The sequence below is a fragment of the Calypte anna genome, chromosome 4A (assembly GCF_003957555.1).
Source record: "Calypte anna isolate BGI_N300 chromosome 4A, bCalAnn1_v1.p, whole genome shotgun sequence".
Lineage (NCBI taxonomy): Eukaryota > Metazoa > Chordata > Aves > Apodiformes > Trochilidae > Calypte > Calypte anna.
The window spans coordinates 1073395-1214919 of NC_044248.1; the positions used below are offsets into that span (position 1 = coordinate 1073395).

The 141525-nt window shown below is 44.1% G+C and overlaps 2 protein-coding genes across 6 annotated transcripts; both read left to right on the forward strand.

Annotated features, from left to right (window-relative positions):
* Positions 1-10109: 10109 nt before the first annotated feature.
* On the forward strand, positions 10110-74813 carry ANKRD17 (ankyrin repeat domain 17). 5 transcript variants are annotated; one of them, XM_030450253.1, is made up of 35 exons: positions 14449-14454; positions 17196-17202; positions 30770-30923; positions 31488-31644; positions 33954-34101; positions 34406-34553; positions 35534-35767; positions 36731-36825; positions 40611-40848; positions 41298-41489; positions 41900-42009; positions 42789-42876; positions 43509-43636; positions 44083-44226; positions 44802-44904; positions 46424-47179; positions 54577-54725; positions 56402-56513; positions 56673-56818; positions 57918-58060; positions 58794-59007; positions 59525-59700; positions 60476-60638; positions 61404-61499; positions 62039-62155; positions 62717-62888; positions 63701-64148; positions 64567-64722; positions 64953-65102; positions 65614-67262; positions 68586-68783; positions 69500-69748; positions 71541-71716; positions 72338-72502; positions 74154-74813. In XM_030450253.1, the coding sequence occupies exons 3-35, from the start codon at positions 30812-30814 to the stop codon at positions 74211-74213; spliced, it is 7392 nt and encodes a 2463-aa protein (XP_030306113.1). In that variant the 5' UTR covers positions 14449-14454; positions 17196-17202; positions 30770-30811; the 3' UTR covers positions 74214-74813. The 5 variants fall into 5 exon arrangements, with proteins under 5 accessions (XP_030306111.1, XP_030306112.1, XP_030306114.1 ...); XM_030450251.1 differs by lacking the exons at positions 14449-14454; positions 17196-17202 and adding an exon at positions 10110-10190; XM_030450252.1 differs by lacking the exons at positions 14449-14454; positions 17196-17202 and adding an exon at positions 10110-10190 and having other exon boundaries at positions 54580-54725.
* Positions 74814-76722: 1909 nt separating this feature from the next.
* On the forward strand, positions 76723-81592 carry LOC103531769 (cytochrome c oxidase assembly protein COX18, mitochondrial). The gene is made up of 6 exons (XM_008497454.2): positions 76723-77042; positions 78251-78351; positions 78999-79162; positions 79331-79443; positions 80417-80524; positions 81276-81592. The coding sequence occupies exons 1-6, from the start codon at positions 76740-76742 to the stop codon at positions 81447-81449; spliced, it is 963 nt and encodes a 320-aa protein (XP_008495676.2). The 5' UTR covers positions 76723-76739; the 3' UTR covers positions 81450-81592.
* Positions 81593-141525: the final 59933 nt, after the last annotated feature.

Below are 141525 nucleotides of genomic sequence, written 5' to 3' on the forward strand. Positions count from 1 at the left end.
TGATGACAAGCATATGCCCCCCTACCTGAGGGAGTTAGAATTCAGGTGGAGGTTGGGAGATGGGGAGTGTGCTGAGAAGTGGCTGAGGGGCAGGCAAAGGTTGTCATGTCTTCATGTGCATGGCACATCCCAGGTGAGCAGAGCTGGGAAGTGATGTCTGCTGAGACTTTATGCATATTTCAGAAAAAGAAAATGTTTTTGTCTGCTCCATGTAACTGAAGTGAGTAGTGACAGATACCTGAGTTTAAAAAGAAGCCCCCTGCCTAACATGACCACTGCAGAAGGTGGAGCTGGGTGTTGGTGGCACCACGTGAATTTGTTTACTTCCTCAGATACTTCTCTGGGAAATGTCCATGTAAACAGAACTCCTGCAAGCAGGCTGGAGCCAATTTAAAGCTGGTAATTTAGTTCTTTAAAGAGAATCATTTCTCTGGAACAGATTTAGCTGAGAGAATTTCCTCATCTGTCAACTCTGAAGGCAAATGGGATTATGTGTGTTTGTTTTTTTCCTCTATCTGTGTTTTAGAAACAAAACTGTTTGTGCCTATTTAGGATATAGCTGGTTTGGAAATTGGATTTAGGAATTGGAAAATCAGTGCTGTAGATCTGAGATAAGTAAGAAGGCTTTGCTTCTGAGGTTAAAGAAACAAGACCTTTTCACTTCAAGTTAAAAAAAAATTACACGAACTTCATATGGGTTTTTTAGCCCATTTGAGGTATTCTGTGGCTGCCTCAGGCATCCTGAAATGATGTGCTTCTGTTTTCTTGATGTATTTTGTTATTTCTTGTACTGTATTTTAAGTGACCATGTTGAAGAAACATCTTGAAGATGAACTGCATCTGTAGAGCTTCTGTACCTGTGTGGGACTTGCGTATGTCATGGCAGTCACTTTTGATGTGTTGAGAAACAATACTAATAATACTAATTGTGGGGGTGAAGAAGGACTAGCAAATAGTTTGTAGAAGGTCATTTAACTAACATGTACTTTGGGAGGGAAAAAAAAGTGGTCTTTAACATGTGGTTTGTCTTGTGTTGGTGAGTGAGTTCTGGTGACCTCTGTGCAATCACTGTGAAGTGTCAACAGAAATGTTTTTGTAAAAATACGTGCTTGACCAACGAAGGGGGCAGCATTTCCACTGTGTTTTCACTGAGCAGTCAGTACTTTGTATTAATTGGTACTCAGAGAGGTTATCTCATTATTCCAGATGTTTTCCAGTCACTTTTCATCCCCAACATGCAGTCCTAAACTCATCTGAAGAGCTGAAGCCATGTGGGGGTATTACTAAACTGTTCTCTTCACTAAACTGTCTTCTCTTCACACTGAGTAACAGTTGTATAACAGGCTAAAAATCAGCCATGAAACCAAGCATGGCTTTAATATATCTTTGTTTGTGCTCACAGGAGTTTCTTTTAGGCTGAATGTTGCAATTACTGTGATTTTGTGTGTGTTACCCAAAGCAGTTTTTGACAAAGTCAATTCACTGGTGTTTGATTTGCAGTGTTTTTCCTCTGCTGCATTTTAGCTGAATCCTCAAGTCTTAGTATAATGGTGTATTCTAGGAAATGAGCTGAAATAAACCTTGGTTTTGTTTTTTCTCCCTTCCTCACCCCAGTATCTTAGGTCTCTGTGGTGTTAATCATCAAGGGTGGATAACATGTCCAGATATGCAGCTCTTGAGATGCTAGACAGCAGAGATAGAATCTTGGAGTGCTAAGAAACATAGTGAAATGTTGCCACTTAGAGAGCAGTTTGGGCTTTTTGCCTCGATTCTCCTCAATCCATCCTGAAACAGTCAAAAAGCTAAATGTTTGGATTATTATTTTTTTTTTAGGTTAAAATTAGAGGCATCTTTCCCCTGGCAGTATGACTTTTCTACTGCTAAGGAGGGTACCTCATGTTTGAGCTCAACCCCCTTGCCCCACTGGAGAAGGAATGATTGTTTCCAAGGCTGTGCATCTGTCCTCCTGTGCAGGAACTGTTTTGAGAATTACAGCCTCAGCAGAAGGGGAACATCTGAAACCTCTCAAGGGCAGGGAGTGATTCAGAGATAAGAGGAGGAAGGTTGTTTTTATCCTCCCAGTTTTTCCCACACAGAAGAACAGAACAAAACACTTTCCCTTAATGAGGAGCTGGAGGTCCCTGGTACAGCAGTGTCTGGCAGGTATCTGGTGACTCACGTTTCCTTCTCCTGAGCTTTACCATTTCAAAACTTCAGGTATTTCTTCTCTTGTGTTCAGCCTTGTCCTGAAGTGCTTTGCCAAGCATTTGCTTTTTTTATGCTGTTCTGCAGGTGTGGATTTTTCCCTTCCACAGGATGGCAAACAGTGCTTTCATGAAGTTGAAAATCTCGAGTCCTGACGTGACTTAGGTTTTTTTTTTTTTCCTCAAGTGCTGGGGTTTGCTCAGCCTCTGTGTCAGCGTGGGTACTGATCTCACTGAAATCAGGGAAGTCTGGCTTATAGTTGCAGTGAGAACACAGCTGCCAAAAAAAAAAAGGCATTCCTGCTCCTCCCAGCCACTTGGGAAATGATCTCGTTGGAAAAAAACCAAAGCCTCAGCAGCAGAAGAAACGTATTTAGAGTTGGTCAGTTCCTTGATCCAGTGTGTCAGGCAGTGCACAGTGCACAAGAGCTTGTGCTGACACAGCAAGGAGCCAGAACACGGGCAGGGAGCCCCAGGGCCTTTTGGTGCTACTGTGCCTTTAAATGCCTGTCAAGGAAACGCTTTGTCTGTCAGGGCTCAGATTGTTGAGAATGCTGCAGATCTGTGAGGGTTTTGTATTGAGGGGCAAAGCAGCCCTCTTGACACTTCCTTGGGATCTTATTTGAGAGTGGCTGGCACTGCAGAATCGTGCAGAAATCTTTTATTCTTTCTTTTTTTATTTTTTTCCATGCAGCTTGAAAACTTGAAAGCTTCTTTGAGATAAGATCAGCACTGACTTTTTGTCTCTAGTATTTGCTAGGGTTCTTGAAAGCAGTGTAATGAGGATAGGGAGGAAGAGAGGAACGAAGCAGTGTTTTTCTAAAATGTTGATGCACTTTTGGGTGTCACCATCACTGCTGTTGCATCCTTTAGGTGCAGTGCAGCAAAGGAGTCACTTTGTACACTGAGTGGCATAAGATATTCCCAAAGTGCAACTGGGCTCAATGTGGCACCAAGCTATTTTAAAGAAAAAGAGCACTTTGAATGTAGCAGCCTGCTAGCTGGATGAACATATGCCTCCTGTCCAGCTCAGTCACTAGCAGAAGCAAAAGTTGGCATAACACACGCTGGTATTTTTGTGAAGCATCAGCTTGATAAAGGATCTCCTCATGATAAATATAGCAGCAAACTTCATGTGCTAAACTTTGAAAAAGGGCTTTTCTGAAGCCTGTCTGCTTATGTTTCTACACAACTTCTGCTTACAATCACTCCAAATGTCAGAGTGAAATTGATACAGAGGATCATTCCTCCTGTGCCTTGGAACTGCTGCCTGCTGTCCTGTCCCAGCATGGCTTGGGTGATGTCCGCAGCCAAAGCCTGGCTTAGGTTGCAGATCTCTTGGATATGAAAGTCTCTGTGCCTTCCATAACCTTACCAACATCACTGGTTTTGAAGAAGTGTGTGAAGCAGTGCTTCAGGTGTGTGAAGTAAGCACTTGCTTGTGTGAATTGGACTTGACATCAGGTTAGTAGTAATCCTCTCAGTGAGCTTCATTTAAAAAATGGATTTTTACATTTAAAAAGCCCAAAACAGCAGAAACAGCCCTCTCAAAAAAGCCCCAAAATGTTTTTAAGAAAGGAAGATTCTTCAGTTGTGGCTTTCATTGTAATCCAGAGATGGGTACTGTGGAGTATGCAATCTGTCCAAACCATTGGAATACTTGTTAATAGAAATAACTTGAGTACCTGGTGTAGTAACAAAGGCATTGTGCACACAGTCTGGGACATACTTAGATTTTTTAAAAACTTTTTTGTGAGCCTCTAATGCATTTATAATTTTTGTCATAGGAAAATAATTCCTTGAGGCTCTGTGTGTATGATTTAATTGAAATGCCAGAGGATGGGGAGAGGTTCTGCTTCAGAAGGCAATGCAGGTGTTTGGTTGTAAGGGAACCTCAGCCTCAATTGCCAGGGTGGTGACTATTGTCTGGCTATGCTGTTGGAGACTGTTGAAGATATTTTGGACTCTTGAAAGCCTTTAGGCTTAGTCTTGGGCTTAACTTGGGCTATTATTGTTGAATTGAGAAGGGCAAATGTTGGTGAGCTAATTGTTGTATCTTCTGGAAATGTGAGAGAAACTGAAGCTGGCATCACTGAGTTAGTTCTGGGGCAGAGGGGTGAAATGTGTTTTGAAAAACATTAAAAAGAGTTGATTTCATTACTCTGTGTTACCATGAACTACCTAAAGTGGAGACCTTATAGTTTTCCTATAGAAAGCTACCCTTTGACAACAAATTCTGCCAGTGATATTACCCTTCAGAGGCAAAATGCTTTAAAAATATATATGCAAGGCATTGGGCAGTTCCTCCACAGCAAAACTGTAGAGGCTCCTTTGGAAAGAGAGAAAAGCCACTTGACAGATGAGAAGGCAGAACCTCAGTAACCTGTCTTGTGACAGTTGCTTTTTAATGATGTTCCAGTTTAGTTCATCTTCTGGGCAGTGCTGTGGATGAGTAAAGGCATTTTCTTTCCTCCTTTTTTCCATGCTTATGCTTGTACAGGATTGAAACCCCAAATAATAGGGCTGATGCAAGGACCTGCAGAGGAAGAAGGCTCTTTGCTGATTAGAAGGGTTTCTCTTGCTCCCTGCCAGAATGCTGCTTGCTTATTAGACTAGACTGTCAAACTCCTAGGTGTCAGTTTCATTTAAGCATAGATGAAGACTTCTTTCAGAAATACTTTTATTTGTGCCTTCTGTTTAGAGACTGATGGTGGAAGAGTAAGAGGCTGCTAATAGTATTTAAGACTCTTATCTTATGACTCTTGACTTGAGTGTTGCAATCTGACTTTAGGCAGAGGTAGCTTTTAACATCCCTTGTCTTAGGGATTCCAGTTCCTGGAACAAGTGCTGTGAGCTGCTTCTCTTTGGGGCTTGTGTGTGCTGTTGGTGAGTCCTTACACTTTCTGTAGTGTCCTGGTGTTACTTGTTGAGTTCTGTCCCTTGTAGGAGTGATGGCCTTTTTTTCCTAACCCTTGTATGAAATGGTAAGGTAGCATGGGTGCTGGAATTACTGGGAGGAGCTGCTATAAATGATATAACTGTGCAGAGGGCTGTCAGCATCTGGAGTGCCCATGTCCCCTGATCCCACAGGACCCATGCAGCTGCCCTGTCAGCTTGGCCAGCACAGCACGTGTGTTCAAGGGGAGCAGATCAGAGGAGGGTGTGAGGGGATCAGCAGCTTTATTTCACCAGACAGGTCATAAACATCTGAGTCTGTTGGCAACAGTCTGTCTTTAAATGTATTTAGTTTTATGCAGGCTTTTAAATTGATATAAAAAGCTCAGCATGCGTTTACCTTGACACTTTCAAAGGCAGTTAAGTGCAGGTACCTTTCAAGTATACTGGTTCTCTAGGAGCTGTGGAAAACCTAGGTCTCAAGAATACCATGTTAAGCTCCTTAAAGAATTTAATCCTCCCCAGCTTTATACTGAAATAAGTAAAACTAAATGAACAGAAAATACTGAGAGTTGCAAGAGGGTCTGGAATGCCCTGTAGTTCCCCTAGGCCAAATGAAAAATGTGCTGGACAGAAGTGAAAGCTCCATCTTGGGACAAGGCTTAGTTTTTGAGTGTGAACAGTCAAATTGTTACATAGTTGTTACAGAAATAAATGAATAAATAAAAATTAATTTCTTTATGGAAGCTTCCTTATCTGTGGAAGGTTTACAGAGCTGGAACAAGGGTGTTGTGATGGTGAGGATGGGCAGTAAGGATCATCTTGTGACTGTAAAACTCAGTGAATGCTCCACTGCAGTTTTTGACAGAGAAGTTTCAAAAGCTCAGAATAGAAAGAAACAAGAATAAAAGCATGTCTTAAAAATGGTAGATTTCATCAGGTTAAAGCCCATTATCCCTGTGCCCTCACTCCCAATAATAAAGCTTAAAGGACAGAAAGTAAATTCCTTTTATTAGAATTTTGCTAAAGCACCTACCTGAAGGATGCTGGAAATGTAATCATGCTGACAGCTGTGGAGATTTAATTTTTTTTATTTTTTTGAGAAAAAAGATAGGAGAAGTAGCAAAGAAGATGCTGTTTGTTTCTGGGTACAATGAAAAGTGTACACACAGGTTGGGGATGTAGTTCCTAAGGAGGGCTGGTGAATACTGCTGCAGTTTCAGAAGGCAGTGATGAGCCTATCTGGAGTAGTGTGTACCCTTAGGGCTGTCTGTTTGGGGAAACATTCAGTTCTGACTTAGTCGTAGAGGGTTTTGAAAAATGCTATTTTTACTCTTAAGAGCAGATTGGAAGAACTTGGCTCAGTCCAGCAAAATTAATGTGGGTAGGAGTATCATCACTCTCTAAAAAAGGAAGGAATGGACCCAACAGAAAGCTGAAAGCTAGTATTAGCAGAAAGAGGAGATGTACGTTAGGTGGTGGATAATTGTAGTGTGTCATTTGGAGTTGTTTACCCCTTAGTGTGTCTCCCAATTAAGTTAGGGGTTTTTACCTTCCCCCCCTTGTGCTATCTTTAAGATAATTTTGGTGACTGCTTGTTTTTAATACAGAACAGTTTCAGTAGCTCCTCTGTTTTCAAAGGCCATTGGCTTCCTTGATTTCTTTGGGTTTTGCATGCATATTTTTGCAATATACCTCTGCAGCCCCTAAGATGAAAGGGTCTAACATACAAGAAGTCCTTCCATCAGTGAGTGCTGACTCCTGATTGTTTTCTGTTTATTATTCCATAGGTGATTTCTTAAACTTTTTGTTCTCCCCTTAAGCAGTAATGGGTGCTATGATAAACTCAGGGCACACTCTGTAATGAGTTGAGTTCCTACTGCTGCTAAATTGGATGTGCTTCTCACCCATGTAGTTTTTCAGATACAAGTCTGAAGCAGCCTTGGAGGAAGCTATCTGAATATTACTTGTATCTTACCATGTTCTTTTGCTCCATGGTGGAATGGGAAACATGCTCATTTTGAAGTTTTAATGATGGAATTTCCTCTTCGTGGATTAATTGAGTTTTCTGATTCCATGGGTATTTCTAATCCATATGAAATTATAGTCTTCTCCTTGCAATCATCATAATAACATACATGTCATTTATGATACAAGCCTGAGTCTGCGAGGTAGTTTGTGTGATGGGATTTTTGCATCTTGGCACTCCACGCTTAGCAGAAAATCAGAATGTCACAAAACTTAGTCTGGAAACTCACCCTGCTTTTTGGTCTTAACTGTGTCAGGAACTTTCTATCCGAGGTCATCTTGCCTACTGCCTGCTGGAAAGAGAGATGCTTGGGAAAGCTGTGCAGGAGGGGACAGCTTAGAGAAGGGATGTTTTCAACTCTTTTCCCCCCATCTACAAATGATTTGGTTTTTTTCAGCAATGAGTGCACCTCCTGGTTCTGCTGAGTAAGGTGTTAGCACAGGCATGGGACACACTTTAAACAGCTCAACCTTGACGCTGGGCTCTGTGACTCTGAAAACACACAAAAAAGTGTGTTTATATGCTTTGGGACAGTTGGTGACCAGTACTGCTTGATCAGCTGTAAATAGATAACAATGTGCTTTTTGTGATATAAGAGTGGGAATTGTCTGATCAATTGTTCAAATGCTTACATTTCTGGGTGCCAGAATCTGTCTCGGATCAATTGTTATCATGCTTCTGCTTCAGGGTGAGGTCATCTGAGTGGTGCCAGTTCAGAATTCATGGTGGCCTGTGTGGTACTGGAGGATTGAACCAAGAATCTTGTTAAAAACTGTCCACTCTTGAGCATTTATAGCTTCTCTGTGTACTTCATCCTGCATGAGCAACTGTGTTCTTGTGGATGTTTTTATTCTCCCTTTGGTCAAACTGTATTTTTCTCTTAGTTTAGGTACCAATGCTGTATGGGTTATATAGCAGAGAGTAAACCAACCTATATTTGTACTCATCCCTGGCTTTGGCTTTCACAGAACTATCTTAGGATTCCCTTTGGTCTAACACTTCAGCGTAGCTTGAAATAGGACTCTCTTACCCCTGGTTTTAAGCAGTGCTGTGCTAAGTTTGTCTCCTCAAGCTGCACTTCAAATGTTGGCTCTCCCACCTTCCGTGTGGGGAACAGAAGGGATTTTCTGTCTTTCAACTTACAGAATGTAAAGGAGAATACAAGAGGATGTGATGGATGTGCACGACTTGGGTGCCTGCTTTGTTTTAGAGTGCCACTTGTGCAGAAAGCTGCTTTCTAGTAGTGGGTAGGAATAGGTGAGAGCACTGCCTGGGTCATGCCCTTCAGAGTAAGGCAAGATGAGGATGATAACCTTTCCGATAGAAGCTGAGATGTTGCAAAAAGATAACTTTTTTTTTTTCCTCCTAAAAACAAATAGTCCAAGTAATTCATAAAGCTGGACTTGAAAGCAAGGAAGAAATGGATTTGTGTTCCCTTTTACAAAACATCAGATATATTTAATTTCCTGTGTTTAAAACTCAAGATCACAGAGTAGAAGTAGGAAAGTGATCCATCGTGGTTATCTAAACAGGGATGGTTTGGGTTTTTCCCCTTATATACCTCGTTTTCTTTCAGGATAGAAACCTCCAGTTAAAGCAGCCTTCACGTTTTACTGAAGATCTCATAGTGGTGTCAAGTGTTGGGAACGAGGTTTTTGGAATTTGGTATTCCAGAATGTAAATCATTTTGAAATACAAAGCAAAGTAGTGGATTTGTCAAACAAATTTTTCTGCCTAAGCCTGCAGTGCAGGGCTGCAGATGAAGGTGGGTCAGGAGAGGTGAGGGAACAGCGGGGGCATGAGGAGGGGGTTGGAGTTGAGGAAAGCAATCAAGTGTTGAGTGTGTCTTTGCTTTCAGCAGAATCTCGAGCTGGCTGGGTTGTTGGCTGCCCTAATGGCTGACACGTAGAACCTGACTCCTCGTGGTGTTCCTGGTGGTGTAACACCTCTTGAGAAGCTCTGAATCATTCTTTCAGTTGTGGTTTTGTAAATGCAAGGTGTGTTGCTGCAGACAGAACTCTGCTGGCTTCCAACTGGGATGGGAAATGGTTCAGCTCTTGAGGTGAGCTTCTTTCTCCTGAAAATCTTGCACTTGTTTTGTAAAAATGGAGAAGATGGTGCTGTTTGGTTTGCTTTCTGCGGAACAGACCGTTCTGTTCCTGGGTTATGCTCTCTGTCCATCTGAAGGTGTTTTCAGTGGTGTCACATGCAGAGTGTGTTAATCCCAGCACTGAGCTGTGTGCTTTATGCAGTAAAGGAAAGCCAGGCCATAGCCCAGGAAACCCTGGGGGACATGCTATAGATCGGCTGAATCCAGAGGGGCTTTTTACGTGTTTGAGGAGCGTGGTTTGGTGTCGGGAGTGGTTAGGACAGGAGAGCAGTGAATGGGCTCTGGGGGAAACCCCTCAAGTGGATTCCTGAACTTTACTGGCTCGGAATGGCATTGACCTTAACTGTCCCCAGCTGGGGTGACCCCAAAGGGTTTTCCTGACCCTCTCAGCATGGAGAGACAGGCCCGGGTGTCAGGAGGAGCTGAAGGAGACCCCCGAGGAGGCAGCTTTGGGGTCACTGGGCGAGTTAGCGGAGGCCTTGGCAAGCCCTGAAGGGAGGTGCTGAGGGGCTGAGGGGAGGCATGGCTGTGGAGGGCGGCGAAACGCACGGTGGAAGGCAGAAATAAAAGGAGGCGGTTTCGTGAGGAGTTGATTGCTTTGTATTTATTTTTTATATGTGTTATACCGAGGTGTTTCTCGGGGAGAGGACCGGGAGCCCCCGGCGGGAGGCGGCGGCTGTCCCCCCCCGCGCTGGGGTGGTAGGTGCCCGCCCTGCGCGGGGTGGAACGCTCCATTTCCTCTTCCCGTGCTGACAGCGGGGGGGAGCGGGCGGGCGAGGGAGCGTGGTGCTGCCGGCAGGCACCCGTCCGCTGTCCGTCCGTCCGTCCCGGCGGCGGCAGGGAGGGAGGGAGGGAGCAGGGGGCGGAGGGGGGGAGCATGGCCGGGCGGTGAGGCGGGGCGGAGGCGGCGGCTGCCGCCATGGAGGCGTACGTGTTGGAGGACATCCTGGAGGTAGGGGCGGGAGAGGGCCGCAGAACAAAGGGGTGCGCGGGGTCGGCGGAGGGGGGGAGGAGGAGGCGGCGGCGGACGAGCCCCGGGCGAGCGCCCGGCCGTGGGGGCTGGGGCTCGGGGGACCGGGGAGCCGGGGGAACCGGGCTGCCCGCCCGCCCCGCTGCCTCCCCCCGCTCCCGCCCGCCCGCCCTCCGCTCGGTGTGGGCTGCGGAGGCCGCTCGGGGCCTGGGGCGGAGCGCGGGGCCGCTCCTCACCCCCCGCCTGCTCCCCTGGGGTCTGGGGCAGCGGCTGCCTGCCTGCTGGGGCAGCTCTGCAGCCCCGTGTGTGTGTGTGTCTGCAGCTGGGAGGGCAGGATGGAGCTCTCAGCCCTCCTGCAGGGACACTGCTTGTCACAACTCGGCTTTCTGGCTGCTTTTTTAGGGCCAGTGTTCCTGTTCCTTGCCCTGAGTGTGTGCTAGGCCTGTATGATTTCTGTTACTGTCTCTTAAGTATTATCTGCCTTTACTTCCTCTGCAGAATTAGATCCTGCAGTATGAAATAAATGACACTTTCCCTTCTTGGGAGTGAAACTGGAAAATGCAATTTCAGCCAAATGAAGAGGGGCCTGCCTAGCAATTGCGGAGTGAAACTTCTGTTCAAAGTGACACAGATCTTCATTCCAGATTATACTGGCTGTAATAGTTCAAGGAAATATCTTTTTGTTGCTGTTGCCCCTGTGGTTTTTCTGGTTTTGCAAGCAAAAACATGATTTCATTGCCAAATGACTTCAAAATGCTTGCATTTATTTACTGTAACAAGAAGCTGCTACCTTACTAGCAGCTGTCAAAATTTCAACAAAACCCTGCTTTCCATGATGCCTGTCCTGTAGTTTGGTTTCCTTAATGGCTGCACTTACGTTACCCTTTACGTTGCTCTAAAGTTTTAAATCAACAGAAGTGCTTGCTGTTGCTGAGAACTTCCTTGTGAACTTTGGAACTGCTCAGCATAATTGCATGCAGAATGTTAACACAACTGCTCAGCTGCTGTGTAGGAAACTGGTACAGATCTGTACAGGGCATTTCTGAGCAGTGTCAGGCTGTGTGGCTGGGTTTCTGTGGTGAGGTAGGAAGACCAAGAGGAACTGGGCTTTCTGCCATCAGACAGATATTTCAGTATTTCACTTGCCTTACGAATACTGAAAGCTCTTTTTTTTTTCTTTTCTTTATTCTTTATTTTAACTATAATTATCATACGCAAGTCCACAGCATGACAAATTAAGAAAATAACTTATTTATTAATAGTCTTGTTTGGAAAGGCAGTTAGCAGCAATTTTGTCAGTGTGAGCAGTTTTTGGGTCTGCATGTGGTGAGCTAAACAATTACGTCTTGCTTCTCTAAGTAGGATGTGGCTTTCTTGACAGTCTTGTCACACATTTTTTCCTGGTCATGAGACCAACTGTATCCGGGTAAAACAGCTTCAGAAATAAAGTATGGCCTTCCTGACTTGAGATGTTTGTACAATAGGACTGAATCAATAGCTCACGAGTCTCTGAAACATGCTGGGAGCAGTGGGGGCTTTGTTGTTTCTTGGTGCATCAGTGGAAGCAATGCAATTGTCTTGAGTTCCAGTACCCCTCCAGAAGAAAGACTTCTGTCTCTCAGAATTTGTTTCTCTTGTAACTTGGAAGAGTGTGCTTACAGTGTATTTTCCTTTCCCATTTTAGGGCTCTTTTTTTTTCTCATGTGGAGCACTTTCTGATGCAGTGTACAGGCTGAGGGAACTGCTCTTGCTTAGGCAGCAGAATCCAGGTCTGATTTTATTGGACACACTTGGTTCTGTTTAGTATTTAGTTTAATTTGGAGGGATCAGTCCTTGCCGACCCCTCCATAGAATCTTCAAGAATGTTTTTACCTCCAAGTTCTAATCTAAAACAGGAAAAAAAGGCCTTTTCTGTAGAGTACTAGTTGAGTTGGTGTAGAGACTGGGGTTCAAACTGTGTTACAGGTCCTTGCTGCCAGAAGTGAGAGGGTGCTTCTGGGATAAAAATCACCCCTGAGTTAAGAAGGTAGATCATAATCAAGTAATTCATAGTTCACATGTTTTAGCTTGCCCTAGTGTGAAGACTGCTTCCTCAGGGAGAGGAAGAAACAAGATGAAGTGAAAGCATAGTTTCTGCCTGTTTCATTACCCAAGTTGCAGGGCTCTGTTAGAAATAGTTTTCCCCAACACTTTTCCTATCAGAGGGTAAAACTAAACTTTTCAGCAACTGTAAGGCAACTGTATGCAGAAATGGTCATTATCCCAGAGTGTTTCAGGTGCTTATGCCAGCTTCAGGGAAGGTGGTGGCTCTGGCACTGCCAGCTGAAGGTGAGCATTGCCTTGGCATTGCAAGTGCTGTGTAGGAATGCAGCTCAATAACATTTAAGTACCAGAGGGTTACTTTGCAGTTAGCTTCTGCTCATTTGGCTCTTCTGATAAGTGTATCTTGGCCATACTTTTGTTGATGTGTGACCTAACTGACAAGGTGCTTTTTTTGCTTTTTTTTTTTTTTTTTCTTTTCATAATTTTCCAGTTGTTTGCTTGTACGTGCTGATTAAGGGATGATTATGCTACAGTGTAATTTTACTACCACTTTACTGTGGTATTCAGAGAGAGGCATAAACCCATAGCTGTGTTTTGGGTGCTTGAGTTAGTCAATAGAAACATTTTCTTGGTTGGGAGACAGGCATGTTTTCTCCAGACAGGTGAGGACATGGTCTGTATTGTTGTGATTGTTGTGTGCTGAACTCTGACAGCACAGAAAACCACTTATGGAGCTTCTGACAGTATATGGGGGTAACTTTATATTCCCTGTGTTGATTTGAGACTTTTCAAGAGAAGCAGCTGTGTGTTTTGACCTTCATGTTCTCTGAAAGCTTGTTTGTGCATGTTCTCTTCCAAGAGAACTGTACTGGAGTAGAATACAAACCTACATGTGGCTGTTCTTTAGGTCCTTGGTAAGTGCATTTGAAAATAACTCTATGACTTTATAGCTTGATGTGTCTTTCACCTTCCTTCAGCTGGGGCTGAAAATCATTGTGAAGGAATCTTCACTGAGAGTCTTTCCTAACTGGATGGACATTTTAAAATTTTTTACTAGATTCTTGGGGACATTTTAATAACCCCTAAGCTCCTACCTCAGTTGGTGCATATGGAGCTGCCAGTGGTGTGAAAGGAGGATCTGTTACACTTCTGACAGCCTATGGGGTACAGTGCAGGCAGGCAAGCTGAGCTTACATGGTAACCAAGAGCTTTATACAGAGTGGAGGCTTATCCTGCTTGTCTTTGATGAAGCCCTTGATGAAATAACAGAAGAGCAACCATGACCTAAAGAGTCATGTCTGTAATGCATGCTCAGAGATCAAGGGGGCTTCTGCAACTCTTTTTTTCAACAGGCCAGATCTTCTAATATTTATACAACTTGCAGTCTCCTGAAGATGAAAATCAGGGTTACAGTACAGTACTTCTGCTTTGGGCATTAGTAGCTTTCCCACGTTCACCTCTTACACAGGCTGATTCTTTCCCTGTTTTCTTTCTCATACTTCATTTTGGTATCCTTATCTGTTCTACTTTCTACATGTTGAGTTTGCCCCTATAAAATCAGCATTGGCTACTTGTGTGCTCCACCCTTTCCTAGTGATTAATTGCAGTTGTTCAATACACTGAACAACTCCTTCATGTGTTCCTTTCAGGTAAGCTGGAGCACTGCTGTCTGATTCCATTTGTTAAGGCATTATTACCTACTCTGGGTTGTATCTCATGGCAGCTGTGGGGGATGGATCATGGAAGCTTATGTTTTGTTGCTCATTTACATCTGGTCAGTGTCTGTGCACTTGGGTCAGTCAGTGACTGGCTGATCTTAGCATAGTTTGCCCAAACTGTAAGAAAAGCAGATGGGTTTGGTTGAGTTTGCAAGGTGTAAGACTAAATTGTGTGGATGTGAACTCATGTTCTAGGAGCACCCTGGGTGAGTGAGAGCTGAACCTGCCTGGTCTGAAGTGCTGCTCAGGGAAGAAAACTGGCTTGAAGGAAAGGAAGTTGAACGTGCTAACAGAAAAGGCTAAAATTCACCAGCCATCTTCTGCTCAGGAGGTGGCACTTGAGCCCCGAGCCATGTGCAGTGGAGAGGAGGAGGAAGAGTCTTAGTGAGGTTGAAGGGACACCAGAGTGCTGGAACTTGTGAAGGACATTTTAGAGGAAAAACACTTTTTTGTCCCTCGCTTGAGTCAGCTGGAGAAGAGGAGCTGTGTGAGCTGAAGTCTTTCTGAGCTTGCTGGCTGAGGTATTTGTGCACCTTACTGATGTGCTCTGCAAGGACTGATGCAGCTGAGGAGCCTTTGTGCTGCCGCCTTGGCTGGCGGGGTGGCTGTGACAGAATGGTGTCACTGAGTGAGCAGCAGTGATGGCAGCCACCTAGGCCCTGCTAGTTCTGTCTTAGCAGCTTCTCTGAGCTGAGTGGGAACTAGAGTGAAGCTGCCTGGCTGGTTCCCAAGAGCTCTTTATGGTTGTCTAGTGCTCTCAGGCACAACGTTGGAAGGTGATTCCTCTTCCCTTGAAACTGCTCTCCCCTGAATACTGCTGCTTCTGCTCTTCTGCTGGTGGTGTGAGGGGAAGAGCTTAGAACAAGTGTGTATGGTGAGTCTTTTAGAAAAGCAAATCTTATTTTAATGTCTGTTACTTTCCTCCTCCCAGTTAATTTGCTAAGACTGTTTTTCAGGGCAAGGAGCTAATTTTCAGCTGCTGGATATGGGTTCCTGTGTGTGACAAGTAAAAGCTGGTAGATGTGATTTTTTTTGTGTGTCTAAAGCTGTTTCTCCTTGCCTTGCAGAAAGAGATTACAAGCTTGATGATATAATTGGAATCCATTCCTGTTACTTATGTTTTATTGCTTTATCTTTTTCAATAATGGTTTGTTCTTGGTACGGTAATGCGAAAATGCAATTACTGTGTGAGAAACCTGGAAGGCAGTAAGTGACCTGGTACTTGGGTATCTGCTGGTGTTATTCAGAGATGGTGTCTGCCCATCAGTGGCTTGCTAATTGGGATAACTTGACTGGGGCCTCGGTGGGATCAGATGATCTACAAAGGTTTCTTCCAACCCAGAATCTTCTGTCTTGTAAGCAGTTTGTTCTAATCAGGTACTTAATCAAAACCAAGAGAATTGAGAGAGGTGTTTCAGGTGAATTTATGTAGGTTTTCTCCCCCCCTACTTCCTGTCTTTAAACTTCAGTAAAAGTGAGTAAAAAGGTTATTTTCATGGGTAAGGTACTTGTCCCTATTTTCCTGCATGTGCATGAAGTCTCTTCAGATCTTTGCCTTGCTGGAATTTGCTGGCTGATAGGAAGTCACACGTTTTGAAGCTGTAACCCATACTCAACCTGTGACACTGCCTCAGTGTCAAAACCATGCCAGAAGGAAACCTGGATAGCTGGCCAGGGTTCTCTGTCACTGAAATCTGGATAACTGGCCAGGGTTCTCTGTCACTGAAATCTGGATAACTGGCCAGGGTTCTCTGTCAGTCACTTTGTGGCCACCTCCTCCCGTTCATCATAGTTCCTTCAGTTGTGCTGCACTTAAACCACTGCTTTTCCTTCTAGGAGGTGATGAATTTGAACATCTTAGGTGTTGTTTTAGGAAGAAACGTGTTGTTTCTGTCTCTCACTTGTCTCTCTGTGGACAAGTGTGTTGTCAGAGGAAAAAGCACTTTGTCCTAGAAGCTGTATCTGTGCCCTGGATATAGTTGAGTGTAGTTTGTGCTCAGGGAAGGGAGAGGAAATGTTTCATGGTGTGCAGGTTGTCCTACTGAGAAACTAATGCTGGAGCTATATTCATGTAAACATAGAATAAATATGCTAAGATATCTTAATGGAAGAGATGTAATGAGAAGCATTAAGGGGAGAGAAAAAATCAAAATTTTGGTAGTGATCTGAAGGAACTTTTACATGAGATGTTTATATCTAGCATGTGAAGCAAATAATGGAAAGGAGGGACTCCACTGAAATTGTTCTTTTCTGCCTGTAAGCCTTATCTTTCTTTCTTAATAGAATCTCTTTTTGATAAGAGAAAAAAAAAAAAAAGGTATATTTGGGTTTAGGCAAATGCTTGTGCATGCTTCAGCTACCTTCACAAGTCTGTTAATTTACCATATGTAAAAACTGTTCCTATCTCTTCAATATGCAGAAGCTTTCAGCTGAGTGTGCCAAATAGAGCAAAAAAATTGTAATTCATTTATTAGGTATGCCTAACAGTGGTTTCTATTGAAGGAAGAGTTTGGTGACAAAGAGGCTTGTCAGAATTTCAACCAAATGATTGGAATTTATTAGAAATAATTCCCTCTGCACTCAGTTCCCTGGGCAGTAACAATAGGAATTCTAATCAGATACTGAACTGGACTGTCTCCTACTGTAACTTCATCCTCTCACTTCTCATGGAGGAGACAGTTGGTAAACCAGGCCATACCAGATCCTTTATTGAAGAAAAAAAAGACTTCAATTGTAAATGCTAAAAAAAGGAAAGGAAATCAGCATGACATTTCAGTTGGTTCCATTTTGCCTTTTTGTTGGGCTCAGTGTTTGTCTGTGAGCATGGTTGGTTGGACAGTAGCATAGCTCTTCTTCCATTTGCCTTCATATTACACATAAATACCAGTGACAAGATCAGAATGACTCAAAGGCATTTCAGAGCCCTTGATGGAACTAGTCATATCTTCCCAAACTATTTTTGGTTAACTTCGTGAATGTCTCCACATACTACTTTGAAGTGGTTATGCTGCATAAGGAAAGATGCAGAGTCCAGCAGGATAATTACATGGAGAAAAGCAGATGTCTTCTAAGGACCTTGAATTTCTACTTCCCCCCCTCTTCACCCTCCAATCTTGATGGGTTAAATTGGACACAGGCTGCAGAATTTCTGGAGGCAGGATAGTACTAAGTTATTAATTGTCACCTGTGCAGGACAAAACAACAAAAAAGGGAATTCTGTAGTTAGCTCTGGGGTTGAATGGCACGGAGCATTGGATTTGCTTGGAATGAGCCCTTTTCACTGATGCTGACTGAGCACTGTCCTTAAGGAGCCACTCTGCATCCTGCTGTCCTGCAGACATCCTGCACACCATTCCCTGGTGAATGTTAAGCAGTGGTGGGGGGGCTGGCAGGGTAGGAGGGAACAGGAGCTAAACCTGCATGTGCTGAACAGGGCAGGAATTCTGCTTAACCCTTGTGGGGGCTGGGAACAACATGGAGTGTCTGCTGTGTCTCCTTTTGTGTGTGGAGAAATGTTTGAAAACTCAGTCCTACTAGTAACTATAACTTCCCCTACTGTATCATTTCCTTGTCTCTGGTGTGCGTGAGTGTCCACATCTCTTGTCTGTTGGGCACTCAGGGTGGCTTGACTAGGGGAGCTACCACCTGGGGTCAGGAAAGGTGACTTGTGGGACATGCACAATATTTCTTTGGTTATTTAGTCCCTGGAATAGCATCTTGTGTTCAGACCATGAGGAGTCATCTTACACTTGTTGGGTGCCCTGTAGGATTGACTGATGCTGTAATCCCCTTGATGATGGGAAGGAAAAGCTGTGACTAATCTAAGCTACATATTGCACTGTTCCTGCATTTTGTTTTGCATCTCTGCACATGAGTTGATCCTGTATTGCTGTGAACAAGCCTGTGCTCACATCAGTGTTTCATTCATGCCAGAGGGAATTCTGAGCTGGGCTGGAGCAGAATGGCTGTCTGTGCATTCATCCTGTCCCTCCTCCACATGTCCTTGTTCCCTTCTGCTGCCTCATCCTGCCTTGCACAGCACTTGCTATTGTGAAGAGCAGTCGACCAAAACTACTTGCAAGAAGGGAATGATTTCCTGCCAAATTTGTGTAAGAAAACATGTGGGCAGCTTAATACTATTTCTGTTTCAAACCCAACTGGTGTTATGCATGCAATCCAGGCCACTTGCTTGCTGTATTTTATGCTCAGTAGCCACGGTGAATGAGAGAATAAATCTGTGTGTCCTTTTGGTGACTGTGGACCTGGTGGTGGAAACACATACGTCAGAGTGTGTGCAGGAGTGACTGGAATCTGAGATGACTGGGTTTTTAGGAATGGTGAGGATGAAATATGTATCTTAGGTGACAAGGAGTGGGAGTGGTGCAAGCATCATTCCTTCATTGAGGGCAGTGAAAATACAGTTTAACCTACAATTGTTATCTTTGTTTCAGTTTATTTTTTTTTCCAGGCTCTTATTCCCAGGTGTTGTCTCACAGGAGCAAAACGGTTTTGGGGGGATGATGGGTTATGCATAGTGGGCAAACCAGGCAGACTGGCGTGGGAGGCAGACAGCTTTTCTCCGTTGCTGTGCTAGGAGAGATGGATGTCTGCCATGGACATGTCTTTTCCTCTGAAGTAGATCTTCATTTTCCTGAGTGCAAGCAAAGAGACATTCTGCTGCCATGGAGGGGACAGACAGGGAGGGGCCAGGACTGTGTTGTATGACAGTATTTTTTGTAGTGCACAACATTCCTTCAAGCCCTGATGGCATTTTGGAACTCTTCCCTTTGGTTTGTACCCTTTCAACACTGGCAGAGAGCTGGTGGGTGCAGTGGGGAAGGTGCCTCACCTGAGGCTGAGCTGTGCTGCTGCCACAAAAGGTGGTTTTGGTTGCTCCAGAGTTGGTGTATCATGTTGTAGTTGGCAGATGTTGAGGTGGCTGTTGTTCCTGAACCTTTGTGTAACTTCCACCTTGGCTTCTCTTAGAGAAAGAGAATGGGATGCTTTGGGAGGAAGCTTGAGTGATTTATCCTCAGTGTGTTCCACTCAGCAATGTGGTTTTTGGAATGCACCTTCATACCTGTGCAAGGGAGTTGGTAAAAACTGTGCAGTGGTTATGTACAGTGATATCAGTACGACTTCCAGGAGGTTTTCTCATGCCTTCTCACAGCTGATGTAATGGAAACAGTTTGGGAGCTATGTTCAGGGAAGCCCTGAGCACTTTAACCAACCTGTTAAAGTAAATAACTGGAGTTCTTGCAACACCAGACTGCTAAAGCAGGGTTGTGAAATGCACATCTGAAAAGAAGCCAACTGCTACTGTAAACCATGAGCCATGTTGTGCCTCTTCTCTCCAGGTGCTCTTGCTGTCCTGCTGCTGGTTCTCCTCCATGGAGAGATGGTGGTTTCAGCCAGCACAAGGGTGGGCTGTCTGCTCCTGGGAGGCTTTTTGTGCTATGAATGAAGCACTGAGCTGCCCTCTGTTCTGGGGCTGAGTTTGGGTTGAAGACCGGAGTTGGGAAGCACACAGAAATAAGGCTTTGACAGACCTTAGGGAACAGGAGCAAACTCCTGGTGGGAATTGCAGCTGATGTACCAGCAGTGTAGGCATTGCAGATGCAGGGAGGAATGAAGCCAAGCTGACTGGGCTAATCGGTGAGAGGGCTGCTGACTGAGAAATGCTTTCTGGCAGGTTTAGCATGGCAAATCTCTTGGGGAAGGCTGGGGGAGTCAGTGTTTTCCCTCTTAACCTTACAAGTGGAGCATGCTCAGTCAGTGAATGCTCAGCATGTAGTGGTGTTAGAGGAGGCTTTCAGTTTTGGAAATTATTTTGAGTGGATGTAGATTCTGGTGCTTTATGCCATGTATTGTGGGGTAGGAGGGTGGTCTTGCCCGTGATGACATGAAGGGCTAGAAATGCCTGTTTGCTTTTTTCACCTGAATCTGCATGGTTTGCTAAGTTCAGCAGCTTCCTTGGCATGGGCTACAGGGAAGCTGTTTTGGGTCATCTGAGGCCTGGCCTCATTGCAAGAAATAAAAGTGTGTTCAGCTCTGAGAGAGCTGCTCTTGCATTTACATACTGGGACTGTGTTGTTTGAAGATCTGGGTGAAGGCAAGGTCCCACAGCACTTTGTGTGCACAGTTTTAGTGCTGCTGGCTTTGTCTGCAGAGGAGTTACGAGGTCGTGTTTCCATTGTTCAACTTTGCTGATCTGCAGTCCTTAGAATAACAACTTGTTTCAGCTGGAAATGGATGGGTGTGCACAGGTCTGGGCTGAGAAATTTAACAAAGTGCATTAGGGCCAGTGAAATGGGAGAGGTGCAACATATTCCACATGAGCACTGGTGAGAAGTTGGGCCACCTTTAGTCGTGCTAAGCTGCCCTAAACTCTCTTCTCAAAGGATTAGTTAGGAGTCTTGATCTGTAACAACAAAGCCTGAGAGTGACAGAAATGGCTGCTTGTTGAGCTGTGAAAAGAAAGCTCAGGATACTTGTGGTTGAGGGCTCTGCAGGCACCAAACTTGCAGACAAGCCCCCTGAAGTTAACCAGTGATAAAGGCAGCAAATTATCATTGGGATTTCAAGCTTGGCTCCTGCAGAGAGAGCAGAAGCCAGACAATATGTGTGTGTGCTTTTAACAGCTCATCATTTTATATTTTTTTAGGGTTTTGGATTTTTTCCACGGGTATCATTTAAAAGGAGGATGCTTCAAGGTTCTAAATCAGTTGATGTGGATCTGTCAGGGTACCAGGGTGCTCCTGTGCAGGCTGGGAAATGCTTGTGTTGAGAGTGCATCCATTAAAGGTATCCTTGGAGTATGCAGTGCAGGCAAAAGGTGAGTCCGGTGGAAAAGGAACGTGACTGACTGTTAGAGAAGGATTTTCTCTTTCTTGTGAGCTCACCTTCCTTAAACAAGGCTTAGGAGAATAATTAGTCCCTTGAAAGTAGGGCAGTGAGGAATAGGATGTAACAGTGCCCAGCAGGACTGCTCAGTCCCTTTGCAGTAGTGCACACATTGTTCAGAGATGCTGGCATTGCTATGAGTTATGGTGCTCTTCAGGTCCACATCCAAAGGCTTTTGTTAGGAGCAGAGGCACACTGATTCACGTGCCAGGTTTGACATGTTGGGGGACAAAACTGCAAAGCCTTGAATACAGCTCCATTGTTCTGTACTCTTCATGTTCTCTGGTTCCTTAGTTCTTCCCACGAGATCCATCATGGTCCTCAGGATGTGCTGCAATCACAATCTTGCCCAGGGAGATGTAGAGTCCTTGAGCTGTCCTTCAGCAGCAGGAGAGGTGGAGGAACTCTAAAATGCTGTCTGTAGAGCTCAGGCTTGTCTGGAAAGAGCCTGAGATACAGTCTGAGTGGAGAACTGGCTGGGTGGTCAGAGGCAGCATAACCCCTCTGAGCTTCTCACAGTGTAATGGGGAGGCTCTGTAAGGAACTGAAGTGGTGCTTACCTCAGTTGAGAGTTTTAGGGGGTTGCAGTTGCTGTTCAGGTATGCCATTGGGGGTTATTGGTGCTGAGGGGAGATGGTGATTTTGGGAAGCTCAGTTGCATCCTATCTCTTCACAGTTGTTATGTGCTCCCTTTATTGTCTCTTTGAGAGAGAGACTTTGGTTGATTGGGAGGATGTGACAGGTTACTTGCTAAGGGCAGCAAAAATTGCAGGCTGTCTCTTTGGTGTATCCTTCAGTTGTCAGAGTTCCTCTGCAGGGAGCAGTTCCCATTTTGATTTTACCTCAGTATAAGAACCACCTTTGTTCCAGGTGTTGTCGACTTCTCAGTGGCTCTGCAGACCTCCCCGTTCAGGGCTGGTGCAGACACAGTCTGTGTTATCCCCACACTGCCAAAGCTTGGCCTCTGGGAGCAGTTCTTCCCAAGCCCACGCCAAAGGAGATGGTTCCTATCAAAACTCATGTCCAGCTTTTTTTTTTCTGGGGCTTGAGAGAGCCAAGGCACATACCTGGGTTCAAGTGGCCAGACTGGAAATGTGTCAGCTTTTTTATTGTTGATACAAAATATTGTCTGAAGCTGAGCTTTCAGGGGCATGATGGCAGGCAGTGTTGGAGTAAGTCTTTTTTCTTTTAGGGTGGGTTGTTTTGGGGGGTTTTTTTTGTTTTGTTTCTTATTGCATGTGTGTGATTTTTATATCCTGTTACTTATGTCCAGGACTAAAACTTGGTTTGTTTCCCCACCCCCCTCCCACACCCTCCACTAATGTGAAACTGGGGCAGGGATCTTAGTAAGATAATGAGTTGAGGTGTTGTTATTTTTACATTGGCATGAAATTTTTCTCATATGAACAACTGCATCTGAGCACCAGGTAATGCATACATTTGCTTAATGGGGGAAGGATGCCAAGTGTTTGGAATGAGGTTTTGAATGGGGAAAATGAAGGTCTTCTTCCTCATAGTTTCCCAGCCTTCTTGTAGCTATAGGTTTCAAGCTGCCTCTTTTTATTGTTGTTTGCAATGCTGGAGATCCAGGCTGTAGAGGAGAGGAGGGAATTTTCATGTGAATACATCAGCACCTGTCTCGTCATCAGAAACACACTGCAGTAATAATGCAGGTGTCCCTGCAGCAGAAACCCTGTTGGTGCCAGTGCTGAGGACAGTGTTATGCCATTTCAGCAGCATGGACTGCTGCTCCTCTCTCTCACCCTTCTCCCTCCCTCCCCATTTTTATCTTTTTTTAGCAGCAGCAGACAAATGGAGTGTAAAGTTGATGAAATAAAAAAGGCAGCGAGACGTTCCAGCTGCTGGACTTCAGGTTTCTGCTGAACAAGGCACTTAGGTTTTGGGGAGGGTCATTGCACGTTGGAAAGACAACAAATCTGATGAGGCATCCCAGATAACTGGAACCAGTCCTCACTGTACTGGGAAGGAACACTGCCCTGAGGCTTGGTGTCTGCAGAGCTCTGCTGCTTTAGCAGCTGGGAAGGGCAAGGCAGAATTGCACAGCTCGTTCCTGTTTCAAAATAGATTGGAAGGAAGAAAACCAAAACACCGAAAATGCAAAGCTGAAATTGAGTAGGCAAAATAATCTGCTTCCCTTGGCTTCAGTGTATGCTTTCCCCTTCAGTAACCAGGAAGCTGATCTTTATCTAACAAAAATGGTGTCTTGTGTAAATAGCCTGTGCACTGCTTTCGGGCTGTGCCATGGCAGTGAGGTGGTTGTGACATTCTGGTTTGTCCCCAGAAATGGCAGGCAATGTCAGAGGCTTGTCTTCAGTCAAGTTTTGAATGGAATTATCAATACAATACATTATTAATTATGTGAAGATCTACATCTTAAAATAGCTCAAAATCTTTGTTGACTAAGAGGTAATTTTCACCTGAAAACATGTAGTCTTGGGTGAAAAGGCAGACATACACTTTGCCTTAATATTTAGTTTGATACTGTCAGAATCTGTTCCCACTGTTTCATTTCATATGGAAGTAGGATGCTTTGTCTGGTGTTCCAGATCAGTTATTTTTTCCAGTAAGCTGACTTTCAACTGAGGTGGGCTAATGGTTTTTGAAATGGTAAATGGTGGTAGTCTGCAGGCTAAAAGAAGTGGGGTAAGAGTAGTGGGGTAAGCAGGCATGAAGTTTTTGTTTTAGTATGGGATGTGTGAGGAGCTGAAAAAATTTCCAAACCTTTCTTAAACTGAGATGACAAAAAATGAACAAAAAGTGCAGTTCCTGTGCAGTGTATGGGTGTTATGAAGTACCTTTGAAAGGAGGTACTTATTCCATAGCAAGTGTTTTGTCTGTCTTTACTCCAAATGATTTTTTGACACTTAAATTGAAAGCTGCATATTAAGCCTTTGATAGCCCATTAAGGTTAAAAACAAGCTGGAATTATTGTAATTTGCAGAGGGTTTTTTGGGTTGCCTATTTGTATGCTAGGCTTTGGATGTGTGAAAATGTGGTGCTTGAAATGCTTGGCCCAGTTTGCCACATTGCAAATAGATCAGCTCCTTGTTTTGATTCATTGATTCAGGGATCCATTGATGCATATTGCATGTTCAGGTAGAAGATATTAAAAACATCTCACTGTGTCCTGCAGTGAAAAGTAACTTACTGGTTATTAGTCTGAGTTGGGCTTTGTCCTTGCAGTGGAAATGTTGGCTTATTTCCTCTTGTGCATTCTTTTGGCAAGGTAATGGTGCTACCTCTGTGTAAAACAGACTCTGAAGGGCATGCTGATGAAGTGAGCAGTGAAAAATATTTTATTTTAAAGAAATACTTAGAAAAGTTGCATGAAAACAGAGTTAATTTATGGTTTTTTTTTTCCCTTTGGTGCAGTGTCTTTCAGCAACTTGGAAGAATTTCTCAGTAATCCCCAAAGTAGGAAGCAGTCAGCAGCCAAAAAATACTTGGGGACCACTTTTCATGCAAGAATAGACAGAAGAAAATCCTGATCCCAGACTTGAGGGGAGTTCATGGGCTTGTCTGTGACCCTTGAGTGAAGGTTTGTGGGTGTGCTAGTCTGGTGCCCAGTCCTGCCCAGCCAGCTGGTGAGATGGAAGTGCTGTAGGTCCAGCTCTAAATAAGTAAATGACATTAGCTGTAGAAACAATCTGTTTGTCTTAGTGAGATGAAGGGCAGGGACAGAAATAATTAGCTCTCTGCCATTGGAGGTGTGAGAGCTAAAAGTGTCTGGAGGGAAAGCTGAGATTATCTGGGTAGGAGCTGCTAGGGCACCAGGGGAGGGTGGTGCAGCTCTGGGTCAGGCTCTACTGTTTACATGTGGAGTTCCTTCTGGAAACTGGGATTAAACTGCTGTTTGAGAGTCATTTTTAGCTAAAAGCTGAGGAATCTGAAGCCTCCTTGCTCTTCAAGCTGGTAACTGGTGTGTGCAGTGGGACTTGGGTTCAGTAAGTGACCTGGTGATGGTTATTATTGCCCTCTGAAGCTGGCTTTGCAGTACCTGACAGACTTGCACATCCTGGTTAAATTTCATGTTCTCTTTAAAAACCTTTGCTGCTCTCCAAAAATTTGGGAGCTGGGAAAAATCAACAGCTACAGTGCTGGCAAATTGGCAGCGAGTCCCTCAGCAGCTCAGTAAGACAGAGCTCAAAAGGAAAGGCAGGTGAGGTCTTCAAGGTGGTGACACGTGGCAATAGCCACTTGCTGTCCTGTGTGTCCTGGGTGCTTTGGAGGGGCTTTCTGCCAGGGCTTGCTTCTCATAGGATGTGTTTGGCACCCTCTGGATATCAAACACCAAAGGTCCAAGTGCCAAGGTAAAAATGCAGCAGATTCTAAATCTGTGATTGGTGCCTAATGAGAGGCAGAAGTCATGGGAGTCATCTGACAAAAGCTGAGGAAGAAAATCTGCTGCTGGGCTGTAGGCCTAGAAGATAGGGGCCAAGAATAGGGAAAAACAACCTGTGGGGAACATGTTTTGTCATGGAAGGTGTTTTATTTGGGTCTGGTAAAATACCTGCCTGGGCTAGTGTGGTTCATCCAAACCAGCTTTCAGATGCTGTTGTTTATGGAGCTTAAAAATGCTGAAGTTTAGAACAGTTTCATCCTGTGCTGGTTAATGAGCACAGCACCCCTTGCTGCTTCACAGCCCTGGGACTTGTCACTTGCAATCTCCCTGCTAGACACTTCAGCTGGATTCCACTCTTTGCTTGATGCTTTTTTAGGAAGTGTTTACTACCTTTTTTTGAGCATGTCTTCATGTAAGGCTTCAAGATGAAGAAATGTTACATGGTCTTGCTATAAACAGACAGCTAAAAGACAGCTAGGAACTTGCCTTGCTTTCAGGAAGATGTTTGGCCAAGGGTGCTGTTTATGTTTTAGGAACAAGTGTTGGGGCTGGGTTGGTGACACTGCCTGAATGACCCATGGGATGAAGCAGCTCTGCACTGCCCTCCATCTGAGTGGCTGCTTTCAGGTGGCACCTGTTGCAGGAATTCATGTGAAGTTGGTTCCCATTACTTACATGGGTCGTAGGGTCTTGAGTGTTTGCTCTGTTAATTTCTGACTAACTGGTGGAAGGCAGTAACACATAAATCCTGTGCATGCAGGATGGCCCTAAAGAGAAGGATTTGAGAATGGAGTCAGCAAAATGGGCTCTTGAATTCAGGTGGAGGACCCAAGACAAGAAGGAGAAAATTACTTCTTACAGCCTTCATGGGTCTGTGTTGGCCTTACAGTGTTTAAAGAAAAGCTGTAAATCAGTAATAAACAAATCCTAGAGATGCTCTGTAAATTAATGACCAGAGCTATTCATGGCAGCTATGTACTGATTAGATGGCTAAATAATGGCCTTTTGTCATTCTGCAGCAAGGGCTTTAGTATGGTGGATGCTGGAAACCCACTCTTTTCTACCATTGTTCATAAATGAAATTTTAAATAGTTGCTTTGGGGGTTCTCTACTCTTGCTGAAGTTTGCCAATCATTAAGCTCTCTGCTTATGCTTTGTGGGTGACTGTGTTGGTGTCAAGTGTAGTTACAACTTTCATGCATGAAAGGAGGGAGCTCAGACATTAAACCAAGTGACATTTTCAAGGTGCCAAAGTCACCAGCATAACAAAAAGGCTTAGCTCTTGGGTTCTTTGATTTCCTGGCATCAAGTGTAGAGCTCCTTGTCAGTGAAGTTGTGCAGTATCATCAGCTGAAGCGTGTTGTGGTCAGATGTGTAGTACTGCTTTTTATGTTTTTATGTGTATGGAGAGTTTTTGTACTAAGTTGTCAATATTTGCCAGGTCCTTCTGCTGAGGGTTAGATTACAGTTGCTGGGAATTTAGGTTTGTTAATTTAGGTATTGTGTGCAAATTTTAATCGTGAACAGACTTGACTATCTTGATACCTCAGTTGATGATGTGATTCTAGAGGAGCTGTTTTGTGCCAAGTACTGGGTTTCTCTCTCTTCAGTGTAGAAGATGTGAAGAAACAGCTATAGGTGTACATACTCCTTCCTTCCTCCATCCCTGGCTTGACAGAAAATTAGGAAGATGCTAATCTGTGTTGGTCTTGGGAGACACTGGTACAGAGATCTGCAGGCCTGGAGAAGAGGAAATTCCTGGATGTCCCCTACTTGTGGGAAAGGCACAAACAGATCACTGCAAGGTTGAAAGAGGAAAGAAAGAAGAGGTGGGGTTTTGAGACTGCATTTCAGAAGACAGAAAATAAAACGTGTAGGAGTGTGTGTGGTGTGTGAGTGTGTGTGTGTGTGCGCACCCACAGCACGTTCTGGGAGAGCCTGGGAGCCTGCTCAAGGAGAAGGACAAAAAAGGTCCCTGAGGGAGAGGGTGAGGGTGCAGAACCCAGCTTGATGTTTGGCCTTGGGAGCTAGGGAAGGACTTGTCTGTCTGATAGGAGGTGATAAAAGCGTGTAGCATTGAAAAGTGAAGTTTAGTCTGGTATTGCAGTACTTGGAAATGTAGAGCCACTGTTGTGCCTAGAAAAACAGGACTCGGAACGTATGCTAAAGTACTTGCAGCATGAAATTTCCTTGAGGTTTGGATTTACATACAGTTGACACCCTGGTTTTCTAAGCCATGTAAAAATGTGTCTCTCCAGTTGTATTCAGTGCATCAAATCTGTAGGCTGTGCTGTTTGAGAGTGGTCAGAACTTGGGAATTTTCTACTAGCATCCCTTTTTGCTTCTAGAAGCATCAGATACACTAAAAGTGATTCCAGACAAAGTAAACTTGGGCAAGTACAGAACATGATATTTTTTATTGCAGGATGAGAGAGGAGGAGAGGTCTTGTAAAAGGCCTTCTGTTGGGAACTGTCTGAACAATTGGATTATGTCAGAGTATTGTTTGATTGGAGGAGTACTGACTGAGAACCCAGATGAAATATTCTGATATGTGAGGTGGAGCATTTGTGTACTATTCTACACGGTTTTTTGGTTCAGGGAAATAAAATACATCTGAAGACCATTAAAGGAAATGTCTGTTTACTTGGCCTGGTAAATGGAAACGCTTTGTCTTGGGTTTGTAGCTTCTGTAGAAAAGGCAGTATGTTCTGAGAAAGGAAAATGGAATTTTCACTTCTACTAAAATACAGATTTATTCACTGCTGTCAGACACTGTCTCTGTTCTCACTTCAGCCTCAGTGTATTCTGTGTCCTGGTGAATGGGCTGGAAGGAGAAGGCTGCAGGTCCAGTGAAACTGCTGAGCTGAAGGCAGCTGGGAGAGGATGGAAGAGGGTAATTGGAAGCTTGATGAAGTTTTGGGAGGTGTATAGGTTGAAGATGTATCTCTTCTACATTAGGAAAGGAAAAGCAGCTATATTTAACCTCATAAAATAGCCTGAATTTGCTACTTAATGTCAGTTTCCTGATGTTTATCTGCAGTGGTTTAAATGGTGACAGTACCTAATGTAAACATTTTCAAAACTTCATTGGAAGAAGTTTTCTCCTGACAGCTTGTGGTTGTTTGGTGCTCTGTTGTTTGTAGGTGGATTGCTTTTTCTCCCCATTCTCCTTGTGTTAGACTTTGCTTTTTATTCATACCATGCTCATGTCCCTAGCTGGAAGGAAAGTAGAAGAGTTTTCCATTTGGAACTTAAACTGCATAAACGACCTCATTTGAGGGGAGAGGATGTGAGTGGGGGAGAGATGTTTTCCTAGTTTGACTTTTTGCTTAGCAAATATTTCATAGTGTTAGGAAGAGCCATGACCAGCTGCTAAGTATCTCACTTGGATGAGGGTTTTGGGTTTTTTTTCAGTTAGTCTCAGTAGTGGGGATTTTGCATGAGTTGGGTGAGCCAAGAGTCCTTCCCACTGCTCAGTAGTTTGCCTTTCCTGTGGTGAAATCTGTTCCTTGGCTCCTGAGCAGGAGCAACTCCTTTCTCTTGCTGCTTTGCTGCAGCAGCCTTCGTCCTCTGGAAGAAGACAAATGGCAAGTCCTCAGCTGAACCAAGCTGGGTGCACCCAGGGCTGTGGGTGCACAGAGCTGCTTGGCAGCTGCAAGCAGAGGAGCCTGGGCAGGCAGGAGTGAGCTGCTCCTTAGGACTGGGCAGGAAACCAGGAGTTGCCTTCACCAGTTTGCCAGAGAGGAGAGCTGCTGGCTGTGTGAATGTCACTGGGAAACAGGAATGGTGAGGAGCAAGGTGGGATCCTGCAGGACTGTCCTGTTGGCAGCACTTGGGAATCATCCCCTTCAGCTTGCTGTGCCCCCAGCTCTGAAGGAGGGCAAAGAGGCTTCAAAGGAGTGGAAGGAGGGTGCAAAGATGCCCTTGAGATGTGTAATTGTGTGTTGACAAAAGCTGTCTGACAGGAGGTTCTGTTTCTCAGTGGTACCATTTAGTGGATGATAAATTCGAGTTATTTTGGGAGTAGGCCTCAGCTTACCTTTCTAAACAAGCACAGTCTTTAGGCTCCAGCATTAGATTTTAGTGCCTTATCCTTGTAAGTTCTGAGCTGGAGGCAGGGTGCAGAAAGAAACGTTGTGGGCTCTTCACTTGAGACAAGAGAGTGAATGTGGGAATGGAAGGAGGAGACCTTTCAGGAGTCCTGAGATGACCTGGTCACTCCTCTGGTTTGTCTGCCCACTCTGATTGCTGGGGCATTTATCTGCAGGAATCTGAACTTGTGATACTCATGAGGCTGCTTTTAAACTTTGGAGACACACATGAATCTTAAGACTAAAATAAGTTGTATTTCTGCCTTGGTGAACTGTATTCCATGTGGAAATAGGTTACTGCTGTTTCAGCAGACAGTGGCTGCTTTCATCCAAAGATGATTGAAGTTTTTAATCATATTGTAGGGGTGGCTAACACATGGGGTTTGTATGACAGGCTTGTGTTTAGATTGATTTTGATTTAGGATTGGGTTTTTATTGTTTTTAGTTTTGAGTTTTGAAGCTGTTGGGCTTTGTATGAGGGTGATTAAACTTGGTCTTTATAATCTGGTAAATTAATAAGCTTAGAGGTGTGTTCATGGAACTGTTAGAAGAGTGTCTTGTCTAAACTGCTCAGCCCTGTCCTCATCCTAAAACACAAATGGATACTGATCTCTTCTGTAATTTCTGTGTTTCACAACCTAAAGAAATGGGGAGTACAGGAAAGAAGGATCTTCAGAAGAATTTAGGCCACTCAGCATCTGTTTCTGAAAAGGCAGATATAATGGGTTGCATGTTATGTGCTGTTTGAAATAAATGTTAGCTTGAGACAGATGCTGTGAAACTCTTGTGTGTTGGGTTGGTTCTCTCTGGAAGTTGTTGCTGATCCTTCTGGGTTTATTTTAATGTTGGATTAGAAAGCATCAGACTCGAAGAAAGTGAAGATAGCTGAGAGAATTCTTCTGCAAGTCAGAAGAAAATAGTTCACACTAAAGCAGTGATTATTCTGGTTTTGTGTGCTAGTAGAGTTAAATGCCATTTGAGGGTAGGTGACTTTGAAAGGTCACTGGGTTGTGTGAAATAGAATAATTCTATTTTTTGTATTTATCTTTAATGCTCTGAGTATGAAATTAACCACCCAAACCAACAGCTTGTGTAGAAACCCATTCTGTCTACTATCTTTAGGCCTTCTGGAATGATACCTATTCTTTCACTTTTTCTTCTGTATCTTAAGTTTGACTTGAAAACTGTAGAGTATAGTGTGGAGATGTGAAGTCAAGCTTAAATTATCCCCGTATGTCACAGAGCAAATGGGTAAGGTGACAAAAAGTACGTTCTTTGTGTCTCATTTTTGATCCTCTCATTGCTTCCATGGATGGAAGACAAAGTAACAGAGTATTTAAAAAGCAAATGCTTAAGAAAGCTAAAACTGTGGGAGGGTTTGTTTTCTAGGTATATTTTGGTCAGTTTTGTGTCATTCTTAAACCATATCTGTTATCTTTCAGGTGGAATCATTTATCTTGGATCAGGATGATCTCGAAAACCCCATGTTGGAAACAGCTTCTAAATTGCTTTTGTCAAGTACTGCTGATGGTGCTGACCTGAGAACAGTAGATCCAGAAACCCAGGCAAGATTAGAAGCTTTACTTGAAGCTGCAGGTAAGCACTCGTGTCCCGTACGGGTTTAACCCCAGAGCCCTAACACATGAAGACCACAGTGGAACTGCTTGCATAAGGCTAATCCATAGGAGTGTGAGAGAGATGCAGAATGTAAGGCAGTGTGAGCTTGGCAAGGTTGTGCAAGTCACTGAAGAGCAAGAAGTTTATTAAAGCTTTCCAAATGTGGGGAAATCAGAGTTGTATTTGAAGGATGTGATTCTGATCAGGTCCCTCCAGCGCTGGGTTTCTGAAACACAGAGTAAAAAGTGACACCTGACCTTGCCTTGCAGCCTGGTGTCAAAAACCAGATTGCTCAAGAAGGCTTGCTTCTGTAACAGTTCCTGTGTGAAAAGCTTTTTCTAGTTGCTTATATGAAGCAGTTGCCAGCGACTGAAAAACAAGAGGGTTTTTGGGTGGGTTTCTGGGTGGGGAGGGGTCGTTAATCCTCCGCACCTCAAAACGCGCGGAACCCTTCTGCCAACAGCTGTCACTGCCTTCATTTCAATTTCTCCCTTGTCTCCTTTCCTGGCACCCGTCCCCACCCGTGGCACGTGGGCACGGAAGGAATAGGTAAGCTGTCCACAGCTGATGGCAAAGCCTTCGCAGACCCCGAGGTGCTTCGCAGGCTGACTTCCTCGGTCAGCTGCGCGTTGGATGAAGCTGCCGCTGCGCTGACGCGGATGAGAGCGGAGAGCACAGCAAATGCAGGGCAGACGGACAAGTAAGGCACCCCCCACCCTGCTTCCCTGGGGGGCTTTTCCAGGAGGGTTGCTACTTTTAGAAGCAGTTGTACTTGTTGTATCAGTTCTGATTACAGGATGGTGAAACTCTTTACTCGAGTGGAATTAGTGCCAAGCTATCAGCCTGTGGTTCTCCTGTGAAGCGTTCCTGGGCTGCCAGGTCTTGCAGTGGGAAGTGAAGCTGTCAGTACTCCCCAGAATTCAGAAATCTCACTCACTGTTTAGCTTGACCAACTATAAACACAAAATTTCTAAGCTCTTAGAACTGTGCCAGAAAATATCAGATTTTGAAAAGGGTCAGTCCACGAAACTAGCTTGGGGGCCAGAAAAAAACCCTTAATCTCTTGTTTTAGAGAACTTTAGCTTGCCTTTCTAATGGAGGAGAGAAAACAGTTGAGGGCCTGGAGCCTCCATGGTGGTCAGCAGCTTTCTGGTGTTGTGTGGGACCTTGGGGAGCCTTGCCAGAGTCACTGCTTTTAACTGGACTTTCTGGTTTGGTGTTTTTTTGTCTTACTTGGATGTTTGAGGCATAAAAGTTTCCTCCCTAGGCTGTCGTGAAGCTTCAGTCCAACAGAAACATAGTGCTAGTAGGAAGCAGCAAGTGCTGCTGTGCTGGTTGGCAGTTTGCTTCTTGTACACTGAGTAACTCCAAAGAAACCTGTCCTGGTGTGTTGATGGGACATTAGAAGAAGAGCAGAATAGTATGGAGTCATCTGCATCCCTCCCTGCCCCCAGCTCTCTTCTTGTGCACAGTGGCTATTGCATAAGGGACAGAGGATATAGGAAGCAAAAATAAATGTGGGAAATGCAATGAACAGATAATACTGGAGAAATAACTCTCTATATGTGCCTGGTGGTACAAATTATATAGGGGTCCTGGTTGCAGTATACAGGTGTAAGTCCTTGATATACAAATCATACAAATTCTCACATTTACATCTTGAGTATTTTAAATTGCTCATATTTCCATCGAGTTATGTGGCTTGCAGAAATGTTCTGCCACCTACCTAACGTTTCCATTCCCTTTTGAGTTAGTTCTGTGTTGATGGGATTCCCTGAATGGAGAAGGGCAGTGGGTCGAGTGAGATCAGTGGCCTTGGATTTATCATTATTGATCCATATCTTTGAAGCACAATAGAGAAATATGTCAGACTTGGAATTCTTATTCTCACAGATCTATGAACTGTTTTGGATTGCAGACAATGTAGACAGAAGACAGAATCAGAGGGACTGGAAATAGGCTTTGAGTGGACCTTCTTTCTAACTGAAACAGAATTGGAATGATAGAAGTGAAGAACTTGGAGAGAAACATGAGAACCACAAATAGTCTGACTTAGGGCTTACTAAACCAGGAGAATTCTACATTTGTTTGCTTGGTTGAGCTAGGCCCACAACTGAAATACCAGATTGCATTACAAAATTCTGGGGATTTCAGTACATGACATGGGGGAAGTGATTAATTTTCTTACAGGACAAGAGTGATGCAAGTGGTTTTAGCTGCATTACAGTGCTGAACAAAACTTAGTGTTCTTCAGGTGGACAGGTGATTTCAGTGTCCTCTGGTCCTGGAGCAGAAGAGAATGACTGCAACTCTGAGCAGTGGTTGCTGATTTGGAAAGGAATGCTCACAGTGTTGTACTTACCATGATTTCATCAGTTCTCCTTTTCTTTGACCCTTACTTTAAAAAATGAGTGGGACAGACCCTGTGTTTTCAGACTGGAACTACAAAGCAGAAATAGGCTGAGACCCTGTATTATGGCATATTATGGCATAATTAGTAGTATAAACCAACAGAGATTTGTTTGCAGTGCTATTGATTAGCCTTTCAGAAGGGAAAATTACTCTTTGTGTCTCAGATTCTTTAATGATTACCAAAAAAAAAAGGTTTTATACTTCTGCAGGGCATAACATCATGCTCCATATTTAGGGCTCAGACAGTAAATCAAGTCCTTGGTCATGTCTTCTCTTACTGTGTGTCCTGCTTCAGTCATACTTAATGCAGAATTTGGTAACCCCAGTGGCCATCCTGCAGGTACTCCTGTAATCCTCTGTTCAAAGTAACTCTTGGGGTGGTTGAGTGTGCACAGTACTCAGTTTCCAGAGCACTTACATGGATACTCTCGAGTGTAAAAACAGCACCTCCTTTTCATTAGCAGCTGGCACTCTTTTTTCAGGTTTTTTTCTTTTTGTTGACTGGATCCTGGTGGTGTGCTGGGTTTTTACTCTGCAGGCAGAGCCAGTGTTTCAGGCAGAGTCCTTTCTGACTGCTGACTGCTTTGTGTCCGACAGCCGCAGCCTGGCCGAGGCCTGTTCAGAGGGAGATGTAAACGCTGTGAGGAAGTTGCTGATTGAGGGACGGAGTGTGAACGAGCACACAGAAGAAGGGGAAAGCCTCCTGTGCTTAGCCTGCTCAGCAGGATATTATGAGCTTGCACAGGTTGGTTTCCTGAGTGTTTTTAGTATGTGTGTATTGTACAAGAAAACCCGTGTGCTGAATGACTGCATCGTGGTGTGGGGTACCTGGAAGGTGGTGTTAAGGTGGTGGGAGATGGCAGTTACCTGGCAAATGGAGACTGAGACATGGACTGAATGGTGCTGATGCGCTCTTTGTGCTCCCTTTCTCTGTGTTTCTGACTCAAAACTGTGCGTTGGGTAAGGGGGGAGGTTTGTGTAGTGTTTCAACTGTCTTGATGTGGTGGTTTGTCACTTGGCAGTGCTGTTGATCACCCTTCTGTTGGCAGGTTCTTCTGGCAATGCATGCTAATGTAGAGGACCGTGGGATTAAGGGAGACATAACACCTTTAATGGCTGCTGCTAATGGTGGACATGTCAAAATCGTCAAGTTGCTGCTAGCTCATGGTGCTGATGTGAACGCACAGTCATCAACAGGTAAAGAAGTCTGGTGGAGTTTTTTGATAGCAACTGAAAAGCTGAGGTGTGCAGCACCTGGGAGTTTGGGGAGGGATGGCTCTCAGGCAAACAACACAGAGTGCTTCCTTTTCTTTTTGCTATGTAGCTTCTGCTTTGATTTTAAAGAAGCTAAAAAACATTTTTGAAAATACAAATCTGAGAAAACTGGGTCTGTTCAGCCTTGAGAAGAGAAGGCTCAGGGGAGACCTTATTGTGATGTTCAGAACTTAAAGGGGGCTGCAAATCAGCTGGAGACTCCCTGTTCACAAGGAGTCACCTGGACAGGACAAGGGGCAATGGGCACAAGGTGCTCCTGGGCAGATTCTGGTTGAACACAAGAAGAAATTTTTTCCCCCTGAGGACAGTCAGACCTTGGAATGGTCTCCCAGGAGAAGGGGTGGATTCCCTCACTCTAGAAGTTTGAAGTCTCAGCTCTCTGGGGTGCTGAGAGATCTCAGAGAAACAATAACATTAAAAAGGTTGGACCAGATGGTCCTTGAGGTCCCTTCCAACCTGTCACTGTGATTTTTATGTCCCTAATCAATTAAGGTGTGTAAGATAATTAGTACGTGGAAGATACTTGTATATATCAAATCAGTTGCACAGGTAAAGCATGGTTTGAGAGGCTGGTGTGTAAATAGAAAATTATTTGGTGACAGGGGTAGAAAGCCAAGGGAAAATAGTAAACATAAGAAAGTGCCCCCCTGGTTTTTTGGATGGAGGCTGGGATTAGCCAGGCTAGGAGCAGGGAGAGATCTGCAGTCAGTCAGCACTGAGCTGCTGTGTGCAGTTACCTGCTTATTGTTTTCCCCTCCCCATGGTTCTTGGTCTCTAGCCTGAAAAAGCCCTGTTGCATAAGGTAACCAGGTAAAAGGGATGAAGTGGAGCTTAAGCTGCAGTCCCCAGTGTGGGAACACAACCACATTCTGTTTTCAAACCTTTTTCTCATCCTTTTTTAGGCAATACAGCCCTTACCTACGCCTGTGCTGGAGGCTACGTGGACGTTGTGAAAGTCCTGCTGGAATCAGGTGCTAGCATTGAGGACCACAACGAGAATGGTCACACTCCCCTGATGGAAGCAGGCAGTGCTGGGCACGTGGAGGTGGCCCGGGTGCTGCTGGAGAACGGGGCAGGCATCAACACCCATTCCAACGAGTTCAAGGAGAGCGCCCTGACCCTGGCGTGCTACAAAGGTGCAGTGCTCACACCCTGCTTGCTCCTGGTGAAAGCAGTGTGGGGGGTGTGGCAGGTGTGGGAAGGCTTTATTTACTCCCTCGTGCTGTCCAGGACAAAATGGGTGCAGAGGCTAGAAATAGACACTTCACACTGCTTGTGCTCTGCCTGGGATAGCAGGTAGCATGCATGCACTGTATGTGACAGGGTGACAGGTATGGAGAGGTAAGTATTGAGATACAAAATGTGTATCTGGGCCTTCATAATGCTTCAAAAGATTTTTCTTTTCTCTCTTAAGTGAATTATGCAGTGAGGAAATACTTAATCATAGAGAATGGTATACTTCCAGTCATGTAACTACACTTTGCAAGAGGCATCTGCTTAGATACAGAGATTATTTAAATTTAGCAATTGGAAGGCACACAGGACCTGGAGCCTTGCCTTGTAGGTGTCAGTGCTTAGGCAACAGGCCTTGCTTGCCTCCCTTAGAGTGTTAGGCAGCTATCTTGCATCAGGCAAGCAAGGGATGAAGAAGTTTAACTGAGGGGCCAGATGTGTTCACACAGAGGAGCAGTTGCTGTGATCATCACTTAGGACATTTTTCATTAGAGCTGTTGAAGAGCTGACATCACAGAGTAGTTGCTGTCAGAAGCAGGGGTAGAAGATGGTCTTAGTCTTTCATTTATTTTTCTTCTACCTGCCTTGCTGAATGCTTGGTTTGGTGTTGCTGAATGCTTTCTTAAGCCATGGCCATTTTCCTTTGTGGTGGTCTTTAAAGCAGAGGCTTTGAAAGAGGGGATTGGGACCCCATAACATTCCCTGAGAATACGTGTTTGTGTTCTGACTCCTGAATTGAGGTTGGAAAGCAGGGGTGAAAAAAACTGTACTTGATGAGTTGTTCACTGTGACATATGGGTCAGAAGTGAAGATATTCAGGCTTTGGGTTTTTTCATTCTTACCTGTCAAATCTGTCCTCCTTCCAGGCCATCTGGAAATGGTGAGATTTCTGCTGGAAGCTGGTGCAGACCAGGAGCACAAGACAGATGAAATGCACACTGCTCTCATGGAGGCTTGCATGGTAAGAGGTGCATCAGCACTGAGCCATTTGTGCTCTCTTTTTACTGCAAATTTAGTAACTAATGGTAATTTATGTGAACAGAACCCTTTGGGTTTTTGTCCTGTGTAAGTTTGCAGGCTTCTGGGTAAGCAACTTTCAGTTTATGACTGGAAAATCCTACAGGGATCTTCAGATTAAATACTTGAAGTGCTTTTAACAGCTCTGAGATATAAAATGTGTGCTGAATGTGGTCATGGCCTGGCTGCTTGGAGGCATTTAGCACACCTCTGACAGATCCAAGGAGTCTGTTAGCTAAGGTCTCTTTCTGTGGAAGGGGCTATTCTGTGGTGTCCCATGTGCAGCTTGTTCTAGTGTGGTCACAGATCCATGTGCTCCTTGAAAACACAGGATCATAAGCTGGTTGGGGAGCAGTGAGGAAATGGAAGGAGGAATTGTTAATTTCTTACCAATAAGAGAACTTTTGTGTTGCTGCTTTGCCCATCTAGGGGCAATTGTAAAATGATAGTGTGGAATTAATTGCCTTTTAATGAAATCTTGTGAGGTTCTTGAGAACAACTCTGATTTCTGGATAATAATGCTTTGCCATAGAATGCAAAGATAAGTCTTTCATGTCATTAGCCTTGTGTAGGGTCAGGTTGTGAACCTGTGGCAGTAGAGGAGTGCTGCAGATACTTACTTAGTCTTCCCTTTGTTGAAATAACTGTAATGGCTCTAAAATCAGCCAGTTATGTCTATTCATGGAAGCTAATGGCTTCAGACAGGGGAATCATTAACAGAAACCATTATACTCCCAAGCAGTCCTTAGAAAGAAAGGCATGTAGATAAACAGGACTTCAGCTATTGTTTATCTCTCTCTGAAATCTTAATAGATCAGCCATATAAATATTGTGGGTGCTGTCCTTGAAGCAAGTTCCCTGGAAGGTGATGGTAAAGTTACCTCATTTAATGTTGCAATAACCTTCTCCTTGGGACAGCTCTTGGGCAGACCAGAACTTTGCAGAGCAAGCTGGTGTTTCATGGAGCAGCCTTCTTTTCCTTGACACCCTTTTCCCCCACATTTTTGTTCCACCAGCAGACAAAAAGAAATTCCTAAGACTCTCAGAAATGCTGAGAACCTTTTGTATTTAAGACTTCCTGAGCAATAGAAAAAAAAAAAAGTGCCCCTTATTTCAGGAATCTGTTCCTAAATCCTCCTCTGAATTCACAGCCTGTTGAGAGTTTCAGTACCTTCTGTTCTGCTTAAGAGAAGGAGCAGCTTTTAAGCAGGACTTATAAAGGTTGCAGTCTGAAATAAGGCAGGGGCTTCTCAGCATGTTTTTCTGCAGAAACAGTTGTCAGAAGACAGTTCCCTTCTCTAGAAGAGGATTGAACTTGAACGTGGGTTACAGACTCATTAGGGTGGCAGGGCATGACATACAGCAGTGAAACTGTTTAAACCTTGTCCTACAAGGCACAGGGCAGACTTGTGGCTGAGAGCTCTTACAGACAGCAGTTAGCATTGGTTTAATGCAGATGGGGTGTTGGGCAATGTGACTTGCCTTGTGGGAGCAAAAAGCAGGTTTGTCTGGTTTCCTCTTACTGGAGTAACCAATCTTGCAAGAGGAGGGCTGAGTACTGCCCACAGTGGCTGATCTTTAAAATGCACCTGGTGCACTTGTGCAGGTTGGTCAGAAGACTTTGTCATCTAATAGTAGTTTTGGGGCTTTTTCCAGCTGTTGCAGAAGAGCTGAACAGCACCACCCCTTTGCAAGGTTGCTTAAAGCAGGGGTAAAATTTCCTGGTGTGGTTAAATGCCAGCAGTTCTTCCCAAGGCTGCTTGGCCCACATAAAAGCCTTTGCAGCATACCTTCAGACTGCTGTTTGCCAGGCTTGTTGTGAATCAGGGATGATTTGTGAGCTCTCCTGCCAGAGCCTGGTGGTTCAGGCACTGTCTCTGCATTTCCCTGAGGAGGGATTCTTTATGGAGTCTTGGAGGTTTTTTCCTTAAAATAGTATTGTCATTTCATGTAAAAGGTGAATATGTCCTAGTTAATGTCCTAGATATTTTTCTGAGAGGAAATCATGTGTTGCTCCCTGACTATCAGAAGAAGGTATAAAACACTTAAGAAAATGAAGCATAAAAGAAGTGCAGATTGGTATTTTGTCTGGAAAAGAGCTTGGTGGGGCTGTGGTTTCCAGCTTGGCAAGGATGGCAATTTGCTGTCTCTCTTTAGTTAATCTGAGATCAGGGTGTCCTTAACTCGTTCAGTGACAACCTGGGGACAGCCTTGAGTGCCTGGGAAGCTGCTGGGTTTTGTCCTCTGCATCCCCCTAAGTTTTGTGTTTTGGACCTTGGCCCATTGATGCTTACTCCAAGTTGGACTGATGGCAAATTCCTCATGGAGAAAACCAGCTTGGAGAGCTTGTGCTGTTGTTGGACTGCAGTCACCCAGCCAGTCTCTGCTTCTCTCTACACAAAAGCAGAGCTGTCACTGCCAGGCCTCCAGTGTCAACATCCAACTAAAAAGCCACTTCAAACAGTTCCTGCCTTTATGGCATGCTGAAAACATGACTGAGGTCGGATGCTCAAACATTTCCTTTGTTTCTAAAGGAGGAAAGGAAACTTAGGTGCTATGGTTTGGTAAAACAAAGGGGACAGCATGATGACTGTACCTGGAAAATCCTGCCAGGGGGAGGCTGTGGTTCAGGTGGCTCCTGTGAGGAACCCCTGAGAAATGGGCTTGCTTTGGCTCTTCTCTTGGAGGGACCAAGTCAGTCCTGACTGCTGTGAAACTGAGCAGTTTTGTGAAACTGAAAGAGTTTTGCAGGAGCCAAGAGGCAAGCAGTGTCATCGTTCACAGCTCCTTTTGAAGGAAGGAAGGAAGGAAGCAGAATGATTAAATCCTGTCCTCTCTTCCTCCTCCCTCCCAAGGGTCAGGAATCTGTAATGTAAATGGTCTGAGACCCAGCAGTCTGCATGGACGTGAGGACAAACTGTATTCCTGACAGGTGTTGCTTTTATTGCTAAAATACACTGTATTTAACAAATAATGCAGCTGCCTGTTGAATTAAAACAAATTTCCCTGTGTGACAAAGTTAGGAGCATTGGCAGTGAGTGACTTGTTTGTAGTGTGCAGTGGTTTTGTTGTTTTTAGGAAGAACATCAAAACCTGTTCTTACAGCCAAGGGAAGACTTTTTTTTTAACAGAAATTTTCTTGGTACTCCTTTATTTCTTAAACTCCTGTCAGTAGTAAATTGGCAGAATGTAAAAGGAAATACAGTTGAGTGTATTTCTTAGTTAGTAGTTCTTTCTTAGAATTTGTATTCCTAAGATAATTTTGCACATAGTTCTGCATCTACAGCCATTAGCAAAGAGGAGTGCTGAGTATTTTGGTGCTATTCTTGTGAAGGAGGCAAGCTTCTAAAATAGTGCAGAATACCCTATCAACTGCTTGGGTTTTGGTGTGGTTTGTTAGTAACAAAGTGATCCCCAGCACTTGGAGTTGTGTCTGGTACAAAGAAGTTGACCAGCTTGTTACACCGTCAGCAGGAAGGTTTGATCTGTGGGTCACAGTATTTTAGCTTTGAGTTGAACATAGTCATTAAAACATTTTTGAAGTTTCCTCAGGTGCCTATTAGTAGATCCTCAGTCTTTGTCCAAACACTATTAAGCAAGTTTCATTACATTTTTGGACTTTTGCTTTCTGTTGTCTTCTGAGGGGATTTGGATCAGTGACTTTGTAAAGCTCAGGAGAAGAACACCTTTCCTCTTCTGAGTGTTGATGTTGGCTTTTTTAATTCCTAGGATGGCCATGTGGAAGTGGCAAGATTACTCCTTGACAGTGGGGCTCAGGTGAACATGCCTGCTGACTCCTTTGAGTCTCCCCTGACTCTGGCAGCCTGTGGTGGGCATGTGGAACTGGCAGCTTTGTTGATTGAACGTGGAGCTAACTTGGAAGAGGTGAATGATGAAGGATACACACCACTAATGGAAGCAGCTAGAGAAGGCCATGAGGAGATGGTGGCACTGCTGCTTGGGCAAGGTAACTATTGGGGTGCTTTCCATGACTCAGTTACAGTTCAACAGGAATCTCTGTATGCTGGGGAGAGAGCCTAAGTTACTGTAGTTCTTTTTGCTCTGCTCCCTTATAAGAGGTCATTCTGAATTGTTCTTGTGAACAGGTTTGCATTTTTCAGACAGACATCAAAGGGGGAGCAGTTTATGTGACTGACTTGCAGTCTCCATGATGGCCTTGGCCTGTCTTGAAAAACTGTAGAGGTCCTCAGAGAGGTTTCCAAAGTAGCTAAATGTAGTTTAAATCTTTTAGTTTGATACACAGTGATTTCAGAAGAAAATTTCTGCAACTGTAGAAATGAGATAGGTCATAAGATGTCTTGTGCATCAGTAAATGGCTTTGTCTGCTGGTACTGATTCCAGTACCTAGTGTTCTCTGATGTGTGTGTGATTTTGGTGTTGTGTTTTGTTTTAAAGGAGCAAACATCAATGCTCAAACAGAGGAGACACAAGAAACAGCATTAACTCTGGCTTGCTGTGGAGGTTTTCTGGAGGTTGCTGATTTCCTTATTAAAGCAGGAGCTGACATAGAACTTGGTTGTTCAACACCTTTGATGGAGGCTGCTCAAGAGGGTCATTTGGAGCTGGTGAAATATTTATTAGCTGCAGGTATGGGGTAATTTGCTTAACATTTTTTAGAGACTTAAAGTAACCTTGAGAAAAATCTCTTTCCATTTTCATTACATTTTCATTAGCCACTTATTAAAGCTGACTGCAAAGGTTTGGGGAACCTTAAGTGATTCACTAATTGGACCCTAACTTAACTTTTGAAGATGAAGCTGATGTAAACTCAGTTGGAACTGAACTCCTAGTTAATGCTTTGTTCAATCCTCGAGTATGATTAAGTTGTCAGTTTTGATGATGTTGGCTCAGAAAGAGGAAGTTAAAAGTTTGCTATCTGATCTGGTAAAGATTATGAAGAGATTGGTATTTTCTGTGGTGGTTGTAATATGTTGGTGTTTTCTGGAATGAATTTCATGGAGCTTCCAGAGCTTACCTGCTTGTTGTTCCTGCTCCAGGGGCTAACGTGCACGCAACGACAGCAACAGGGGACACAGCACTGACATATGCCTGTGAAAATGGCCATACTGATGTAGCAGATGTCTTACTGCAGGCAGGGGCAGATCTGGTAAGTCATTACCTTCTTGAAAAAAGTTCAATTAGGAAATGAAGTTGTAAACTTTTTTGTTTCCCAAGTTCATTTCTGAAAACTTCCTGAATTTGCTGTTATCTTTAAACAGTTTTTTTTTTTTAAACTAAGTTGAGGATTGGTGATGCTTTTCCAATGGATTTTAGGCTGTTTAACTACCTGAAAGTGCTTAGGTCAGTTGTAGTACTTTGGTGACTGATACTTAAAGCCATTCAAGTTTGCTTGTACAGAACAGGGGTTTCTGTTCTTTTGTCATGGGCAGTCCTGAATGGTATTCAGCTTTCAATTGTTGAATTATGGCTTAGTACTTGTACCTGTAAATTGTTCTGTTCCTTGTGCAAGCTGTCTGCCAGTTGGCAGTTCTGTCCTCCTGGAGTCTATTTGGTGTACCCTAATGGAATTAAGATGACAGAGGTAAATTGATTTGTATGTTTCCATAGGCTTGTACACCAGTATGTTACCAAAAAAATTAAAAATTAAGCATGACAGAATTAATTTTATGTAACTAAAATCCCCATCTTGTGCCTGAGTGCTTCTTGTCCAGGAGTCTCAGCCCTGTACAGAGATAGGTAGATAGTTATATCTGCCTGCAAGATACACTCAGTTCAAGTTTTATATAAATTTCTGTGTCTGTAGTCTGTGAAACACTAAAAAGGGATTTTCTGTGTCTGGTATCTTTCCATTTAAAACAAAAGGCTGGATTGCACCCTTTCACATGTGTTGCTTTTGTATTTTAAGCCTTTCTTTTTCTGCTTTAGGAACATGAATCAGAAGGTGGAAGAACTCCTCTCATGAAAGCTGCAAGGGCAGGTCATGTTTGCACTGTTCAGTTCTTGATTAGCAAAGGTGAGACTGTGGAAAGGGTTTGCTTTTCCTGCTGTTAGAGACACATATCAGTACTACTGTGTCACTTCTTGGGGTTTGGTCATTGGCTCTCAAACTAGGCATGTAACCATCACCCTTGGTTTCTGGTGTGATCAGTGGGGACTGCAACTACTTCTTAAAACAGTTGTATTCCAGTAATTCCTAGTAAAAGCAGTAGCAGTGGTTATTGGATGTCTCCATGCTTCTGGTGCAGCTCTTGAGCACTTACAGAAGTCTTTACAGAAGTTCACTCATCAGCTTGCTGGTGCTAAGGTTCATGGATTCATGCTAGATATCTTAGCCTTGGGTGTTGTTTGCTTTTTATAAAAAGAGGCATAACCTTGGCACAGTTGTGGGCAAGTTAATAAGCAGTAGGTTCATCTGCTGTGTGACATTACATACTTAAAATGTAGATATTAGACAAAGGAGTTTGGAGTGCTAGTCCAGGTAGGGTTTCTTTTTGTTTGTTTGTTTTTTTGCTTTTAATTGCATAGTTGTAAGGCTGCAGCCATGGAAAACAGTTTTCTCATATTGCAGAAAAAATCCTGACACTTTTGATCAAGAAGAACCAGTTGAACTCTTCTTAAGTAACCCTTCTCCCTGTGTTTTTGAAGGAGCAAATGTGAACAGGACCACAGCTAACAACGATCACACGGTGCTGTCCCTGGCCTGTGCTGGAGGTCACTTGGCAGTGGTGGAGTTGCTGCTGGCTCATGGTGCTGATCCTACACACAGACTGAAGGTTTGTCACTCAGCTACCTGATTTTCCTCTGAGGTAGTCTTTAATCTTAAAACTCATGATCCACGTGAATTCCCTCCTCCTGTATTCTCTTCAACTGCCCCAGCATCTCGTGGTTTCAGTAGAAGTGAGGTGCAAGAAGTGGTCATTTCCAGAGGCAGGCAGTGAGCTCCTGAATGGACTGAAAGTAGTTGGGAGTGAGGAGGAATGCAGGGCTGCTGACTGCCATGAATGAGAAGGTTAAACTCCAGCTGTAAAATCATAATTGTGGAAGAGGAAGGAAAATTTTAAATTGGCAACACTTCAGCAGAGCCCTTCAGTTTGGATGTGGACTCACTGCAGATTTCATGAATATTTATCAATACAGTCTTGATAGATAATATGTGGTGTCTGCCAGAGTGCCTCAGTGTTGTCATGTTTTGAGGGTGCTGTTTTCTTTCCCTCCTTAGGATGGATCAACTATGTTAATAGAGGCAGCAAAAGGTGGTCACACCAGCGTGGTTTGTTACCTGCTAGATTACCCAAACAACTTGCTTTCTGCTCCTCCACCAGATGCTACTCAGCTGACCCCACCATCCCATGACTTAAATAGGGTAAGGTTTAAGGGCTTGTTACCTGTGGGTTTGTGGGTCTCTGTTGTGTTTCTTCTTGCAACTTATTCCCGAGTTGAAAAGTCAGTCCTGTCATTTCATGAACCATTGAGCTGTAGGTGACCACATGAAAATTACTTGGAGCTGTTGTGCAAATAGTGAAGGCTCTTTGAGTATCACTGTGTGGTGCTTTCTTCATTGTTCTCCTTGCTCTATAAATAATCATTAGAAAAAGTGAGAAGGGAAAAGCCAAACCAGCAAGTGAAAAGGTCTGCTTTAATGGGGCTCTTCAGACTTACATTTATAGCCCACCGTGGCTTGTGTTTGCCTGTGCCATGCTGACATAGGCATTGTTGGGGAAGTAATTTCTTAGGTTAAAAATGCAAAGTATATGGAAGTCAGATGATCTCAAATTGTTAACTACTGAACTCAGCATTAAAAAAACCAACAAGTGAACTTATTAAATGTTGTTAGTCACCATTAAAGTCTGCTTTTCTGACAGGTTTTGTTTACCTTCTATTGAATTATAACTAGATTAGAGTATGAGAAAAGTAATCTGTTAGTATCCAACATTTTAGGCTCCTCGTGTACCAGTGCAGGCGCTGCCCATGGTCGTCCCACCCCAGGAGCCTGACAAACCCCCTGCTAATGTCGCTACAACCCTTCCCATCAGAAATAAAGGTCAGTCTTAGTTCTGGAGATTATTTTCTGAATATCCTTCCTAGGCAGAAGATAGAGGGTTGCACTTCTAGCAGAGTAGTTCCTACGAAGAGCGTTTATGGATTCAGTCAAGGGAACTGCAATTATATATATTTTTTTTTAAGGATTTGCTTGTCCACCAAATGCGAGGTATCAGCCATCTAACCCTGTAATCAGAAGGCGTCAAGAAATCTGCCTAATTAAATATGTTAAAATATCTATTAATCTGACATCTGGACTGATGCAGAATGTCACCCAGAAGCCTATAGAGATTGGATAATGGAAGTTGTTAAAACAATGTTAATCTCCACATGGCAGTTGTTCTGGTAACTTGTGTTTCCTTAGGGGGAGTGGGTTTGACTAATTCCATTGAAGGCGGAATTTCTTGTGCTATAAAATCTTTAGTCTGATGTGGCTCAGGTCCTCTTAGGACTAAATTTGCATCTATTTTGTCGCCATTTTGACACTTAATGCTTTCTGTCCTTAAGAATTCTCTTCCAAAAAACATTTTTTTTTTTACCAAGGATCAGCAGTAGTGCAAATACAGGCGTGCATGTCATAAAATTAACACTGTGTGTACACTTGTATTGTTCTGGAAATACAGCGAGGATGACTGGAAGAAACTGGGCACCTCCACTGACTCAAACCCTGAGTTTTGATTTGCTTTTCACCCTTCAAAATTAACCGATTGTTCCTTCTCCAAGTGGTATGGCAGACCATGTCAGCTGTGTTACTGTGGACTTCTTCATAAAAGATGAATTGGATGAGTCCATCGCTCGTTCTTGCAGGAAGGCTGAAAAGTTTGCCTTGCCTGGGCACAGAGCTGAGTTTTGAACACAGGCAAAAATCATGTCTGCTATGGATAAACCGTAGTGGCTAAACACACCCTGATAGATGATGTTAGGTATAAATGACTGTCCCGGGTTCTAGCACTGTTTTGTCAACTGAGCAAAGCTGGATACCTGTAGCCAAAGGATTTGGTAGTCCTGGGAAGTGTAGTGCTTCCTAAAATGTGCCAAGTTACAGAACTGGGGGCCTAGAGCAAGTCACCTGTCCCTCGAGGTGTTTTTGCATCACTTTTGCTGTGCTTTCAGGGCTGTAATCATACCTTTGTCTCAGCACCATCCCAGACACAAAACACCAAGCAGAGACAGCATATCCTTTCTTTTTGTTTCCATTTACCTCGTAGCACCACAGGGTAACAGCGGCTCTCGAGACAATGGCTTCATTTGGCAAAACTATAGCAATTGTTGGAGTAAATATGTCAACGTAGCCCAGGGTTATTTGGAATGTCCTGTTTAAATTGCAACCTGAGTGCTGTGTTCAAATTGCTAGTGACAGGTAGGGCTTTCTTTGAGGGCCTTGCAGTACACACTGACCTTCTGTGGGTGCTGTGTCTCGGTGCATAGCTGGCCAGTTAGCATCCCAGCAGTAGCTCTATAATGAGGATGCCATTCATATGCACTTCCATTGGTTCTGAGGGGGTTTCTTTTTCACACAGCTGCTTCTAAACAAAAGTCCAGCAGTCATTTGCCAGCAAACAACCAGGATGTACAGGGTTACATCACCAATCAGTCTCCAGAGAGCATTGTAGAAGAGGCTCAGGGCAAGTTGACAGAGCTGGAGCAGAGGATAAAAGAAGCCATAGAGAAGAACGCTCAGCTGCAGTCCCTGGAATTGGCACATGCTGACCAACTCACCAAAGAGAAGATTGAGGAGCTGAACAAAACGAGAGAGGAACAAATTCAGAAGAAGCAAAAGATCTTGGAGGAACTGCAGAAAGTGGAGCGAGAGTTACAGCTGAAAACTCAGCAGCAGCTAAAAAAGCAATATCTAGAGGTAAAAGCGCAGAGAATTCAGCTCCAGCAGCAGCAGCAGCAGCAGGCTTGCCAGCACCTGGGACTACTGACTCCTGTTGGGGTTGGAGAACAACTCTCAGAGGGAGACTATGCACGATTACAGCAAGTGGACCCCATCTTGCTTAAAGATGATCCTCAGCAAGCTGCTGCGCAGACGGGTTTTGCACCAATTCAGCCTCTGGCCATGCCCCAAGCTTTGCCTCTGGCAGCAGGTTCCTTACCTCCAGGGTCCATCGCAAACCTTACAGAACTGCAAGGTGTTATAGTTGGACAGCCAGTTTTGGGCCAAGCACAACTAGCAGGGCTGGGGCAAGGAATACTGACAGAAACACAGCAAGGGTTAATGGTAGCCAGCCCTGCTCAGACGCTCAATGACACGCTGGATGACATCATGGCAGGTGGGTTTATATTGTTATGAGCAGGTATAATATTTGCTTGACCAGTTGAGGGTATGTCCACTTCTTTATGTGTGTGTGTGTGTGTGTGTGTGTTTGTGTATTCCTGCTAGCTCTCCAGCCAGTGCTGCTAGTCTGCTGCTCCCTGTCTTTAGGAGGCCAGAAAACTAGTTTTAACTTTTCAATTTGCAGGGCTGTCTTTCCTTTTGCTGAGCTAACTGGTGCCTGTTGGTCAGGTTGGTATGTCAGAAGTGGCATTTTAACTCATGGTAGTTTGGGGGGTTCTGTTTCCACCTGTTTGTAGCTCAGGAAGGAGCTCTTGGCAATACTGTTGAGTACTTTGGACTAGCTAAGTGAGGACTGACTCAGAATCAGCTTTGAGCAACTGTAACACCACAACAACCTATAATGTAGACTTGGCTTCTGAATCTGAGCTGCTCTACTTGGTCTTGAGTAGTCTACCTGTTGCAAACTCTAACTTTTGTTTAGGGAAAAAAAATTACAGTCCTGTGACTTCTGAAAACATCTACTCATATAAATGGAAAATCTGCCAGGGAAAAACAAATCCAGCCTTAACAAATTCTTATTTAACAATTTGTGGAACTCTTTACCCAGCAACATCAGTGTTCTAAGGTCTTAAGCAGTGAAGTGAAAGAAGGAAACAGGTTTAGAATACTGTAGAAAGCACAAGTTGCTAGTGTGGCTTTACTTTTCCACCTACTTTAATTGCACTTAGTCCCCTTTCCATGTTGAAGTAGTCACTGAAACACTTGTTTTGGCTGCTTAGATGCACACAGATTCACTGTTAGGACACAGTATTAAAAAATTATGTCACCCAATGTTTGTTGAGGTGCTCTTGGTTAAGCAGATGAATTTCTCTTTTTAAAAGTGCTGTCTGTTTTGACAAGCCTGCTTTGTAAAGCCTGTTAGGATAAGGAGCACAATACAGAGCAAAGGCAAATCTCCAAGGTTTAAGCCCAGAGATGTGGGGCTGGTCTTGTGTATGCACCAGCAGGTACTGGAGTGCAGTAATGGTGCAGAGTGAACAGAAGGTACTGGACTGGTTAAAAATACCAGGTGGTGATGGCTTAAAATACTTGGAACACTTCAAATTAGGCACCTAATGAGTAACCTGGTGCTGGGGCAAAGCCTCATTAAAGATCATAGACACATAGGTGAGCCACAGAGGTACTTTACTGAAAATCTGGTGGTAAAATTGAAGCCTAGACAGAGAAATTGGAATCTTTCAGTGGATAAAAAGCAAGCTGGGTGCATGAAGTAGATGAGGTCATGTCCACCATGCATTGTTAGTGAAGATTTCTCTCTTGTGGAGCTGCTGGGGTACATGATGCCAGCTCTTTAAATCAGGAGGTACAGTTAATTGCAGTTCATGGTTACTGAAGGAAGATCTGTGCAATGCACTTCAGTTGTGCTTCATTGTAACTGAAAACATGAGTTAGGACCTTTGCTGTTTGTTGAACTGCACAGAGCAACTTGAGAATGTGTTTTAGGTCACCTGGCATGTACCCAAATGCTGATGCCTGACTTCTGAGCAGATCAGGCATTCCCCATGTGTGTTTGAGTGAATGCTGTTGTACTGCTGGCTCCCAGCTCACAGAATCACCTTGGTTCTTCTCCAAGCAATAATCTAACACTGACAAGTCCTTAACTAAACCAACTGTGCAACTCTTAAATACCTCCAGGGATGGTGACTCCCACTGCCTTGGGCAGCTTGTTCCAAGTACTTAGTGTGTGCATGGCCATGTGCAACTGGGACTGGGGTCTGCTTCATAGAGCCAGAGGATGGCTTGGGTGGAAGGGACCTCTAAAGGGCTTCTATTCCAACCTCCATGGAGAGAGCAGGGACATCCTTAACTACATCAGGGTGCTTGCAGCCTCATCCAGCCTGACCTTTAATGTTTTCAGAGATGGGGCATCTACCATCTCTCTGGGCAGCCCAGGCCAGTGTTTCACCAGCCATGTGTTAAAGAAGTCTACATTATAACTGGCCTAAATCTCTCCAGCTTTCTTACAGGCCTCCATAAATACTGGAAGGCCCCATTAAGGTCTCTCCTGAGCCTTCTTTTCTGCAGGCTCAGCAACCCCAGCTCTCTGAGGCTTTCCTCACAGCAGAGATGACCATTTTTGTGGCCTCCTGGACCTGCTCCATTGGCCCTACAGCTTTGCTGTGCTGAAGACCCCAGAACTGGACCCAGCACTGCAGGAGTGGTCTGACCAGAGCAGAGTAGAAGGGCAGAGTCACCCCCCTTGTCCTGCTGGCCACTCTGCTGGTGATGTAGGCCAGGACAGAGCTGGCTCTCTGGGCTGCCAGTGCACATTGCTGGCTCATGCCCAGCTTCTTCTCACCCAACACTGCCAAGTCCTCAGCAGGGCTGCTCTCAGTCCCCTCAGCACACTCAGCTCTGGAATGCATTTGTCTGCTAAAAGCTGTACAGATGCAGTTCCATCCTTGCTTGGCTGGCAAGTGGCTAATTTTAGGATTGGTTTGGTTTTTTGGTTTTTTTTTTAGTGACAGTAGACACTGACCTGAGTATACAGCTTCAGTGCCAGCTTGAATTCCACGTGTCAGAATTCAGTGGGGAGGTGGAAAGAGCTGAATGGAACACGCACAACATTTAAGCAGCAGCTAAATATATTATCAGTACCTTTCTGTATTGGTTTCCTAGGAACCCTCTACATACTATTCCCATGGATTTAAATCTCTTCCTGAGGTGGTTTGAGTTTGGTTCCATCCCAGAGCTGTGGCTTGCAGCACATTACAAAAATAAAGCTTCACCTTGACTATGTAGACTTCTATTTAATGCTCACCTCTCTGCTTCATTAGTTGCAATCAGCTAGTTTAATTTTCCCATTTTAAGTGCTTGTTTCAGACAAGGCCAAATGCTGGTATTCCTCAGCAGTGGGGGCAAGAGGTTGTTGGTAGGTCAGTTCTGGGACACAAATCAAGAGTCCTTGCTATCAGAGAAGCCAATTGGTGTTACCAGAGCTCTGCACAAGCTGTCTGGAAACACAGTAAATGAATGTACCAGTTGAGGGCTTAGAGGTCATGGGCTGTGGTTTTTGTTGGGTTTATTTATTTAGTTTTAGGTTTTTCTAAGAATTGGCTAAGTTGAAAAAGTAGTAAATAATCTTTCCATTTGACTTTGGTCTCTTCTGATCCCTCTGGGGTTGATGGCAAGCAAAAGGTTTGCTCTTCAGCTTCAGCTGTTGGACAAGTTCTTTGCTTGCTGTGAGGCTAGCAAATGTTTTTTAGGGTTGGTTGCATAACTCCTGAATGAAAACATTGCACATGGTAAAGGCTGTGCTCAGGATTTAAAGAAATAAAATACATCCCTATTTTTAATAGCAGATTTTTTTATAGTACTATTCAAAGGATTATGTCCAGTGACCAAAGATCACAAAGATCCTCAGGAACCCTGAAGCACTTAATTAATTCCTGGAAGCCCCCTTGTAGGATCAGTCAGCTTTACTGTACCTGTCTAAATTAATACATAAGAAAGAATGGGTGTTGACTGCAACTCCTTCACCAAAAAATGAGGAGGTTCTGTCCCACTTGGACCCATGCAGGAGCTGCAGAAATCCAGGGATTCAATCTTTTATGCATTGGTGGAACTGCAGTTGGTTCCTGGCAGGGGCTACACTGTTCTGGCAAAGGGATGGTAAATCCATTTATCCCTCTGTCCTTGGCAGAAGAAGAGGCTTCCATCTCATGGCTTGGAGCAGGTTTTGTGTGGGACCCAGCACACCTCAGACTGTGGCTCTGCAGGTGTGGGGTGCTTTCCTGGTTCATCCAGGGAACTGAGAGTGCACAGAAGCAACACTGTGTTTGTATTGGAATTCAGAACATAACTTGGACTCTTGTCACTTGAGGCATGTTATGCATCTGAAGTGTTCTCGGGTGATATTAAGCATGTGTGGCAGGAACATGACTTCTAATAACTTTCCACAGACAAACTGGGGGCAGAGTAGAAACTGAATGTGGAACAACCCTGTTGAACTGGCTGAAATTAGTTGAAAGAGGCTGAGGATTCTAACATATTTTGGGTTTTAATTTTCAGTCCCTCATCTTGGCTTATTGCTGTGTAAGGTGAAGTAGTTCCTTCCCACATTTACCTTTGACCCTACAGGAGATAAGGAGTCCATGCATTAGGACAGTGCCCTGCCCAGTCAGGCACCACTAAGTGGAAACTTTCTGGTCAACACGAGGGTGAAATGGGATTAGGAAGATGCTTGGTTTCTGCAGCATCTTGTGCTTAGTGAAAACACAAAGTATTCAGGGAAGTCACAGTTCTTGACAGTGCAAACAACCCCATGTTCCTCTCCAAAATGTCAGGGTTTTTTCAGACAAGCATTTTGTTTGAGGAGATGTTGGTCAGTGAGGAAACAATCCTGTTGGCTGAACTGTTAGGTATCTGTTTTCAGGTTTTTTAGTTTGTCAGCTTGGCTGTTTTCCTTCCTCCCCTGGTACTAGGGCTGCATTTTTAAGCCAAATGCTTGTCTGGCTGGTGAGGCTGTTGGGCATGGGGAGAGGGGAGCAGCTGTGAGGATGTGTTTTAATTAAATCTAAGAGAAAGGTGAGGTGTCCAGAAAGAAACGAATACAAAGAGCAGTCACGCTCCTCATCTTAGAAAGCACAGAACTGGCTGTCTGGTAACCAAACAAATTAAAAAGATTTTGATTAGAGTAGTCAAATGGTGCTGGGGGTGATGGATTCTGACAGAGAAGCTTGACCTTGTTTTGGAACATGATTAAGACTGGTAGCTGGTCCTGTGCTGAGGCACAGAGATGCTAAAGCATTTCAATAGTGAGCTAGCTTTGAGAGCTTCTTACCCCAAGCAAAAAGTAATGATGTTTTAATGCTGGAGTACAGACTTACATTTAAATGTTGCCACTGGTCCTTTCAAAGTAGAGGGAGGGGTGGAGGGGAGAAGTAAACCTTTGACTGCCACTGTGTTTAGACTTGGTGATCAAGTTAATTGGTTGCTCTTTCCACTGCTTGAGTCTGTTGTGAAGATCTTTTGGCTCACTGAAAACTTCTAATACTTTTGTTTGAACACAGTAAAGAGTCTCTTCGTTGCCCTTGGCATATTTATTACAAATTTGAACTCTACACAGGTGATGTTGAAACAAATATAATCAAAGTCTATCCATAAAAATTAATACCTTGTCTCAGTGAAATGTGCTGTGGGATCTGAACTACATTTGTCCACTAATTACTGCTGAAGCCCATTTGAAACATACTTAACACAAGAACTCTAAGTCAACATGCATGTTCTGCTCTGCCAGCATACAGAAAAACACTCACATGTGGGTTGTACAATAAAGATTTTTTTCTTTGTGGAAAGAGGGCTGTTGGGCTTTAAACATTATTCCTCTTTTTTTGTTGTTTATTTTCCCCTCCCTCTCACTGTAACACCATTGGTATAAAAAGGCTTGACTTGAATTGAGCCCTTCCTAACTACCTTCATGATTTTACTTTTTAAAGTCTAAATAAAATACAGTACGTGTTCTCCAGGCCCCTATTGGGGCTACAGCAATAATTCTTAGCAGCTGTTTAAAATACATGTGCCTGGGTTAACTTCTGTCAAATGGGGATTATTTGTGCTTTTGTGTCACCTGAGTTAAGCATATTTGGTCAGTTTCCAGTCCATTTTGCAATTTTTATTTCATAATAAATGTGAGAGTCAAGAATCATGATCCTTTATAACTCCATTACTGTTCTATGCTGCTTTACCTTCCTCTTTGAACTTGGAGAAAGGAGGTGAATATGGTGGTTTGCCAGAATTACTTGTTATGACCAGATGTGCAAATAGGAGCTGAACTTGACAACTTCTTATCCTTCTAAATGAAACCAACTTGAAGTTGTGGTTTTAAGTTCTATCTATAATGTGCAGTCAGAAGAAGGAATGGGATGGGTTTCAGTTCTGTGCTCCACTGAATGATATTTCCTTATCATTTTGGGTCAGTTCTCTCTGCTGAGCTCACCCAGGCCATAGTTTTTGACCTTATGTCAGAATATTTTGACTTAGCTTCTGTATATTTCATTTAATTTATGCCTACTGTGACTTGACTCCTGAGTGATGCATTGAAAAGGCACTCCTGTGTAAAGACCAAGGGAGCTTGAGTCCTGATTTCAATATAGTGGGAATCACACTTTGTCTAAGTTGGGGGTGTGTTTTCTCTGTGACATGTATTAGCTGCTTTGCTGGTATTTGGGATAGAAAGAAATAAAATTAGTAATGGATTAGAAACATAGCTGCCTTGCAGAGGAGGAGAGAACACAAACGGGCATGTTAAGATACATATTTTTGTATTTGTTGAAAAACAGATTAAATATAAGAGCTAATTATGAATGATGGGCAGTTAGGGACACAACTGATTATTAAACCTCTTTGAAAAATGAACAGGACTTGAACAGTTGAGGATAAACAGGCATTATTCTGATGTTTCTTTGAGGTTGGCAGCCTATGGAAATTGCCTTTCTTGCATTTTGACAGCACTTTATCTTCTCCTTTACTGGTTGCACATGATAGTGACTTGGAAAAACACTGGAGAAAAGTCAGGGAGAAAAACAATAAGCTCTTTTAAGGGAAAAAAAAAAACAAAAAGTAGGAAAATGAGAGGGTTTCCCCCCAAAGTTGTTTTAGATCTAAGTTTGCTCTGTACTCTAAAATGTGATGTGTATGAACTGACTTGCAGGGCAGTAGTCGGTGCTGTTCTGTGTCGTGTCCATCTACTGTCATCAGCTGTACATGGTACCACCTTCTGCTTACCCTAACCACCTAGACCAAAGTTTCTGCACAAGGGCTCTAAAGAAGCTTCTGCTTCTCTGGTTTCCACAAATCCTGCCATGTGAGCATCCTGACACCAGCACTGTTGCTTTTTTTTATGTTTATGGGGGCTGCAGTGGTGGGGTTTGAAGGTTGGCAGACTTACATGAGAATCTTTAAGCTGTTTCAAGAAAAATTGCATAGAGACCCATTGATTGGACTTGTTCTGCAGTCCTGCTTCTAAAGGTATGGAACTCCTGGTCCAAATAATGGCTGATTTGTTGCAGGAAAGAGTGTTGGTTTTTATTTAAAAAAAAAAATCATGGAAAGCATTGTTTTCTGTGGTGGGTTCTAGAAAACGTGCCAGTCTGATACTTACCTGTTTGTTTGATCTAATGCAGTTAACCTTTTTCATAGCTGTTTAATTCAAAGAGTTAAAGGTTCAAAGATTGGGTTAAATGTGTAGGCAACCTGTACTTGTGGAAAATGAAGTTTTTTGGGCGATCTGTCTGTCGGTGGGAGGTCTGTCCCACTGTCCCTTTACTGTCCCATTCAGCATTCCAAGTGGATTGTTTTCCTTTTACTAAGTGTAATTCTTCTGTCCAACAGCAGTGAGTGGAAGAGCATCTGCAATGTCAAACACTCCTACCCACAGCATTGCAACTTCTGTCTCCCAGCCTCAGACACCAACTCCAAGTCCTATCATTTCTCCTTCAGCCATGCTGCCAATCTACCCTGCTATAGATATTGATGCACAGGTAAGCCTGACACTGCCACTGCACCACAGATGCCTGAAGCTGGTTTGCTTCTGCATCCTGAATAATTCAGGGGCAGTAAACAGCTCTGTTTTCTAATGAATTGGGTTCTAGAGGCTTGATTTGCTGCTTTTAGAAAGCCTGTACAGCTCCCCAGGGAGTTGCAACCCACTTTCCTCTGTCCTTTTGCTGAAGAGAAAAGGTCCTTGAATGATTAAAAAAGACTTGTATTTCTAATTTCTTTGTTGCTGGAGGGATAATGAGAAACAGCAAAGTTGTTCTCTGACAAATATTAAATATTTTCCTGGTGTGATATCCTGAGACAAAAATAATCCTAAAAGTCTTGCACATTTTTTTTTTCTGGTTGTGCTAGAAGTTGTTGGCCAGAGATCACCCAGCTTGACAGAAGTGTGAAAGTAACTAAATGTGAAATTTTTTTTAGCAAGAGGAAGTAATTTAAGCTCTCATTTCCACTAAAGAAAAGTGGAAATTTATTTTCCAGTGTATTGGAAGTGACTTCTAAAGGCCCCCAAGAACCAAAGCATGCTTATACTAACCAGCATAGGAACTTGCATAGTTCCAGACTATACCTGATATGGCCCAGTTGTGGGCAGGGAGGAGAGACATGAAATTGCTGTGGAGAAAGGGAGAGAAACCTTTGCACAACCAGTCTTGGGTTCTTCAGCTGCTGGTGGCACTTGGCTTGCTTCCTGCAGTGACCATGTCCAGGGCCCATGCCATGACCCAGCTGCCCCTCTTGTTTAGTGGGAGGCACCAGGCAGATCCATGTTACAGTAAGCTTCCAACTACCTTGGATCACAAGGAAGTAAAACTAAGTTCCCATAACAGCTATGAAATGTGTGTTTCTGGGGCTTGGTTGTTCTTGTAGTGTTGTTGGTGGTGTGTAAGTCAAGAGAGATCCCACCTTGGGCATCCCTGGGCTGTAACACAGTGCCAGGAATCCCCCCAGTTGCTCTTTCAGAGAGGAAGGAGGTCAGTAACGTGGGACCTGGCAGTGCTCAGGAATGTGATGCACATTGCTCCATCACAAGTGTTCAGTAGACAGAATCAAGGTTGATGAGGGCTCTGTGTCCTTACCAGACTGTCTGCCACTGGAAATGCTCACCAGGAGACAGAGCACAAGGAGCTCCAAAGGGAAAAACATTGGAAAGCAGAGCATTAGGTCAAAGACTTTGTGTTTTCAGTTGTTCTTCTCAGTTCCTGTGATTTGTGGACTTGCTGGAGCTGATTTCTGCTGTTCAGTCTTCAGCAACAGCAGTGGTGAGATGGGAAATTTTTCCCCCCATGGCTTAACTGAAGGGTTAACAATTAAAGATGAGAATTCTATCTTCATTATCCCTCCTGAAGGCCACAGTCAGGCAGTGCTGATGGGGTCAATCTCATTGCCCAAGCACAGGTGAAATCTGTGTGCTCCAGGAAGAATCTCAGTTCTTGTCAGGCATGATTCTCAGGTCTCTCAACAGAGCTGACTTGAGAAGTAAAATCCTGCTCTGAGCTTGAGCATGGAAGGTAACTGTGAGGCAATCAGTAGATGTGTCTCGAGCTCCTTGAAGTTTTTTTGATTTTGTCACAGGTGTAACTGTACTAATAATATGCACTGTAATGGGTTGTACTTGAAAAAGGAAATACCTTGTGTATATGATGTGTGTTTCTTTTAGACTGAGAGCAATCATGACACAGCCCTGACACTTGCTTGTGCTGGTGGCCATGAAGAGCTGGTACAGACACTGCTGGAGAGAGGAGCTAACATTGAGCACAGGGACAAGAAAGGTGGGTACCTCTGGCTTTCCAGTGTAGCACACTGAATAAATACACAATAAGCACAGGTTTTATGGGAAGCTTTTAGGCTTGCTTTTCTGGTGGTTTAACTTCTGTCAGTGGAACTGAAGCTATCAGTGTGGACTCTTCAAACATCCTCTGTCATTCCAGGGTTTACTCCGCTGATTTTGGCTGCCACAGCTGGCCACGTGGGTGTTGTTGAAATCTTACTGGATAATGGAGCTGATATTGAAGCCCAGTCTGAGAGAACCAAGGACACTCCCTTGTCTTTGGCTTGTTCAGGAGGAAGACAAGAGGTGAAGTAAAACCTAAGTCTTCAGAAGCAGTGTGTAGATCAGATGTTGTGTCAGTATGCTAGAGCCATCTTCCAGCTCAGCTGCAGTAACTTCATTCCACCATTCTGTTTCAGGGTGGTGTTTTTTAAAAAGGATGCAGAGAGTCTCACATTTTCTAAGTTATATGCCTGAAATAAACTGCTTTTTCTATGTTTATAAGCTGGACCAATGCTGTGCAGACAACCTCAAGACATTAGCAGCTCATTCTGGGGCTTTTACCAGCATAATTAGATGTGGCTCTGGAAGTTCTGGGTGAGAAGCTGGAGTTAAACATGAGTCAGCTCCCTGGATGAGCCAAAAGGGTTTCTGATGGATTATGTGTAGGCCATACAATACTGGTGTACAGCAGAAGAATCTGCTATCTCTGAATAAAACAAAAAACAAACAAACCCCAAAAGCATTTTTAAAATTATTTAAATTAATATTATTTGATCAAAACTATTGATCAAAAGTAAATGTAGGGGAAGTTTGTTGGGGGTTTTTTTGACTGTTTTGTGAAATTCTGTATTCCATGACTGGTGCCATGTCACCTTCTCTGTCTGTGGCCATCTGGAAATTAATGAGGTAGAAGATACCTCTCCCACTCCCACAGGCTGTCTTAACAGTGACACTGTGTCATTTAGAAGGTGATTACTCCCCTAGACAAAACCTTCCTGAAAACTTGTCGCTCTTCTGGCCCATTTTTAGTGCCATCTGGAAGATGTCAGACGTGGGGGTTTAGCTGTAGTGACAGTGACAGCTCTCTGCTGAAGAGGGAGGCCTGCTCTTTACTAAGTCTCTTGTAGCAGCCTCTGTGGCCAGCAGCCTCCTGCAGCAGAGGTGAATTTATCCTTATATTTGTAGAGATTTGCCTGACCTCCATATCTCAATCAGTATTTCTTGGAGGAATGCATCATGTTTTCTGCCATCTTTTTTGGGAAGAAGATGGGAAGCAACTGAGTAGAATCACTTCCTTACTGTTGGAAGGTGTCAGCAGTATATTTAGGCTTCAAAAGCATTTGCTGTGGGTAGATTTGCAAGTTTGGGAGAAAACCAGATGTTATTTCTTAAAACACTGCAGGTGGTGGAGTTGCTGCTAGCTCGAGGGGCAAACAAAGAGCACAGGAATGTTTCTGATTACACACCTCTAAGCCTTGCTGCTTCTGGTGGCTACGTGAACATTATCAAGATTCTGCTAAATGCTGGGGCAGAAATAAATTCCAGGCAAGTTCCCTCCCCTCCCCCCCCCCCCCTTCTCTCATGGTTTTTGTGGAATTCTGAGTTTTTACCCTTTCCAGGAGGATTTCCTGACAACTATGTGGAGCAAAATCTTAGTATTCTTACATGATCACAACCAGTATATTGTGTAATTTGTAGCAGCCTTTTTTCCTTTTAAATGAGAAAGGAAAGGTTTTGACTGTGCTTTTCTGATGCTCTGACAGCTTCTGGTTTTTTGTCCCCCTCTGGTTTGTTGTTAACTTTGCTTCTGTACCATACAATCAGCTGTCTTTGTAAAAGATGGAAATCTGTATTGAAATTACTTTTGGGTTGCCTTCTGAAGAAAGTGTGTGTGTTTGTCATCCCTTTGTTTTCACTCTGTAGCTGACTGAAAGCTTTCCCTGTGTGTGTATGCCTGTGTATGATGCTTCTGCATCCTTTGGGAGGTAGAAAATCTCAGCCATGCACTGCACAAGGGAAACAAAAGGTCATGCTCCTCATCAGAGGTGCCTTTAAATCTATTGAAATTGAAGGTAACATGCATAGTATCTGTAAGTAGATGTATTTGTGCTGAGCAGTGCTGCTGTGGAGAACCTCTTGTAGTTTCATTAGTTTCTGTGTAGTTGATTTTTCAGTCTTGGGATGTACTCTTATCTTCTCAAGTTCAAGTCATTTCAGAAAAGTCATTATATTTTTATTGAAGAGGTTTTTTTGGGTTTTCTTTTTTTTCCTCTTTCAGAACTGGTAGCAAATTGGGCATTTCTCCCTTAATGTTGGCAGCCATGAATGGGCACACTGCTGCTGTTAAGCTCTTACTGGACATGGGCTCTGATATAAATGCCCAGATAGAGACCAACAGGAATACAGCCCTGACTCTGGCTTGTTTCCAAGGAAGAACTGAAGTGGTTAGCCTGCTGCTGGATAGAAAAGCTAATGTGGAGCATAGAGCTAAGGTAAGGAGCCAAATAGCTGAATAAGTCTCTGAAAAGAGATGCCTCTAAGTCTGTAAGTCACTTCCCTGTGGTTATCTGATTTTCTTGCTTTTGTGCAAATGAATTTCTCTAGTTCAATTAGCTGAACTGTACATTTAATGGCTGCCCTTAAGGACTAGTTTCTTAGTGCTTACACACGTCATCAAAAAATAAGGGTTTCTTCTGAAGCTTTAATTCATCTCCAGGTGGTTACATGCATAAGAGTAATAATCCATTAACTAATGAAAACAGAAGGTGATGATGTGTTTGAATCCCTCTGAGCACCGTGCAGCAGCAGCAGGACACAGTGCTCTGCTGCTCAGGGAAAGCTCTCCTCAAACCATCTGAAGGGAAGCTCATCTTCAGAATGTTCTAAGCTGTTAGCAAATTAGCCAGGTAACAACTGGAGTCTGTAGGCCAGCACTAGGAATACACTGCTAAAGATGAGATAAATCCTGGCTCCCCAACTAATTGCTTCTTTCCTGCTTGCTTGTCTCAGACTGGTCTCACACCCTTAATGGAAGCAGCTTCAGGTGGATATGCAGAAGTGGGCAGAGTTCTGCTGGACAAAGGTGCAGATGTAAATGCTCCTCCAGTACCTTCCTCAAGAGATACAGCTTTAACCATTGCAGCAGACAAAGGGCACTACAAATTCTGTGAACTTCTCATTAGCAGGTATTGTGTTCAAAAGTGTGCTGCTTGAAGAAAAGCATCTGAAATGTGGCCTCACAGACTAATCTCTCCCCATACACACTACAGAGTAGGGAATGGGAAAGGTTCTAGCTCAGTCAGCCATTCCTACATTTTGTTTACTTATCAAAAGTGATCAAACGAAGTTCTCTTTGGGGTCTGAGTGCTTGCTTTTGCCCAGGGGGACTAATTCAGTTTTTCCTGTCCCACCAAATCAGAAATACAACAAATTGTTCATTTCTGATGAAGTTCAGAGCTGTGGGGCTCACAGCCATGACACTCAGACATTTTAGGTGGTAGAGTTAAGTCCTTGAACAATAGAAGATGAACACAAAACCAGTGCCTTAATGATTTAATTTTTTTTAGATTGCTCAGGATGCACCCTCAGTGTAATTAGGTTTTGTGGGTAGTTTTTGCATATAACATTTTCTTAGTAGTTGCACTGGTTGTTGGCTTACACTTAAATGTCTGAAGCTGTTCTGAGTAAGGTTATGAAGAATACAGTGTGCAGATGGATGGCTGTTAATGAAGGAATTAGAGAAGCTTCAGAGACAGCTGAGGAGCAGAATGATTTAGGGTATTATAATTGTGTTCAGGCTCTTGACAGCACCAGAAGAAACACAAATATTTTGGAACCTGAAGCACTCAGTGAATGGATATGTTTGCTGGAAAATCAGTATTAAATTTGACCCTGTTGTTGTTACACTCCACATGCAGTGGCCAAGTCCCAGGCTCTGACTGCCCACGTTTGTTTCTGCAGAGGAGCTCACATTGACGTGAGGAACAAGAAGGGGAACACTCCTCTCTGGCTGGCAGCAAACGGAGGGCATCTGGATGTTGTCCAGCTGCTGGTTCAGGCTGGAGCTGATGTGGATGCTGCTGACAACAGGAAAATAACTCCTCTGATGGCAGCCTTCCGAAAGGTAGGATAGGAGGTTCAGCTTTGGTCTTAGTATTGTCTCAGTCATCCCTACACAGTTGCCATAAATAGAATGTAGCTGACAGAAATGGCATATTTAAAATTGTGTCAACTGATCTTAATACTTGGCACTGAATCTTCCAAAATAGGTATGTGTGTCACCTGGATAGGATCTGTGTTAAATTCCAGTGAAAGTTTGATTTATAGGCACTTTTCTGAGGCTGGTTCTCATGGGTCTGTTGAGAGGTGAAAATTGCAGTGTGTTTGTGCAGAGAGGGATATGGATAGGAAGGGGGGAGTTGGATTGCTTATTAAGACTTTTGCCAAAAAAACCCAAACCTGTCTGGGTTACCCCATTTGACTCTCTGGATAATTGTTGTTAGCAAGGGAGTGGAGTTCAAGTGCTGCAGTACTTGAAAGGTTGCAGTCAACTGAAGGAGCATGCAGCTGGTAAGTGGGCAGAGCTGGGCAGGAGCAGACCACCAAAAGAACAGGCAGAGTATGGGAAAGTGTGGCTGGAGGTAAGGGCAGCCTGACATCAGGGGCTGTAACTGCTTGCCATGAATAAATGTGCCTTACCAGTTAAGCAGATGATCAAAAATTCAAAGAAAAGGAAAAAAAGGACAAAGTGCTTGATAAGAATGTTGTGTGAAAGAGCTGAAAATAAATATTTTTGCAGTGAGTGCTTGGACTAAGTGTTCCTTAGCAAAGCAGAGGCAGCAGGCCTGATAGAAAATGATAAAATGTCATCCTTGAAATGTCTTTGCAGGGTCATGTAAAAGTGGTTCGGTACCTAGTGAAAGAAGTGAACCAGTTCCCATCAGACTCAGAATGCATGAGATACATAGCAACAATTACTGATAAGGTAAGATTGTAGGAAAATATTTGAGAAGGAGAAGTGCTGTGTCTGAGCTTTAGCATCAATGTTATGACTGGTCTGCAGCTTCTTGGCATGCCAGATATCAGCCAAATGATGATTCCCCTTGGAGTTTTCAGAAAAAGCATTGCAAAACAATGGGAGCTCATGGCCACAGTAACTGTGTGTGCCTTAGTGCCCACACATAGGAGTGGGCAATAGTAGTGAAGGTGGTGGTGGTATCCATGCTTGTTTTCAAGTCTTCTCCAAGGCATTATCTCAGTGTGCTCTGCTTTCCTCCCTGTTGAGCAAGTTTGTACAGCATTCATGCAGTGGGGTGAAGGTAACAGAAGAAAATCTTGGTTAAGAGTGTTTTTGAGCTAAAGTTTGAAGATTCACAGGCTTAGAAAAAAGTTTGTACTAGAAAGAAGGTAAAAAATGTAACTGAGAGTAAAGTGGTTGCTTAGAGTGTGCTAAGTGAGCTGTGGAGGTTCAGTTTTAGTTTATTTATCTTCAGCCCAGATGAATTTTCCCCTTTCCCATTTTAGGAGATGCTGAAGAAGTGCCACCTGTGTATGGAATCAATTGTTCAAGCCAAAGATAGACAGGCTGCTGAAGCCAACAAAAATGCAAGCATTCTGTTAGAGGAACTGGACTTGGAGAAGGCAAGTTGGAAGAGTTTGCAGCTGGGAATATTCAGTGTATAGGAATATGTGTAATTACCATGCTTGGAGTGTCTAGAGCTTAAAACCTTTGTGTTCAGGTAATCTTGGCACTGTACTTTTACTACTGTTCAGAGAAATGGAATCAAGAAACTCCACTATAACCCAACAGGTATCAGGAGGAGGATTTTTGAGGATTATTTTTTTTTTTTTTTTTTTTTGGCAAGTGCATGGTAGGTGGGCATTCTGAAGTCACTGTAGTGTGGATTATAGGTCTTAACCCTCTTTTGTGTCTTAAAAATTTTAGGAAATATACTGATTACTACTACTGTAGTAGAAGCCTAATAGAAAAAAACCAAGAGCAGCATGTATAGTGTCAAATGAGCACACAGTCTGTTTGGAACAGTTAAATACATAAAAATGTGGATCACACAGAATGTAGCTTTTGGTTTGTAAATAAATCTGTCAGCAGTGCAGGTTCAGCTTCCTAGGAAATGGAAAGAATCTGCATTTCTTGCAGTTCACAGGACACCTTGTGACACTGTTCATGTCCTTGACTTGTAGCTAAGGGAAGAAAGCAGGAGACTGGCTTTGGCTGCCAAAAGAGAGAAAAGAAAGGAGAAAAGAAGGAAGAAAAAAGAAGAACAAAGACGAAAACTAGAAGAAATAGAAGCAAAAAATAAAGAGAATTTTGAACTTCAGGCTGCTCAGGAGAAAGAGAAACTAAAAGCTGAAGGTGATTTAAACTGTTTGCCTTACTTTGAAACATGGCCTTGGTTTAATCCCAGGATTGAAAATTGCTTTTCTTGTTAATACAAGCTTTCTTACAACCTGCTGAGCTTTCCTTTTCTTTACCTTTTCTCTTAAAAAAATGAGATCAGCATGACAGCTTCACTGGGAGTAATGGGTTAATCTTACCCTGGGGACACTGTTGCCTTGTTTCATTTTCACCCAGGTCCTGTTACTTAAAAGCAGGACATTTTATTTATTTACATATACAGATAATAATGTTTAGCTGAAAAAAACCCACTAGGGAAATTCCAAATGTAAATCATTGTAGTCTTATCTATTGCAGCCTGGCTCTTGTGTATCTTGTGGTGCAATGTTTGGGGTGCACTGTGAAATGTTTTTCATTGATTGTTCCCTCACTCTTGATATGCTCAAGGAAAGGGAGGACACCAGGCAGATTATTTTCTGTTGTTCCATATGTTTGCTGACATCCCCTATTTGTTGTGTCTGACTTTCCATACCTGAATTCAATTTCACATGACTTAAATTGCTTGTGCATTTGTTGCAAGAAAAGAATGAAATTCTGTGTCAGTCAGCATGAAGCAGGGGCAAGGCTCCATGGTGTGACAGGATAATAGTTTTGTAGATGTCCTCATGGCTGGTGGTTCTGTTTTCTTGGACTCTTGAGAAGTTACTCAAGTTGCTCTTGAGTCATTTGATCTGATAGTTGTGATTTGGAAAACAAAACCACACAAGCTTCTACAAGCCAGCTAAGTAAGTACTGTTTTTTGTTTGGTTGTTTTTTTTCTCTTCCATCAGATGATCCTGAGGTCCCCATGGAGCCTCCTAGTGCAACCACTACAACCACCATAGGTATATCCGCAACCTGGACAACCTTAGCAGGTTCCCATGGGAAGAGGAATAATACCATCACCACAACAAGCTCCAAAAGGAAAAACAGAAAAAACAAAGTGACCCCTGACAATGTTCAGATTATATTTGATGATCAGCTCCCAATTTCCTATAGCCAACCAGAAAAAGTGAATGGTGAATCCAAGAGCAGCAGTACAAGTGAGAGTGGTGACAGTGACAATATGAGGATTTCCAGCTGTAGTGACGAGAGCAGCAATAGCAACAGCAGCCACAAAAGTGACAATCATTCATCCACAGCTGTTACTAACACACAGAGCAACAAAAAACAACCCTCAGTTCTTGTCACTTGTCCCAAGGATGAGAGGAAAGCAGTTACTGCCAAGTCATCCATCAAGTAAGTTGCTGTGACCATGCATGATGCCCTTTGAAGGTGATGGTTACCCTGCATTTGAATTCTGTGCCCTTGTCTTCATGGACTTCTTCAATCAGTTAAGTTGTTAAGCAGCAGATGAGACAGTCTGTATTAGGAGTTTAAACAGTTGCACTGTGAGCCTGCGGTTCTGGAGCAAGAACCATCTGTGCATCTGGAGTTGGGGAATTCTTGGGGTGTTTTGAGATACAAGCATCTTGTTTCAAGCAGCTTCTTAATAGTGCAGTGCTTGTGTGTGCTAAAAGAGAAAAATGTGCTGGGGGGGGCTGCAAAGTGAGCAAAATGGAAGTTGTAGAATCACAGAATAATTTGGGTTGGAAAGGACCTCTAAAGGTCATCTAGTTTTTTGACTGCATAATGACAGGATTTTATTTTTTCAAAGGTTGTCTGAAGTCATTAGTGAAGTGACAAGTAACTCCTTGTCTACTTGCACAAAATCTGGCCCTTCTCCCCTTTCTTCTCCAAATGGAAAGCTAACCATTGCTAGTCCTAAACGTGGTCAGAAAAGGGAAGAAGGATGGAAGGAAGTTGTGAGAAGGTAAGCAAAACATTCCTTTAACTCCCCCTTGTTGATGTCTTTTTTTTCCAGGATGTTTTATCTAGCCCTTTCCAGGGTTACTGAATGACCCCTTCTTATCAGACCTGATAGATTTCACAAAATCACTGCTGTCTGTTGAATCATGATTAACAACATTGTTTTGACCAGCCTGCCCACCGCCTCATGCCACGGAAACATTTTCCATTTCATATTGTTTCCTTTTTGTGTAGATCCAAGAAGGTTTCTGTTCCATCAACTGTAATTTCCAGAGTCATTGGGAGAGGAGGATGCAACATCAATGCGATCCGTGAGTGCACAGGAGCACACATAGACATTGACAAGCAGAAGGACAAAACTGGAGACAGAATCATAACTATAAGGTAAGCAGGCTGCTTGGCTTGCTCATTCCTGGGGGGATTTTTCAGTTGTGGAAGACTTTTCTGCATAGAAAAAAGGAGAGGCTTGACCTCATTGTCCCATGATAATCACTTTGAAGCAGTCATTTCTTTGAGGCAGGGGTGACATGGCATTTCTTTGAGGCATGGGGTGGGAGAACCAAGAGCAACTGCCTGCTGATGTCGTCATCTATATACAAATGAATACTCATGAGATAGGTGGGGTATTAGTGTTGGGGTTCTCTGTATAACCATGGCCAAACATGTAGGCATATGTGGGGAAGTGAACCCTGTAACCAGCCACCTGGGTTTTTGGGGAGCTAGCCTTTTCAACTTTAGGTTCTTGAACAATTGTCAGCAGCAAGCACATGCCAAGCTCAGTCCTCAGATAGGGCTGACTGTCTGGGTTAGCACGAGGTGAGACAGGTGTTGGAGGGACAGCATTACAATGAGTGTAAATGCTTGAGATGTACTTCCCCTGCTTTGCTTTCTGTAGGGGTGGCACAGAATCAACCAGGCAGGCCACGCAGTTGATCAATGCTCTGATTAAGGATCCAGATAAGGAAATTGATGAACTTATTCCAAAGAACCGCTTGAAAAGTTCAGCTGCAAACTCCAAAATTGGGTCATCAACCCCTGCCACCACTACAGCTGCTAACAGTTCTCTCGTGGGCATCAAAGTGACCACCGTAGCTGCTTCATCAACATCTCAGACTGCCTCTGCACTCACCGTGCCTGCGATTTCTTCAGCCTCCACTCACAAAACCATTAAGAACCCCGTGAACAACGTGCGGCCCGGTTTCCAAGTTTCTCTACCCTTAGCATATCCTCCTCCTCAGTTTGCACACGCTTTACTCGCTGCTCAGACTTTCCAGCAAATCCGTCCGCCTCGGTTGCCCATGACACACTTTGGAGGTACCTTCCCACCAGCCCAGTCCACGTGGGGTCCGTTTCCCGTCAGGCCCTTGAGCCCCGCCAGAGCTCCCAACTCACCGAAACCTCACATGGTGCCTCGCCACAGCAGCCAGAGCAGCAGCGGTTCTCAGGTGAATCCAGCCAGTTCTTTGACAACTAGTCCTACAGCCACCACGAGCTCAGCGCCTTCTACTGTGCCTGGTTCTTCTGCAAACGCCAGTCCGAGCTCCCCGTCAGTCAGAAGACAGCTTTTTGTCACCGTCGTGAAGACGTCCAACGCGACGACCACCACGGTGACGACCACGGCCAGTAACACGAGCACGGCGCCTACCAACGCCACGTACCCGATCCCTGCTGCCAAAGAACACTACCCTGCATCTTCCCCCTCCTCTCCCTCTCCCCCCGCGCAGCCAGCGGGGGTTTCCAGGAGCAGTCCCGCTGACTGTGCAGCCACCTCTCCCAATAAAGGTGCACCTTCCTCCGATCCCGAAGCGGGTAGTCCCCCAGCAGTGGAAACGAGCAGCTCGACCAGCAGTAGGCAGCCCGGTTCTGGTACCAGCAGCTCCTCTGTGCACCCTGCTCATCAGCAGCCCCCAGGAGCTCCTCTGCAAGAGGCCAGACCCCCTCTTCAGCAACCTCAGGTTCCTGCGCCAGACCCTCGGATGGTTGTGCCTCCAAACCTAGCGGTGACGAGCTCCTCTGCTCCCGTGGCAGGTCCTGCAGCCGCCCCCATGACCTATCCCGTGGCTCAGACATCCGTGGGGGCTCCTCAGCCCCCAGCCAAGCTGGACACCCCGGCCATCAGACCGCCTGGCCACGGCACCGGGAGCGTCCACAAGAACCCAGCTCCCGCGCAGAACTCCTCTGTCGCAGTCCTCAACGTTAACCACATCAAAAGGCCCCACAGTGTTCCTTCTTCAGTGCAGCTTCCTTCTACCTTAAGTACACAAAGTGCTTCTCAGAATTCAGCCCACCCAGCAAGCAAGTCCATGGGTAACAATTTCAGTGCTACCTTACCCTTCGGGCCCTTTAGTACCTTGTTTGAAAACAGCCCCACCTCCGCTCATGCCTTCTGGGGTGGCTCCGTTGTTTCATCTCAGACAACACCAGAATCTATGCTATCAGGAAAGTCTTCATTTTTGCCAAATTCAGATCCTTTGCATCAGTCTGATACTTCCAAAGCCCCGGGTTTCAGGCCACCGTTACAGAGGCCAGCTCCAAGTCCCTCAGGTCAGTCTGTGTTCTGCTTTCATACCTTACTAATGCACTTCAATAATTACAGAATGGCTGAGGTTGGAAGGGGCCCTTGGAGATCATCTCCTCCAACCCCCCTGTCGAGGGCAGGGACACCTCTCATTCAGACAAGGTTGCTTCAGCCAACCTGGGCTTGAACCTGGCCACCTCCAGGGAGGGGGCAGCCACAGCTTCTCTGAGCAGTCTGTGATTCTGTGATAATAACTGCTGGGTTTGGGGTAACTTTTGTTGTTCTGAGGATGCAGAAAAAGATGCAGTGTCTTCAAAGTGTTAGGATGATGGTAAAAAATCATACTCTGCTGTGAACTCCTAGTATGAGATGTGTTCTCTTAAATCCTAAAATCAATCAAAAGGCTTCATTTAATTGAGTTCCTGCATTATGTAGCAAGATGTTCAGCTCTTTGCACAGAGGCCAAGGGGTTGTCACAGAACTTGTTCTGGAGCTTCCAGAAAGTTTACACACAGCTTGTACCATCTGGGGCTGCTATAGTAGGACCTGGGAGTTGTTTAAAAATCAAGAGAGAGACAAGCTAATTTTTTTCCTATTTTGTGAATATCTCTGGCCTCTGAGAGCCTGAAGAATTAGAGAAAACTGGACTTGGTAGTCAGTGATGGAGAGGAGGCAGGTGCTGTGCTGCTTTGTTCTTCTGCCTGGCACTGGTGAAGGGATTTTTTTTTTTATGTTTCCTAACTGAAACTCTAAATCCAGATCTTGTATCCTGTGCATTATGAGCCAGAGAGAGATGCAGGTGCCACAGCAGCTGGGTGGTAACAAGCTTCCTTAACAGCTTGTGAAACTTGTTTTAAGATTGTTCTTTTCCCTTTCTTTGTTGAAGAGAGGTTAAAAGGGTAGTGATTGTTGTATTTTGAATACCTTGGGTAATTGATGCCACTTGGTCTTAATAAAATTGTGTTTTATTATAGCTAAATATTATAGCTTAACACAATAGCATTTTAGCATAGCTAAAACGTGTCTCTGGGTTGGGAAAAGAAAACACTTGAGTGTTTCTCATCACAGTGTATAATGGAGAAACATTTTCAAATGTTTAGTATATTTCTGCTGTTCTTGGTACAAAGCAATTTCTAAATCTAGAAAATTTAACTTGCAGGTTAATAAAATGCTGAGTTCTGCAGAATATAAAGCTTTGCACTTGCAGTTCTCTTTGGAAAAGAGTAACACAACCCTCCAACAACCGATGGAATGAGAGTTTGCTTTTGTCTGTTACTGTTTCCATGATATGGGTGACATCTTGGAGATCTCAGTGTCCTGGGAGTCACTCCTGCCAATTTCTCTCCTAGGTATTGTCAGTATGGATTCCCCCTATGCTTCTGTAACACCTTCTTCTACACATCTGGGTAATTTTGCCTCAAACCTCTCGGGAGGTCAGATCTATGCCCCTGGGACACCTCTGGGTGGAGCACCTGCAGCTGCTAATTTTAACAGACAGCATTTTTCCCCACTTAGTTTACTGCCTCCGTGTTCATCAGCATCAAATGGTGAGTTCTGCTCAGTGGGAAACTACTTGAGAAGTTCTTGTACAAATAAAGCAGCCTCATGTACTGCTGGTTTAGGTAGGCTTTTCTAATTTTGTTTGTTACTTTCAGCTTTTAGAAGTATTTTAAACCTTTATGCAGACACAGGTTTGAGATGAAATTTTCTTGTGCAAGCTCTGATCTCTGATGTGGCTTTTTTAGCAGCTCAGGTCCTTTTGAGTGCTGTCTTATTCAGGGAACAAGTTAGGCTGTTGTACTGGCAAAAATAATGACAAACAAAACTTGCAAAAAAAATGCAGAGAGCAAATCATGATTAAAAAAAACCATAACAAAACCAATAAGAAGAAACAAACCCAAACCAACCCAACAAGAAAATGAGTTTATTTCAGCTATGCTTTTGGATATAATCCTGAAATCCTGTACTGCTGACGGGCAGTAATGCTTAGTTAAGATTTTGAACCATGTTTTGTGGGCTGTGTCCAGTAGCTGAGTTGACAGAGCATGATAATCATTTTATGTAAGAGACTAAATTGATGGTGAATGTCTCTCTGATCTGGAAGTAGAACTGTTAGAATTATCCTGAAGTGATTGCTGCTTGGATCTGGCATTAATACAGTGCCCGTTTTCCCAGTTAGATCTGTGGCTTGACACTCAAGGACAGCTTTGTGGTGGCTTGAGAGGATCTGATGCCATTACCTTGCTCGTTGCTTTTGTTGCAGAGTCTCCTGCTCAGTCAGTGTCTTCTGGAGTCAGAGCACCATCTCCCACACCTTCATCAGTGTCCTTGGGATCAGAAAAACCCAGTAGTGTTTCTCAGGACAGAAAAGTTCCTGTTCCAATTGGGACTGAACGTTCTGCACGGATTAGACAAACTGGAACATCTGCTCCATCTGTGATCGGGAGCAACCTTGCTGCTCCAGTGGGACATAGTGGGATCTGGTCCTTTGAAGGTATAGGTGGCAATCAAGGTATGTGGAGTTCATGGATCTCCCTGTGCTTGCAATTGCTCCCACTGTTGTGTTTTCCTAACTTCTGTTGGAGCTGAAGGACAATGCAGGAGTGAGTGTCTCAAAATGGAGTGCTTTTCCAAAGGGCTTCTCAGGGACTTGTGTTTGCCCTCTGATCCTCTTAATTGTGTTGCAGCAAGGTCTCAGGAAACCTGAGGGGTTCTGAAATGCCCTGGCTGCAAAGAATTGTTACTCTAAAAAAAGAAGTAACGGGGAAAAAACCCACAGGATTTACAGGGAGGAACTGAGTGAGGATCACTTGATCAAGGAAGAGGGGAAACGAAGATGTCTCAAGATAATTCTCTATATTTCCCTTCTGCTGATAAGTTCTGTACATCATTTTGTACGATAGGAGTTAAAAATTATCTTTAACTCATAGCCAAGGTGGAGCATTTTTGCTTAGGGTTGTGCAATTTATGACTTGATATGAATTGGTAGAATTCCATCTTTGAGTTTACTTTGTTTTTCCAGTTATGCCGTTTACATTTTACTCACATGAGGTTCAACTCTCCTGTAGTCACATAGAGTACAATATTTTTTAATTAATTACAATTTAAGTTACTAACAGGAGAGCTTTTCTCAGCAAACAGTTCAGGAGTCTTGAGTGCAGTACATAGGGGATGACTTCTTTTTTTTTTTCCAGTTTTGGAGGATAGGTGGGGTTTTTATTTGTTTGGCTTTTTTGGCCTGGAATGAGGGGAGGAAATCATGAGACCGTGTTGGATGAGACCTCTGGAGGTCACACCAGCCTCCTGCACAAAATGGGATTTGCTGTGAGGTCAGTCCAGGTTGCTCAGGGCTTTATTCAACCTCATCTTGAAATCCTCCAAGGATGCAAACTGCTCAGCCTCTGAACATCCTGTTCTGCTGCTGTCCTGAAGGTTTTAACAGACTGACTGCACATGCTTTGCATACCATGAGTGCACTGTCCTGAGGTTTTTCCCCAAATATATTATATTTATATAATATTTATTATGAATTATATAATATATTCACCAATATATTGGGAGGTTAGTCATCATTAAGGCTTTGGAAATTGAATATTGTTCTTTGTACTCTCTGTCTTCTCTGTCTTTGCTTTCAGAATGCTGCTTGCTCTCTGCTTTGTTCAGTTACCTCAGCATTTTTTGTTTTGAGTTCAGAATGGGATTGGCTCTTGTTGAGTGTTAGGATAGATTCAGAAATGTTCCCATGTTCCTTTTCCATCCCTCCAAATAGAATTTCTTTGTTTTATTCTGAAAAATTGTCTCCCTGGCTGTCTGGACTGCAGTACCAGGCTGCCTCTAATGAATTCATGGGATTAGAACATGAACACATCTCCAGCTGGTCATTTTCTGGTTTTCCTTTCCAGAGTTACTTCTCTGTCTCTTAGATCATTAAATAATTCATGAAAGAATGGTAATGAAGTGGAGCAAATAGCATTCATAGCATAAGGGCCTTTTCACAGCACCAAACATGCCAGGAATGTAGTTCTTTGGAGGAGGAATGCCAGCCTTGCCTTCCAAGTGAAGAGCTGTGGAGGTGATGCTTTGGCTGCATGTAGCTGTTCAGACTCTTGGCAGGGGCTGAGGCTTCCAGCTGTGGAGTAGCTCCCTGTGCAGGTGCCATTCCTGGTGCCCTCCATCCCACCCTGCCTGGAGTTCCCGTGCAGGTGGATGGATGCCCAGGGAGCCTCAAGCTGAGCAGATGTCACCTGGGGGCAGGCTGTGTGTGCAGGGGCTGCTGTGATGTGTAACCTCTGCTGTCTCCTCAGATAAAGTGGACTGGTGCCACAGCGGGATGGGGAGCCACATGATCCACAGGCCCATGTCTGATCCAGGGGTGTTCTCACACCAAGCCATGGAGAGAGACAGCTCGGGAATCGTAGCGCCTTCCGGTACATTCCACCAGCCCGTTCCTGCAGGATACATGGACTTCCCAAAAGTCGGGGTAATCACCTTCCTGCCTCTGACACGGGTGGAACCACTCCCTTCTCCTGCAGGTGCAGGACCTCACCTGCCTCTGGCTGAGCCCTCACGACCCCTGCCAGAGGCCTAGATCTAACTGCAAGTAACTTCTCCATGATAAGATAAACCCATGCAGAGGAAAGTTTGTCTTTAATTCAGGCATTTTATTACTGCTTGAGGATGGAGAATGTCCTTAACATGGATCCCCTTTTCTTACTCTGCATGTGCACTGGTAGCAGTGTTCAGGAGAGAATCACAGAATGGTTTGGGTGGGAAGGGATCTCAGAAATTCAGTCCCAACCCCCTGCATGGTCAGGGACACCTCCCACCAGCCCAGGTTGCTCCAAGCCCCATCCAACCTGGACTTGGACACTGCCAGGGATGGGGCAGCCACAGCTTCCTTGGGCAGCCTGGGCCAGGGGCTCAGCACCCTCACAGGAAAGAATTTCTTCCTAATGTCCAACCTAAATCTCCTCTCTTCAAGTTTCAAACCATTTCCCCTTGTCCTCTCACTCCACCCCCATGTCCAAAGCCCTCCCCCAGCTTTCTTGTAGCCTCTTCAGGTACTGGAAAGTCCTGACTCTTGCTCTTGCCTCCCCTTTAGGGTATGCCTTTTTCTGTGTATGGGAATGCAATGATTCCTCCTGTAGCCCCCATCACGGATGGTACTGGAGGCCCTATATTTAATGGACCTCATGCTGCTGACCCATCTTGGAACTCGCTGATAAAGATGGTTTCAAATTCCACAGAAAATAACGGGCCTCAGACGGTAACTTTTCAGTTTCTGTATTTGCAGTTTTGTTTTTAACTTGAACAGTGTGGGGAAGGTAACATCCCAGCTGTTACAAGTGTGAAAATACAGTGTAGTGTCTCACTAAGGAGCTGGTACAGCCCCAACTCACTGCAGCCCTGAGTGCTGCACATGCTTGCTGTCAACTTGTAAACATTAATCATGGCTCAGAAAGTGTGGGTAAGTTGTCCCAAGAAAAAAATGGGCACCACTAAGTTACTGCTGTTCCTTTTGTGAACATCTCTGTGCTTGGGAGCTGGGAAGCTTGCTGCCAGCTGAACTTAGAGAAGCTGCCTGTTTAATCAGCCAGACACCTGGATAATGGCTGCAGAACAGCTGTGTTGATGATGTGCTGTAGGCAAGCCTGGGTAGAAAAGATTTTACACTGTGTTTTACTCAAAATGAGCATGATTTTTCTGAGCTGTTCTGCACTTGGGAAAGCATAAACCAGTTTGCTTTTGCCAGAAAAGCCATTTATTTGCTGTTACTAAGGTTTCCCTCCCCAAAAAGGGAAAATGGGGTTAGGTCAGAGGGGCTGTTGCTGGATCTGAAAGGTGTGATGTCCTCTCTGGGTCAGGAGCTCCCCCAGGAAGGTACTAAGTAGCATTTCTGTTGCAGCTCTGATCTCACCTGGGTTATAGGCTTGTCCACTAAATATAATGTAGGTGTAGGGATTATGTTCCCCTAAGCCTCTTGTTCTCACTCAGCCAGTAACTAATATTATAATGGATCATCAGTAGCTCTTCCTGTGTTTATTTTTAGTTGTCTGGTGAGTTCTGTTACACTGTTATTAAATGAAGTTATTTCTGGACCTAATTAGCTTGGGAATCATGCAAGCTGCAAACATCAGCTCCCAGCCCAGGCAGCCCTGAGGTGTGCAGAAGAGGAGGCAGGGCTGTTCTGTTCTTTGGCCACTTGGGTTTAGTGGGAGAACTTTGCCCCCAGAGGTGATGTTGCTTTGGTGGATTTGGCTTTCCCTGAGGGTGTGGGTATGCATCTGGTAGGACATAATTCAAGGTGACAGGTGTCAAGTTTTTGATTGCCTGAACTTGCTAAGGTGAAGAGGAGGAATAGTCTCTTGCTCTGAAAGCTGGAGGTCTGCAGGTGCTCTCCTTGCAAATCAATTGGCATCTATACAGAGTCCTGTTCATTCTCCCTGACAGCAGAGCTGGCACGTTCAGAGGCAGTACTCACTGCCCTGCTCTGGAGGGGTAAGGTTTTCCAGTGGAACAGTAAAGTATGGATTAGGTTAGTATTGATTAGTGTGGCCAGTGGGCACACATAGCATTGAGTGGTGTTTTCAGTATTGCTGTCAAGGAAAGCAGTCAGGCTGGGGAAAAGTGTTGTTTGGGTTTGGGGTTTTTTGTGCTAAATAGAGAGGAAGATGAACCCTTTGCCAAGGTGAAAAAGCACAGGCAGGAAAATTAAACCCCCATTTCCCTCTCTTCTCACCTAAGTAACAGCAGGATAAAGCAAGTGCTGCAAGAAGCTCAGTTTACTCTGCTGTCTGAAATTGGGCTGGACTTGGTTAAAAAAAAACCCCAACAATAACAAACCCAAAGCAGTGCTGTGTGATTCTGAGTTAAGAAGTGTTTGGTAGCAGGGTGGTAAATGCAGTTTTCTCTTTCAGGTGTGGACTGGAACTTGGACACCTCACATGAACAGTGTGCATATGAACCAACTTGGCTGAGTGGGATCAACTTGCTAGCCTTGAGATTCCTTTTTTGCAGAGGAAAATACAAATGGCAGAAACAGTTTATGTGCTCCCAGATCATTCTACTGATGTGCTTGACTGAAGTGTGTAGGCTTTTTGCAGAAGAACTTACTAACTGACCTTTTTCTGTGAACATTGTGACCGCCCATTCCCCACCATCATACGTTTCAACTTAGTTAGCCTTTATTCTTTCCTTTCCTTTTTTTTTCTTTTTTTTCTTTTTGTTTCTTTTTCTTTTGTTTTTTTCTTCTTTTTTTCTTTGGGTTTTTTTTTTTGTTTTTTTTTTTGACATAACTTTCTGTTGAAGCTGTTCTTTGGCTGGTTGGTTTTAGTACTGTAAACTGCTTCTGAGCAAACACAGAAATTTAGCAAAATTATGTAAACTTGATCCTGAAGTTTTAGAATGGCAAATAAATGTACAATTGTTTACATAACAAATGGCTAAGCAGAAAGTAAATTTCAATATGTCAGTATAGAGGCTCTACTTTATGTAGACTTAAATTAATGTGAGATATGTACCTTCATATTCAGAAATCTGGATGTTTCCTTCATACATTAAACTATTAATAAGCATAACTTTTCTACTTGTGTAATTTAAGTACACTATAAAAAAAGGGCATTGTCAGAGGGCTTCTTGCAAATGTGTTTTGGATTTCTTTGAGAAGTCATCCATCAGTTGTCACCAGACACTAAGAGCTTCTGTTTCCCTTCCTTGAAAGGCTTTTTAGCAAAAAGCACCTGAGAAAACTGCTTTTTGGCACATTCAGAGTTGTCTCCACACTGAACTCCCCCGTTCTGCCCAGTAAAGAGGATAAATATATCACTCTGCAGCATCTGTTAAAAATTATTCTTAGAGTTGGGTTGATGCAGTGAGGTCTTTTCTGTTCCATGGGTGCTCCCAGAGCTTCTGTTCCTCTGGTTCCTTCCTTGGCCTTCTAAAGTCATTTCAGCAGACAGATCCTTGCTGTGTTAATTCAAGAATGAGACTCAACTTGCAGCTTTAGCAGAGCTTCACTGATGAATACCTGCTTGATGTCACAGTAAGTGGCTTTGTTCTAGTAGATGATGCCTTGCTCCAAACTGGGTCACTACCCATGAAGGTTTATTTGGGAAGGTCCAAGTGGGATTTTTTTTGTAGTCATATTCAAGAGATGTCACCTTCTCCACTCCCAGTTTCTTGGGAGTGAACAGAAGTACCTGGAGGTGATGTCTTGGGGGTCCTGTAAGACAGAGCAGGGACACACAGCTCCACTCAGGGTCCCTTTCACTTTGTCTACATGTGGTTTAAAGTGGGTCTACAAATTAAATATGTTTTTATGCAGTACAAGCAAGGGCCAGCATTGCTGGTTATTCTGCATGGAGCAAGGCTGAAGAAAAGCTTGTTTTTTCCTTGCTGTGTCACTTGGAGTCAGCCCTCTGTAAGTTACTGTGTGGAGAGAGAACATCTGGGGAAGAAACATCCTGGATAAGCTAAGGCTGGAATTTAAGTAGTGTTGTTTTGTACCTATTGTGGTACACATTTGAAAGCCAAAAGAAAAAAGCACTTGTCCAAAGAAAGCTGCAGCCTTTTAAGTTTGGTATTTCATAGGTGTGAAGATAGTTTGTGCACACCAATGTTCATCTATGTGCCCTTAGGTGATGCTCAGAACAAAGGTAAGCTCCTTTTTCCAGCTGTCTGATCACCTGAAATCCAGTGTGGTTAGAGCTGGTTGTAGCAAAATGGATGCCAAACTGAAGAGCTGCTGAGAAAGATGATTAACCTCATATTTCAGCACCCTTCTGTGAGTAGGCAGTAATGCCCTTCCAGTCTTGTTCAGGACCCTTTCTATTGTTTTGCTTAGTGCTTCAGTGCTACGTAGCATTATTTTTCTGAAAAAATGCTGCTTAATATTTATTACAGCCATGAATTTTGTGGGGCAAAAGAGCAGTCTCTGGCTTGAAAACCCAAGCTGTGGTCAGGGGAGCACAGGCTGGGTGCTGCTTGTGGAACCAAACCCTGACTGGGGGCTTACGAAGTCTGGGAGGATGTATTGGGTTTGGGTTTTTTTAAGTATTTCAACTGTAATGCTGTTTGGTTTTTGGTTTTTTTGCCAATAAACAAAAGGACTCTAACTCTGGGGGGGACTAGGAGGTGGTTTTTATTTCAGAGAAAGGCACAGAACTGTGGTTAGAGGAGGGCAGGCCGTGTTGCCAGGCTCTCTGAGGGGGGTGCGAGGTGTGAGGTGAAGATGGCGGAGTGGTCAGGGCTGAGGCGTTTCCCTGCCTCTCCTGGGGCAAGGCAGGTGGACAAGCAGCCTCAGGCAGACGCTTCCCTCCCACAGGGACGCAGCCATCGCTCCAGGAACTGCTCTGCCCGGGCTGCCCCCCACTGCCGCCACTGCCCTTCCCTTCCCCTCGCCCTCACACAATATGGCGGCCGCGGCGCCTTCATGGCGCATGCGCGCTCCCCCTGGCGCCTGCGCGGGGCGGGCCCCATCCGCGCGGCCGGAGCAGCCGTTGGCCATGTGGAGGTTGGCGCGCGGCTGGGCGGCGCGCGGCGCGGCCGTTGCTCCCCTCAGAGGGGCGCGCGGGGCGGCCGTTGGTCCCCTCAGAGGGGCAGCGGCGGCAGCGGGGAGCGGCGGCCCCGCGGGATGGTACGAGTGGCTGGCGCAATCGGCACCCGTCCACTGCGTGGAGGACGGGCTCACGGCCCTGCAGGAGGCCTCCGGGCTGCCTTGGTGGGCCGCCATCGTCTGTGGCGCCGCCTTGCTCCGCACCGCCGTCACCTTGCCGTTAGCCGCTCACCAGGGCCGTCTCCTGGCCAAGGTGGGTCCCCGGGGCCTGAGGGCGGCCGGGGTAGCCTGCCGCTGCTCCGGCGAACCGAGGGAGGAGCTCCGGGCTGGGTGAGGGGTGGTGTCTGTGGTGCCTCGTCACGAGCCGCTGCCCTATGGCCGCCGTGTTCCCCTTCAGTGGGGGCGCTGCCTGTCCGCCTCATGTGGTGGAGCGCACCGCGGCTCTCAGGAGGGGTTCTGTGGGTGTGAACCTGCGTTGGACCTTCCTTGGCCATGTGAAGTTTAAATATAGCGGGTGTGCTGCTCCGTGTGTAACTGCAGGGTTACGGAGCGGTGTGAGAGGCGGGTGGTCCGTTCAGGGCGTTTCCTGGGCTTTGTTTTAACTCCTTCGATAAATATTGAAGTAAATTAATCTCCCGCGGTTTCTACCTATCTGCTTTTCGTCAAAATTGAGTAAAACAGTTGGAAAAAAAGAAAACTAGTTGGAAAGAAAGGTTCTGTGCTGCGCATGCAGTGCTGAGGGAGCCTTTGCAGTGCTGCGGTGTGGGGTGTTACTCCTTTCCTGTGCTGTTCCTTTACCAAGCAAGGGGGACTTCAGGGTGGACCTTCACAGCTTCCAGGAGTTGAACCTAACTTGGATTTAGTTGGGTTTTCATTTGTCACCTGTGAGAAGGTCAGACTGGTCTTCTGGTTTCTTGCAGGAAGTTCTTCAGTGACTGACATTTAAAGAGTGTTATTTGAGATTTTCATTAACTTGCGATTTGATTTATATAATTTATTTTATTGTAGCATGTGTAAAGGTTTTACATTTTTTGTTGTTGTTTATTTCTTGCAGTAATTATGATTTTTTTCTTTTGGTCTCGAAAGTGGATATTGTATATCACTCGTGCTTAATGGGATCTCTTCATGGCTTTGGTGACTGCAAATCTGTGTCCTGCTGGGCTTCAAATCATTTTGTGGTGGCATTAGAAGTTTTTTTGTTAGGTAAAGTAGCTGGTCATGGTCACTGTATAAAATCTAATTCTGTGTTTGTTTCATTTAGTTGCAGGATAGTATCTTTGTTCCTGTGAAGTGCTTCTCACTGTATCTTCACATGGTTATTTTGTTTAAAGGTGAAAGGCATTCCCAGCCGTGCATCTTGCCTTTCACAGTAGTTTTTGATGTCTGGACAGCATCAGGTGTGCAGAGGAAGTGGATGTTACACGTAACTGTGCATAAACATTTTGTCTTTCCTCCAGCTAGTTGGAAAATCTGCAGCCTGAGATTAAAAAACTAGCTGAGCAGCTTCGCTATGAAGTGTCTGTTCGTGGGAAGCAAGTGGGCTGGTCTGACAAGGTGGCCAGGTAAGGTGGGGATTGTGCACGCCTTCTACACCCATTCCAGACTGAGGGGTAGCAGGGGAAGAGTCCTACAACAAGAGAGGAATTCTGCTGTTGCCCAAAGTTAGATTCTTCTACACCTTTCTGTTTGTATATTGCCCTTTAGAATATATCAGTTTTTAAGCTCTGAATTTGTGATGGGCTTATGACTGCAGGGCCAAATCCAGGATTGTTTTTGTTGTCTTGATCTGTGGCTAAAGTGTTCTTAGCTATGATGGTACCCGAATACTGCAGGAACTCAAGGTTGTGGACTTGTTGGTTTATTAGTGTAAGTAAACTGGGATGCTGATCATCACGTGATCGGCTGATTGCCTCTGTATGGAGAAAGTTATACCCTAGTTCAGCAAAAAGCACCAGGATATTGAAATATCAGACAACTTACTGGTAGCATGATGGGAACAACGGGAAATGGTACTTATCACAGCAGGGCTAAAAGGTGTGAGGGAAAAGAAGAGGTGAATTTAAAGAGGAAAGACTTTCACGTTTTCCAGAGGTGCCCCCAGAAAAGGCAGTTTGACATGCACGGCCTGCAGAAGTGTTTTTGCAGAATTTGAGACATACACAGTTATCCTGAAAGTTTTTTGGTTGTTTTTTTTTTTTCTTTCTAAAAGGTTCCATTTTAAGAAGAATCTCCGGAGGATCCTGACAGAGCTGTACATCCGGGACAACTGCCACCCCTTCAAAGCCACCCTGCTGGTGTGGGTGCAGGTCCCCATGTGGGTGTGCGTGTCCCTCGCTCTGCGCAACTGCAGCCTCGGTGCCACCCACCCCGCAGGTCAGTAACCTGACCACACGCTCTGTGCACTCACTGCACTCAGCCACCTCTGCTTCAGTGGTGGTTATCCTGTGGATAAATGCACCTAGCAACACGCAGGATGGTTCTGCCAAACTGGAGGTAGCAATTCGTGCTGAATTCCCTGTTTTCTTTAAACTCTTTGTGTAGTTCAGGAACAGTTTTCGGCAGGCGGAGCGTTGTGGTTTACAGACCTCACAGCACCTGATTCTACCTGGATTTTGCCAGTTTCACTTGGGCTCGTGAATTTGCTGATAGTGGAGGTAAGTTAGTGGAGTAAATAAGATGATTGGAACATGATAAGCCTTTTTATAGAATTGTAAGACAGTGTTACCCAGCTATAAAACATGGTAACAGAATGATAGCTTGAGATTATCACTACTTTCTGTGCTTTGGGCAGAACTTGAAAATAACTTCCTTACATGTGTGTGTGGGGGTGTCTTGTTTAAAGATGGCAGATTTTGATGGGACGTGATTAAGTACTTCATTGGTTTTGACAGAACCACAGTACAATTTAGCCTTGACCCTGGAGTTTCTCTCAGAAAGGTGTTCTAACAACCTACCTGGGTGTTAAGCATCTAAAAGCCTATGTAGGATTTTTTTGGCTTGTTTCCCCCCAGTAATTTGTTACTGCCTTGTGGTCAAAACTAAAAATACTAGTCTTAAGATATTAATAACTGAAAAAATGCAGAACTTTTGAAGACTGCTGGGAAAATCAATCAACAAACAGAAAAAAAAAAGAAAGGTTTAATTTCCCATTTTGGGGGGTACTTTAATGAAAAAAACTTTATTCTTGAGTTTTCTCTTAGATGTTTTCATCAAACTCTAACCCTCTGGTTTTAACTCTTGCTCCTTTTTTTTCTATGCCATGTGGACTGAGACCATCTTAGAGGAAAACTGGCAGTGACTGTAGAGCCAGTTCTGGTTTTGTTCCCTTCTCTACCAACCATTTTGTGTCCGTTTCCCATTGGCAACCTTTCCATGGGTGACTGTGCTTCAGGCTGAGGCACTGGGACTTTGGGATGTGCCAAAGTGGTTGCTGAGTACAGTGTTATCTGCAAAGGACTGAAACGAACATCAAACAAGTTAAAGGGAGATTGGAGCAGTGTGTTCATGGAAGTGGGGGATGCAAAGGGTGAAGAAGAGCTCTGGGTTACAGGAAACCCCACAGCTGCCTTTTTTCTCAGTTTAGTTGTTTCAGAAAAAACCATCATAACTGGGTTTCTCTCCTTTCAGATCTTTGCTTCACAAAAAAAGGAAGTTTCCAGGTTCCAGAAGCTTGCTACAAACTTCTTTCGAATGGTGTCGGTTGTAATGATCCCTGTTGCTGCCACCGTCCCCTCCGTAAGTACAGGGCCTGCCTCTCAGGCACTCTGGTGCTGAAAGAGCAGCCACCATGCCTAGTGTCTGGAATGGACCCCATGCTCTGTTACTCTGTGCCCTAAACCAAAGAACTTGTTTTGTCTATGTGTACATTTAAATTCTTAACACATTCCATTTATTGTTGTCCACAAGGGAAGAATCTCAAACTTACTGTTCCTAAACATCATGTTTGCAAAGTGGGGCTTGGAAGGGCATTCAGAGCAGGCTGGCATCCTTTTTGTCATCTCAGAGCTGTGAGGAAGACTATATGAGGACATGTAAACAAAGGTTTGCTAGTATTTGCTTATTGCAAGAGGAAACCCATGTAGTTCTTAGATTAGGAAATTTTCTACAGTCTTAAAAAACTTGTCATTTTTACCAAGTGTCCTACTTCTGAATATTTTTGCAGTGGTTAGCAAAAACAACATGTCTAGTTACTTGGCTCAGCAGTTTACAGTCTGAAATACAGTTTAACCACATTTGATATTAATTAATTTATGAACTGCTCATCAAGCTTCAGTGTAGATGACTTTTTTCTCCAGAAGAGTTGAGAAAGAGTGAAAAATACATTTGAAATGGAAGCCATTGTTGGTATTGAGAGGAGTGTTTTTAGGTGAGTTACTTCTTTGGCTCTATACTGGGAGTAAACTGGTTGTGGCTGGTGTAGAGCTGCTGAAGCTGTGGTGTTTGCAGTGCCCCTGGGGAGCTGAGCTGAGTGCTTGTCTCGTTGCAGTCCATGGCTCTGTACTGGGTGTCCTCCAGCCTGCTGGGACTCTCACACAACCTCCTGCTGCGCTCCCCCACCTGCCGACGCCTCTGCTGCATCCCAAGGACCAGCTCTGACTCAGCCACTCCTTACAGGGACATTGTGTCTGCCCTGGCTACCAAGTACAGGTTTAAGAAGTGATGTCACTTGAGCTGGAGGAAGAGCTGTCCCACTGATGCTGCGTGGGACAATAGAACAAGTGTTTCATTGAAATGTACTTATGTACTGTAAAATGTTGCCTCTGGAATGATATTTGTTTTCTGAATAAAGCACTGTCTGACCATAACAAATGATTGTTCTGCACAAGTGTGTGTTTATTGGAAAGTTGCATCTCAGGGGTCGTCATTTTGCAATTAGCACAGTCTGGTGATGCAGGTTTGTTTCCTAAATTGTAAGGAATTGTGGGGATTAGTATTAAATAAAGCTGTGACCCGTCTAGATTGCCTTCTTGCAGTGAAGCTGCTGTGACCTACGGGCTAGCAAACAGCCAGCTTTGTGGTGAGGGTTACTGGACTGACATTGGTTCTAGTTTTTAAGGGAAGTGGTGCAGGTTGATTGGTAATCAGACTTGGTATCCAGGTTGGTCACGTGGTGATCTTTGTAACACTTGTGGTATCTGAGTTCCTGTAACTGCACAGCAACCCAGGTCATGGCCAGGCTCTTGTGCCTGAGGTGTGGAGTTCAGAGGAAAAGTTTTTTGTGTCATTTCTGGTGCTCACCTGTGAGTGACAGCACTCTTATTTCTTCCTGACCTCTTTCTCCATGAATAAAATAAGAGTAGCAGCTGCTGCTTCAAATGAAGCAAGTAGCACCTTGGAAAATGGTAAGAAACCAAATACTTCAACTGTACATCAAATCTCTTTATTAAATGCAAGTCCTAAAGGTAAAGTGCAAATATTTTCTGCCTTAGAGGACCCATGCATGGTATTTTGTCATGTAAGCAGTGTAAGTAGAGGTAGGCATTTTCTGTGAGGTTATTAAGATTGACATCTCACTTTTCTCTGCATACATCTTGAGTCTGCAGACGTTGCTGTGACACTGCACGTGGGTGTCCCTTTGCACAAGTCTGCAAGTTGGGGTCTCATAAAAGAGAAGCAGAATTTGGGGCAGAGGGCAAAGCATTGCTTGTACACTTTGCTCGCAGGGGGTTGTCATAGTGCAAAGTCAGGATGATTCATGTTTTAACAGCTAAATTTAGTGGGTTTTGGTAATAGTGATATTGAAAACAACTGGGATTTTTTTGTCATAATGGATTAATGTTTAGCACTGGAAAGAGAAAAGCAGGTGGAACAGCAGGCAGATGGAAACAGCTGTAACAAACCAGTGGTCACATCCCTTGGTTGTGATGGGAAGAATCTGTAGTATTTTGGTTCAGTTACTTTAGTTTCCTGTTCCCCTGACCAAACGATAGGATTAAGGAGCTTATCAAGGTCTGGTGTGCAGATGGGCAGGGATGTTTTTTCAGAACTATTGTTTGACACTAATTTTCCAAGGGTTGAATCAAATGTAGGAAATTGTTTCTAGAGTATTTCATTGAGTATTGCAGATCTTTCTGACTGTCAATTTGTCTCAGCTGAAGATACTGGAAAAAGAGCATGTGCAAAAGTGAAGTGCATTTTTGGCTGGTAAACTGTCAGGAGGTGGAGCCAGTACTCCATGCAGCTCAAGGAGAAAAGTCCCTTTCACTTGCCTCAGCGTGGTTACTCTGAAATGGGTTTCAGTGGAGTTAATCTGAAGTAGGTTCCTGTTTCCAGCCTGAGAACAGGGTAAACTGAAACCTCTGGGCAGGACCTTAAACCAGATAAGTCTGTTTTGCAGTAAAAAAATAACAAGGGATTTCTTGGAAAGTGTAAAAAGGGCCTTGCAGTTGATGTCTGTGAAGTCTCTCGGCAGCTTAACAGTTCTGTCAGGACAGCAGATATTGAGCTCATGAAATTGGCTTTGTTGGATTTGCCAATCTGAGTCAGTGTCACATTCAAGATGGAAATGCCAGTGTAATATAACAGCATTTACAGACTGCTAGAGGGGAGTGCTGTTGTCTGCCACAGAATTTAATACTTCCACCTGGTTGTTCTTTGTGGTGGTTTTACTGAGGAATCCAAATTCTCAATTCAAAGCTGAGTTAGTAGAGTGGTTTCCTTGAAGCACAAGAATTTTTTCTAGGGCAAAGTATCGTTTTTGGTGCTTTGTTTCTGTGGTTTCTGCGAAGAAAAAAGTACTTAAATATTGCTGAGTATGCTGCTGTACACAGGGGGGTGCTCAAGCCATAGTTTTTGTTGGGCTGTCAGGACTCTAGAAAGTAAGGCAAGCAGGCTGGCCTTGGTCAAAATGCTTTTTTCTTGTCTTTTATCAGGATGCTGTTTCAGACCTTCATCAGGCCATCACTGCTTTTGCAGCCTACACTGCTTTTCCACCTGGAAGTAACCCTGTGCTTAACACTGCTGATCTTGAAAATAATGACAGGAATGTGCTAACTGCTCCCTCTCTGTGGGCTGAGGATGCCAAAAGGGACTTGGCAGGTGTGGGGACAAATCCCTCTCACGGACAAGTTGTCTTTTCAAAGCCCTGGGTTTATGCAGCCATGTGGCCAGCTGGCAGGAGAACTCCTCTTTCTTTCTTCAGTTGTTATTATTGGACTACCTGTATTTAATTGATCTGACTTGCTTCCAAGAGGAAGTGAAATGCTCCTCGTTGCTTTGAAACTCAGCATAGTGCTAAGAGTGCAGCAGCTGCTCCTCTCCTAAGTGAGAGCTGCTGCTCTGGTTTTGAAGTTTTGAGGGGCCACAAGATAGTATTATCTTAAAAGATAATCACAAGATCTTAAAAGAGGGGAACAGGCCAGGGGGGATTTGCATGACAAAAACTGGCAGGGGGAATGTCTTTAATCCCTTTTTTCATTTGTTTTTCCCCCCTCTATTTTGTACATTTAGGACTAGTTCAGGCTGTGATATTATCATATTCTGACCAGACACTGCTGGATCTCTCAGCAGTGCAAGCATGCTCTGGATCAAGCCAGACTGTGCAATTGCCTTTGTGTCAAATTAGAGGACAGAAATACGGAGTTTATGCTGATGCCAGGGCTTTTTCTTGCCAGCATGGTGCCAGCTGTGGGAGGATGGGTGATACTGCATCTAGCAAAAAGTTAGTCCCAGAAAGACACAGGGTGCTGCAAGCCTGAAGCTACAGAGTTACCCTGCTGGAAGCTTTTGAACACATCTAAATCACAAACTGGGTGTAACAGGGGATTGGTGATTTTCTCAGTGTGGCTGTGATGGTTTTGGTCAGATTTTGGTGCACAGAGTTATCCTGTGGTGCTGTGGGCTATTTGTTTGGGTAGGGATCTTTACAGAAGCCTGTGTAAGTTAAACTGCACAAAACTTTGGCTCCTAAGTTGTCTGCACATATCCACATGTTCCTTTATCTAAAACTTAGAGCTTTGTAAACTCATTTGTCTGACTGCCCATTCAGGATTTTTGAGTGCCAGATAATAAAAATGAGGTCTCTGCTTTTATGTAGGTCCATGGTAAAAAATAGCAAGGAAATCTGCAGTGTCATCACCTGCATTGGTGAGGAACTTGAATTCAGGCCATTGATTTTCATTTCATCCTTAGCCTGGTGAATTAAGCCCTGTGGAGAGGTGATGGTTTTCAAATCTGTTCCACACAGGGGTAAACTAAGGACCATGCAGACCTGGTGTAAATCTAAAGAATCTACCAGAACTCACCAGACCTCTGAATTCCAAACATTGCTGTTTGAGCCATTTCATTTAAGGGATTTTTTTCCTTCAAACCAATCCCCAGTTTTTTTTTTTTTCCTGATCATTATTTTTGCCTGCCTAGCACAATAGACTACACTGAAGTAAATTATCTCATTTTTTGTCTGTATGCATTTTAGCTTGTTTGTGGGGTATGAGATAAATCACTTGGACAAAAAAAGGAGTTTGTCCTGGATCATTTGAATGTAATTTGAAGCCCCTGGAAAATGGGAGACAAATAATACTCATTTCCAAGTTTTCAGATGAACAATTAAAGTTTTTATAAAAAGCCAACATGCTTCTGGCAATTGGGAAACATTTTCATAAAAACAAGTAACAAATGTAATTCTGTAATCCTGGAGCAGGCTGATAGGCAAGTGATGGAATGTTAAATGCTGGGGAGCTAGTTTCACTTAACAGCATGCTCTGAAATAACCCAAATTGTTTGTGCTGGAGATGGTTCAAAAAAGGTCACTCTGGTGTTTCACAGATGTCAAATATTTACAGAGTTATGGAGACTTTTGTTCTTCAGGATTGCAGTTCTCCCTGTGTGCCAGATAATCTTTCCTGCTCTGAAAACTGCCCTGTCATTGCAGTCCTCAGATGTTGTAAGGATTGGGTGTAAAGACAGCCTAGCAAAGCTGGCAGTGAGGAGTTCTCCCATTTCTTGCGTTTTCCACGGGGGGAAATTCAATGTATGTAAATGGTCCTGGCTGGCCTGGAAGGGGAAATGCCATCATCAGTGTTTCCAAAAGCTGAGGAGGGAGGAAAGTGAGGATGAGAGTCCTTGTGCCATCCTTCAGGGTGGAAGAATCTGGGTGTCGTTTTGTCTGGAACCTGTCCCCTCTGCTCACTCCCTCACACCCTTCCACCTCTCAAACAGGGATACCAGTGTTCAGCTGTTCCTAGTTTAGCATCCTGCAGATGAAGCCTAGAAGGCATTCCAGTTTTGGAATCTTGTGTTCTGACTTCATGGGACAACTATGGTGTGAGCAAGAGTCTCAGCTGCTTGTTTAGATTCCCAGGATTGAAGCGAGGCTTTTCTCCTGTGCCTAGTGTTCCTCAAGCTCCAAGTGTTCCTCTCCTGCCAGTGGCAGATACTCAAATACAAGTATTTTGTATTTTGTTCCTGAAGGTAACAAAATCTTCACCATGGCAAGCATGACAGCAATTAAATCATCCCAGGACCCCTGGTACTCATAATCCCTCATGAAAAAACGGAGTGTTGTGCTGTATGCTCTGAAGCTCAGTAATACCAGGTCATCTCAGGCCTGGGGTGAGGTAGGGAAGGAAAACACATTTCCCTTTGCCAGGGACTCTGCCCTCCATCAAGGAAATCACACGTCTGCATCTGCACTTGAACTCTGAAAAGATGTTTTTGGTCCTTGTTAGCAGAGCCTGGGAGCTTGCGATGCTATCACAGGCTGGATCAGGGCTCAGGAGTGGGAAGTGGAGGGGCCAGAAAGGTTGAAAGGCACTTGGAATGCTGGTGGTACCACACATGTAATGGGAAGAATGTTGTTAATTAGAAACAAATGCCAGCCTTCAGCAGCAGCCTGTTTGCAGGGAAAGGGCCTGTCAGATCCAGGAGTTAGGGCTTGTGTTTGTTTTGGATTTGCTGTTTCTCAGTGTTGATGAGAAGTGGCATGCAGTTGTTCCAGAGAGAATAGACACAAACCCATGGTAAATGATTGATCTTTAGAAGTGCAAGAGGGTGAGATCTTTGCATCACAGTTAAAATGTACTCTTGCAGCCAAGTCAGAGCAAGCCAAGAATTGCTTTTCCATGCTGATCTTTTAGGATGACCTGTTTTACTCTGCACTGAGATGGGCTAGACATCTTCAGGCAGAGAGATGGTAACTTCTGAAGTACCTAAGGAGTGAGAAGAGAACAAGTGATTGGCTTTAGGGCTGTGATGGGTAGCCATTTGTTGTTGCATGTGTTTTTCTCTTTGGGAACACCTTTTTAGAAAATGGTGAGCTGTGAACTATTTCAAGTCCTACATACATTTGACAGATGTTTGAAGATATTTCTGTTCCTTATTTCTAGGAGTTTCTTTAATACACTGCCAGAGTTACAGGTGGGTCACTGGGTCCTTACCAGCTTTTTTAAGTGCAGGAGATCAAACATTGTCAGAAGGAAAATAGTGAGGGACTGGAACCAGGTCTGCTGGTTCTAGAGTGGTGCCATTTTCAAGGCAGCACTGGTTTTTGTCGGTGATTGCTGTGCAGTCCTTTTTTTATTTAGTTACTGCCTGTGTAAGTGCTTGTTCCAGAGAGTGCTACTCATAATTCTCTTTTATTTTGCAAAGTAAACAACTTCAGATTAATTGGATAATAAAAGCCTTGCTGTGCTTGCATTTTTCCACTTTATATGCTATTACTGGAAGTCTGAGAGATAAGCTTTGTTTGGAAATATTTAGAGTAATGGTTTCAGCAATAAGTCCCCAGAGATTGACTATGCACATGACTGCAATGTTTTAACATACAGGGTGACGTTTTCCCCCTCAGCTGCAGATTATCTTAAAAGAACTAATTGTAGGAGAAAATAGGAGCATTAAATGTGCTTCAGTGCAGCATACCTGCCAGTCCTGCAGGTTCCTGTTGCTCCTTGCCATGGCATGGTGATGGTGAGATGAACGAGTCAAAATTGAACCAAGTGTGGCCTTCAGACTGCAAGAGCTTGGAATTCTGGTATGTTTGCTTTTCCAGTGCAGCCAAGCCCCTTAAGGAATGGAGCTGAAATAAGTAAGAACAGTCTGGCTTGGGAGTAAGTATATATCATGTTATTTGCTGTCACAAGCTGTTTGCTCTTGTGACAATTTGAAGTCTGGATAGAAGAGCTCTGTGGAAAATCAGGCTTATGTCTGTGAGGTGCTGAGATGCAGAAGTGAGGGCTTGACCACAGTATAGTCTTACAGAAATCCTAAAGACTGGGAGAACTAGTTCTGGCCAAATGAAATGTGTCTGATGCTTTGGACTATTATTATAATATTTGGAAATATTATAAAATAATATTTCTTCTCCAAGTTCTGTGAGGTGAGATGATGTTTGCAGTGGTAAATAAGGAGCTGTTGCATTACTGTGCTGGCATTGCAGTGGCTGTAAGCATCCCCAAGTTTGTAACAGTTTCTGACTTTCCTGGTTGCTATTTGGATCAATATCACTAGGACCTGTTCTGGGCCTGTTGTCAAAACAGCGTTTTCTAGTCCTTGTTGTGAAAGTTTTGTGGTCCCCCCTCAAAAAATGAGTCACATTTTTTCCCCTTGCTGTTTGCTCACGATGGCCCCAGGAACACGCAGCCTCACGATCCCTTCCTGCATGCCCCTGGGTACATAACTGGGAGGCTGCAGAACATGCACTGTGATCTAACTTGGTTTCACGTGCAGTGAAAGAGAGCAGCAAAGCTGAATTAACTTAAAAGTTTCCCCCCATGTACAAATACAGAGCCTTTCCTTAGCTTAACTGCTGCATGATAACTTGAACACAAATAATATCCCAACCACTGGTAAAAGGAAGGCAGGACTAGCTGAAAAGCAGTGCCTGGGTCAGAAGGGTGATATTTGAAATGCTGATTGTGGCTAGGAGCCAGGATGCTGCTAATAGTGAGCTGTTTGCTTTAGAGGTAAGGGCTGCCCTGACATCTTTCAGGTTTTTGAATTCTTAGTGGTATTGAGAAGCCCTCCATTCAGTAAGTGAACTAATACTGGGATGAATGCAGCATCTGAAGGTCTCAAGTAATACAACGTTTGTTTCTTTATTTCATACTTTTGATTATGTTATGATTTGGACAAGCATACAGAAAAGAAACATATCTTGTGTTTTATCTGTCTAAGGACTGCCAAAAATGTACAAATGATTTAGCAACAAACACTTATTTTTCTCCATAATGTAAGGTTTACAGCTGAGCATTCCAGCATTCTTCATAGAATCCTTTCTTACTGTTTCTCTCTAAATACTTTTGTTTTATGGAAGGAAGTTGAGCAAATAAACTGCTCATCATCATAGCTCTTTCCAAAAGTGTAGTATATCCTTCAAGTTGCAAGAGCAGTGCTCTGTGAGGTCAACTTTATTAGCTTTGCCTGAAGTTTATCACAGATCAAACCCTTACAGTTTATTTTAGAAAGTCTTTTTACTTTGTTTTGGGAGCCACTGTTCTTCAGATGCTCTCTGCAGAACTTTGGACTGTGGGGAACATTCATCTCGGGGTCAAATGGCCATTCTGTTCTATCTTTACCAAACCTATCACAGATCATGTTGTGCTGGGTAGAGAAGCTGCTGATCTACAACAGTTTTTCTGCTGAAGCTTAACTGGTACTCCAAGCTTGCAACTCATGTTGTCTTTTATTGCTAAAATTGAATGTTGGGATGCTGAATATCTTGGTAAACCCCAGGAAAAAGTAACCTCTAAGCTGCAGAAACAGGAAAATATGCTGCTTTCACTGTTCCCACTTTGGTCTGCTCTTTAGGGGCAGTTCTGTGAAATAAAGGCAGTTCAGGATTCCTGACTTTGTGATGTATGTTACGTTAGGAAGCAACACATGCCCTGACACAGTAGCTGTGTGTATATAGCCAGCATTTCCTTTGGAATATTTCTGGAGGAGTTTTTGCCATGCAGCTCATGTTGCTGCAACAGACAGGGTAAATCTGCTGGTGACTTCCAAGTGGGAGCTGCATCCTCAGGAGCTGCTGCTGCAATTTATTCCTCTTATTGTTTTCTAATGTAAGTCTTCAAATGGCCTGCACATGTTCTGCAGTTTCAGCCCTCCAGTTATTTGTGTGTCTGTAACAGCTGCTTAACCCCTTCTCACACCATTCTAATAGACTGCTCAGACTGTTATGGTCACTATTCACATGAAAGAGAACAAATTGGGTTTTGCTTGAGCTATTAAAAAGCCTATGCCAAAGGCCAGATTCTGATGCCAGGACAGCTTTGGTTAGGGAGAGGACAAACAAAATTATTTAGGAACTTAGAAACGCAAGTTTCATTTATAGCACCTTCACACCATGAAGACAGCTGTGACCAAGCCCTTTTTTGGTCTCAGAAGTACATGTGAACATGCTTGTGTGTTTGTTGTCACGATGGTTGTGTGGCTCACTCCATTGTTTTAGCTTGTGGACAAATTTATACTTTAAACAGCTCCGGTTACTTGTTGGAGTCCCTCTCTACATTGCTGACTCAGGAGACACTGCTGTTACTCTCCCTGCAGTGGGACACCCTCCAACAGCTCTTTGAGTCAAGTGTGCTTTGATACAATTGCTCCCAAAGAAAAAAGAGCTGCTCATAGAAACAAAAGATTTAGCAAATATATATTTTATATATGTGTGTATGTATTACCATAGTGGTTAGCAGCTGTTCCTGTCTAGCAAACCCATGCAGCTTTATTCTGTTTATTCCAGTTCTGCCTGGGTGCACAGGCTAGTTGATGTCCAGGGGTCTGTGTGCTGCAGGAGGCTGCTGGGCACACTGTAATGAGCAAGGCTGAAGTGAACACAGGGAGCAGCTCAGGAGGCTGCAGAGCAGAGAGTTTGTGCTGAAGGAGGCTGAAATGTTCCCTGGCTTTGGTAGGGTTTTTTGTGGGCAGTTGGGAAGATGGTGCAGGACTGTGTCTAGGCAGGTGGAGCAGAGCTGGGCAGCACATCAGTGACATGGTACAGACTGCCAGCCAAGGCAGAGGTGCAGCAGGTTCAAAAGGGTATCTACAGTGCCTGGACTGAACTCAGTTCTCCCTACGTGTGTGGTGTTTGTTCTCCCTTCTGTTCCCAGGCTGTTTGTGTGTCTGCACCTTAGTTTTGTCGTAGAATCCTGATGCTCTGGATGAGTAGAAGAGAACAGGAGAGCACTAATAGCAGCCAAGCCTGAGAAACATGGACTGTCTCAGCAGCGTCCAGGTATGCTCACATCCAGACTGGGTTGTACAGAGGCTTTTTTCATGCTCTGACTGCTTGAGGAGCGATTGGTTGTTAAGCAGTAACCTGGACTGCACTCCATGCTCCTCTTTAACTGTTCCCACAGATACCATCAGCTTTTGCTACACCTTATGCAGGATTTGCCCTTTAATTTTGGAGTCTCAGTTGTGGAGTTCACAGCATTTACGTGTATTCTGGGGGTGATACACAGGATAAGTGAAATTGTAGTATTAGGGCAAATACAATGCTGCTTTATCTGAAGAATATCTGTCTTCAGTGGTGCCTGTTGGTGATGCTTCTGCTACCTGTTAGAGGCCTGGCTGCAGACAGCACAGCCTGCTCGTGTTTTGGACAAAGTTCTAGAGTTGTCTCTTCCTGACTTTTAAAACTCTACTTGGAATCTGTTAGGTTACAATGTATGGTCAGATCTTTGTCAAGAGAAAGGACTTGTGGATCCTTACTGCTAGCAAAACAGAACACTTTGTTGGCCAGCTGTGAGAAAAGGAGGAGCCAGCATGGTATCTTCCAGCTCCACCATGAAGATACTGCCATCTGCTCACCACAGTTTTACTGGACTCCTTGAGACCCAAACAGGAAATTCTAACTTGCCATTTTTGATCTTGCAGTTTTCTTTGTGCTGCAGAGAGAAAAAACTGATGCACTCAGCTAAATGTTGAATTTGCTGTGGGAATTTGCTTTGGGTAATGTGGTTTTTAAGACCTGTTGGTTCATTTGCAGGTCAAGGAACATTTATGTAAGAGTTGTCAATAACATTCCTTTAGCTTGGCCAGTTGAAAAAGCTCAGTGCCAGTTTTTCTTCTCTTTGGAGTATTCCATTTTTGCATGGATCCTTTTGACTTCCAGCTAACCAGTGAACTCAGGTTTCAACTCTGAAGGCAGAGAGGCAAAGCAACGTGCATTATGAACTACTTTCCCTTGATTGTACCACCACCACCACCCTCTTAGTGAGGGTTCACCCAAGCCCACTCTCAAAGAGTTTGCAGCTGGGATAGAACACAAAGGTGAGGTTTGCCCACGTCCAGCTATCTGCTGCTGCAATTTTTGATGCATCCAAACACTCTGCAGACACCAGATGTGAGAAAGGCCCCATGTTCTGTGTGTGTAGTTGCTTCTCTCCACTGAAGACTCTGCAGTATTTTGGTATTTTGAGTGTTTTTCTCAGTTTCTCTCTTACTTGCATCTGTACATATGCTCACAGCATTTGCCTCATCTCAAATCCATTAAAAAAAGCTCACTCTGATAAATTCCAGATTAAAAACATCAGGTTAGGGAACATTTTAACACCTCTGTCCCGTGCAGAAAGGTGGGCTCAAGGGTGATTTACCTGAGCTGCCTCATGAGCAAGAGAAAAAGCAAATGTCTCTCCACACTTTTCTTACACTGAACACTCTTCCTCCTTCTTCCATACACAGTTATTTCATATATGTGCACAGAATTCATATCTGGTTTATGTAAAGCTGAAGAAGGAAAACTGGGGACACATTGCAGCCTCCTCATTAGCTGCTCCTTACCAGGGTTCCAGATTTCACACGACCACTTGAAGGAAAGCTACTTTTAATCTTATTTTCCTCCTTTCCTATATTGGCTTCTTTTTATTATCCCATTATATTTTATTATTAGATTATATTATAATCTTTATTGAGAGATTTCAAATGTGAACCATAATTTATAAAACAAAGAGCTGTCCCTTGCTGTTGGTTTTCCAAACCAGTGGTGATGTGCAGGTGGCAAATACAGAGGAAGAGGGCAGAGGTAGTGGCAGGTGTGGAGGTGTTTGGCAGTCCTTCAGCATAGCTGTGTGCCCTTTTCACTTGTGTGCCATTTTCCTGTCTATGTTTTACCTTTTACCTGGAAGAGCTCTAACTGCTATATTTGGCAATTGTTTGGGGAAAAGAAAAAAAAAAAAGAAGCAAAAAGATGGCAGATCCTGTCTTTGTGTGTGAAGGAAGCCCTGAGTGGTGGAAAAAGTTGTTTGTAAAGCTCTGAAAAAATCTGCATTGACCTTGATACATATTTGGACTTTTTCTATCTTATTACTGTTCTTGCAGTTATACCTGGGGTGAATTAATCTCTTCATTAGCTATGTCTGACTGCTCAGGCAAATGGATCCTGCAGTTGTGTGACCATTCTGACACTGGGTTTATGCAGGGATGTCATCATTTTTAATAGTACATCCCAGGGGGCAATGAAATCTTTTCACTGCTGAAGAAAATAGATTCTGGCTTTAAGTGGAGTTTAAAAACACCAGTGTACCAAATGCATTCTTTTGCCTAAGTGCTTACACACAGCTCTGTCTATGGTCTGCTTGGCTCTCTCCCTCCTTTTGGATTTCTGAGGAGTGTTCATAGTTACTTGTGTCCAGACTGATGGCTGCTTTTCATTCTTGTTTACTCACCTTACAGAAATGGCCACAATCTTCTTTCAGTGTGCTCTGTTAGAGCCTGACCATTCCCATTTTGAAGAAGGTGCTGCCTCTTGCTATGGCTGCCATTTACTGTAGGAAGAAGTATAGAAACTGGTGGTTTACAAATATTTGACAGTGCTTTGCAGTTACACTCAGATAAGTAAAATAAGCAAACAGGACTGTCACAGCCATCCAGACCCAGAGGCACAGTCTCTGAGCTGGTATGAACTGGGCAGGCTGACTTTCCTCCTGCAGCATCTCCCTGTGCATCAGATAGGTGCCAGATGGAATGGGGGTGCCCAGGGTAGCATTCCTGAGCTAGAGAGAACCAGTGAGTGGGACTGGAGTGCTCACAGCTTGGTTGTTCTGTCTCTGCCTGCTCCCTTTTCCTTCCTGTGGCTGCACTGCTCTCTGTGCTGCACAAAGGGGAAGAAGCAGGTGATAGGATAGTGGCAAACCATCACCCTGTGAAATGCAGACCAGCTGCTGTCAGGCTGGAGGGCAAGTCAGGAAGGGTTTCACAGGGACTGCTGCTGGAAGAACATAGTGTTCCAAGGCATCCAACTCCTGCCCCTTTATTCCTTTCTCACCAGCATTCTCTAACTGAAAGCTCTTTTTCCCTCCACTGATGCTCTCTTCATAATATTTTCAAAGAAGTTGGTATTCCAAAAGTATATTGAAATCCTTCAGGATTTTGCACATCTGGATTATGCAAATGGCATCTCAGTCACCTGGACTCCCCCATCTATCCCTTCATTGTGTTTGTGTGTATTGGTGATTCTGTTACCAAAGGCTGGTTAGAAGTGATTGGCTATATGTTGGAGCATTAGGTGCCTTTGGCAGGAGAGTAGGGAGAATAAAAGGCATTTAACTGTAGACAGAGCCCCCAGAAGTATTTATTATGCACAGGATGTACAGAAGGCAATAAACTGCTGGGCTCTCTTTCCCTCTGTCATCTGAAGGAATGTCATGCAATGTGTTAGTTATTATGAAGAAAGGCTCTAGCTCTTTGGTCACCCTATATGTGTGCTAGCTTAAAGAAAAGCTGTGGGCTTGCTGCTGATCTCGTAGTGATTCCCTGACTGTAAAAGGAAAAATGATGGCTTTGAATTGTACTGTAGTAGAAACTCATGTTCGTGTCACATGTGGCATTTGTTTGCAAGTTTAGCAGTAAACATTGCCTACCAGAATACCAGTTCCCTTCCTCCAGATCTTCCCTGTGGTTTAGCCATGGCACTGAGAGTGCTGGTGCTTTACTGAGGTCACTTTTCAGTTACTGACTTCACTGCCAGCTTTGCCAGTTCTTTATTTGGTTAGTGACTGGCATTGCCATCCAATCAAATCCTACCATAGTACCAGAGATTGATGATAAACTGTTTTTCTGCAATTCCAAACCTGGCTGGGGGATGCTGTAGGTGGTTTAGTTGCTTCCTAAATGCAAACTAGAAAAGCATTCAGTTTAAATTCAAAAGAAAGGAGGGAACACCATAGCCCAACCTTTACCCATCCTGGGCCTCTTTTTTGTTTGAATTTGCATTAATATTTGTGACCAGGTCCCAGGCAGGCAGATCTGCTCCCTATTTGTTGCAGTGTACAACTCTCCCTCTGAGTTCAGTGGGGAAAAGAGGATGAAGGGGAACAGGGGGCCTGCCAGGGACAGTCTGCTTCTGTGTACTTCAGTCACTCCTTGGCTGAAGAAAGAGTGCTTTCCATTTGTCTGGGTGGGTCCCTTCTGGTTTTCTCACAGTAATGGAGAAGGGAATTTGGATTTTGAAGAAAAAAAACCTCCCCAATATCTTTTTTAGACTGCAGAAAGTCCATAAACTTGCTGCAAGGCCTTTCTGGCTGAGCAGGTTAAAACTGCTGCTGCTCTCTGTGCTTGTCCTGCTGTGCCGGGCTGCCCTGGCAGAGGATGCCTGCAGGTAGCCTCTGTGTCCATCTCTGGAGCCCCATCAGCCTCCCACTGCGTTCCAAACTGAAACAAGCAGCTTTCCAAATATTTTGAAGCACCCCAGTGAACCTTTTCTCAAAACCACTGAGAGAGTGAAGTGCCCTTTACTGTTTAATATACTTTTCTGAGCCAGCTGCAAATTCTTTCCTTTTATTTTTTTCCTGCAGCACAGTTTGGGAGCGTCTGTAGGACAGGAGCTTTAATTCGGAGTGCAGTCAGTGCCCAGAAGAGGGCAGCCCTGCCCCGAGGAGCAGGAAGAGGGAGAAGGATGTTTCCTTTGTCATGCTAGGAGTCAGGCAGGATGCACCTGATAACACCACAGGGCGTGGGGATAAAAAGCAATTGTTCAAGAAGCATTTAAAAGCTTTCTTTCCTTTCAATGAGATCTGGTTTGGTTTTTTGGGTTTTGGGTTTTTTTTTTTTCCTGTTTTGTTTTTAGGAATTCAGTTTATAATTAAAGATGACAGTAACCACTTCCATCAAGACCTTACCTGCCCTTGGTGGATTCAAACAGAGTAGTCTGACTAGAAATAGCATGTGAGTACTCTGTGTTTGCTGGCACGTTTTCAAGAAAACCATCCTGCTGGATTGATTGGTGCAGGTCTCTGGCTAATCACCCACACTTGATGTTTGCTAGAGATGTCCTAGTTTTTAGAAGACCTGAATCTCCTCTGCAGGAGCACTGAGAGCGCTTTTTACACTTGGTTTATCCTCTTCATTCAGTTTAGTCCCAAAACCCAGTGTTTTTGGACTCACAGTCGTGGAAACCAAGTGGAGGAGGGGGAGCTTGCAAAGTAGGGATGCTGCTTGTACTCTTTGTGGGATTAAAAGGAAGCTGTGATGTAGCAATGCTAAAACTCTGACAAACAGAATGATTCCAAGTGTTCAGTTCACTGATCCCAGACAATGCTTTATTTAAGAAATCAGGTAACATACTTAGGTCTTTTTTGTGCATTCAGCTTTTTTTTAATGGTTTTAAGATTGGCAATTATGTTTCAATGTACTTTATTAAAAGAATTAATAGCTCTTAATTTAAAATCTGTTTAAGACATATTAATTATGTTTCATTAAGACAGATGTATTCTGGGTATTGAAGAGTTCATTAGGAGGTTTTATTTTCATATTTTAATGGAAACAAATGATGAGTGAATCTTCTCTTAAGGTAATAATTTGCAAATACAAACCAGAATCTAAATCTTTGCACTAAAGAGGGGTTCCTTCTTTCTGAATGTTGGGGTTTTTTTAACCTGTGGTGGTCTAGATCAGATTCTTTGGTAAGCCCCTGGAGTAGTGGGCATACACCAGAAGCTGCTTCTCAGCCAAGGGACACTTCTCTCTGCATCAGGTGTTTGCAGGACCAGCAAGCCCATGGGCAAGAGAGTTGAAATTCCTGCAGCAGATCTGACTCTGGACAATTTGTGTCCCCTCTTGGGCACTTTTAGGTCCCCACCCTGGCACTGTGGGGATTCTTTGTGCACTCAGACTGTGATAGGTTACTCTGATTGTCATGGATAAATTCTCTATCTCTTTTTAACTTTGCCTTTGGGCTGGGGTAATCAATTCCCAGTGGTCAGTCCAGACTGTGAGAGAGTTTCTGCCAGGCTGGTCTGGAGTGGGGAGGTGGAACTGGAGCAGTGTTTATCTGGGTTTAGTTTTGTCATTGGGCAAGAGGCAGGGAAGGGGGAAAATGGTTTGTCTTTGGCTGCAGAGCCAGTGGCAGTAGATCCTGTCTAGTGCAGCCATGGGGATGCAGGACTGGTGAGCAGGAGGGACAGTGAGGTTCAGTGCCATGGCTGTCATCTCTGTGTCCTGCTGGGGCATTGGCTGCAAAGACAGAACAGGAGAACATGCTACCAGAGGTTTGGGATCATGATGCATCCATAAAGCAGGGGCAAATAATGTTGGTGTTCACTCTGCTTCCTCCTTATTGCCTTGGTTCTCTCATGTTACTCAGTTTTCTGGAGTAAAGAAATCTTTGTGAGACTTAATTATTGCTGTATTGATTTCTCTCTGCCAGTGCCCATAAGTGACTTCACTGCTTGGTAAGCCATACCTGCCCAGGCATGATGCCATAAAAATCTGCTGTCTCTGACAGTCCTGTCAGGAAATCTAAGTCACATTTCAATCATACTTTTTATTTCTCAACAAGAAATGTTTCATGTATTAAGGATGGAAATACTTCTCTGATTATCACATTATATTCTTTACCTGATGTCTCTAATGTAGAGCAAAGTTTCTGTGTCATTCCAAGCGATCTTCTAACCTCTGCTAGAACATTTAGCAAACGTAGTCTACAGAAGCAGTCAGCTCAGCCAGAAAAGATATTTTCCTCCTTCCACAGCCTGGTGTTTTTACCACTCTCCAGAAAGAACACAGCAACTAAATCTTGTTGCGAGGAGTCGAAACTGTCCTGGCCAAACAGGCAGCCAAAGTTTTACCTTTCTGTCTAGCTAATGTTTCTGCAGTAACAATTCTTTAAAGCAGGGATTCTTTACTGCAAAGGGGCCTCTTTGGAGTGCTGTAATTCACAGGCCTTTGTAAAACAAATTTATATGTTGGGAAGAAAGCTGTGTCAGCTAACAAGAGAAACTTGGAAAGTGGGTTTTAGTCAGTATATTTCTCTGACTTCAGTTCAGCAGGGCTATGAATCTGCCTGAGGATTTCACTTCCAGATTGTAGGAGAAAAATCTGTGTCCAGATGAGGAAATAAATGGGAGTGTATAGAGTGGATACAAGGTGCTCTGTGTTTCTTCTTACGTGTGATGATGCTAAGCATCATTTTTTGGTTTCAAAAATACAGGTGTCATAAGTGCAGTTATGTCCTAGATCTGCCTGTGTTTAATCTGAGCATCAAAACTCTTAGTGAGGGCAAAGCCACACATTTTGTGAGACTGCACGTAAGAATATAAATTTGACTGCAACTCGAGGAAGAAAGTTTCAACCCTAATTGAGTTTACCCACTGAGTGAGGAACAGTGAAATAAGAACAAGAAATGAGACCTGGAATTGCAAGTTTTCTCTGTGTTTGTACTTGTGGTATCAAGCAGTGTACTAGAAGTTTGGAACCTTTTTAGAAACTTTTTGTTTGAAATGACGTTGCTAAGCAGAATTGTTTGGAAAGGCAGCATAAAGCAGTGTTCCAAAACAGCTCCTGTCCTCCCTCAGTACAGCCTGTCCCTGAAGCTCTTGGTAAAGGTGAGAGAGGACCAGAGATGATGTGCTGTGATGTAGCTGTATCATCACTGGTACTGTTCAAGTTAACCTGAGCCTGAGCCTTAACTCCCTCTCTGAAATAACCTGGGAAAGTGGATGAGAGAGAGAATTCTTCTTTCTACCCTGAGGATCTGACTTGATTGCTGGAGCTGCCTCTCCACGCTCTTGCCAAAGATAGCAGAGGGTTTTTAATGGCCACACCCATTTAGGACTGTGATTTTATGTCTCATCCAATAAAGGATAGACCAAATGTTGTTATGTTTCAGAAAAATACAACAGGCATGGTTAATGCTTCCAAAATTAACAATTCTTTGGAAAAATAACCATGTTGTGGGGAGTAGCAGTCTGGACTCCTTTATCAGTCTAATGCATTTGCATAATGTAGCTGTTATTAATTTCATTAGTATTTATTGTACTGACTCCAGTTATAAAACATATACCATCTTACTCTTCTGTTTGGTTTTTTCTTAATTTTTTTTTTTATGCCTTGTATTCCATTACAAATTCCAGCCTGCTGTAAGGTGACTCTTGAGACTGGTCCTGGCTGGTTGCTCTGGTGTGTTCCACCCAAGGGCTAATGGTGAGGCTGCTGCTGAGTCCTTCTTCTCTGCTCCTGGTGCTTTCCTGTGCTTTGTAAACTCTGCAGCAGGAGCACATTGTCTGAAGCACAAAGGTACTTTTAAAAACCCCGAGGCTGTTAAAACCCATCTGTTTGCTTAGGGATGTGTCTGATTTTGCCTGAAGAATCCCTGTTAATTGATAGAACTATCAGATGTAAGCAGCAAGGTTTAGGCAGTGTTCCTGCCACTTACATTGTTGCCTAGTTAAAAGTTTGGGGTTAAACTTCTTCGATGTACAGAATTGCTTTGTTAACTTACAACAGAGGCTTCTGGAGTGGTTTCCAGCATTTGCTGCAGACGTGTGCAGGCATTCCTCATCCTAGAGATGTGTGAATTCCAACAGGCACACACCATTAATAAAAGCATTCTTGATTTCTGAGATTTTTTTTTTTGGGGGGGGGGGTGAGAGAGTTTTAGCTTTGCAATAGCCATCTTTATTTGCAAGGCATGCCTGGTTAGAGGTTTCTTGGTGTCCTCACAAGAACAGCCCCAAAACCAGCCAACATGCTGATTTAGGGCCTAGGGTATTATAACTGTCCCCAGGCTCCAGCCAACATCATAAAACCACAAGAATCAAACAAACAATAGGATTTGTTTGCTAAAAGACATTTTTTCCTGACCCTGAAGGATGTCATTTGTTGTACTTTAGAGATGGATGGGGGAGGGGGGAGAGTTCCACTGGTTTGAGTCCCATCTGAAGGGAAGGGCTGAGCACTGGGCAGTGGGGCTGCTGGGGCAGCACAGCTTTACAGGCTGGGACCTACAGCTCCCCAGAGCAGCCTGCACAAGCAGCTCAGGAGTTGGTAGCCGAGATAGTCCTGACTACCTGAGGACTGTTTTGTCTGTACAGCTGATAAAAGAAGCCCCCATCTTAAAGACACATGTAGAAATTTATTTTAAAAGAAAATTGTTTTCCCAGAAGCAAATGTAGTTTGAAACTCCTGTCCCATTTCAAACAAAGCTGAAGACAAACGTTGTTGGGACAAAATCCAACCAGTCTTAATGAACCATAGTTCTTGTACAGTTCAAAAAACCTATCCTATGTAATTCTCATTGCAACTGAACACCCAAAAAGAATTTAAACAGCTGAAAGTTTTAGTGTTTGTCTTCATTTTGTCTTTTGAACACTTCTAATTGGTCCTCTCAGGTGTCAAAAATCCATGGAATGTGAAGGAAATAGGGGACAATTAGCAATAGCTTCAGTGGGGTGACACCTAAAAGAATCAACCTGACCTCAGCTTTTCCTATCTTAAAATTGGAGCTGAAATTTTAAGAACTTTTCTATTATGTCTTAGGAAGCAAGGGCTGCAGTTGATTTCCTTAGTATTGAGCACAGATACTGACAGGTAGATGCTTTTCATTTCCCTTGCAGTCTCAGTGTAGGCCACTAAGGTGGCATATTGGGCATTTGGTAGTCTTGCAGCTGTTAAGTCATGCAAAGTCTGAAGAGCTTACAACCTCAAATACTTGAAAATAATGGTAAAACACTGAGAACAAAGCTTGAAGAGTTGTACAGGAAAAGTCATTGGCAAGGCATGCTTTTTGTCTTATAAAAAGCTTTAAAATTTAGAGGTACCAATAAAATCTTCAGAAAAGAAAAAGAAAGATTGGCATGAGAGTCTGGTGTGGAACCAGCATTTCTTGGCTGTGTACAAATTCTTTCAAAGAAACATTTGGAAAAGTTCTTTGCAGGATTTTTATTGTGTTTTTTTCTTCATCAGCTTCATTGCCAAAATAATTCAGTGTGGGCTGAATACTTGCTCTCTCTTTTATTCTCTTTAAGTTCTTTGACATGAGCATCTTGCCTCAGAAAAAAAAACAACTTTTATCTATCAGACAATTCAGGCTCTTTATGTGGAGCAGAATGGCAGCAACTGTAACCTGCTGTAATCCAGGCAGATTTCTGGAGGCTTTGGACCAGGGCTGTACATCCTGGGGCTCAGGAGTCTCATTCCTGCTCTGCCATGGCAGGGCTGGCTGCTCCCTCGTTAGGCAGTGCAATTAGTGAGGGTGGCAGAAGAGATCCTGACTTTGAGACATCCCAGGAGCTGCAGAATGAGTAAAACCTCTTAAATATCAGTGGTTAAAGTGGTTAGTGATTCATATGGCACCAAACCCAGTAATAATTTGGAATTTCTGTTGAGCAATGATGTCTTTTTTTAGAAGAGTTGCATTAGTAGAAGAGCTTATTGTCCCATCTGGCCTAGTATCTCTGTTCTGGGTGCTTTAAAGCTAGGTGTTAATCTCCCTTTCCTCAGTATTCTGCTAATTATCTGACACTCTGGCCATGGTGGGGTTGGAGCAGAAGGGATTTCTTTCTGATCCCAGCTGGTGATCAGCTTATGCTTTGATCAGAAGGATTGATAGCCCCAGAACTTCTTACAGAAGTTAACAGCAGTTGATATTTATTCCTTTTCATAATGTAAATGATATTTATGTTTTGCAGATATCAGCCACATGAGGTGGAATCTTCCAAATATTCCAGCAGCTTTTCAGAATTTGCTAGCTAGTTTATCTCAGTAGCCTAACTCACTCTTCTGCAAGTCCTGGGAGTTTGTTTAAACCACAGCTGAGCAGATCCTCTCATAATGGTAAGATCTGAGTCTTTTCACCCATAATGACTGAAGTCCTATTATGTCTAACAAGATCGACCCCAATCCTCCCCCACACAACATGAATGCTCCCTCTGTACACATTTCATTCAGTAATATTCTTCTCTCTAAAAAAGTCTCTTAATTTTCTGAGTATGCCCAGCTCTGAAATGTTTGTGGATAATCCGAGCAGCACCATGAGCACTTCTTTTATTTGCTGTCTCAGTTCAAGAAGGACACAAACAAGTTGTGATGGTTCTTTGTTGGTCTATAAAGGCTCCAGGAGTTTTTTCACAGGTGTCTTCAATTGATCTAGAAAGTCATTGGTATTTGGGATTAAATATTTTTTATCTCAAGGCTGGGATCTCTTTACAGAAGCAAGTTCTTGATCTCCCCTTCTAATTTTCTAATGCTCTCACTTCCTCCTGTTTTTTGGATTCCTTCCAATTTACTCTTAGCAGCAGCTGTGGCAAAATGTGTATCTTCATTAAGCTCATTTTGTAAATCACTTGTGCTCAGTCCCTTTTGAATACAGAAATGACATTCTGATCACTGTTGTCTGTTCCAGATGAATAGCCAGTATGTCTGGATATGGAGTGTTCTTGTGCTAGGATGTGAATGAGCAAACAGAATTTCATTCTGTCTCATTTGTGCTTTGTTCCTTAGAGTGCCTTTGGCTGAAGCAGCTGGGCAGTTCCATCTGTCTATTTTGAAAGCCAAAGTCAATGCTTCCCTTATCTCCCAGGGAATGTAGGGTTGGACAAGGCTGCATGTCACTGGAATCTTGCATTGCCCCAGCTATGCAAGAGAAAACCAAGATCAAAACGGTGTTTGGTAGCACTGGCAGCACCCACTTGAGTCTTGCCTTAGGTCCTGATGATCAAAAGAAAGAACTGTCAGTGACAACCATATCTGAAGTGTCATTGCTCCTCACAGGCACGACTCCAGCTGTCTCAAGGAGCTGAAAGATGGAAGAGGGAAAGAAACTTGGCTGTCCACAGCCTGGAAACACAACTGGGACAAGGTGGCTGCCGTGTCAGTGAGCCAGCTGGGTGGCACTCCTGGGCCTGGCTTTAAGGGTGAGGAGCCAGTTTAAGGTAGCCAGGTAGAAACATGCCTGGAAAGCTCTGCACTGTGTGACATGCTTTACTGTAACATTTATTCCCAAAGCCAGGTGGCTGACTGCAGGAGCTTTGTGGGGAATTCTCATGGTAAAACAGAGACAGAGGGAAATTGTTGAGAAGAATGAAATGCCAGAACTGACAGCACACACCCTCCCAGATTTTGGTAAGTGCCAAGTAAAATGTATTGCTTAAACCACACTCTAGGTATAGGAGAGACTGAAACTGAGGATGGTTTTTACTTTAATGTTAGTATTTTGTGCTTAGTTTTTTGTTGACATTTGGAATAAAATGAGAATGAACACAGTGATGGTTATCACATCTCACCTGTGGGGAGTTCTTTGGAAATATGCAGTAACCTCTACAGACTTGTATCTGCAGGCCTTACGTGGCTGATTCTGAATCAGGTCTTTGTTTCTTGCTTGTAAGTGATTGCAAATGGACCTGATTTTAATGCCTGTCAGTGCTGACAAACTCTTCTAACAGGCACTGGTTGGCTGTCTGATAGAAAAAACAAGTAGTTACCATTTCTCACACTGACTTCTCCTTTGCTGTAGTTGGTTTGCAAATACTGTGGATTCAGTCCCAGGAAGCCTGATCTAAACAGTAGGGATTTCCAGCAGGGCCTAAGTCTGTATTGTGTTCTTTTATTTCCATCTTCCTGATGAAACCAATGTTCAACAGGACTTTAAAATCCTATGAGTTTGTGCCATGGCTGCACGGAGATGTCTGTCAGTACACAGAGTCACCCAGGAGGGAAGCAAGGAGCACCTTTCCCTGGAGGATTTCACCCACGCTGCCACCCGCTGGTGACAGGCTGCATGGCTGCTTAGTCATGGCCCGTGTGATGCCAGGGAAATGGCAGAAACCTCATCCCTGGGTAACCTAGGGCTGTGCTTTTCAGCTCAGCAAAACACTCAGATTTCTCAACCCATTAAACTCAAAATGGAGCCCAGCATTGCTTGGACTTAGTTTTTTTAGTCCTTTGCCTTCCCTTCTATCTTTTAAAATAAAAACAACATGGGAGGCCTTAAATTTTCTGCATCAGGACTAGAGATGGGATGAAACATAAACTTGTTTGCCTTTTTGCAGCATGTGTTGCATTCACAGACTGTGCAGAAGTCTGTGTTCTACCAGGGCCCTGGTGACCATTGCCAGGTTTTGACTTGATAGACCAATTCTAATTTTCACTGCTATTATCAGACTGAAAAACAATCCTTTTGTATGCCAAACCTGGCCCTTACACCACTTGCTACTAGGATTGGCAAACATTCCAGGAATCTCATGTCCTGACTTAATTCCAGCATTCCCCAGTGATTCAGTTATTTCTTAGAAAAATACGTTCCATTTGAAAAGAAACCCTGGCCATGGCAGCCTGGGGTTGTGTAGCAGCTCTCACCCTGAAAGCTCCCAGCTTACATTCCTGACCCCGTGTTCTGGATCCCATCCTCACTGGCACAGCAGTTACAGTGGGACCAGTGGTGTTTCCAGTGATGGGAAGGGAGACTCCACAGCACTTTGGGAGAGGAACTGGAAATCTGCTGAAAATGAAGATGGGGAAGTCTGAGCATGACCTCCCCTCTCTGTTTGTGAGCAATTAAACATGACAAGAACTGCTGGTGCATCCCACCCCAGGTCAGCAATCCCCCCCTCTCTTTTCAGTAGGCTGTATGGCTGGTTTAAGCTGTGTTCCAAAGAAAGACCTCATCTCCTCAACTCAGTGTCCTCCAGAAAATGGAGTCAAGCAGAAGCTGCAGGTTTAGTGGGAATGTGGCCTTTAGAGCACAGAGTGAGCTGTGAAGAAGTAAGCCCTTTTTTCACATGCCCTGCATTTCAACACACCTTCTTCAAACTTGGGGTGCTACATAGACTGCCTGATAGGCTGGAGAGTTTGTGCATGAACTTAATGTTAGGGGAACATTTGTATTTTTTACAAAACCAAGTTATGCTGCCTCTGAATAGCACCAGGAAAAGTGCTGGGGTTTTGTTTGGCTGAGGTTTTTTGTTTGGTTGTGTTTTTTAAGAAAATGTTTCATTCTCATAGGTGGCTCTGATATGAAGCCTTGTATTTTCTTGGAGGCCATAGTTCCATTCTGTTTGCTGATATTCTTCAGCACTTGGGCATATGGAGTAAGCTCTGAAAGGCAGGTGAAGCTCAAACTGCCCAACATTCTACGCAGATATATTCTTTTTGTTCTGTTCACATATAGAATGGACACCTACTAATAGCAGGTAGTGTGGGGATGGTCTTTATTTCTTTGCACTGATTTCTCTCAGTTACATAGGAAAATGCCTCTTGTCATTTTATAAATAGTAATTTCCTTGTCAGCCTTCAGCTATAAGAAAATGCAGGCTTCTGTCAGGCAGCCTCCTTGTATATCCAGGCAGATTGATGCTTCTGTTTATCCGGAGACTGACACCAATGTGAGGTAAAACATTAAAAGGTTTACAGCAAGTCATGCTTTCTCCCACTCAGATGTAGATGAATGGTTCTCTATCACTTCAACACTTATGCTCTCAGTTGTACAATTTGCATGGACTGGCAGCATACAAAGAAAAAGTACCATTTGTTTTATGTGGAAACTTAGCTGCTCTTAGAATCAGCTAGAGTAGAGCTGGAAAATATGATAATGATACTTTCATAACACAGTTAAGGCTGGGCCAGCCCAGGTGGCACCAAACCTTCCTGCACAGTGCCCAGAAGCACACGTTGCCAGATTGCACAGAGCCTGATCTTGCTCCTGGAAATGGGAGGAAAATGAGGGCAGAGCTGATTCCAGCCCTGGTGCTACACCAGCAGACTGGTGCTTCAGCCACAGGAGCTCCTGGGCTTTGGGAGCACTGAAGGAGCTTGAACAGAGCTGGGAACTGCTGAGCATCTTCAAAAATGTGTCCAGGCTGAGGGCTTCCTTTTAACAGTGAGTCCCACATCAGATCCTTCAGGCAGTAAGGGAGTTTCTTTCCAGGTTAATACCAATACTCCATTTCTTTGTGCTTATTCACCAAGTGAACTCATCATTTCCCCTGGAGACATTTGGAGACTTGGCATATTCCTGTTCCTTAGGGAAAGGTGGTGGGAGTTGTGTCAGAGGACTCCAGGGGGACATCTTTGTGCACCCATCTCCAGAGCAGCCAGAGGTGGGTGCTGGGGGATGAAGTGGCACTGCAGTCAGTGTAGCAAACTCTGCCCCAGCAGGAAGCTGTGACCCATAGTGTTATTGCTGTGTTTGCTGGAGTGTGAAGTGTATCCTTAGTATAGTCTCCATCACCTCTACCTATAACCAAAGTCTTCAGGGGTTTTGCTATACTTGGGGGAGATTTCTACACAGCAGTCTCTTTATTTGTATTTTATTTGGACTGGGTAACCAGAAGGAGGCTTGTTGCTGAGTACAGAGAGCCATGTTACAGAGCCACGTTAGCTTCCAGCATCTACAAACACCTTGCTTGTCTTTGCTAAAACCACATCCCCAGCTACTCACTAAAAGGCCCTTTTTATCAGAAGCACTGCAGACACGTGAGCTGTCAGCAGTCCTGCTTTGCTCCAGTGTATTAGTCCAGGAGAACCAGGAGCTTGGATGGCAGACCAAATTTGGACAAGGTGTTGTCTGCCCCTCTCTTGTGTGTGCTGCTGTTGCCTTCAGACCCAATTCCTCCTCCATAACCTTATTTTACAGAGGTGCTCTCTGAAACACAGCCATAATGTGTCCTCCTCCATGGTGAACTGTGTGGTGTTGAATAAACAAAGGCACAGCCAAAATGTTTGCAAAATCCTGCAGGGCTGCAGATTTTCAGGCTCTTTTTTGCTTTGTTGTGATTGCCATTTTTGGCTAGGAAGCAGATCCTTTGCTTTGGTCTTCAGTAAAAAGTCTGTAGCCTAAGTGTACACTGTCATCCTCCCTAAAAGGTGGCATTACTTCACTTTCTTTCTTATGGGTTCTCATTTTAGGAGGCTTTAGCATTCAGAGAAATTGATGATCTTCTCCTGCCTATGGAAATAGCTGCATCAAACTTAGTAGGAAATTAGATCCTTAGGATAAGGCTTTGTAAAATGGCTTTCAAACCAGGCACAAGCTTATTCCTTGTTTGATTTGTCAAGATTTTATAATCTCTACAGAGCTTTCCTAGGTCTTGTTTGCAGTATCTTGCTTTCATTCCTCTTAGACTACAGAGGGCTGCTGAAAAGGAGACTTCATGAGAAACCATCCAGAGCTGTGTTTTTTGAGTTGTTTTTCAAATGCATTGCAGCCACTGCATCCTCCCCAGCAATGACACTGGAACATTCCTTTACCTGGTATATGAGGCTAAATCTCCTTTCTAAAGTGTTAGAATGGGCAGTCAGTCCAGACCTCTGAACTGCTGGGGATAAAAACCAAACATAGACACAGCAATTTTTATTTTTTAAATCAGAATGCTCTGGATTTTTGGACTGAAAAGCAATTGAACTCTCTGTGATGAGCAGATAATTTGTAATTAATGAAAGAGGTTCATGCAAATACTGACAGAATGAAAACCTGACCCAAGTGTTTTGCTGTAGATGGCCAGAACACTTGACAGCCCATATAAAACTCCTGTGAAGTATTGCAGTAAAAATCCTTTTCATTGTGCTTTTGAAGTGTGTCAGCAATTAATGGATTAATAGAATATAACAAGTTCACACACTGAAATCAAGTTATTAGCAGAATTAAGATACTCTGCCTTGAAGACTGAAGCAATCTGCTTTTTTTCTGTTTTGATCATCCAAGATTTCCAAGTTCCAAGATTTCAGGGTTAATTTTAGATGTCATATTTTGCCACTATTCACTGGTGGTTGCAAATAGCTACATTAAAAAAGGAAGAAAAAGAGAAAAACAAAAAAAACCAAGGAACAAAAGAGGTTTCAGATATCACAGTCTGTTCCAGCCTGCAAAGTCTCCGGAAAACTGAACTTAGCAACTGAAACTATTAAAATCATACAGGTTTATAGAGTTTTCATTTTCTTATGCTTTCATCCTAAGGTATTTAATAAGATACTGTGCTCTCACGTGGGTGCTCTGCTTTGCACAAAATCTGTGGGAAAACAGCACGTAAATGCACAGGCTTCTTGTGGGGCTGCAGCTGGCATGTGCCATGGTTGGTTGTTTTTTTCAGTAGTGGTGAAACAAAAGGAGCTAAATAGATTTCTAGCACATTACTTTTGGTCTTACTGCTGGAGCTGTAGTTAAGGCTTTTCTTTTGAGGGAGTGAGGGACAAGAAAGGAAACTTCTGAGGTTGAGGCAGTTACCTGTGAAAGTTCAGGACAAAGGTATCAGCATGACCCTGTCAGATATCCAGAAGCAGCTGTGCCATAAAAAGAGGGACTGGCTGGGTAAGCAGAGCATTAGACAGACTCCTTATTTCTGCATTCTCTTTCTTGGTGGCTACTCCTTTCCTTTACTGCTCTCCCATGAGGAAAGTGCTGAGAGGATGCTGAGCAGTGTTGAAGAAGGAGCTCTCCTGAGCCTTCCTTTCATGACTACCTCAGCTGGGGGTGAGCTGAGCCCCATCTTTCTGTGACAAGCTGGCTGATGCAAGCAGGAAGGAGGGGAGCTGGTAGTGGACATGCAGTTAGTTCCCTGCAGCGCCATGCTGATACAGCTCTGAACCTCCAGAGCCAAGGCTGACCTTGGCCTCTTTGTTCTGGGCAAGCCTTGGTATCACTATGACCACGTAAATATTTGGAGACTTGCTGGGAGGTGGGTATTGGCATCCCCCTGGCTGCCTGTTCCCACCCCTGCAGTCTCCACACGTCTTCTCCCAGAAATTCATGGAAAGTATTTCAGCCAGGTTGACTCGATAAGGTTTAACCTGTGCTTGCCCAGGACTTGGGTTGGTGCTGGGAAGAGGCTGCAAAAAGAGAGGATCTGAGCTTAATCTGGTGCAGCTAAAACCCAAAGCAAAGCCACACGTGGTGCCATACGGCACCAAACTGCACAAAGTTGGAAAGAGATGTTCTTCATCAGCCCCAGGATGGTGGCAGGGTTCCCAAGTGTCACTGTCCCAGCAGGCTGGCAGGCTCTGCAGCTTTTCCTTGTAGTGACAAGAGTCTCAAGCCACTCACTGGGGACTCATTCACGACTGGGCAATGCTGAAAAAGTGGAACTTGTTCCCTCTGGAGTTATGAAATGTGGATAGACTCCCTAGGCTCCCCTTTTTTCCCTTTTTTTTTTTTTTTTTTTTTTTTTTTTTTTTTTTTTTTTACAGTGGAAAAGCATGAAATCACAGCCACATTGGCTACAGTTATTGTTCATTTAACAGTTAAACTTCCACTATGTTTTACTGTTTGCTACATGCCATTTTTATGTGCTTCAGTTTTATGTATTTTGCACTTAACTGTTTGAAAGGAGAAAAAAGTGATTTACCAGGACTGTGCCTTTCTCCCCACTAACCCTGTGCTCTTCTTGTTGCTAGGATGCTGTTTGTTTTCTGTTGCATGTGGGCATATTGGAAAATGGCAATGTATAAAGTTTTACTGTCTCATTCTTCATCAGAAACACCTAGGAAAAAAAAACTCTGCATGTGTGTTGATAAATCATCTCTATCTGTGTGTATGATTCTAGCTGTAAGGACTGGTACTTGCTGATTTGGAAGACAAATTGCTAAGGGTTATGTTGTGTCTTGCTGGTGCTCTTCAACAAAGCTCAAGGCACAGTGGTTGCTTTTTAAATCAGTAACTTTTAGGTGTTAGTGTGAAAAACTTAAAAAAACCAAGTGATAGTTGTAATTTTTTGCAGTAGCAGCAGCATTTGTGTCCAGCTCAGGGCTCTCTGCTGCCTGGGATGTGGCTGAGGTGGCTCGGAGGTGCCCAGCTCTCTGTGATGGTCACCAGGTTCTAGTTCCCTCATTTTCCATAAATTGTTTGCAAATCCCAGCCTGAGCAGCCTGACTCTGAATCCCAAAGTGACAGTGCATACTGTAACTCCAGTATTTTAAAATATTCCCTGTCCAGAAAAATATTGTAGAATCATCATGGTTGGAAAGGGGCTTTGAGATCACCAAATCCACCATATCATTGCCCACCAACTTCCTTGTGCACCTTCAGACACTGCTGGTGTGTGACTGAAGTTCCACACAGGATGATGGGCACGATCTCCAGGTTAGGACGATCCCAAACCATGGGGCAAAAAACCCAGAGGATTCTGAGTGTCCTGGAGCAGTGCTGAGGAGTCTTACTGCCAGGTCAATGGGTCGTTGATGCACTGGGAGCCCAGGGAGGGAGGGGGAAGCTGGGGAGTTTTGATTTAAATGTCAGATTGTTTTGAAGCATGGTCTGTGCAGTATGTAGGTCAGTGCTAAAGGGATAGACTGTATCTGCAGAGGTGCTGAGAATGATTAATTTCCCTGGACAGACTCCTAGGGATTTGGTTCAGTCTGCTCTCAAGGAGAGCTGCACATTCTCATTCATGATGGCTCAGGTTTCAGACCGTCTGCCCGAAGGGGAAATTTATCCTGGCAACTGCTGAAAGGGGAACTCTTGTGGGTTGGCATGGGTTTGTGCATAAAAAAAATTAATTTTTTTTTTTCTGCATTTAGGGTAGCTTTTCAAGGATGGTTTATTTAGATTTCCTTCTGTGTTCTCTAACCATTTGCATCAGGGAGAGTTGATATGTGTGTGCTTCCCAGCAGCTGCCAGGCACCACGTCAGATGGGCTTGGCCTCCTTTCCCTGCCAGGAGCAAGCAGGACCTGCTTTCTTGGGGACAGTGGTGCCTGCAGGGCTGCTCCAGGGATGGACTGACCCATCAGTTGGGCTGCAGGGCCCTGTTACTTAGCAGGGACAGTTTTTTACAAGCAGTCAAATTTCTGCTGATGATTTTTGCCACTTAGAGCTGTGAAATCAGGTGGGACCAGTGGCCTCGGTTTAGCAGCTTGGGTCAGACCTTCTCTGCTCATCACCTCCTGGCCAGGGACAAGCTGTGTCAAGCCTTTGAGAGTCTTTCAGTCATTAGCTCTTTAAATGATGCCCAGCCTAACTAACCTGTGTATTGCAAACAACAGAAGCTAATGGCACAGTATTTTATATCTATTAAAACCCAGCCTAATGGAATATTTAGGGAAGAATCTCATTAAGAGCCCTTTATGTGTACATGAACCTTGTTGCCCTTCTCCCCCGTGGTGCCAAGCAGTCTGAACTTTGTCAGGGCCTTGCAGTCTCAAACAAAACATTTAAAATTGGCTGATAAGAAGTTTTAAATGACAGTAGAAGAAAACCTGGAAAAATTATATTTATATCCTAAAATATTATCTTTAAATAGTAGTTCATTACAGGGGGTTTTGTGCTACTTAGTTTGGTGCTTATGTATGCAGGAATAAGGTTTATTAAACAGATTCTTTAATTGTTACATAGTCCATCTTCTCAGGCTTAATTACAGATTAATAGTAGCCCTCGAAGTGTAGCAGAGGAGCAGGTCTTGAGAGGCTGGGTTTTTCCTGTGGTCACCAAGAGGTCTGGAAACAGGGCCTGTGCTAGTTCCTCTTCAGGCTTTCCTATACTGTGAGGTAGGCAGAGTCCTGGAGAGATGAGAAGCAGGTGGAGGGAGAGAGAGAGGGAGGGATGGTGCCCAGAGAAGACAGGGGACACATGTGATCCAGTCTGCTGCAAGGATGGCTTAAAGCTGGCTTTGCTCAGCAGTGATGTCAGCTGGATTCTCCAGAGCAAGTTGCCAAGTTCCTCCAAACACTTCTCCTGGTGTGCACACACATAACTCCCTATCTTCAAAGAGCACAGCTCAGAGTTTTACAGGAGGCTTGCAGACAGTGCTGTTTACTGAGTTACAATGGGTTTTCCTGGAATCCTGATGGATTGATTTGTTGCTTCTGCAGATTTTTTACTGGAAGCTGCCACATCACAGCATTGGGCCTTCTGGGTCAGAGATGAAAGGAGCTGGCCAGTAACTCCCTGGAACTAAAACAGTTTTTTCAGAAGGTACAGTAAAGTTGTAGCTGTTGTGTTGAAATGTTTTGCTTGGTCAGTGAAGGCTACTGATTGATATTTTTGCAGCAAAGGAAATACTTGGATCCTCTGTTGCAGGACATCTTTGCTTGCTGCTAGATTTTCGAGGAGCCTGAGTCAAAAAAATACTCATTTTCATTTTCACCTCTTTTTTTTTTTTCATGAATTGTGGAAGAAAACCCCAAACCCAACAGCTGTGGTCTGGGATTCTGTTTGTATTTAAGGGTGCACTAAAAACCTTGGGTGTACGAGTTTGTCCAAAATTTATTTGTGAGTTAGGCTTATCTAGGACACCAAAATAAGTGCTCATTGCAGCATCTTGAAACCAAAGCTCTTGGAAGCCTTTAGATTTGACAAGTTCTCAAAGTAAGGGTCGAGCATTTTGGGGACAGTTGCAGGTAAAAGTGCAGAGCAGGATGTCTCAAAAAGAAAGCAACAGCAGTGTCTGGAACACCATGGTAATAGCTGGGTGTCCCCAGTGTGAGAGCTGACAGTTAAATCTCTGGGATGCCGCATTGCTGTTTGCTGCCAAGCATTTGTTAGTACTGAAGAACCTCTCCTGGCCCAGTCAGTAACACCTTTCCATTATAGAAACATCTCTACTTTCTTAAAAGTGTAGCACCCCTTAAAAATCATCTCAAGTCAGAGCTGTTGGAAAACACAAATTCTTCTTTGAAAGGTCATTAGGTCCTTTAATAATTAGTGGTTTAATCTGTGCAGACTATTCAGTGACACAGTCTTTGCCCTGAAGATGTTGTTATGTGGGCACACAGTCATTTTTTGTTTACCCATGTTTGCTTTTGGGCACTGCAGCCCTGGTGCTGCTGTACCTTGTGCCTCCCTCTCCTGCCTTTCTGTTCCTGCTGGGCTTCCCTAGGAGGGATGGCTTACACCCCAGCTGCACATTCTGTTTGTAGCCCAGGTTTCCTCACCCTTTTCCTTGGCTGCTTTAATCCTGCCCCGGATGCCTTTTTTTCTCCTGCTCCTCTCTGATTAGGGACACAAAAATCTTCCTTAGTTCCTGTTTTTGGTCTGCTTAGTTTCAAAATTAAAAACCAGTTATCAGCTGTGTCCTGTGCAGGGATGCTTTGTGTAAATGGATGACCATCAGAATCCCCAGGTCCCTGGTGCTATGCCCAGTGCCCACTGAATTCCTGAATTCTGCTGCTGTACAGAAGGGGCCTGATGAGGTGTCTGTGAGCAGCTCCCAATGCTCATCACCTCTCTCCCATCAGTTATAGATAATGCTACCTGTGCCAACTGGGAATCACAGGAACTCTGCAGCTAGGCAGAAGGGAAGGAAACGAGGGCTTCAAGTTTGCCTGTAATCTGCAGAGGATGCACAGCAAATGTATTATTGGAGTCAGATATTTTAATATGATAGCATGTAATTTCAAAATAATTTTTCTGGCTCTGGAGAATCCTATTTTATGGGGGAAAAATTCTCACTGCTAAGGGTTCTTAAGGAGGTTTTACATTAAGGACTGTCATTCTGTTTCAGACCTGCCTTCAAAGGATTGCTGTCACGCTGATGTATTTTCACCTTGTGGAAAGTGTTTCTGGTGGGAAATGGCATTGCTGGGTTAAGATAAACACTTCAGTCCCCAGGCATGGCTGGGAAGCCAAGTGACAGTGGCAGGAAAAGTACTGGTAAATAGTTGGGTTTGGTATGGTTTTTGTCAGGGCTCAAATCACACCCAAATCCAAGGGCTTTATGATTTTAAAGCAGAATTTTTCAAGTCTGGATATGCTTTTAAAATTCCAGATTTCAGCAGAAACTCAACCTGTGAAACAGTGTCAAAGGAATCTGTGCCCCAGAGATTTCCAGCCAGGTTGGAAGACAACCAGTACTGGAATTTTCATTTGAAAACTCTGATCTTGCAGAACTGCTCTGTGTATTTGCAGGCCATTGAAGTCTGAACAATCTAAGATAAGCAGGTAAATTCCCTCAGTTTCATGCACTAACTCTAACCTGCATGTACAGACAGCACAGCACAGCAACCTGGTGGTTGCATCTTGATTAAAATGCTGTTTGTAATATCTAGAATACAGGAGTGATTTAGCTTTAACTAGTAGAACTTTAAATCAGGTTACACTGAGAAGTCTGGTATTTTGGGTTGGTTTCTAATACATGGATCTCTAACAAAAAATGCAACCCACAAAGTTGCTTAAAAGCACTTCACTTGTTTTTAAATAGTGAAGGTTTTTACCATTGAGAATTTACCAATTATTTCTATTGTTTGGATGGATGAGTTAGTTTGTTCTTAGCAGAATCTTTTCTTTGTTTGCATATTTTTAGCCACGGGAACAAGGAATTAAATTAAACCTGAATTAAAGAATGGGGGAATTAATAGGGTCTCTGCTGTATCAGCTGCTGATTTTTGCAAAATATATCAGAACTCTGAGATTCCAACTCTAAATTTAATTAAGATTAACCACTGGGTTCAGAAATAGAGTGGGAGTAGGAGAACAGACAGACCAGAAGCATGAAGCCACAGGTGTCATTTATTTTGGAAAGAAGACTAAAAATAAAGTGTGATGGGGAGCCTCCTGTTTGGGGAAAAATGTACTGGAAGGTTAAACAGAAATTGAGCTCTTTTAAGAACAGGGGAGAACTGGTGTAGCACTGCCAGCAGATCTGGACTGTTGGCTGGAACACTGGAGAATTTAGGGATTCATTGTAGAAAGAAGGGGCTGATCCAGGGGGATGAGTTTTGGACCCTAAGGGCATCCTGCTGGGATGCCTTTTCCTCACTTCTTGCAACATAGGCTCCTGAATTGGTCTTCACTGGCTTGTTGTAAATTAAATCCTCCTTCTGCAAGGAATCCATATCATAAGTTCACCCTGTGTGAAATAAATTGGGCTTCTTAAGGAGTAGAGCACGGTAGGTTAATGCTTGTTTCCATAGTGAGTAATCAGAGACTGCCTTCAGGGCTGTGAGCAAACCAGGTTACCTCTTAGTAACCTCTGGGTAATTTGCAAGGGTTAGCATTAAGTGACAGACAGTGGTTTAAGAAGCATGCTGGTGAATGTGGGAAATCCTGCAAATAATGAGGTTATTTAGTCCAGTGGAGATTAAGTATTCATTTTGCATTCCTTGCTTTGAAAGAAGAAAAAGATCAGCATGAAAAATCTCATTTTGATTGATGGATCTCGTAGTCCTCAAAAGAGTAACCACTTAAATTTAGCCAGAAAAAAATTATGTCCTCTGAAGGATTAGATTTTTTGAGATACTCATCAGTGTGTGCAAGAATATTACATCACTCTCCTCTGGGAAGAACCAGTTCAATCTTTTTTCTTCCCTATTCTTTAAAATGATCTGTGAGAGTGAACCAACTCCCTGAATGAAATCTCATTTTCTCTGGCCTATTCCCTGCTGAAGACTGCTATAAACACAGAAAAAAAAAATTAAACATGATAGGGGAAACAAAGTTATACCTTTTCTTGTAAAAAACCCCAAAACAACAGAAAAATAAATCCATGCCTTGCTGTTTACATGGCGCTGGGTCAGAAATCCCAGTTGTTGTTATCAGCCAGTTTGTAATCAGGGAACTGACATTTGTCTTTTCTAGTGCAAATAAGGTTAAAAAAATGCTGTGTGTTGGGAAGAGACCTGGATGGGCAGCTCCCTTTGTGTGCTCCCCGTTTCTCATGGCCTCCTCTGGGAGTGCCTCTTGCTGGCAGCCCGGGCAGCGGTGCCCGTTCCCAGGGGCTCCATATGCCAGCATCCATCTGGGCAGCAGATGGCTGGAGGCAGGAGGGAGCTTTGTGTTTGGGTACCTCGGGTCAGGGGCTTGGAGAGGAGCTGCCTCCCAGCCTGGCACTTCCACAGCATTCACAGGGAGCAGCCAGGAGCACAGGCTGCACCCTGCTCCCTGGGCTTTGGGTGGGAAAGCATGGAACAGGAGAAGGCCAGGAGAGAGCCTTCAACCCTGCAGCTCTGATGGGCTGGCTCTGCTCTCTTGGTACCTGCTGGAACAGTTTCTCAAAAAAGGAGATGCTTTGGGGGTTTTTTCCCAAAACATCCATTGACTCGTAGAATGTATCAAGTTGGAAGGGACCTCAAGGATCATCTGGTCCAAACCCATTCAAACTTTCTAATAGAATCATGGAACAACAGAACCATTAAGGTTGGGAAACAGGTGGTGCTGTTGGGTGCATGTGCATGCCTGTTAGAACAGCAGCCCCCCACAGCACTCTGGTAATGACTGACTTGTCACCCCTGATACTGCTGCAGAGATCCAGCAGATCACCAGACCTAGGGGATCTGTGGCCAGTGGTAGCTGACCTTGAATTAAATCTGCAGGTAGTCCCCAGAAAGTGCAGTTGTGTTGCCCTGGATGTTCAGACTGCTCCATGGAAAATGTAAATTTAAAGCTTATGGCAGATTTTAAGCTATTTTTATTTCTGTTACAGATAATTTATAAAGCTGTAATTTAGACATTGACTCTGGGTTAAATTGACATGCATCTATGCAGTGAGAAATCATGCTGGCAGTTGCTGGTGAACAAGCTTTCTAACAACTCCTGGTTTTGGCAAGCTTGGAAGCATAACAGGAGTAGCCTTTCTGGTTTCCTAAATTCCTTCTGACGTCAAAAGAGATTTTTGTCCTTCTGGTTTGACTTTTGAGGCTAACATGAACTCCAGTCCTTAAGTTATTTGAACTTTGTGGACATCTTTAGAGCTGGTTCTGTTATGGAGGGCTGGGAGGGTTTATATTCAAACAAGTCTGAATTTTGTCCTTTCAGTTCCTGCAGTACTGTTCAGGTCAGTGTTTCTGTAGCAGCTTGGGCACAGCCTCTGATGATAAGGTAGGCAGGGTTTAATGCCCTGCCCAAGGTCACCCAGGTAGCCATGGGTGAGGACAGTCCTTGACACCCTGCCCCCAGCCAGCAAGACATGAGCAGCTCGTGGGATCCCTCCGTTATCTGGAGCTGGCATCCTTTCCAAGTGCAGGGTACAACGTGTGTTAGGAGTGAGTGGACATCCTGAGGCACAGCTCTGAGGTCCCTGTGCTGACACTCAGGGCTGTTTCTGCCCAGGAGGAACATGTGGATGAGAAAAGCCATCTTTAGAAACGTGTCTTCTGTGCAGCTTCAGCACTTCTGATGTTCACACCAACGTGCACACAGTGCCAGTGGTTTGGTGTTGGTCCCTGAAGTCTCGGGGGCTGAGGGCAGGGGTGTGTGCATGGAGGGCAGGTGTGAGTGGAGGCCAGGACATGGTGCTGAGACAGAAAAGGAAGGCAGAATTTATCCTAACCACATGAGACCAGTCAGTGTGTCAGAGCTGTCTGTTCTGGCCTGGGGCAAGTGGCTGAGCATGGAAATCTTAAGAAAACCAGGTACTGCTTCCTTAGGAAAGTTTGCTTAACTAATATACCTCGTTTGCCACTGGTTATCTTTAAATTAGAGTTACAATCCTTTGCCTGATTGCTTCAAGATGTATTTAGTTTTTCCTGCAAGGACACTCAGATCCCTGGAGAATCCTTTTGACATCTGTTCTGGCTGCACTCAGAGAGTGCTGGGACACGGCAATTAGAGGTGGCTGCTTGGCTAACCCCCTGGGGCCACCTGCTGCTGCCTTCTCACCCTGAGCAGTTATGTGCAGCCCCTAAATGAAATAAATGCACCCATTCAACACTTTGAAGTGGGACTGGGGGCTTGTTTTCCCAGCAAATGTTATAATTCATCAAAGCCTCAGTTTGAAAAGCTTGGAACAGGCAGATGAGTAGTGAACTGCTGAGAGTAGTCCTGGTCAGGGTGCAAGCAGAATCTTGAAGCCAAAGTCTATGAAATAGTCACTTTTGATGTTAGATAGCCTCATACATTAAGCAAGGTAAGGTGTAAGCAGAGCACACAGTGCCAACCTTGCCTCGTTTACAACAGTAAATCCAAAATGTTCTTTAAAATTATTACTGGTGCTTCACATGTAACTCAGGATGGCAATTTGGAGGGCATTTTCACAGTTCTGGGGTTTTCCAGAGTAATGTCTTACAGTGAAATACTAATGAGAAGATTTTACAGATTCTGTGTTCAAGCTCAGCAGCTAAAAATTGTAAGTAACCCTCTGATCTGTGTGAACACAGTGGGATGTTGTACTGTGAATAATGTTCTTTATTACTTCTAGTGAAAGGTTGTTCAGCTTGCTGATTAGCTGTATGTCTCAAAAATGATAGAAATTGAAAAATTTGAAAAAAATGCTCTTACAAATGTGTCTTAGGCTGTTTAGGTCAAGATACTTAATTTTGGGGCACTGCATTGCTACTAGGAATAAAGGTTCTGCATATCCATTCCAGGAATGATCCCTCATGAGCCAGGATAGCCTGACTTGCTATTGTGCAGCCTCTGTATTATCTCCATGTTTTCCTGGCTGAGCTGGAGACATCTTAAAATAACAACAATAATAACGTCATTCATTCAGAGAAGTTATCTGTTTTGAAAGATTGTTGTTAAAGTTAGAGGCTGCTGTTAGTCATACCCTGTGCCACAGCTAAAATTAAAAAAAATAAAAGCAACCCACCAGATTCCATCAGAAAGGTCTGTATTGTGTAGCCAGAAAATCTGTGGATTATAAGTAAATAATGTATAAATAAGAATAACTTCTGAGTAATTCAGTTCAGTGTTTCAGGAGAACCAGACTGGCCTCAGGAAATCAGGTGTAGCTGTGTGCAGTGTGCTGCTGCTGCCAGCAGTGAGGCTGTTTCTCTACAAGCTGCTTTGCCCTGTCCAGCCACACAGGCTGCAGTTTGGGGGGACAGTGGGGATGGTTGTATTTTGTGTAGCTTAAAACCCTGCTGGTGTGGTGCTTAGAGAAATTGTGTTTATTTCTGGAAATGCAAAACTCCCACTTGTAAGAGCTGGTTTTTGCACTACTTTAACCAGACAGCCTGGTAGGGGCCTCCTGTTACCTTAGTTTATGTTGTGAGGCTTAACTTCTTGTATGTAGAATCTTGGGAGGTCGTCACAGATTAAGTTCATGGTTTGGTGCAAGTGCAGTGAATTGTGTGCACGCAGTGAAAATGATCCTAACTGCCTCATGAGGGATAAAATCCCAATATACTCAGTCCTGATCTAGTACTCCTCTTCATTTGCCAGCCTGTTTGTCCCATGGCTGGTAATTCTTGTTGTGAGTTGTGTGACCTGCTGGATTATTTCTCCATTGCATCTTTGACCTGGAGGTTGATTTTTGAGCCATGCATGCTTCAGCTGACAAGTTTAACACCCATCTGGGGATGCTGAGGGGACTGACCTCTTCTTGGAATTAGAGGCAAAATAATTTTCTGAGTCCTGAATAATTATAGATGAGAGTTAGATAGAACAGTTCATCTCTGGGTGGGCAGCTTTGGGTCTCAGACCCTTCAGTCCTGCCCAAATCATTTGTTTGGAGCTAATCCTGGATCTGAATGTCAGTTCTTTTTTACCTACCTGACTGACCTCACTAGAAGGGGAAAAATGGGTTTTGTTCCTGCTCTTGCCTTGGGATTTCCAGCGTGTCAGCATTTTGGTGGGGACATTTGGCTCTCCAGAAACCTTACTGCTCCATCCCTCCCCCTGGATGTCATTGCCATGCTCTCACAGGATAGAGTCCTCCTGAGTGTCTGGCTGAGCAGCCTCTCTGTGTGGCTGATGAGACAGCCTGGGGAAATATTCCTTTTTCCTTTGCCTTCTGGGTGCCTTTTGAACATGAGCTGTGTTGTGAAGCATCTCTTCCTTTCTGCTTTCCAGATGTCCTTTCTCTGCCCTCTGCTCTTTCTCAGGTTGTTTGGAATTCTTTTCAAGAAGCAGGTAGGATGGCCCTTCAGTAACAGAAATGCAGGGAAAAGATGACAAGATTGTCTAATTGTTTTTGTTCCTCTTCCTTTCATTCTTTAAATCTATGTGCCTCGTGGTGGGTATTAAGAGGAAAAAGTAAATGTAGATATTTCTTTTGTGGAAACCTGTTGCTTATGGGGTTTTGCCATGGATTTCAGGTCTGCACCTTAGTCAAACTTCTCTGGAGTTTGGTGATCATTAAACTGGACTTGGAATCCTGAAAAAAAATGTACTGGAAAATTTGGAACTGTGTCTGAGTTCTCCCAAAGAAGGGGTGCAATTTGAGCAATACGTGTAAATACAAACCACCACCTGCTCCTGTTTGGTGGTCATGGCTTTGCTTTGCATTGCTTTGCTTTGCTTTGCTTTGCTTTGCTTTGCTTTGCTTTGCTGGAGGGATGGGTGCTGCTCCCTGGCTTAAGTGGAAGCAAGTTGTGTGTGCCAGGTCTGCTGCTCATGCCAGGGGCTGAATCTAGTCACAGAATCACAGAATCAGGAGTGAAGGGACCTCAAGGATCCCCTGCTCCAACCCTTCTGATATTATTGTTTCTCTGAGATCTCTCAGCACCCCAGAGAGCTGAGACTTCAAACTTCCCAAAGTGGGGGAATCCCCCCCTTCCCCTGGGAGACCATCCCAAGGTCTGACTGTCCTCATGGGGAAAAATTTCCCTCTTGTGTCCCATGGGAATCTCCCCAGGAGCACCTTGTGCCCATTGCCCCTTGTCCTGTCCAGGTGACTCCTTGTGAACAGGGAGTCTCCAGCTGATTTGTCCATCTCCTTTAAGTACTGAACATGGTAATGAGGTCTCCCTAAATAAAACTCCAGCAATGTTTCACTGCAGGTAGCTGTGGAAGTGGCAAATCTTTGCCTGAGATACCAAGTAAGGGCAAGTAGGGAAAGCAGATTGGATCAGTGTGCTCCCAGGGCTCCAAAGAACTGAGGTGGCTTCTAGCCCAGGCCAGCTGCCCTCAGCTGGGTGTAAGGGACTCTGCCTGGGCCTGCAGAGCCAGAGGGGTGTCCTTCAGGAGTGCATCACTGCAGGGACAGTGACACAGGAGTCCTCAGCTCAGGACTATATTCTCTGTTGAAGAGACTGCTCAGGAATGAGTTTGAGAAAGGAGGAAATTCTTCACTACTGGCTGAGTCCTGTGTGCAGGAAAGCTGGGTTTGGAGATGAAAGGGCTGAGTTGTGTTCAGACCCTCTCAATAAGACATTAAATGCACAAGAGGAGCCCTGACATATGGGGCGTGTTCCACATTTTCAGAGCATATTTCAGAATTAATTGTGCTGACAAAATTTTATGGAGAGCAGCTCCAGACTCTTTTCTTTTTGGCAACAGTCAGTTCTGGCTGCTGCCTAGCAGATGAACATGTTTTCCTGGTTTTATTATTTTGGGCTTGGCTCACATACTGACTGTACAGATGGGGGGACAGGCAGAGAATTACCTGCAGTCATTAAGCAGGCTTCAAATGCCTGCAACAGCCAACAGCTTGTACTCTGTGAGGGGGCTGGATAAGGAGGGGTGGGAGCAGGGCTGGGATGGGCTGGGGGCTGGGGGTGTCTGGCTGGCTGGCTCTGCAGCAGCCAGGGGCTGAGGGCTGGCCTGTGGAGGATTCCAGTGTGCTTTGGTCTAGACTAAACAGTTTGGGATGCTCTGACTCTATCACTCTTGCTCAGGCTCCTCTGCCAAAGTATTAATTGGAGCTGATGATCACCTACCCAGGAGAATTGTGAATGCCATTTGGAAAGTGCTTTTCTTTTTTTTTCTTTTTTTTTTCCCCTCTTTCTTTTTAAGAGCATTTCACAGGTTTCAGCAGGGGAATATTTTTGGCTCTGAAATTACAACAACACTTTCAGCAGAGATTCAGGTAGAAATGTTTAATATTCTCCAGATTGTTCCACTTAAAAATTATGCCAATTGCAAACAAAGATCCACCTCTCTTTACAATTTGTTTAACCAAATTTACTTTCCATTCCTTTCTTTTCAGGCTCAGTGAGCTCTTTACTTCAGGTAATATGTGATAATACTGTGACATGGGATGCATTCCTTCATTCTCATTTTGGTAGGCATTTGTTAAAGGTTTCTCCTGCAAAATCTGCATTTTGCAGAGCTATACAGGTGGGATTTCCAAATCCTGCCCCCTCAGCCTCTCTTGTTGAAGAAGGTCGGGATCCCCTTAGCCTGACTCTGGGAGTGTTGGAAATCTCATCATTGCTCAGCTTCTGTTTGTTCATTCATTTCTCTCAGCTCTTACATGGAGGGACCTTAAATGCTTTTACTTCATACTGAGTTTTCAGCACATATTGCTTGACAGTGTGAACAAAAGGAAGGTGATGTGTAGTGTAATAGAATGACTTTTAGGAAGTCTTGCAGATTTTCTTTCAAATTTTATGAGGAGAGCTATAGGAAGAAACCTTAAGGGCAGATATTTTAATGGTTACCAATCAAACAAAGTTGGGTTTTTTTTGGAGAAGAGATGTCAAAAGGCAACAATTGTTCAAACTAAGGGGGTTTTATGAGTTCTTTTTATGTTCCCATAATCCTAATTCGGAAACAATGAGATTTTGTAAAGGTTATGAAGTTTATAATAATGCAGTTTTGATCAATGTATGTTTCCAAAATCTTTTAAATCATAACCAGATCCTGAGGTAGCAGCAAGGGAGTGAAAGAACTGCTGAAATGTGAAAAACAGAAACTTTGGAAAGGAAGACCAGTTACAGCATAGAGAACTTCAGGCTGTTGCCTTCTGAGATGGTGTTTATCAGGCCAAGGTAGCCTTGCTCTGGTTGGGATGAGGGGAAAACTTCCTGTACAATACAGTACAGTACAGTACAATAGTAGTAAAGGTGACATGCAATCAGTTGCTGTTTGTAAATGATGAGTGTGATATGGTAGTTGGGGCCTCAGTAGCCCTTGCAGCTGCTGAAATCCAGGATGACTATTTTAAGTCTGAGCCAATCAGACTTCTCAGTATACAGATCTCTCTGGTTGCAAAAATCCACCTGGAGCTGGTAAATGTTCAAGTGCTTGGAGTTACAAAATGTAATAATCAAGGCTGCATACATCACTGTAAGAATCAGGAAACTTGTCTCTTTGTGTGAGGAGGGTCATTTCTGTACTGTGTCTGAAAGTCACAGCTCAGCTGCCTGGCTGCATGGGATTCATGCAGACTCCAAGGGAAGTCCTCCTCAGTTACTCATGGGTTCAGAATTTCTATGGTAAAGCCTATTTTGTCATGAGTCAGTTCTGGCTCCCATTTTGTTCCAGCTGCTGTCCAGCTTTATACTGGACTCATCTGCCCTGCTGACAGGAGTCCAGGCTGCCCTGGGAGCACTGCACTCCCTTCTCTTGCTACCCTGGAGCAGCAAGGATGTGAAGTAGCACAACTGTAAATCTGATCAGCTTTGCAACAACTCTGTTTCTTTGGGGTTTTGTTCACATTCTTGCTCCTCTGCTACAGGATCTCCAAACCAATCCTCTCCTGCTGCAGGTCAGTGAGAGGAAGGTTCTTGCTGCTTTGGGGGACATCCCAAGGTGCTTTGTACTAATTGTGACCAAGCTCTCAGGAGCAGTTATAGCAAGACTTAAAATGACAAGCAGGTAAAGCTCCCCATGTCCTGGGTTCCTCTTGTTGCAGCTGGAGCCTCTAGAAATCTTGATATCTTGCAAGTTTATTTCAGATCTTCTGTAGAGATTTCTACAGGAGTCTGGAGTGATCTGGCTCTCAGAGAGAAATCTGGAGGGTAATATCCCTGCTGACTCACATTTCTTGGAAAGACTTCTGAGAAAGTGCAGACTGACTCTAACAGGATCAGCCATCCTCCAGTTCTGTTGCCATCAGCTAGTTGGGTTTTTGGAAGTTATTTCAGGAGGGGTGGATAAGGACTGGGGAGCAGTGTGGTGTTCTTTGAGACAATTAATGTATTGCATTGCTGACTATAGGATGCTGTGGGAAAGGCTGTGGGATCTGGCACTGGTCAGAGACTTTTCCCAGCAAGCTGAGCTGATTGCTTTCACTGTGTCCCCAGACAGCTGGGACAGTTGGTTGCTCTGTCTCCTGTAGAGTCTTTTAAGTGCTCAGTTTCATGAAACTTAGACTTGTCCCCTTGTATGTTCAGTTCCTTTGCTAAGGCCCCAGCAGTGAACTCGGAGCAGGAATGCTAACAGCATTTACACTCCTGACAGCTTCTCCTCTTGCTCTGGGCTCTTCACATGGGGGGCTGGCTCCTTGATGTTCCCTCCACAGCTGGGGAGGTTGTTGTCTGTACACACAGAAGTGAGATACAGTGAGGATTTTTTTGGCAAACAAACACTTAAGTCCAGTTTCTAGACTGCCATCTGTCAGCCCAGAGAGCAGTTCCTCCTGGGTCACCATGTCTGGAAGAGCTGATGCCAGCTCCATGCTCCATGCATGCTCCAGGAACAGCAGCAAATATTACAGGAGCTGCTAAGGGTGATTCCTTCCAAGCACTGATGCTTCAGCCTGTGCTGAAGTCAAGCTGTATTTTACCAGTAACTCTTCCAGTCTCTGCTGTGGTGTTATTTCAGTGGTGTCCTTTTGGACAGCAGTGTGGGCAATGCTGGAGAAATGCCACGTTAAGAGAAACAACACAGGATGGTGAATATTGTGTTCTTGCACTCTTGTAAAAATGAGATTATAAAAGACCTAAACCAAACACCCCAGTGATAATTTCTTCCAAAAGAGTAGCAAAAATCACCCCAACAATATATATATAGCATCATCACTCCACTGACTTTATTTGCACCAGCACTGAATTAATCTTCTCTTTCACTTGGCTGATGTCTCCTTCCAGCCCCACTGCCTTCTCCCCTCCTGCCCCAGGAGCTGACTTCTCTCCCAGCAGAGGTGTGGGAATGTCAGCTGTTGGCCCTGGAAGGCAGAGGCTTTACAGACCCAGACCCAACCTTTCCTCCTTCTCTTCTCTGTAATCTCCTTTAGCAGGCTGCCAGCCCATGCATTATTTCCATCTGCTGACACTTTTCTGCTGCATGTTTCAATTCAGATGCTGTGAAAGCAAACAGAGCAGGAGGTCAGCCCTGCCAGGGCTGCTTTATCTGGGCAGGACACTCGTGCTCCCTCCCAGCTGTCAGGATGTGGAGGTGTTTCTGCTGGCCTCCAGAGCCATGCCCCGTGCCATGCCCCATGAGGGGGTGACCTTTCAGACAGACAGAGGGACAGAGACTGGGAGGGGAACAGTCTGCTGGGAGAAGATGGCAAAAGGGGCTGGAAACAGCAGAGAGGAGGAGGAAGCCTAGGAAGACATAGGTGGAATGCCAGGGCAGCAGGGTGTAGGAGCTGGCAGAGGTAGCACAGGGGCAATCAGAGGCTGCCAGAAGGGTCTGGGAAGGGAGAAGCACAGATGGAGAAACAGTAACTTTACAATGGTAAAAATTCTGGAAATGGTGCTGATGTCTGATCCCTTACAATATGGTGCTCCTTGCTCTGCTGCTGTCCCAAGTGAAACCCTTCCTCCTTTTTATGCTTTTTTTTTTCCAGGGTTGTATGGTGAAGGATCCTCCAGACATAGCTAGCTTAATCTCATAGCTTGGAATCATCCAGACAGGAATATGTCCAGGCTGGATGGGGCTTGGAGCAACCTGGGAGGTGTCCCTGGCCATGCAGGGGAGTTGGAGTGAGGTGCTCTTTAAGGTCCCTTCCAGCCCAAACCATTCCATGATTCTATGAATATCTTTTTTTAAAAAAATGCTTAGCACATTAGTTGTTTATTAGTTATTTTGTCTGTGTCTTTCGTGTTAGAAATCCTTCAGAGTTTTGCCTTGACTTTCTGTAGGAGCAGGATTAAACCTGCTAAAATAAAATGGTGGGGTAAAGAAAGACTAAGAAGCAGGCACTAGCCTCTTGGGGAAAGAATTCCAGGAAGGAGACCTGTGTTACAGAATATCATAAAGCTTTTCTTTTAAATTGGAAAGTTCTAATTTTAAACTGCTGAAAGTGATGAAGATCTTGGCCCTGTCTCAGCTGATCAGCTCTCCCCAGGGTTCTTTTTCATCCTTTCTGCTTGTGACTTTATTAAATTGTTTGATTCAGAAGGGAAACCTTAGAAAAACATTACTTAGAGATAGAGAGTGTAATATTTTTCCAGAAAGCAATTGATGATAACAACAGATAGCAGCAGCAGCATGCTTCATCTTTACAGAGCAGTAACTCATTCCAGGAGCAGTCAGAATCTGTGGTGAATGAGAGGATTATCCGGGTGGGAAATGGAGGTGTCAGTCCTGCAGTGCCTGTCAGAGCCACCAGGACAGAGACATTCCTGTAGAGCAGAACAGAAACACTTCCCTGTCTCCTGGCCCAGCACTGTCCTTGATGCTTGGACCACCAAGGCTGCCAGACAGTGGTGGTGGCTGAAGTCTAAATTCAGTTCCAGAGCAGGGCCAAGAGGAAGAAGGGTGACAGAATGAGTTACAAATGCAAAAATGGAATGGAACCTGCAGAGGCTGCTACTGCTGGGAGTTCCTGGGATGCAGCCAGGCTTTGCGTGCTGAGGGAGGGCAGGAGGAAGACAGTACAGACCTGGAGTTTACCAACCTGGGCTGGAAAGGGAAGTCCTAGAGGAGATGCAAATGGCAGCGTGTCAAGTGATCAGTGCTCACTTTGTTTTTCTTTCATCCTCCCCCAGGTGAAGAGAACAAAGCCATACCTGGTGCAGTACAAGGGCAGTGGCTTTGAACAGATGCTGACTAAACATCTGTGGGATGCTTAGGAGCTGACTTAAGCATCCTCTAATAAAAGGAAGTGCTGAGGTTAGGTTTTCTCATGGGCTATGTATTTGGATGGTTACTAACCACATCTAAAAGGCTGGGATGTGGAGGCCAGCTCAATCTCAGCTTCAGGGAGTGACTTCTGTGGTGTGTGGGTTGAGGGGGGGTGGCTGCCTTTGTCTGGAATGGGGAGTGCTCAGTTTTACCCACAGCAACATCAGGCAAAGGGCTGAGGAAATAAGTGATGTGATTCAACTTGGAAAATTCAGAGTTTGTGTTAATTGAGGATGCAAATTGTTTAATATAAATGATTCTGTGTTAATAGTGAAGTGGAAGTTAGGGGTGGGACATGTGATACTTGCATACAGCTGCTGTAGGAGAGAAATGGCACCTTGGGACAGAGAGCCCTCTGCATGTTGTGTTGCAGAGCACTGATGTCATGTGTGGGACAGTCCAAGCATGGCAATCTTCATCCCTTTTCCATCCCCAGGCTTCAGCCCCTTCTGGCAAAGGGGGACTGCTGTTGGCATCATCCTGAGATCTGTACAAAGAGAGTCAGCTTGTGTCCTCCTCCAACAGAATCAGTGTCCTGGTCTGGGACTTTCTGGTGGGAAGAGCAAATTCAGTGTGACTGTCACTGCTTCTCTGTTCTGACTTGATGGGGAGGGTGGGGGTTTTTAAATAAATAACCTAGGGGGAAATCATTGCTGGTCACAGCAAGGGGACAAAATTGATGACTGTGTCTTCTGTGGAGAGGCAGGAGCAGCAAAGCTGCCTCAGCAGCTCTACTGATGTTAGTCCACAGTGATAGTGCTGCCTCTGCAGCCCTGGAGGGGCTGGGGCTCTCTGCCTTTGCTTCACAGGAACAGGAACACTAAGTTACCAAGGCATGTGCTGTAAGGTTTACCTCAGTGTGGGCATAGGATGTCAGCTGGTTTGAAAAAAAACCCAGAACTTACTGAAGTTTACTGGATGGAGGCTATGAGATTCACCTGGTGATGTTCATCAGAGACAGGAGTGCTTTGTGGAGGAAAAGGAGATGGGAATGGCTCAAAGGTTTGTTCTCTTGGGGTTTTATGGGCAGTATCTGATGTAGTTTTGCAGAGCTTATACAAGGATTTGTGCAGTAATCATCCCAGTGGGGATGGGGACGACTCCCAAACACAGTGCACAGTGGGAGCAGTCTGGAATCCATTCTTTGGTGATGTAAAATCAAAGCTGACAGAAATGTCTGCCTCTTATCTGAGCTGCCTGGTACATTAACATGCACCTCTGAGTGTTTGTATGTGATTGCAGGTGACCTTGTAGAAGTTACTTGCAGTTAGGAGAGCAAATCATCCTGCACAGAAAAAAACTCTTTCTAGAAATAGCAACACCATTGCCAAGCTCTTTGTGCTGCTCTCAGAGCCCAGGTTGTCATGGGATTTCAAGTAGATGCATATACATCCCTTTTGTTTCTAACAGTTCAGAGCTTGTAGAAATTGTGACACTACTGTGAATTTTTAGAGGGACATCCAGTGTGAATGACAGGAATTTTTCATTACATCTTTCATCCACTCTGGACTAAATATATCTCAAAGAGCAAGTGAGCCTTTTCCACTTCAATGAGGATGAAGGAAGTCCAATATTGCCATTTACTGTCCAGTCTTTCTGTGGGCTAATACTGCCATAAAGAGACCCTGAGAAGAACTTCAGGCTGTGATGGCACAGGAGCACCTAAACTGGGTCTGCCTCTCTAATTTCTTTTGGTTTCCATTTGCTGAGACAATGCCCATATCTTAGTGAAATCTGAATGAAGTCCAACATGGAATACTTAAGAAAATCCTTCCCAAAAAGGAGAGCTAGTGCTGTAGGGCCTGCTCAGACATTTTCCACATATATTCACTTTTAATCTTTTCAGTAGGAATACTTGGGGAAATACCAACTGTCCCTCTGAATTTTTACTTTTCTACAGACTTTGTCTTTACGTCTTCACATTTTGATTTTTACCTCCTCAGTATCTCTGCCTTTTCCATCACTCACTCTCTGTTTGGATATTTCAGGTCCCCTTGCTGTTCTTCACCCTCTCTCCCTTCCTTTGGAAGTACAAAAATTCAGGTGTTAATTCTGGAATGATTTTTAGTGCTATATTTCAGCTCTTAAACTTGCAGCTTTCCTGTGCTTCCCTCCAGCTGATGAAATCCTCTGTGTGAGAGCAGTTGCATTGATTTTCTGTGTTGAGCACAGGGGAAGCAATTATTTAACATCAGAACAGTGGAACTGAGTCTTTAATTTTTTCCTTAATCTTCTCGTAGCTGAGCTGGACAAGGTGCTGAGCTACTGACTCCAGCTGACCCTGCTCTGAGTTGGGCTGGAGATCTCCAGAGGCTCCTTACAGCCTCAGTTCTGCTATGATCTTGTGGTGAACTCCTTCTGCACGCATCAGACGGTGAGAAGATGGAATGAGAGAAGCTTTGCAACTCCCTAAGACACTTCCCTTTTCTGAAACCTGATATTAAAAAGCAGATTTCTCTGCCACAGACCTCCACAGAAGTCAGTATCTGATGTGAGCATTTTTCTTCCAAATACATCCCTCCTCAGCCAAGCCTTTCCAGATTTATTGTCTGTCAAAGGTTTGGTCGAACTCTTCCCTGAACACTTTTGGTCAGCACACTTTCCTAATGTATCCAGAGGAAAATCCACAGTTGTGTCATTTCAGCACAGCTCCCCATCATTCCAGAGGAAACAGCCAGCTGGAACAGATGGCACTTTGTCAGGTTGCAAAAGAAAGCTTCATTAGGGCCATGCTTATCCTTCTTCATTGGAAGCTGTTCTCTTGTTCATTGTATTAGTAGAGGTTTTCAGCTTATTGTTTTAATGACTGCTCATTTTTTTCCTGAAGATTAGTAAGGTTTCTGTGGTGTGTTTGTTTAAAGTGTTTTAGGATGTAAGATATCTGCAGACTGGATCCAACTTGAGCCTCATTAAAAGAACTTTGCCAAAACTGGAAAGCCTTTGGGGGCCTATCAGAGTGAATTATAGTAATTAGAAGCATGAATTCTGTCTCACAGCTCAAACTGCTTCACTTGATCTGGAACTTCTCCCAGAACCTGCAGAAGGATAAAGACCCACATCTGTCTAGATAAACCACCCCATCTTGGCCAAAGAATCACTGTGGTCATTGGGGACTGTGGCTTTGGGGTCTGCAGGGTGCACAGCACCCCTGGGACCAGCAGCAGCAGCAGGTGAGTCCAGCACTGCTCAGGCTCCTGCAGAGACATTGATCACAAGCAGAGGTGGTGGCTGCTGCCATGCCAGGGTCTCCTTGTGGTAACTGCTGTTACACAAGTGTCCTCTAGCTCTCCAGAGCCCACTGTTGTCCATCCTCTAGGCATGCAGGACAAGATTTCCCTGCCAGGCTTCCACCTGCCTTCCAGCCAGGCCAGAGGGCAGGGCAGGGTCTGCAGAGCCCTCTCCACTAGCTCTGTGTTCAGAGTAACATTTAAACAAAGTGCAGAAACTGGTGTGGCTTTGCTGAGCATGTATGTGATGTTTTAGATCTGGACATCTGAAGCAGTGACTTGAATTATCATCATCATCATCATCATCATCATCATCACTGCTTACAGGCAAGACCTGCTTTGCTTTCCAAGGATGAAACAAAGTTCACAAGGTCCCTTCCCATAAAGACAAGTTTTTGGTGACTCTTTTTAAGGACAAATAGGTTAGGGAATTCTCTACGAGAATGCAACAGTGCTTTTAGGAAAAAGTTATGTAAGTATTCAAGGGCATAAATCAAGAGAAGTGAATTCCATGCATTAAATGCCTGTTGTGCAGTGATTACGTGTAGCTCTGCACAGTGATACAAATCTGTTTTCCACAGGAGACTATTCTGTGAGAGTAAGGCAACAGTTCATAAACCTGCAAACAAATGGCTTGTTAGATTAATGATGATCAGAACATGTTTCTGTTCCATCTGGTTCATTCAAGAGGATGGAGTAAAGAGAAGAATTTCATTTTATGCTTGACTAGTAGGAGAAGAATTTCATCTTTGTGCATGGATGGAAGCAAGCTCAGCTGTGTGTCACTGGCCTAAGTGGTGGCATGTGGTTTTCTGGCACAGTCAGTTAGATTTTCTAAAGAACTTGTGGCTGTGTTTTCAAGGACTCAGCAACTCCTGTTGGGGCCAGATTTTGAAGGCACAGTGCACAAAGCAGCTTCCAGTGGGACTGTTCAGCTTGGCTTTTCTCAGTTTCCCTGCAGGTATGGCCCTCACTGCCCTGCTGGCTGCCCCTGAGCCTCCAGCTCTAAGATGCAATTATCAAAGATGTGAAACATTTCATATTCCTTCAGTGAATGAGCCTCCATGGACACATAATCTCAGAAGCCTTTGGTCTTTTTACACCTTCTGAAAAAAACAATTTTCTTGCTGTAATAATTTCATACAGGTGAGCAGTGGGAATTGGAAAGCCTATCTTGGTCTCTGCCATAAGCCATTCAGGATAATGAAAAGCAAAGGAACAAAGGTCCAGAGCAATCTGCGCTGTAATTTTGGTAGTCTCCCCACTGTTCCTGGCACAAAGTTTTAGGTAAATGTTCCCAAAGAAAATAGTGGCTTTGTGTAAACTATCTATATATTGTCTGCTTTAATTATAAAAGCATTAAGTGGCATTTCCTTCCCATAAAATTCCCTACCTCATATTGCCAGATGTGGCAATAAGTCATGCAGCTGTAAATCAAACCTGACCCTTCCTTGATAACACTGAAAGCTTTGATTCTCAAAAGCTCTCCTCTGGTGCTTCCCCCCTCAGAACTAGCAGGCATTGCTACAAAGTGAGATGTAAACTTAGTCTCCAGTTTTGAGACACAGCTGAGCAGTGTGAGGTGGTGATCCCTGGAGTTGGGATGCCTGGGATGGTGCCTGGAACCACTTTCAGCTGGCCCAGCACCATGTCCAGGCTGTGTGTGTCAGTCCTGTGGCACCTCCTCCCTTCCCACACTCACTGCTTGGTGATGTTTTACACTCTGCATTCACTGATAGCATCCATCTGTTGACTTCCTCTGATTTGGAGACCAGGAAAGAGCTGGATATAAAAGAGGAATGGTTACTGATCCTTCTGAAACCAGGCACCCACTTGCAGTTTCAAGTGACTGCCCATGTAGGATGTTGGCTGGAGCAAGCAGTGTCTCAGTTCTAACCTGAACCTGGGAGCTGTGTTTCTCATTGTCTGCCTAGGAAAGCTCTCTTACAGTACTTGATAAGTCTGATCTGCTGCTTCTGTGCAAACACCATTGATTATTCTGCTGCTGCTTTGTGTTTTCTCCTAGGTAGCAATTTGCAAAGTGCTCATCTTAAAACTCAGCTTATTTTCAGCTCTGGGTTCTGGAGTCCTCGTGGGGCATCTAACAGTTCCCAGGGTTCCAGTCAGTGCAGATCTGCTCTTGAGTTCCACACATTCACATCTGTTTATGCCAGCTGAGGATATCTGGATTCTTGGTCCTCCCTGGAGAAAACAGTATCTGTGGAGTTGGGAATACTCCATTTGTTTCCTGGAGAGTGCTGATGGTTAAATCACCTCCAGCAGAAGCTGGAAGATTCAGCTTGTTCTGTTAGCAGGCAAGTACACAAAACCCAAAGGATTGCTGCAACTGATTGTGTCAGCCTGAAACATTGTCTTTTGACCAACAGGAAAACAAACCCATGCTTTTCCAACATCCAAACAGTCAGTTTCTTGGAGTGGCAAACTCTACCAAATATGGGATTTTCTATAAATGCTGAACCTTTGTATTTGTTAGACCATAAGGAGCCAAGGAAGGGATTTCTTCAGTTGTATTTTGTACTGCAAATGCTGTCCTAAAATGTGGTGTCTTGTGTGGGGATTGCATCAAGGGATGTACAGAAACACAGGAGGAACAAAGATGCAGATAACTATAATAATGTCTTTAGATTCCTCTGTTGCAGTGGAGCATGCTGCTAACTAGGTTAAATCCCATCATCTTGCATTGAAAAAGCTGCTTGAAGCTGGTAATTGTTGTGCCTTTGAGGAAGCAAAGACAGTTCATTATAGAGTAAAAACTTTATGAATCTCTCTTGTGTCATGCAAAACTATTTTAGATGAAATCTCTTTCCAGTGTGTATTGTTCAAATAATTATATTTAGCTGGGGTCAGAGTTTGGATAATGCATTCCCAGCCCTTGGGTTTATTAACTGGCTCCAGGACCAGACCACAATGTCAAACAGCCCCAAGAGCTTTCACATTTGCTCTGGTATGGCTATTGTCAGCTGTGCTGCTTCTTCCTGCTGCAGTCTGCTCACTGTGGCCATTCAGGAAGTGCAGTATGTGCCTTGCCTTCCTTGCTGAAGCTTTGCTTTCCAAACAGAAACATCCACTTAAAATGCAGTCTTCCTTTAAGCCTCCACTCTGCAGAAGGAACCACTTCCCTCTGCCGAGTAGCAAACCACAGTTAAACAGGAACAGAGAGGTGGTGTACACAGCAAGGATCATATCTGAGAGCAGCAGCTGGATTTGTTAGTGTCAGCAGTCAGAGCATGCTGGAGGGTTGCTTTTAGAGCTGAAGTTTCTCTGCATTTGGCATTTTGGTCACCCTGTGTACGTGCTTCACCCCAGTAACCATCATGGGACAGCCAGGCAGCAGAGGAACAGAGCTGATACCTGCTGAGGGGTTAGGGAGGACCTTGGCCAGTGCAGTTGTCCCCATGCCCTGAGCAGCACCCTGCCCCATGCAGCTGCCTTTCAGTGAAGTCAGAAACACTGCAGGACATGCCTGATGCTTTCAGCTCTGTCTGGCCCAGCCCACAGCTCATTTAATGACCAGTTCTTCAAACAAAATATCCTCCTGTGTCCCCTCTGAAATATGTGGCAGTTCTGGAAGAACGTCCTCACCTCTGTACATTAACTCCCAGTGGCAGTTTTCTTAAAAAAAAAAAAAAAAAAAAAAAAAAAATTGAGGAATTAAACGATCATTTTCACTGCTTTTGCCACCTTTCTGGAGGAACAAGAATTAAAAAACCAGAGAGATGTGGAGTGAGATCTGGGCTGCTATGCACTGGATGTTGTGCTTAAATCCTGCTCACCTCTAATTCTGTTCTCCTTCTTTTCATGTATTTCACCTGTACATTTTGCAGGACTGTCTCCTGTCATGTGTCTCCATACACTATCTTGCACAGTAGAGGCATAGTTCTGGCTAGCAGCTCTAGCCACAGGGCTACTGAGGATGAATAACCAGGCACAACTCTCCTCAGGTGTTCATGCAGCTCTGAGAGGTTAAAGTAGATTTCTGAGGACCCTGAGTCAAGTTCCTCTCTTGTGCAGGATGTGGTGGAGCTTTTACATGTTTGGGTGTCATCAACAAAAGGTGATAAAAGGCAAGCATTTCCTGAGCCTTTTCCTTTAGATCTGGTGGATCACAGCATCCCCCCTGCCCCCCTGCAGATCACAGAATCAGAATCCTAGATGCTGCTGTCAGTTGCAAGTCACAAAAAACTGCTACATGGGACCCAGTACAGCCTTTATGTCTGGAAACTTGCATGTTTCATCCTCGAAAACAGAATTCACAGCTTACATTGCTGAGTGACATGCTTTACAGATGTTCTTGCTGTTGAACACTTTGTTTCTTCTCTCTGCAGCTTGAGGAGAGAATGTACCAGGAGTGAGAAGCATCAGCCAAGGCGAGGTGTGCTGCCCAGCAGTGGCTCCCACCAGGGCAGGAATGGCTTCTGCTGGGGGGAGTGGCAAAGAAACAGCTCTGCCAGTGTCAGACTGCAGCCACAGAATGGAACAAGTCTGCAAGTAAGTGCTTCCATGTCTCATTAATCCCTCCAGATGCTTTGTGGTTTTCCAGTCTGTGGCACTGGGAGCACTTGGCTGGGGCTGCACAACAATGTAGGGTGAAGCAAGAGGAGCAGAGGTTGGGAGTTACTGACTGGGGACTGAAGCTGGGCATCTGCCTTCAAGTTTTTTGCCTGCTTCACAGAAACAAATGACCCGAGGTACAAGATCATTAACACAATTGGCAGTTTTCCCAGCAGGATTATAATGAGGTATTTCTTGTATTTCTTTGTTCTCTCTTGCTTCTTCCAGTTCTATACAACTATTCCCATCTTGACCAAATCCATCCCAGCCACCAGTGCCCCTCGTTCCATCCTAGCTGGGGCTCTGCTCACCCTGGGAACTGGGTGCTTTAGTGGCCACCACTTGCAGAAGCAGCTGCAGCACCTCCCCATTTCAAATTAGGTACTTTAAGTAATGCTTATTTGGTGAGAAGTAAAGAAAACTTAGCTCCTTTGGATCATAAAGTTAGACTCTGTTTTTTAGGTTTATTTTTTTTGAAAGATAGTACTAGCCCAAATATTCCTGTGTTGGTGTCACTGGGAAATTGTAAGGTGGGGAGCACTAGCAAACTAACAGCAGCATGAACCGAGGACATCCCTCCTCAAAAGGCAGCCCTGTCCCAAACTCCTTCCTCCCACTGCCACAACCACCAGCTACTTTTAAAAAAAAAAACTGTTTTCAGCTCAGGATTTTCATCAGTCCCAGTTCTGGCACCAAATCTGTTGGGGTAGATTTCATTTCACAGACTGGACTGCACCCAACGGAGTGATTATACCCCCAGTATCTGACACATCCTGCTTTAAAGTGCAGAGCATATTGTAGTGTGTGTGAGTGTGTCCGTGTGTGTGTGAGTGTGTGTGTGTGTGTGTGTGTGTGTGTGAAACAGCAAGCCAGCTTTGCTCTGAAGTGATGAAAACTAATTTCCTGGAAAGGTAGCTGTAAATTTTCTCAGAACTTTAGGCAGTAGAATATTAAAATGTATGACTGCTGGACATGCAGGCTTACATTTGCATTGTTGTTTCAACTCCTGCTTGCTAGATTGTAGCTCTAAATTAGGTTTGAATTCAAGGAGAGAATTTTAACCGGTATTGAAATTGAAAAAATATCCAGCTGTGATCTGTTTGGAGCCCTGGCTTAATCAGGAGATCCCCAGGACAGGATTTAAGATCAGTGAGACTTTGTTGGATATTTTTTTCCATATTTTTGCTCCTAGGGGAATGCAGAGTTGTTAACAGGACTCATCTTGCTTTCCTTTATCCAGAAGGCTGAGGGATGAATGCCTTTTTCCTTTCAGTGCAGGCAGATCAGTCCCAAAACACCTCCATAAGTTCCCTAGATCCACCCCCTTCTGCTTTCCTCCTGCTGCATGTTTCCTACACCCACCTCAGGGTGGTCAGAAAACCCAGCTTTTCCTCTCCACTCCTGTAGTAATCATAAAACTGGGTCAGGAGATGGATTTGCTAATAAACAGCCTAATGACAGGATATTGAAAGAAGGGAAAAAATATTTTAAAACCTGTGATCTGAGAAGAACTGAGAACTGACAGAGATTTACTGAGTCCTGAATGAATGTCAGGTGCTTGGAGCTAGGTTACCAGGCATAGAGAAGCAAACATCTTTAACCTGCCATCAGGGAAGGCTAAACACAAAACCAGGGCCTTTACACAATGTGACCTTGCTCCTGTAGTGGCATTTTCACCATCCAGTCCCTCACCAGCCCTCACCCCAATTCTGCATGCAGCAGCATGTGTCTTTCCAGCCTTGTGGCTCCAGGTTTTGGCAGTGTAGTTTGCAGGGCTCTGTTCTTCCACATCTTGCAAGTGCCAGCTGCTGGGCACAGAGCTGGAGTTGTGTTTATTTTGTGTGATCTCAAACCCACCATGATATCCTTAAGGCAGCATCTTTTAAACTGCTTAGCAGTTAAATCATTGCTTCTTCTCACTCACTGTTTTTACACAGTGAATTCAAATACTTTGTACACAAACCAGGTTAGGCCTTCCCTGCACTCAAGAAGATAAAAAATAGGAGCTCTCCTATGGGATGACATGTATTTCAGGTTCTTCCTGTGATTAAGTTCTACTGTAGCATGGAGCTTTCTAGATTCCCAAGGAGAATTTCTGACAAGTGTTTTAGGGGTTATATGGCTTCTCTACAGCACAGTTCTAACATTTCATCCAGAAGGATTATTGAACAGTAGTCAAACCTAATACCCCATGGATACTACTCATGTAGTCAAACCCGAGTCTCTGTCCTTCTCATTTAGGAACTGCTCTAGGTGATGTGATGATGTTTCTGCAATAAAATACCAGTACTTAGCTTCCATTATGTCAGAAGTGTAAAGCTTAGCAAAAGTGGGTTTAGGTGGAGTTCAACTGCTAGGGCTCTGGGAGGCTCCAAAGCAATGCCTGCTCTGCACTTCAGTCATGGAGTTATGGCAAAGTCCAGAAAACTGCTGGACCCTTAGGGCTTCACCCCAAAAATCTCCACCTGGGAGGCAGCAAGTTTTGAGTTGTCCATCAGGAGGAGTCACTTTTAGAAGGTGCAGTCTGTTGGGAAAGGCCATCTGCTGACAAGGACTGGGGTAAAGATGCTGCTTTGGGCTGCCAGCAGTTTTTCTGACCTGCCATCAAGGTTTTAGCTCTGTCTTTTTTTTTTTTTTATTATTCACAAAGCTAACCTTCACTGCTGTCTAATAAAATGAAATAAGAGTGAAAAGTTCAAATATTAGACTTTCCTGTGGAGCTGGTTTCATGGCAGCCTCTGAGCCAACATCAACAGTGTGATAGCAAGGAGCTGCTGTTCCTGTCTAGTCTGTGGTGGCCTGCAGGGATGGCACATGCCTGGGGGAGCAGAAAAAACCCTGGGGGAAAACCCAGCTGGCACCTCATGGGGACCACAAGTTCAGTGGCTGGAGGAGATTTTTCTTTTCCTCTTCATTATCTGAGAGCAGATCTCATTTCTGTGTCTGTGTGTAGACATATAAAGGAAAGAATGCAAAAGCACATCACAGCTCAAAAAAAAAAAGTGTTTTAATTTGTTTAAATAGCTACAGAAACCCCAGTCTTGGATCCCAACCTCAGCTCTTGGTCAGACTCAGGCTGTTGCCCTGGAATCCCTGGCTGCTGGGAGAACTGAGAGCAGAAGTTGGTGCAGGGAGGGGAGGTAAAGGGGCATCTTTGGTTGGTGTTAAGGCTGGTGATAGATTGTGCATGTGTGTTGAGGCAATAAAAATCAAACTGCTTAATCTCTCCAAAGGCACAGAGTTCCTCCATGGGAAAGCAAGAACACTGATACATTGGAGCTGATAAAATTGACTATGGCTTGACCTTGCTGTCTGGAAAAGTAACTCTAACCAAGATTTCAGAATAGAGAGGGGGAAAAAAATCCTTGTACAGCATTCAAATCAATTTTATATAGAAAATAGGAATCATGGTTTTCTAAGCTTGCATTGTAACCTGCAGTATTACACAGGGAGGGAGGGATGTGATCAGTGAATACTCCACTATGTAAAAACTTAGCAGTGTGCTCCTGAACCCAGTGAGAGGGTTTCTAAAGTCTGCACCTGGAGCTACATGGAGCAGCCACACCATTTTTACCTCAACCATTTATTTTCCATAAAGGAGGTTGTTCTGCTCAGAGAGGAGGTTAGAACTAAATCCATAAGTAAAAATGAAAAAGGGAGGTGTATGGATATGTAAAAAACTAGAGGTGCAGCAGGAGCTGTGTGCAGTGCTCCCCTGGAGGTCCAGCTGGAAGATGGGGCTCAGCAGAGCCCATCTCAGTCTGTCATCCAGTGGGCACCCCAACCTCCTGGTCAACAGGCTTGTGTCTCTCTAAGGACTGATTTTGGAGACTAGGTAGATGATGCTTGAAATGAAGCTTTTTCAGTGTCTCTGGCATTTTTAGGACTTTTTTCCCATTGGGGCTGATGTTGCAGCTTTTTTTTTTTAGGACATTTGTATAGGGTTTTTTTTTCCTTCTGCCTGTATTGCAAAATCTGCAGGAACCTGGTTATCTTGGAAATCTACCCCCATTTGCCAAATCTTGTTAAAACTGGGCAGCAAAACCAAGACTTGGAAAGATGTATGTATACTCAGTGTCAGAAGAAATCTTGATTCTGTAGTAAATTAGCCAGAAAAAAAAAATTGTCTGCATTTTTTGTGGTGCACTGAAGCCTCTGCCCACAGCTGTGCTGGGTTTGCAGAGGGATTAGGTAGGAGTTTTAGATGGCTGTGTGTGTAACCTCTGCTCTCTAGCTTCAAGCATCTCCTGCAGGACATGAGTCTGCCCTAATAGCTCGGATTAAAAAAGAAGAAAAAAGATCTAGAAAATCATTTTGTGTGTCTGTGTTTTATGCAGGTTTAGTGCCCATACAGGAGCTCCCATGAATGTGAAATAAGAGTGGAAAAGAGGACAGGCAGAAGGAATGAAGAGTTAATGTTGGCAGTGGGGTATGGAAAGAGATGAATAGGAAAGCAGTAACAGCCACCCTTAATGTGAGACAGAGACCTCTCCAGCTCCAAGGAATGAGCAGAAGTGAGCTTCCCCCTTACACCATGGTGAAGGCAAAAATCATTAGCTTAGAGAAATGCTGGAGTTCTGAGGCTTCACTCCATGTGTTTTGAAGTTTTCCAGTCACTGGAGATACTGGAAAATTTTTTTCCTAGGTATTAATATTGTCTGTGCTGTAAAATATATTCCTGGGCCAAGTATTCATTTTAGAGGACTCTAGCAAGTCTGTATTTCTAGTAAAAAGCCAAACAAACAAAGACCTTTTTTTCTATTAATGGCAGATGGTAGGCAACATGGGAGTCTGCAGGGGCAGGACAGGCCCGGGCTCTGCTATCGGAGTCTCAGAAAAACATCCCTTGGGTTGGATTCTAACTGGCAGGAAAGCTCCTTACTTTAAAGAGGTTGTTTTAAATAAGTAGTGAAAGGCTGCTCATCTCAACCCAAGGCAGCCAAGGGTCCTTTATAAGGAGTTGTACCACTCAGCAGGAGGTTTTCCAGGTCTGGTAGCTTGGGCTCTGCCTTTTTTAATTGAGGAGAAGTCTTCTTTTCACTTGGTGCCTCTTTGCCCTTTGTTTCTCCTCCCTTTATCAGCCCTCCTGGGGTGCTGATCATCCCTGTGATGTGCTGACCCTTGGTGAGGTCAGACACTCACCTGGCAGCAGCTCCCTGTTTATCCCAGCTGAGGATCTGTGTCAGGTGGAGTGGAATGAATCTGAACAACTCCCTGGGTCTTTGGCAAAGCAGTCTGCAGTGGAGCTGTGTGTGAGGGAGGAGCTGCTGCAGCACAGGGGGGGCAGCTGGAGACAGACCTGGGCACAGATGGAGAACATCAGTCAGAGCTTAGCTGAAAAACTGAGGGTGCTGGGCTGGGAGAAGAGAAGCACTGTGAATGGTATTATAGCACAAACAAAAATGGGCATCAAACCTCACTGTGCTGTCAGCACTTCTGAGCTATCCAGAGCCAAGTGAAAGCCCAGGGAGCTTCACAGCCTCCAGCTGCCTCTTAGGGTCTTTGGTCCAGGCCCACCAAGGGGACTCATTGCTTCCAATGACTAGGGATAAATGCAGTTCTTATCCTTCAGCAATTGTACAGGATTTCTGGGGGGCAAAGAGACAAATATTTTATTGGTCAGTCTGGAATACTTCAGGATATTTTCAATGCCAGTTTCTTATTTTTTTTTCCACTGTAGCTGGTTGAAAGGATCATGTTTCTGCACTCTCACAGGGGTGTTTTTTTCTGTTCACCACTTACCTTGATGCCAAACCATAACTTTGTTTCCTTGGGGTTTGGACTGGCAGGCGAGCAGTTTGCTGGAGTGACTGTGCAGGCAGGTGGAGATGAACACATCCTGAGCCTCACTGGCAGGGAAGGAGCCCTTCCAATACATTTGCCTCCTTGAAGAGTTGAGCAGAAAGTGTAAAATCTCAAAGGAGTTGAGAAGCAAGCTAAAAAATACTGAGAATGACCCAAAAGTACTGAGATTTCCAGTCATATTTCAGTATTTTGTGTGTTTGCTTTTTAGACTTTCCACCTATAAGGCTTAAATCCTCGAGCTGTAACACATGAGCCTTAAGTTCAGAAAGTATTTGGATTTTTATTAAGGAAAATTGAAAGTCTATGCCTGTATGTGTTCAGGGGCTGTTAGAAGCACTGTGTTGTATGGGGCTTGCTGATACCACCAATGACTGCAGGGCACTTAATTTGCTACCTGGTCCACATCAAGGAACTTTTACAGTAACTGTTCCCAATGTATTGCCAGCTGAGATCTCTGCTCCCATGCAGCATGTAAAGGAGCCGTGAGGTAGCAATGCTCTGTCCCTCAAAGAGGAAACTCCAGGGAGCTGAGTGTCAATCCTTGCCTCCTGCCTGCTGAAGGGAAACATTTTTCTGGCTTTTGCTTCCTCCCCCATGTACCTGGCTGGCTGTGACCCCCTCTCTCCTTGCTTCTTTCTTCATTGCCTCTTGTCTGTCTTTGCAGGGCTGCTCTGGAACCTGCTCCAGCAGCAGGAGCTGGACATTGCCCTTCAGCAAAGTTTGCTCTGGAGCTGATAAACTGAAAGGAAAGAAGACTGCAGGGCTAAGCTATTTGATGTGTCTTAATCAGTGGTTTAGGTAAGTAACAAATGAAAAGGATCAGCCCATGTCCTGGTGCTGGTGCAACTGAAGAGCATTTTCCACAGCACACTGACATCTGATTCCTGATTTTTGGTTTGGTTTTGTGCCAGTGAATGTCTCCAGGCCTGTCATTTGTATCTGCTTTGTAAGCCTGCTCCCTCACGTTTATGAGCTGGGTTTATTTCTGCTTGAATAGATGGAAACAGCAAAGATAAAAACTGTTCCTCTAAAAGAAGAATACTGTTGAGAGACCTTAAATGTTCGTTAGCTCCCTGCAGCAGCATTTGTTGTGTTTTGAACATGGACTCAGAGAGCTGTAAGCTGGCACTTTTCCTTTGCCCAGTGTATTGAATTCCCTTCCTCCTGGGCTGAATTCAGACTTCTCGTTGAGTGTCGAATAAACCTGATGAAAAGCCCCTGATATCAAGTGTCTCTTCTAACAGAGCAGCAAGGGAACAAATAGCAAATTAATAGGAAAAGGATCTTGTTTCATGCTACATGGCACTCTGGAAGAACCCTTAGATGGGGTCTTTCCTGAGGCATTTTGTGTTGAAGAGCAATTGGCAAAGCCCTTTTCTTCCTTTGAGATCTTAAATGTATCTTCTTCATTAAGATGCTCTTGTTTGCTAAGAAGAATCCAAATTT

What these genes read in the sequence shown, in the direction of transcription:
- ANKRD17 (XM_030450251.1), top strand. Translation starts at nt 10,158, where the DNA reads ATGGAGGCGTACGTGTTGGAGGACATCCTGGAG. An exon ending in CTATAGATATTGATGCACAG is followed by an intron (nt 54,726 to 56,401) that starts GTAAGCCTGACA and finishes TGTTTCTTTTAG; the next exon opens with ACTGAGAGCAATCATGACAC. An exon ending in ACTGCCAAGTCATCCATCAA is followed by an intron (nt 64,149 to 64,566) that starts GTAAGTTGCTGT and finishes ATTTTTTCAAAG; the next exon opens with GTTGTCTGAAGTCATTAGTG.
- LOC103531769 (XM_008497454.2), top strand. Translation starts at nt 76,740, where the DNA reads ATGTGGAGGTTGGCGCGCGGCTGGGCGGCGCGCGGCGCGGCCGTTGCT. An exon ending in TGAATTTGCTGATAGTGGAG is followed by an intron (nt 79,444 to 80,416) that starts GTAAGTTAGTGG and finishes CTCTCCTTTCAG; the next exon opens with ATCTTTGCTTCACAAAAAAA. An exon ending in TTGCTGCCACCGTCCCCTCC is followed by an intron (nt 80,525 to 81,275) that starts GTAAGTACAGGG and finishes GTCTCGTTGCAG; the next exon opens with TCCATGGCTCTGTACTGGGT.